The sequence below is a fragment of the Halichoerus grypus genome, chromosome 9 (genome assembly GCF_964656455.1).
Source record: "Halichoerus grypus chromosome 9, mHalGry1.hap1.1, whole genome shotgun sequence".
In the NCBI taxonomy this organism is placed as follows: Eukaryota; Metazoa; Chordata; class Mammalia; order Carnivora; family Phocidae; genus Halichoerus; species Halichoerus grypus.
In genome coordinates, this window is record NC_135720.1 from 74765077 (window position 1) to 74895017 (window position 129941).

The window sequence follows — 129941 nt, forward strand, 5'->3', positions numbered from 1 at the left end:
CTCCTTCTTTACTAATGTAAGTATTTAAAGCCATAAATTTCTGTATATAAGCACTGCTTTAGCTTCATCATAAAGATGTTGATATGTTATATTTTTATTTTCATTCAGCATGAAATACCTAACTTCCTTTGTGATTCCAATCCTTTAAAATTTATCAAGACTTATTTTAAGATCTACTATATGGTCTATTTTGTTGAATGGACCATGTACACTTGAAAAGAAGGTGTATTCTCCAGTCATTGGATGTAGGGACCTATAAACATCAGTGAGGTATTTGTCAGTGTTCTCTAGAGAAACAGAGCCAATAGAACAGAAATATATATATATATATATATATATATATATATATATATATATATATATATATATAATTGTATATACATACTTATTTATTATAAGAAATTGGCCCGCATGATTACTGAGGATGATAACTCCCAACATCTGCAATTGGCAAGATGGAGACCCAGGAGAGTGAATGGTGATCAATGGTGATCAATACAAACCTTGTTTTATGTATGTTTCTGTTTGAAGACACTTTCTTTAATGTATATTGTTGATTCATCAACATTGAACTGGTGGCCAATAACACAATTCATACTTGAACAAAGCTTATTTAACACATGCATTGTTTCCATAAAGGATATTACAGCCTTGGGCATAGGAACACTAGACTATATTTGAGGGCCATTTCAAAGAGTGAAATCATCAAGATAAGCACACAAATGCAAAAAACATGGCACTAAATAGACCAAGAAAAGATAGATACCTGTTTGCATGACAGCTGAAACAAGGAGACAGAGCACTGTCTTGTATGAACTCAGCTGGGAACATGCTGGAAGTGTGTGCTGTAGGCGACTCAAGTTTTTCATTGTTCTGTTTATGTCCCTGAATGACTGAAAGCATTGTGAGTACTGACTTTGGAGTTACAAATAAATTTTAGCAAGGGGGCAAATCATAAATATGGAATCTGTGAATATAGGCATGTGTTATTTTATTGTACTTTCTTTTACTGCACTTTGCAGACATTGTGTCTTTTACAAACTGAAGGTTTGTGGCAACCATGCAGGTCTATCGGCATCATTTTTTTCCCCAAAAGAATTTGTTCACTTTGTGTCTCAGTGTCACATTTTGGTAATTCTTGCAATATTTCAGACTTTATTATTATTATTATGCTTGTTATGGTGATATGTAGTGATCTTTAATGTTATTCTAATAGTTGTTTTTGGACACCATGAACTATACCCATATAAAATGGTGAAGTTAATTGGTAAATGATATGTGTTCTGACTGCTCCATCTGGTTATTCCCTGTAACCCTCTACTTCTTGGGCCTCCTTATTCCTAGAGACACAAATTATTGAAATTAAGCCTGTTAAGAACTCTGAAATGGCCTCTAAGTGTTTAAGTGAAAAGAAGAGTTGAATGCCTTCTCATTTTAAAACAAAGGCTAAAAATGATTAAGCTTAGTGAGAAAGGCAGAGATAGGCCAAACACTAGGTCTTTTGAACCAAAGAGTTAGCTAAGTTGTAAATTCAAAGGAAAAGTTCTTGAAGGAAATGAAAAGTGCTACTCCAGTGAACACACAAATGGTAAGAAGGTGAAACAGCCTAATTACTGGTATAGAGAAAGTCTTAGTGGTCTGGAGAGAAGATCAAACCAGCCACAACATTCCCTTCAGCCAAAACGTAATCCAGAGGAAGGCCCTAACTCTCTTCAATTCCATGAAGGCTGAGAGAGGTGAGGAAGTTACAGAAGAAAAGTTTGACGCTAGCAGAGGTTGGTTGGCTCATGAAGTTTAAGGGAAGAAGCTGTCTCTGGAACATCAACGTGAAGGTGAAGCAACAGGTGCTGATGCAGAAGCTGCAGTAAGTTATCCCAAAGATCTAGCTAAGATCATTAATGTAGGCGGCTACACTAAACAAGATTTTCAATGTAGACAAACAGCTTTCTATTGGGAGAAATCAGTGAGTGGCTTCATAGCTTCAGGGGGCAGGCTGACTGTCTTGTTAGGACTTAATGCAGTTGGTAACTTGAAGCTGAAGCCAGTGTTCATTCACTTAACCAAACTAAAAATCCTAGGGTTCTTAAGAATAATGCTAAATCTCCTCTGCCTGTGCTCTAAAACTGGAACGACGCCTGGATGACAGCACATCTGTTTACTGCATGGTTTACTGAATATATGTTTTAAGCCCACTGTTGAGACCTAGTGCTCAGAAAAATTGATTCTTTCAAAATGTTACTGCTCATTGATAATGCACCTGGTCACCCAAGAGCTTTGATGGACATGTACAATGAGATTCATGTCGTTTTCATGCCTGCTAACACAACATTTATTTTGTGGGCCATGGATCAAGGAGTCATTTTGACTTTCAAGTCTTATTGTGATATTTACTTATTATTTCATATGGCTATAGTTGCAATTGGTAGTGATTCCTCTTATGGATCTGGGCAAAATAAATTGAAAATCTTCTGGAAGGGATTCACCGTTCCAGATGCCATGAACATTCATGATTCATGGAAAGAGGTCAAAATAGCAACATTAACAGGAGTTTAGAAGAAGTCGATTCCAACCTTCATGGATGATTTTGAGGGGTTCAAGACTTCATTGGGGAAAGTGAACACAGATGTGGTGGAAATAGCAAGGCAACTAGAATTAGAAGTGGAGCCTGAAGATGGGACTGAATTGCTACCATCTCATGATCAAACTTGATGGGCTGAGGAGTTGCTTTTTATGGATGAGCAAAGAGAGTGGTGTCTTGAGATGGAATCTACTCCTGGTGAAGATGCTGTGAAGTCTGTTCAAATGACAACAGAGGATTTAGAATAGTTTATAAACTTAGTTGATAAAGCAGTGGCAGGGTTTGAGAGGATTGACTTCAATTTTTGAAGAGGTTCTACTGTGGGTAAAATGCTATCAAATAGCATTGCATGCTACAGAGAAGTCATTCATGAAAGGACGAGTCAGTTGATTTGGCAAACTTCACTGTTGACTTGTTTTAAGAAATTGCCATAGTCATTCTCACTTTCAGCAAGTACCACCCTGATCAGTCAGCAGCCATCAACACTGAAGCAAGACCATTAACCAGCAAAAAGATTGTGACTTGCTGAAAGATCAGATGATGGTTAGCATATTTTAGCAATAATGCATTTTTAATTTTTTTTTATTTTTTAAAGGAAGTTCTGTGCCCAACATGGGGCTTGAACTTATGACCATGAGATCAAGAGTTGCATGCTTTACCACCTGAGCCAGCCAGGCACCCCAATAAAGTATTTTTTAAATTAAGGTATGTACATAGTTTGTTTTTTTCCGACATAATTTCATTCTTAATAGACTGCTGTATAGTGTAAAAGCAACTTCTATATGGTCTTGGAAACCAAAAAATTTATTTGACTCACTTTATTGTGATATTTACTTTACTGCAGTAGTCTAGAATTGCAACATCTCTGAGGTATGCATGTAATGGAGGTTGACTTTATTTCATCAAGTACTTTCCATTTCTCATATTCTTCCTTCTGCCTTGAAATTTTGAGTTTCCATCTGCAGCATTCCCCTCAGGCTGAAGAACTTTCTTTAGAAGTTCTGGTGGGGGCAGTTCTGATGGCTACTATTACTCTTAATTTTTGTTTCTCTGAGAATATCTTCATTTGCCTTCAATATTGTGGAAGATTTTCTGGGTTGACAGTTTCTTTCTTTTGTTCTTTAAAGGTATTGAGCTATGGTCATCTTCACAGTTCCTGTGTGAACTTCATAGTGTTTTAAATCATTCTTCCTTTACGTAGTATTCCATTTTTCTCTAAATGCTTTCAAATTTCTCTTTATCTTTGGTTTTCAACAATTTGATTATGATGTTTCTAGGCATAGTTATTTTTGTATTTATTCTGCCTGGGGTTTGCGGAGCTTCTTGGATTTGTAAATTTATGTCTCTTAGGATATTGGCTTTCCTCAAATATTTGGTAATTCTTGCTTTTGTGCTCATCTGTGTACTTGAGATTCTTTTTTTGTTTTGTTCATTTTTGGGCAGTGGCTTGTTGCACACTATCTCTGGTGGGGAGGATTAACACATGTGGCCACCGCCTGCCTTTTCTTTAGATATGAGGAAGGGGTGCGGCAGCTGCTGAACAGGAAGAGCTAGGAGCTGGTGTTCTGGGTTTAAGAGCTTCCTGATTGTTCCAGGTTTCACCAGCCACATGGATGCTGGCCTATCAAACTGAAGGTCCTGTATATTCTTCCTATGGATAGATACCCCTGTTGCCATCATGGGTTGGGGGATGAGGAACTGCATTGGCTCACCTGCTCCTGCTGTGAGACTCTAATTACTTTGTGATTTAGTCTGGATTCCTTCCTGCTCCTGATGGTCACCTCTAGATGTGGAACACTTTTGGTGCTGCTATTACCTTTTATAGCAGTTCTGTCTTGTTGTTTGGGGCTGTTAGTCCTTTCTTCTCTCCAATCCAGCTTCCTATCCATTTTTCAGGGAATTTTCATAAATTCCATCGACAGCTAACCTTCTTGTTTTCCAATGCATTTATGAATTTAATTTTTAAAAATATGTGTTTTCTGCCAGGTCTAGGGGTTTGTGGCATGAAGAGAAGGTTGTATTATGTGCCCACTCTGCCATTTTAAATCAAACTTGCTTTTCTTCTCCTTTTTTAAAAAGGAAGCTGTGGTGTCAACAGCTTGATTTAATTTTATAGTTAGGTAAAGAATGAACACAAGCAATTCCAAGAAAGGAACACTACAAATTCTTAGTCATTGTAAAGGGGAGAGAGAGTTTAGGGAGTTCACATTGTCCTGGTTATGAAATGATGCTAAGCTTGCCAAATTCATAGGTTTGCTTTCTCACAGGTTTCCTTGTTTCATGTAGGTTTTGAATTTGTCTTGAATTGCCTTAAAGTTATAGATTCATTGGTGGATTCTTTCAAGCGTATACAGTTCTAAAGTTATATTCAAACACTGCCATCTTGTGGGTCATTCCTTTTGTCTCCCCATCCCACCCTCAAATGCTCCCTCACACAAGTACAACCAGAAGGGTGGAGGTATGTCAACTTTTGTTAAGTGCTAAGAGGTCTCCTGAGAGCTTGACAGATATCTCATTTAAACTTCATAAAAACTTTATGCATCAACTATTATTAGTTACATGATAGAGATGAGGAAACTGAGGCTTACATAGGTTATGTAACTTGCCTAAGGTCTCATATATGAAGAGGAGTAAAATTTTATATTCAGGCGGTATGCCTCTGGAGTCCCTGCTTTTACTGCATCCACACGTAAAATAATAAATTTAAGAATAATACAGTGTGACACAATAATATTAATAAGTTATCAAAGTTAAAGATGAGGGGATAACTGTTAGGAAGGGGCATCAGGGAAGTCTTCACAGATTTTTAAGGAGTAGCCTCCTCTACGTGAGGATTTGAAGGATAATCACTGCACAGGAAGAATGTAGCTGGACCATATCCCCTGGATCTAATAGTAGAGAAACACCTTATTTGTCTGTTATTTTGCCTGCCCTGTACCCTGCATTCTTTGGGGGAGCTACTCATTACTCTGCTTCAAACATGACTCTCATAGAGGCTGTCAAGCTTTATAACCTTGACTCTGTGCCTAATCTGAGTCAATATGAACCCATCAGGGGCTCTGGAATTTTTGTGCTTAAGGCAGAGGGCACAGCACTGTGTTCCCTAATGGAAAAGCTGAGGTGTGTGTCAGAAAGCTGCAGCGAGCCAAGTGTTTTCACATGGAAAATGGTCTGGAGCAGAAAACAGGGCCAAACCATAAGGTTCCAGTCATCTCTAGGCCAGCCGCACTGACCTTCCTACAGTAATAACTATTCTTGCAGAACCTCATTGGGTTTGGGTTTTGATCCAACCATACAAGTTCTAACATTCTTATATTACCAGCTAAAGTAGGGGCAGCACTGCCTATATACAACTTGAATGACAGCACAATATATCTTGATTATGAAGAATAGCACTGTTAATTTATTTTGGAAAAATGTCATTTGGGAGTATTATAAATGCTGTGTTGCTTAAAAACATTTCTGCAGTGCTCTATTCTGGCTTCATCTCAAACTCCATTCCTGATGCCTGGACCATTCTCCTACTTCTCCCCATTTACATCACTGCAGTCTTCTAAAGCCATCTCTGGATGTATTTCTTACTTTAAGTCTAGTTCAGAAATTCTAGTCAATTTTTCTTTTGTGGTAAATTTTGATTTTTTAAATCAACATTTAATTATCGCAAAGAAAAATAAATTATAAAACTCAGAGATCGAAATTAAGAATCACCCCTAATTCCACCACACCAAGATAATCATTAGTATATTACTCTCTCTTCTTTCTTCTATGGTAAACACATACATGTTTAAAAGCCTCCCAAAATGGCTAATTATGATCTCTTCCTCCCCTAATATCATCTGCAATACATTTTTCATTTAATTGTATTTCATCTGCATTAATTCCTAATCATTTCAATAATTCTTGCAAATAACCAATATATTTGAAGGCATTCAGTTTTTTAGGGAAATTAGGAGCAATTCCACATCTTTTGGACTGGAATGTTCTTTCTTCCCTGCTTCATCTAGTTATCGCCTACTCATTCCTAGGATCATAGTTTGTGTCACTTCTTTGGGAAGTCGGATTAAATTGATAATATTCTTTGTAGTACTTGTATAGGTAGCAATCTATTCTTACGTTTGGGATTATCTGGGCTTGGCATTCTTGTTAAAATGAATGAATGACCGCTTGGAATAATTCTGCTACTATGGAAATACTTTTTTTTTTTTCTTTTAAGATTTTATTTGTAAGTAATCTCTACACCCAGCATGGGGCTTGAACTCACAAGCCCTGGATCAAGAGTCACACACTTTTCTGACTCAGCCAACCAGGTGCCCCTGGAAATACCTTTTGATTTATAAAAGTAAGATTTTTTATTCATGAAGTGCTAGGCACTCCATGTGCTGTATACTTGTATATAATTTTTCACAAATGTAAATGCATTTTTGCTTCTAAAATACATTATTGCTTCTATTTTACAAACGAGGAAAGTACATCTTCAGGAAAGCTAATTAACTTGCCAAATAAAAGAGATCAATAAAAGATTTGAACTCAGGCCTATGCATTTATATACATTATTATCCTTACTTGCCATTACTGGTTTCTTTGTTCAGTAATATAAAAGTCATCATATATAGCTTATTTTCCAAATCACTTAATTTTTACATTACAAATTGGTTTTTGTTACATCAAAGTAGGCAACAGGGCACCTTGAAAAGGGGCAAAGAAACAGACCACTGTATTGGGAAGGGCAGCAGGGGAGCTATTCTCCCTTTCCCTTTCCCTAACCAGCTGTATGGCTTTGCGCTTTTATAAGGAAGGCTATAAAGACAGTAAAGCTGAACTGGCGGCCCTTAAGAAGACAGGTATGGTGATTAACATAACATAATAATAATAAAAAAAATAAAAACTCTTTCTAATTGGGAAAAAAAAAAAGAAGACATGTAGTCCAACGCTTTCGTTTTATAGATGAGAGAGGCTAAGTGGCTTGTATAATTGACAACGTGGCCGAGTGTACAGCCAAATCCTAACCGCTAGCGTTGTTCTGAGTCAAACTACCCCTCCTTGAACAAACATTTACTGAATGCCTACTGTGTGAGGCATTTGGTTGCAGTGATACCCATTTGGTATACTAGTATTGATTTCCTCCTCCTCTTAACACTAATAAGTCCTCTCCCCCCGTCCCCGCCCTTTTTTCTTCACTCCAGCACTTTTAAAACCGGCCTTGCATGCGGAGTTAAACGGGGAAAATCGTAGTGCAAGCCCGGCGTCAGACGCTGGCTGACGTGACCCTGGTGGGCAGCAGGTCCCCGTAGCAATCTAGGAAGGCAGTGACGCCTTAGGACCAAGGGAGTGACTCTCAGACAACCCGGGTGTACGAGCGGGAAGGGAAGGGCGATGCTGCCAACGGGAGAACTTTTCTGTGCAAGTTGCCTACGCATTTGGCTTCTGCTGTATGGTGACCCAAGGCATTCGGCCAGGTCTCCAGCGCTCTCTCTCTCCACCCGGGTTTATCCGGAATTCCAAGTCTGCAGCTGACGTTTCTACCTAGGCCACGGCTGACCCTGAAAAGGACATCTCCACCACCGCTGTTGGCTGAGAGACTCCAGCGGCTGCGTTTCCTCGCCCCCGGCTTGCGCCCGGGGTCAGAAGGCCGTCAGGGTCAAGTTCCCTCAAGGCTCCCGGGAAAGGCCACAGCTTAGGTGTTGCCACGCGAGGCCTCCTGGGCAGACACCAGCCAATCCTCATGAGGCATACACGAGCCCCAGCCAATCAACGCCTGTCTTATTCCTGGGTACCGCCCGCACGGGCCTTTTCTCCCTGCCCCCCTTCCCCGTGCCTGTAGTCGCGGCTGAATCTGCAGCCGCCTCCACAGCTGACCCGGGCCTGGGGACCGGCCTCTCCCTGGCACCGTTCGGTTTCTCCAGTTGTCTTCACTGAGGATGAGTCCCTGCGCAGCTGTGTGCTCGTCTCGCGGAGTACACCGGCGCACTTTCATCTAGCGACTGGTGAGGGAGTGCTTTGCGCGGCCTCAACGTGCGGAGTGGGCTGAGGCGACGGTATCTCTTCAGCCGGGGGAGGGGGGGCGATGAGACAGTATTCAGTTTCCGGAGGGTGCGGGTGACCGGGACGCCAGTGGCGCGGATGGACCGCGGGGAGGGAACCCAGTGGCTCCGAGGCTGGCGCGCTTCGAGCGAGACGGCGCGTAGCGGGCCGACTGGCCGGGGTCCCAGCGTCCGCCGTCCTGCTGCTTCGCTCAGCTTATGAATGGTCTGTTCGGCGACGCGCTACGTTGCTGTCCTGCCCGACACGCCCTCCAGCGTTGTTGCCTTGCTAGTTTCAGTAGTTGTAGGTGTCACTTCCCTTCGAGATTTGAATTTGAAGCCGTTCGTTATCCCTTCGTTGGGGTCACATAGTTTTACTCCACTATGGGGATACTAACTCTGAAATTCTGTGTGAATTGACCATTGTATGAAAAGGGACCGGTTCTTTTTGGGGCTGGGGGGAACAGGATAGAGGCTTTTTATTGTATCACGTTGTCTGGTTTTAAAAAGTTTTAGTTCAACAGCGAAATAGCTAAGCCCGCACATCCTTGACTACTGTTCTCCAACATAGTTAATAAAACTTCCAGGATATCAGGAAGCAGAAATTGATGTAGCACTCCCCTCGCCCCCCTTCCCCCCATGCTTCGAAGTAGGGCGTTTGAAATTGGAAATGTATTAGAATTACTGAAAGAATGTGACTTTTATGAGTGGTAGTGTTTCTCCACCCATAATGTACCAATTCACATCCTTGCATAGCTACTTCTTGATCTTCTCTTTTTTTCTTTTTTGAATTCCTTGATTTTTATTGGTTTTAGAAACATAGATTAGATGAGGGCAGAAAGGTCTGCTTTCCAGAAAGAATTTGTTACAGATATTTGCAGAAACTTTAGTCAAAGCAGAGTTTACCTCAAGAAATTTTTAAAAATGGCTGTTCCATTATTTAAATTAAAAAAAAAAAACTTGTATTGAGGGTTCTTAGGATGCTAAATTTTGTGAAGGAACTTACTACATTCTTTTACTTTCATTATGCTTTAGGACAATATAAAGTTTAGTAGACCATAAATGAACTTACCTATCACATAAAGGAGCTCAGTACTACTTGGTTTATTATTATAAATGATATCAAAGTCAGTTTACCATTATTAATAGGTCAGTAATTTTTTGCTACATGTAGAAATGTGCTTGCCCCCTAAAATTTGCGGAATTTTTCTATTGTGAAACTGGGTACTGCACCGATAAAGTATTGAAGTTTCTATCTTTTGTACCAGGAGAATATTTGAGATAACGTTTGACTAAAATATACAATATTGATAAAGCAAAATTACTAATTTCCTAAAGAAGTAAGTGCATGTGTTTTAAAATTGTTATGTGAACTATTTTCAGGGTTTACAGAAGGAATTAAAAATTTTTTAAACTCATTTATGAGTTATAATTTGTAGCTTTGTGACAGTTAATATAGATACAAGTTTAAAAGGAAGGTATTTTGGTATTATTGCTTATACAAATAAATCTACTTATGGAATATATTTTGTGAGAAATATGAAGAAATATGACATCCCTGTTCCCCCCCCCCCACCCCCCCCCACCCCCGAGAACTTAAAATCTTTGTGTAGGCAAGGTACATATAATGGGGCAAGTTATTATCATCAACTTTGCAGGTGATGAAATAGGATTAGGAAGATACTTGGCCAAGGTTTTAGGTAGTAGGAACCCAATTCTTATGACTACAAATAAGGGTAATTTTTTTGTACTACACTATTCTACTTCTCATTTTGAGAGAGCAATTTGGGTAGAATAGAATAGATAGAATCTAGAGTACACTTTTCTGTATTTGTAATTTTGGATAGGCTGCTTAAACTTTCAAGTAAATTTCCTCATTGTAAAATGAAGGTACTCATATATAAAGGGGCAATATGAGGCTGAAATTTATGTTGGTTGTCTATATCAAAACTTAAAAAAATTTTTTTAAAGATTTTATTTATTTATTACAGAGAGAGAGGGAGCATGAGAGGGGGGAGGGTCAGAGGGAGAAGCAGACTCCCTGCTCTGTGGGACTCCATCCCAGGACCCTGGGATCATGACCTGAGCCAAAGGCAGATGCTTAACCGACTGAGCCACCCAGGTGCCCTTTTTTTTTCTTTTAAAGAATTTTCATATCAAAATTTAAAAGATGATAGATACTCTATAACTAACTCATGGACACATTGGCAGTCTTGTAAGGGTTTGGGTGAAAAGCATTCCAAGCAGAAAGGACTCTAATAAAGTTATGCCATTTTCTGACCTGTGTACTAATACACTCCTTTCTCTCTCTCTTTTTTTTTTTAAACATTTGTTGGGTGCTTACATATGAATGAACTGTCTCATTTATTTTCAGAACAACTCAGGATATAAATAGTTGTTTCCACTTTTTCTAAGTGAGAGAATTGAAGCTTAGGAAATTGTGATGTGCCTAGGATCATTTAGTTAGTGGTGTACCTGGGTTCCTACCTCCGGTGTTCTGAATTTAGAGTCTGAATTTTACATGCCACATGGTCTCCAGGCTTAATTGATATCCTCTTCCTAAAGTCACAGGCTAACCTTAACACATGAAATGTAGATGTTAGGCTTGGATTTGTCAGAGAATGGCACAATCAGATTTGTGTTTTAGGAAGATACCTAAACTCCTACCAAGGATAAGTGGAACAATTATGAGTCGTTGTTGAGGGCTCAACCTCTACTGGCTAACGCCTTTGTGGTGGGCCAGTGCCCAAGGTTGAACAATTGCCTGTACTGCTACCAGTCAGTTGCCCATCAGCATTTCATATTCATCACATACAAAACAACTTTTCACCTTTAATTTTTATTTGTTGCTTTTTTAAAAGTTTGTTTTGTTTTTCTAATTTCCCAAGTATTTACCCCCTACTCTACCTGTAATCAGGCTAGAAATTTGAGAGTTATCACCACATCTTGTCAATTAAAGAGCTTAAATATCTAAATGTGTCTCTGAATTGCTCACTTTCTTTATCCCTAAAGAAAGGCACAGAAAGTTGTGCATAATCTGGCCCATCCTTGTGTATATATTAGGCCTCGCTGTTTTCTTTCTTCTGAATTACTTGGAATTTTCAAAATAGACTAAAATGATTCTAATGCTTTTATTTATATTTATTGTTCGCTCTGCCTTGAATGCCCACCCACCCTGAATTTATCAGGCAAACATGTCCTCATCGTAATGTGGGAAATCTTCCGTATCTCTCTCTTGTCAACTCCCTATTCCTATGAGTCACTTGTTTTATCTTTACCATAGGTTTATAATCACGTTTTTATTACTTGCTTAAATAAAATCAGTCTCCTCTATCAAACTGTGACCCTTTGACAGTAGAGACCATAATAGATAATAAATTTTGTTCATTGAATACAGATGTTAAATGAGCTATAGTTTCACTTCAGTATTATCCATGAATCTGTATTTTTATCATGTTATCTAAAATATTTATACCATATTTATTTTGTATTCCCAGTACCTTGTGACCTACTGTGGATGCACTGGAGAAGCGGTGTAGTATAGTAGAAATATGTACTTTGCTATTAAACAGATCTGTGCTTGAATTCTAACTCCTCTTTTATTGGTGCTATGATTACTTAACCTCTCTGTGATGTAAAATTTCCAGTATGTATTAGGTGCTTAATAAATATTTCCTTTGCTTTCTTTGCTTTCGGTGAGCATTTGTTGAATGCATAAATAACATTTACACTGGTAACTGGAAATACGGGCCTGGAATTTAGGAAAGATGTGAGGGTAGAAGACGTATTTGGGGATTATGAGCATGTAGGTTACAGTTAAAAGCTAGAAAGAGATTGAAATTATCCAGGGAGAATATGAAGTGGAGAGGAAGAGAAGACTGAAGATGGAACATTGAGAGAACCCCAAAATTTGAAGGTAAGGGGAGGAGATAATGGCTTTGGAAGAAGGGGTGAGAGAGAGCCCATGCTTAAATGCTTCAGTAGTTCCCTATGCTTTCAGTATCCCTTCATAGATACCGTAGGAGAATGCAGTGTTAATGACTAAAAGCAGGGAAGTTAAGTAAGAACTGGAAGTATCTAAAAGTATTTGTGGGTTTGGAGGTCATTTTGGTAACCTTAGTATATATGGTTTAATTGGAGAAATATGCATGGAAACCAGGTAGCAGAGACAATGAAACTCAAACATGAATTTTGAGATTAAATTTGTTACCCTTTTGTTACTGAAGAAATAATAGTAATAAAAGCTACTGTTTGTTGAATGCCTATTTTGTGCTAGGTACCAGGCTAAGCAATTTCATTTATCATTACAGTAACCCTGTGAAGTTGGTGACATTGTATCGTTTTCAGATGAAGAAAAGAGAGATTATGTAATTTTTAAAGTTACGTAACTAGTAAAAGCCGGCATTGCTATATTTGAATCCAAATATGTAAGACTCTAAGAAACACCAGCTCTTAGTCACTTCCATATTTATGTTCATAGTATTCTGTATGTTTCTCATATATTATAGTATGCTACCATTTTTACATTCATATTACCCCTTTTTTCCATTTTAATTGTTTACGTGTAGTGTAACAATTAGGGAATTTTCTTTGGTTATACCTTAATTCTTTCATGTAGTGTTTGAGTTATTTGCCAGTAAGTAGTTCTTTTCAGGTATTATGAATACACTGAAAATACAAAGGTGGAAAAATTTTAGAGCCTCAAAAGAATGAAATTAACTACAATTGACTATTTTGCCATGTATCTTGTTTTCCAGTTTTCACATTTTAAATTACTTGAGGCTTTGATACCTTTTTCTTTATGTCAGCTAACTAAGAAACACTTTGTTTTTTATACCAATCAACAGTTTAAGGTGGGGATGAATGTTATAAGGGTTATATCAAATTATAAAACATACAGACTAGTAGATACAACTGGAGCTAGAAAGGATTGGGAATCCTCTAATTCTGTGCTGTCACCTCTAGATGGGGAAGTCAGAATAGTGAAGAACTAGTTAGATTTAGGACTTCTGACTCAGTGTGGTTTGAAATGGGAGTTGAAAGTGCAGATTTGCAATGTTTCATATCTATCTATGGTGCACAGAAGTTTCCCCTACACATATAGTAAACTCATATATGTCCCTCTAAGTAGCCGCCTCATAACTGTTTTTCTTTGTCATTCAAAGTATATATTTAAAAATAGAAATGAAAAAAGTATTTTAGGGAATTTAAGTTTTATTTTTTAAAATTTATTCAATTTATTTAAAACAAACAAACCAGTTCATCCATTTCTTCCCTCCCACTCCCAGTCTGATATAAGAGAGTCATATGCTGTTGGCTTTCCTCTGACTTATTTCACTTGGCATAATGCCCTTGAGGTTCATCCATGTTGTTGCAAATGGCAAGAGTTCATCCTTTTTAATGGCTGAATAATATTCCTCTGTGTGTGTGTGTGTGTGTGTGTGTGTGTGTGTGTGTGTGTGTGTATAATATATGTATATATAACTTTTTTATCCGTGTATCCATTGATGGACACTTAGGTTGTTTCCATAACTTGGCTATTATAAATAATGCTGCTGTGAACATGGGGGTGCATATATCTTTTCGAGTTAGTGTTTTGTTTTATTTGGATAAATACCTGGAAGTGGACTTGCTGGATCATATGGTAGTTCTATTTTTAATTTTTTGGGGAACCTCCATACTACTTTCCATAGTGGTTATATCAATTTACATTCCCACCAGTAATGTACAGGGGTTCCTTTTTCTCCACATCCTTGCCAACAGTAATCATTTCTTATTTTTTTGATAATAGCCATTCTAAAGGAGAAAGGTGATATATCATTGTGGTTTTGATTTGCATTTCCCTGATGATTAGTGATGTTGAACATTTTTTATGTACCTGTTGGGCATCTGTATGTCTTCTTTGGAAAATCTATGTAGATCTTTGGCCCATTTTTTTAATTAGATGGTTTATTTTTTTGCTCTTGAATTGTATGAATTCTTTGGATGTTTTATATAGGTTAACCCTTTATTAGATGTATGATTTGCAAAAATTTTCCTCCCATTCTGTAGGTTGCTTTTTCATTTTGTTGATGGTTTCCTTTGCTGTCCAGAAGCTTTTTAATTTGATGTGGTACTACTTGTTTATTTTTGCTTTTGTTGCTTTTGCTGTTGTTGTCAGATTAAAAAAATCATCTCCAAGACCTATATCAGGGAGCTTACTGCCTGTGTTTTCTTCTAGGAGTTTTATGGTTTCAGGTCTTACATTTAAGTCTTTAAACCATTTGAGTTAATTTTGGGGTATGGTTTAAGATAAGGGTCCAGTTTCATGCTTTTGCATGTGGCTGTCCAATTTTCCCAACACCATTTATTGAAGAGATTGTCCCCTTGCCATTGTACATTCTTGGTTCCTTTGTTATAAATCATATATGCATGGGTTTATTTCTGGGCTCTCTATTCTGTTCCATTGATCTAGGTGTTTCTTTGTATGCCAGTATTATACTGTTTTATTTACTACAGTTTTGTAATGTAGTTTGAAATCGGGGGTGTGATGCTTCCACCTTTGTTCTACTTTCTCAAGATTGCTTTGGCTATTTGGGGTCTTTTGTGGTTTTAGGATTGTTCTATGAAGTATTTATGATCAATACCTTGGAGAAGAGAATTTACATAGAATTTCTATTATAAAAGCTTTAAAATCTAACCATTATGAAATGGATTGACTAGTTATTTAAAATCCAGAGGACTAAAATAAAATAGAATAAAATCCAGAGTACAAAAATATTGAAAGAAAAATAATTAGGAGATGATAAATAAAAAGATGATGGAGAAGTAGTCCATCTAGACCACTCTAGATATAAAATTTCTAATATATAGGTGGTTAGTTCTCTAACAGGAAGTAAAAAACCTGAAGAATAGTAGTTTATCAAATAGTTGAGAAATTGTATTTCATTTCTCCAGATCTGAACAGGGCAAAGCAGACAGGGTAGCATATTGGAAAAAAGGAAGTTAGAGGCTCTTATATGGTGGCTGAGTTTTCTGTATTTTCTGACAGACTCTCTAATCAATATATTAGCATTTATTTATATTTTTTAGATACTTATTTTTGAATAGGTATTCATGCTCATGGTGAAGCATTCAAAAGTGGTTTGTAGTAAAATATAAGTAAGTTTGCCTTCCATTTCTGTCTCCAATTATTGGTGCTCTTCTCCAGAGGAACCACTCTTAACCATTTTCTTGTGTATTCTTTTAGACATCTTTCATGCATATTCAAGCACAAACGTGTAAATACATATACAATTTTTCCATAAATGGTATTATATATACATCTCATTTTAAAGGACATTGTACAATGTATCTTGCAGATTATTTCGTATCAGAAAATATATAGCTGCTTCATTCTTTTTGATACATGAATAATATTCTGTTGCATGGACATAATTACTTCTAACTATTTAGTTTTTTTCCACGCTTTACTATTTAAAACAATGACTCATTGGATATTCTTGTACTTACGCCATTTCACACTGGATATGGTTTTCCAAGATAAATCCCTAGAAGTAAAATTGCTTGGGTCAGAAAAAAAGGTGTATTTTACATTTTCATAACTATACTAAATTGCTCTCCAAAGAGATTGTATGAGTTTATATGCTTACCAGCAATGGAGTAGAGTACGTATTTTCTTACAATCTTGTCAATACGTAGTAACGTCAACCTTTTTGATCTCTGCTATTTTGATAGATAAAAAAATGGTATCTCATTATAGTTTTTTTAAAGTTTTTATTTTAATTCCAGTTAGTTAACATACAGTTTTATATAAGTTTCACGTGTACAGTGTAGTGATTCAACAATTCCATGAATCACCCTTTGCTCATCACAGACAAGTGCACTCCTTAATCCCCATCACTTATTTAACCCATCCCCTCTGCCACCTCCCCTCTGTTTGTTCTCTATAATTAGGAGTCTGTTTCTTGATTTGTCTCTCTCTTTTTTCCCTTTGCTCATTTGTTTTTTTCTTAAATTCCACACATAAGTGAAATCATACGGTATTCGTCTTTCTGTGACTGGCTTCAGCATTATATTCTCTAGCTCCATTCATGTTGTTGCATGGTATCTCATTATAATTTTAATTTACATTTCTTTTGAGTGAGGTGTGTCTCTTTTTAAAAATCTGTTTAAGTTTCCTTTTTTTTTTTTTTTTTGAGAAATACCAAATTCTTTGAGTTTTATTCTGTTGGTCTCTTATTTGTAGAGACTGTATGTTAAGGAAGCTTTTTCTCCTTGTCTTAAATTTTTTTTAATGTAGATTTTAAACTGATTAAATTTATTAATATTTTACAACTCTTGAATTTCAGATCATACTTAGAGAGGCCTTTTGTACTTTGAAATTGTAAAAAAGAGTCTCCCATGCTCTCTTCTAGTGCTTTTATGGTATTATTTTTATGTTTGTCATTGACCCATCTGGAATTTATATTGGTGTAAGGTATAAAGTAAGTAAAGTTATTATTTTTTTTTTTTTTCAGGTTGTTGATACCTAGTTGTTTTGATACCTGATATTTAATTATCATCTCCTCCTATGGTCCTATGGTGAAGGACTTTCCAGGCACAGAGAACATTATCACAGTGCCTGGCTCTTAGTAAAAACTGAATGATGAGAGGGTTGGTTTTTGTGGTGGTGGTGATGAAATAATTTTAGGGGGTAAAGGTTTGAGATGGGATTGCTATAAAGATGGTAGATTTAAGTGTGCTTATATCTTGTGGGGACATAGCTAGTAGAGTGTAAAAATACAAGAGAGAAGGAATGAAGCTTTTGGAAAGAAAGAGGTGGACTCCAGAGTACAGATACAGAGGTTAACCTTAAGCAGAATGGAAAAAAGGAGACGAAGATGATTAGTATAGTTCTAGAATACTGTGGATGTGAAGGTGAAAAGTTGACATACTTTATTTTTTTGAAATAGGAATTAGGGGAACTTTATTTATTTTTAGGGGCACTTAAATATAGAGGTAGTTGTAAAGTACTTGAGGAGAACAAGAGGTAGATTTTGTATTTTTTACTTTCTCTTTCTTTCCCTTTTTTTTATAGGTCACCCTTGCAATTATGGATATTTAAAAGGATCAGACAGTGTGGAGGGGGAGTTCCCCTCCTCACTCCCCCTTGGTGCTTGACTCCAGGAATAATTTATAAACTGTGGAAAGTTTTTTGTTTTTTTTTTTTTAATAGAGAACTTGCATTTGATATAAACTTTATAGAACTATTTATAATTTTTTGATTTAAGTGCCAAAATAAATTGTACAAAGATATATAGTTTTATACTCTTGCCATTGAGGATTTAAATTATAATCCTGAACAGGTCATTTATTCTCTATAAATCTTTCTGAATAGCACCTTTTGTCCTGGCTTTTTCATTTTTAAAAATTAATCTTAACTGACTACTCCGAAGAACTAAACTAAGCAGTATAAAAACAATTAGGATGAATTCTTCCATCCCTGACTGCACATCAAAGTGTCGATCCCTGAAGCATGCTTTGGATGTCCTTTCTGTGGTAACAAAGGGGAATGAAAACCAGATTAAGGCCTTTCTCTCCAGTTATTGTTACAATGCTGCAACTATCAAAGATGCTTTTGGCAGAAATGCCCTCCACCTTGTTTCCTCCTGTGGAAAGAAAGGAGTGTTAGATTGGCTTATTGAGAAAGGAGTGGATCTACTGGTGAAAGACAAGGAATCAGGATGGACAGCTTTGCACAGAAGCATTTTTTATGGACATATTGATTGTGTTTGGTCTCTATTGAAGGTAAGTGTCATTTGTTTATTTAAAACTATTTGGTCTGGCATATGCTTTTCTTAGTCTTTTTCAGACACCCCATTTATTTTCCAAAGATTTGAGTTTGTTCTTATCAGTTGTTTGATATCTTTTACTATTGTAACTGACTCGTCTTTAGAATTCAAATCCATATATATTTTAATTTAGACTTGTTATGATGTAGAATTTTAAACATATACCAAAGTTTACAATACATAATGGACTGTTGGCTAATTATGTGTTATATATATCCCCACTGCCTTTGTGTATCTCACACTATTTTGAAGTAAATCCCACACATTTTATCATTTAATCCGTATAACCTATCTTTTAGTATTCTTAAGAAAAATGGTTTACTTTTCTTTAACTTTTTTTTTTTTTTTTTAAAAGATTTTATTTATTTATTTGACAGAGAGAGAGAGAGCGAGAGCAGGAACACAAGCAGGGGAGTGGGAGAGGGAGAAGCAGGCTTCCTGCCGAGCAGGGAGCCCGATGTGGGACTCGATCCCAGGACCCTGGGATCATGACCTGAGCCGAAGGCAGACGCTTAACGACTGAGCCACCCAGGCGCCCAACTTTTCTTTAACTTTTATTAGCTACTTTAAAAGGGCACTAGTTATTGAAATACAACATTTAAGGACTGTTTTTTGGATAGTATGCTTATTTCTTGTTTGGCTAGGATAAAGTGTTTATAGTTGTAAAAATAGTAATTAGAATCAGTTTAATTTATTTGAAATTTCCCATCAAGTAGATTCAATCTAGGTTTGTTGTACTGTATAGTCAAATAATGAAGTGTTTTGAGATATACCCCAATGTCATTTCACTAATGAATGCACATTAAAAACTCAGAATCAGAAGTCATGAGTTTTAAATTGAATTTTTTTTTTTTTTTTTTTGTACAGGCATTTTATTATGTTTGTAGAGAACACAGAAAAGAACAAAACACTTCCTGTCCTCAAGGAACTTATGGTCACATTAGGGAGCTTATCTTCAGTGTCTTCATCTATTTTTGAGTTTAAAAAAGTTTACTAATAGTACTGTTAATTCCTCTTACATCTAAAACATTTGATTTAGATGGTTTAATTCTTTACTGTAATCTATTTTATACAGGAAGCTAGGTTGGTAAGAGTTAAAGCATCTTATCAGCTCTACTCTTACCCTTTCCCACATCTAAAACCTCAGCTTTTTTCCAGTTTCTGCTAGAAATTTGGGTGACTCCAGTCCTATAAAGCTGGAGAGCATCCTTGGATTTTCTGTTGTCATAGGAGTTGACATTCAGGTGTCAGGATTTGGGGCTTCAGTTTGAAATAGGATCTGGTCTGAATTTTGGACCATCCCTCCCTTTGGGGTTTCATTTCTCTTTAGAAATCCTCATTCTTTCCTCCTTGGATAAGAGAAGCCAGGAAATTTGTGCCTTCAGCCACCTTGCGCTTGGCTTGACTGTCTTTTATTATCATCAGAGCCCTATTGATCAATGATAGATATCTAACAGTGGATGCATTGCACTGATAAAATTTTCCCATAGAAACCTTTTCCTATCCATTTAGTATTCATGTCTCAACATGGTATATCCTTTTTTCTTTTGACCTTTCAACATCATTTTATTGGAAGAGCTGCAGTGATTGGAGTGTGCATGTCAGTTCCACTTCTGGACAACTGTAGCATATAAGGTATTATGACAACTATAGCCCTTAAGGTATTATGGTTGGCAGAGAGAGACCATACACAAATACACATTTTATTTATTTTTTTTTAAGATTTTATTTATTTATTTGACAGAGAGAGACACAGCGAGAGAGGGAACACAAGCAGGGGGACTGGGAGAGGGGGAAGCAGGCTTCCCGCAGAGCGGGGAGCCCGATGCGGGGCTCGGTCCCAGGACCCTGGGATCATGACCCGAGCTGAAGGCAGATGCTTAACGACTGAGCCACCCAGGCACCCCACAAATACACATTTTAAATAAATTGCATTTGATAACAACTTTATAGCTATAAGACTTTTTAATTGCCAAAACAAATTGTACAATAAATATACACCCGCACTGTCAGTTCCTGATTGCCAAAGATAAAAAAAACGAAAAACAAAAAAACAAAAACACAAAACCTCAGCAGAAACTACTTGTCTACCAAAAGCTGGAGGAGAGACAGCCTATCTTATGCTTATCTTCTTTGGCTCCTTGGTTCCATGACAAGATGAGTGGCTGGCAAAGACTGTTTATGCTTGTAGGGTCCTGCTGTTTCTGTTATTGCTATGCCATTGTTTTTTCATACTGGTGGTTTACTTACTATTCTGGAAAAACTTGCTTTAATTTTCTTCATTTGTAAATAGAACTAACTTAATCATAAGATTGTATGGATTAAATGCTATACTATTTGCAAAGTATTTGGAACAATTTTTTTTTTTTTTTTTTGAGTGCCTGATGTGTGCCAAGCACTAATCTAGGTCCTAGGGATATGTAATGGACACGACAGACAGAATCCTTTTTTTTGTTTGAGTTTTTATTTTAGTAGAAGGAGATAGACTGAAACCAAATAATTAAATAAACAAATAGGACAATAAATGTTGGTGTATTAGACTTCTTATTTCATAGAAACAGAAGCTAACTAAGGTTCCCTAAGCAAAAGCTATTTTATTAGAGGGATATCAGATACCTCACAGAATAGAACGAGTCATGAATAAGAGTAATACAATTAATTGTCAAATCATAAATAAGATAAATCTCTTCAAACTAAAATAGAAGACTTATAAACTAAGTAGAACTGATCTGAAGTATCACCCACCTCCCTGCCCCAGGATAATTAGATAGCCGGACCAGTTTATTAAAACTATTCCTAGTTTATGATGTTAAAACCATGTCATTTGAATATAAGAGAATGCTTATTTTTTTGTTTTCTCTAGTTATGAGGGCATCTAGCCAGTGTATCCCAACAGTATTATCAAAGCTTTGAAGAATAGGCTTGGAAGAAGGAGAGTAGAATACATCCTGTCTTACCCCACTGGAAATTATAGTCTCAAGATAGTCTTTTTTTAAAAATTTTTTTTATGATGTTAATCACCATACATTACATCATTAGTTTTTGATGTAGTGTTCATGATTCATTGTTTGTGTATAACACCCAGTGCTCCATTCAGTACGTGCCCTCTTTAATACCCATCACCAGGCTAACCCATCCCCCCACCGCCCTCCCCTCTAGAACCCTCAGTTTGACGAACCACAAGAGACTATGGACTCTGAGAATCAAGACAGTCTTTTGATTCTGACTTTTTTGGCAGTATACGGGCAGCAATAGTGAGAGAGCCATATTAAACTCATTCAATTTAGCTCATAACCAGTTTGGAAAAATTAGTGTATCAGATACTTCTCTTGAACCACTTCATATAATTTTGGCCTCATCCCTTATTCTAGCCAGTTGTGTACAGGCTTCTAGCAGCTTTGTATGGGTATAAATCTGCAGCTTGTTTCTAGCATCTACTGCTTGCCTCTTATTTTATGTCCCAAAGCTTGGCATTCATGCATGACCAGCCAAAAGTACAGGAGAGTTAAATCCCTTTTAGAGCAACTCTTTGCTAATGAAGAATGGGAACTGGAGGTAAACCTTTACCCCTTTTATTCCTCAACTGGAGAATTATTCTGTGATATATTGTATAAGGTTCCCAGAATTTCCTGGCAGGATCGTGCACAAGCCTTAACAGTGGCCTACTTGATAACACATCCTTGTATTGGTTTTTCCTTTTATTTACTCTTCTGGTCCTCACTTTCTAGGATCTCTTCCCAAGGAAATTACCTGCATGCCAGTCTTTATCTTACGCTTTGCTTTGGAGGAAGATAGTCAAAGCAAACAAAAACAGTTCTCTGTATTTGCAGACAGACCTATCCAGTAGTGTTATTAGTGGTTTGTAGTGGAATAGCTGTGTCTAAAGTGCATCTGCTCCTTGTTGTGGAGCATTCTCATGAAATGCTCAGGTTTATAAGCCTGGTAATACTTAGATGCTATTTAACAAGGTAATGACTTTACTATTTTGGGGATATGTAAAGAGTTGATCTTTAAATAAATAGGATAGACTACACACTGGTCCTGCAACCTTAGAGTTTAAGATGAGTATATTAGAAAATGTCAGAGTCTACCATATCTAGGGAGCTCTAATGGCCAAACAAATGTAGTCTTACGCAGTTGGGGCTACTTAGGATGATGCAAATGTATGTGGTCTTAATAGGGTCCAGTTGGTAAAGTTTAGGAAAATTTATAATTTATAAAAAATAAAAAAATTATAAAAAATTTATAAAACTGGCAAAATAAACTCTCTAGGGATCTTGGTTTCTGGGATCCCATTTGTCACCTTCATAGCTTGGAGCACTTTGTCCTGGAATCTGCCTTCATTTCTCTTAAAAGGTTAAACTCCTGGCTTCTCACATGGATTTATTATATCTAATTTTTTTAAAGTATTAGGTAACATATGATTTTAAATTTATCAAAATCTTAGATCACTTTTTTTTTTTTTTTTTTTTTACTGGTTAGCTCGTTTGAGTATTTTTTGCTCATTGACAATTCTTGTGAAATCAAGTATTATAACCATCTGGAACATAATGAACTTAGAATTGGTTTTAGTTTGTTAGGAATCCATTGTTACAAGGTAAGAGGAGATTCTTCTTTCCTAAGTAACCTAAAACAGAGGATTCCAACATGTCACAGAGTTTAATAACTTCATGGTTCTCTGCCTGTAACTACCCAAGTGAACTGTGTACAGACAGGCAGTGATGACTTGCACAGATTAAAATAGAGGTAAGTCTGATTATTGAATGTCATATTAAACTATCAGCAAATACAAGAAGTTATTCTTTTTTTAATTTAATTTTATTATGTTATGTTAATCACCATATATTACATCATTAGTTTTTGATGTAGTGTTCCATGATTCATTGTTTGCATATAACACCCAGTGCTCCATGCAGAACGTGCCCTCTTTAATACCCATCACCAGGCTAACCTATCCCCCCACCCCCCTCCCCTCTAGAACCCTCAGTTTGTTTCTTAGAGTCCATAGTCTCTCATGGTTCGTCTCCCCATCCGATTTCCCTCCTTCATTTTTCCCTTCCTACTATCTTCATTTTTTTTTTTTTTTAAAGCTTATAATGTATTATTTGTTTCAGAGGTACAGGTCTGTGATTCATCAGTCTTACACAATTCACAGTGCTCACCATAGCACATACCCTCCTCACTGTCTGTCACCCAGCCAACCCATCCCTCCCACCCCCCACCACTCCAGCAACCCTCAGTTTGTTTCCTGAGATTAAGAATTCCTCATATTAGTGAGATCATATGATACATTTCTTTCTCTGATTGACTTATTTCACTTAGCATAATACCCTCTAGTTCCATCCACTCGTTGCAAATGGCAAGATTTCGCTTTTTTTTTGATGGCTGCATAATATTCCATCATACATATTATACCACATCTTCTTTATCCATTCATCTGTCGATGGACATCTTGGCTCTTTCCATAGTTTGGCTATTGTGGACACTGCTGCTATAAACATTGGGGTGCATGTACCCCTTTGGATCACTACATTTGTATCTTTGGGGTAAATACCCAGTAGTGCAATTGCTGGGTCGTAGGGTAGCTCTATTTTCAACTTTTTGAGGAACCGCCATATTGTTTTCCAGAGTGGCTGCACCAGCTTGCATTCCCACCAACAGTGTAGGAGGGTTCCCCTTTCTCCGCATCCTCGCCAATATCTGTCATTTCTTGACTTGTTAATTTTAGCCATTCTGACTGGTGTGAGGTACCAAAAGTTATTCTTGAAAAGGAGAACATTTTATATTTAAAAACTGTAGTTAAGTAATAACAATATGAATTGAACATTGCTCTCTGTCCCTCCTGCCCCCCTTCCATTATATTTTGAAAGATAGAAAAGTATGGTGATAGGGATAGGGTGTCTAACTGCCTTCAATAAGTGGGACAGAAAATATTCTGTTTCATGTTTGATTTTGAACTGTGAAGATAGAAAGATTACTTTAAATTCATCCCTAAAACACATACACACACATTCTCAGGTTTTTTAAGGATACTATTATTTATATATGATTTATAAGAAGCCATAACTAAACAGTGCTATAAAAAATTTAAATACAAAGATGAAAACTTAATATCACACAAATAGAAATAAAGAACTATAATTGTCTTTAATGTAAATACTGGATATAACAAAGTTCAAGGCAAGAAGAGATGGGGCCTACGTGATCACATTATATTTATAAACACTAAATTCTAATATAAGTACTGTTGTGCCATTACCTTGAAGTCCTTATAGCCCTTAACTGAACTAGACATGGAGCATGGCTTTTTAAATACATAAAGTGTAGTGCATGCACAGGCACAGACAGACCCAGAGCTAGTTCCTTCTAGGCAGCCAGACTTGCCTTACTGTAGAAAATATTCACATCTAGTTCATTTTGATTTTAAATGTTACTTATTTTATTTCCTCAGGTTTTCTGGTTCTTATTTTAAGAATTAGATATTTGATTTTTCTTAATTCTCTTGTGTGTGTGGAAAAAAATGTGGTGGGCATAGGAGGTAACTTAAAGACTTTTCGTATTTTTTTTTTTTTTAGCATGGTGTTAGTCTGTATATTCAAGACAAAGAAGGCTTGTCAGCTTTGGATCTTGTAATGAAGGATAGACCAACTCATGTAGTATTCAAAACTACTGGTAAGAAAATTCCATAAATATATTCCATTAAAGTACAGCTTAGAAAATTTTAATGAAACTTTGTTCTTATTAAAATACCTGAGAAAATTGATTTGTGTGTGTCTATATCTGCAAAGAACTTTTACCTTGGTCTGTGTTACCTGATAATTTTGGGTTTTTATTCAGAACACTGGTTTATTTTGCATTTTCAATTTCAATCTATACTATGTAAGAGTAAAAACACACCCTAAGTGGGAAGACAGAACTGTAACTACTGTCAAGTAATTAATGTGCGTCCAGAAAGTAACATCAGTACTTGAGGTAGAGGGGGAAAGGAAGTGATTCCTCTACCCTCACATCCTTCTGATTTTACTTATTTCTCTAATTTGTTTGCCTTTGAACTTGGAAAATGGAAATTGGTGGAAAAGGAGAAGAGTTTTAAATGGGGCCACTCTATAATTTGCATTTAAGTAGTGAGCAAGCTAAGTAAGGACACATTTTTCATTTTTATTTCTCCTTTGGATACTATATTACAAGTTATAGTTATAATTCCATTCAGGGAATTTATATGCCTTCCAAAATAAAAATGAAGACTTAGATCATAAACTTAGCTGTGATTAAGTTTTATCCCACTTTAAAATAGTTATTACCCTGATCACGAGTGTGATTTTTGCATCTATCAGGAGCAAACTGTTGAAGTTAATGTTTCTGTAGGAACAGTAACTAATATCACATTTGTTTCATCTAGAACCCTTATATGTATGTATATAATATATAAATAATATTACTGTATATATTATGTATTTCTTAGTAACATTCTCTATTTAAATAACTATAATTATTGTTTTCATGGAAACTAAGTGGATACGGCAGGTGGTATTTTACTCATTTGGCAGTTAAACTAGCTGCTAACGAAACAAGAAACAAGTGTTAGATTCCTAACATTGAGATAGCCCTGTGCTGATTTGGATTTTCTGATTTCTGTTCCTAGAATTAGATAATATGTTAATAGTTTCATAATGTAAAAGATAATGTTGATATCATCTTTCTAAATATGCTGGTTAAATTAGTTCCTGTAAAGAGTCTGTGTTTGAGGTAAACTGATTAGTAGAGTATATATATAATTGAATTCAACTGATATTTGTTTTAAAATATAAAAGTATAAAAATTAATTTACATTTTAGATCCTACAGATGTCTACACTTGGGGAGATAATACGAATTTCACCCTGGGTCATGGAAGTCAGAATAGCAAACATCATCCAGAGTTGGTGGATCTGTTCTCCCGGAGTGGGGTTTATATCAAGCAGGTATTTTGAAGTACAGTCTGAGTACTTTCAGAGATTAAAAAGAACTTTTGTGTTTGATAGTTTATCTTTTCATGTGGATTATGTTAACTTTGTTGAAGGGATAGTAACACTTAGAAATCAACAGAACTTCACGAATTCTATTTTAGATTTTGTGTTAGCTTTAATCATATTTACATTGTGTTAAATACCATAAAACTATGAGATGTTTGTGCAAGCAGTGTTAGAAATTAGAAGGCCCTATAGAGATACTACTTTTAAAGGTAGAGCTTGTATACATTTTCTAGCATTTGTTTTCATTTCACAAAAATTAGAGTTCTTCATATTGTTTCTCAAGTGAATTTGTTGTTGAAACTCAGTGTTACTAGTTTTAGGTGAGCGAACCTGAGTTCTTAAATATAAGTAATTATAAAATTCTAGTTGATACAATTGGAAAGTTTTGGTCTTTGGTCTTAGTTCATTATGTTGGATGATGTCTTCCACTTCCATAGATTTTGCTACTGTTGACACACTCATCTTTTTCCATCATGCAGTGTGTGTGTGTGTGTGTGTGTGTGTATTCATCTGAGCTTAACTAGGTCCTTAAAGTCCTTAAAATGCTCTTCCACCCATTAGCAGCCACTAACGATTGATCACAGTTGGGGCACTTAGAAAAGATTCCCGTTTTCCTTCTCTGAGTTAATCCATGATCTAGTCACCTTTCATGAGCTGAGCTTTTTCAGGAGCAAGGATTTTTAAACAAAAGTGAAGGAATAAATGGTAGCATTAGTAAACCAGAGACCGATTATACCTTCTGGTCCTCAGATATATGTGCTGTAGAGGAAATGAGCATTTTCATCCTTGGTTAGGATGAAATAGTACACTTGTGGAGAAAGCTACACTTAAGGCAAGGAAGTGAGAATATTTTGTGAAGAGATTAAGGGTATAAGGAATTTTATTTACCACAGAATGAGGGTTGAAGCAAGCACTGTGGATAGGTTAGGAAGGAAAACAGTGTAAATAACAGTTGGAAAAGAGAAGGCAAGTTTTATGGGAATATTTACTGAGCACCAGTTATATAGAGAGCCCCATTAGTCACTGAAATGGGCTGATTCTATACTGCTATGCAGCAGAAATTATTAATCTCAGCATAATATATTCCAGAGAATTAAGATGAAAAGGCATAATCACTTATCTCCTTAAAAAATTGAGGTTTTAAGGTTGTAACACTTAAACTCTGCTATTGGTTGTTGAATATAAGTCAAATTATAGAATGGCATTCTAATATTGAATATAAAATTGAACAAAATGTATTATTTCTGGCTTCAAAAAATGATTTTTCCTTTACAGATTCTAAGTTTGTATTACAAATACGAATACAATTTTGGGTTTTATTTTTAGGTATTTGTGGTATAGTTAAATGAGATAATGACTTTTTATATTACTTATGATAAGTATATGTAGTCACAGAACTTACCAAGTAGTTAAAGGATATGTGTAAGTAGAGCTTGTAATTCAGCTTCTAATTTTGTTTTCCATAAGAACTTGTCTTTCTGGAAAATAATTCTGAGATTTCTTTATTTTGTAATCATTTTTTATATTCAAAGTTAGAAATATTTATAGATGACATAAGAAATGTAAATGTACATTTTTTTAAAAGTAAGAAAAAAGGATTTTTAAATAGTATTAAGATAAAATTAATATACTGAATATTAGATGCTTTGAAAAATAGCAGTGTAGTGTAGAGGTTAAGTATGTACGTACATGCAAACAGGCATACTTCGATTTATTGCACTTCCCTTTATTGGACTTCATAGACACTGTATTTTTTACAAATTGAAGGTTTATGTCAGTCCTGCACTGAGTAGGTGTTTCATTGCCATTTTTCCAATAGGATTTCCTTACTTTGTAACTCTGTAATTCTCTCAATATTTCAAACTTTTTCATTAGTATTATATAGTTGACCCTTGAAGAAAATGGGGTTTGGGGCACTTGACCCCTCCATGCAGTCAAAAATCCTTGCATAACTTCTGACTCTCCAAAAAATTAACTACTGTTGACTGGAAGTCTTACTGAGAACATAGTCAATTAGCACATACTTATGTGCATTATACACTGTATTCTTAGAATAAGGTAAACCAGAGAAAAGAAAATGTTATTAAGAAAGTTATAGAGAAAAGAGAATACATTTAAAGTACTATACTGTATTTACTGGAAAAAATCTGCATATAAGTGGATGCGCACTGAAGTTCAAACATGTGTTTTTCAGGAGTTAACTGTATTTCTTCTGGTGATCTGTGATCAGTGATCTTTGATATTACTATTGTAATTGTTTTTGGGTACCACAAACTACATCCATATAAGATGGTGAACTTAACTGATAAATGTGTGTGTTCTCACTGCTCCACTGGCCATTGTTCCCCTATCTCTCTACCTCTTCTTGGGCCTCCTTAATTCCCTGAGACACAAATTATTGAAATTAGGCCTGTTAAGAACTCTGAAATGGCCTCTAAGTGTTTAAGTGAAAGGAAGAGTTGAATGCCTCCTCATTTTAAATTAAAAGCTAAAAATGATTAAGCCTAGTGAGAAAGGCAGAGATAGGCCAAACACTAGGTCTTTTGAACCAAAGAGTTAGCTAAGTTGTGAATCAAAGGAAAAGTTCTTGAAGGAAATGAAAGTGCTACTCCAGTGAACACACAAATGGTAAGAAGGTGAAACAGCCTTATTACTGGTATAGAGAAAGTCTTAGTGGTCTGGAGAGAAGATCAAACCAGCCACAACATTCCCTTCAGCCAAAACGTAATCCAGAGGAAGGCCCTAACTCTCTTCAATTCCATGAAGGCTGAGGGAGGTGAGGAAGTTACAGAAGAAAAGTTTGACGCTAGCAGAGGTTGGTTGGCTCATGAAGTTTAAGGGAAGAAGCTGTCTCTGGAACATCAACGTGAAGGTGAAGCAACAGATCTGATGTAGAAGCTGCAGCAAGTTATCCCAAAGATCTAGCTAAGATCATTAATGTAGGCGGCTACACTAAACAAGATTTTCAATGTAGACAAACAGCTTTCTATTGGGAGAAGTCAGTGAGTGGCTTCAAAGCTTCAAAGGACAGGCTGACTGTCTTGTTAGGACTTAATGCAGTTGGTAACTTGAAGCTGAAGCCGGTGTTCATTCACTTAACCAAACTAAAAATCCTAGGGTTCTTAAGAATAATGCTAAATCTCCTCTGCCTGTGCTCTAAAACTGGAACAACGCCTGGATGACAGCACGTCTGTTTACTGCATGGTTTACTGAATATATGTTTTAAGCCCACTGTTGAGACCTAGTGCTCAGAAAAATTGATTCTTTCAAAATGTTACTGCTCATTGATAATGCACCTGGTCACCCAAGAGCTTTGATGGACAGGTACAATGAAATTCATGTCGTTTTCATGCCTGCTAACACAACATTTATTTTGTGGGCCATGGATCAAGGAGTCATTTTGACTTTCAAGTCTTATTATTTAAGAAATACATTTCATATGGCTATAGTTGCAATTGGTAGTGATTCCTCTTATGGATCTGGGCAAAATAAATTGAAAATCTTCTGGAAGGGATTCACCATTCCAGATGCCATGAACATTCATGATTCATGGAAAGAGGTCAAAATAGCAACATTAACAGGAGTTTAGAAGAAGTCGATTCCAGAGGAGCAAGATGGCAGAGGAGTAGGAGACCTAAATTTCATCTGGTCCCAGGAATTCAGCTAGATAGGGATCAAACCATGCTAAACACCTATGAACTCAACAGGAGATCGAAGAAAAGAATAGCGGCAACTCTCTGAACAGAAAAGCGACCACTTTCTGGAAGCAGGGACCCAACAAGCGGCAGATCAGGGGAGACTCCCCTTCCTACCCCGGGAGGAGCGGCGCGGGAGCACACCACAGGAATCTGCTGGGTTTGGAGACCATACGGGGTCGTGAGCCAGAGATAGAAATGCTCGGTCACAGACCTGGTGAGCATGGAGTGCGGCCGGAGACTGGGGAGACGGGAGTGATTGACTGCTTTTCTCTGGGGGGCGCACTGAGGAGTGGGGCCCCGAGTTCTCGGCTCCTCCAGGGTGGAGATTGGGAGGCCACCATTTTCACTCTCGTCCTCCAAAGCTGTACGGAAAGCTTGCAGGGAACGAAAGCTCCCGAGAGCAAACCTGAGCAGATTACTTAGCCCGACCCGGCAAGGGCGGGGCAATTCTGCCTCCGGCAAAGACATTTGAGAACCAGTGCAACAGGCCTCTCCCCCAGAAGATCAGTAGGAATAGCCAGCCAAGACCAAGTTTACCGATCAATGAGAATTGCAGAACTCCAGCACTAGGGGAATACTGCACATAGAATTCATGGCTTTTTCCCATGATCCTTTAGTCCTTCAAAGATAATTTTTTAAATTTTCTTTTTCTTTTTTTTTTTGAATTTTTCTTTTTCCCTTTTTTAGCCAACATCTTATCCCTTTTTTAAAAAATCTTTTTTATTTTCCATTTCTAGAGTCATATTCTATCCCTTCATAGTAGTTAATCTTATTTTTGGTATATATATATAAGTTATTCTCTCTTTAAAATTTTGGGATACAGTTTCTTCCAACAGACCAAAATATGCCCTAAATCTCGAGTGTATGGCTTTGTTCTAGTCTCCTGCCTGATCACATTCTCTTCCTTTTTTTTTCTTAAATCCACTTCTTATCTATTCCTTTTATAAAGTCTTTTATAATTTTCATCTTTACAGTCATATTCCATCCCTTCATCATATTTACCCTTATTTTTGTACATATATAAGTTTTTCTTTCTTTAAAATTTTGGGAGGCACTTTCTTCTAACAGACCAAAATACGCCCAAAATCTAGTGTGTGGCACTGATCTATGCACCAGCCTGATCATATTTGATCATATTCTTTTTGTTTGTTTGTTTGTTTTTTTAACTTTTTCTTCTTCTTTCTTTTTTTCTTTTTTCTTTCTTTCCCCCCGGTTTCAGGTCTCTTCTGATTTGTTTAGTGTATATTTTTCGGGGGCCGTTGCTATCCTGTTAATATTTTGTTCTCTCATTCATCTATTCTCCTCTGGACAAAATGACAAGATGGGAAAAATCACCTCAAAAAAGAGAATGAGGCAGTACCGACTGCCAGGGACCTAATCAATACGGACATTAGTAAGATGTCGGAACTAGAGTTCAGAATGACAATTTTAAAGATACTAGCTGGGCTTGAAAAAAGCATGGAAGATATTAGAGAAACCCTTGCTGGAGAAATAAAAGAACTAAAATCTAACCAAGCTGAAATCAGAAAGGCTACTAAGGAGGTGCAATAAAAAATGGAGGCTCCAACTGCTAGGATAAATGAGGCAGAATAGAGAATTAGTGATATAGAAGACCCAAATGATGGAAAATAAAGAAGCTGAGAAAAAGAGAGAGAAACAACTCCTGGACTGTGAAGGCAGAATTCAAGAGATGAGTGATACCATCAGACGAAACAACATTAGAATAATTGGGATCCCAGAAGAAGAAGAAAGAGAAGGGCAGAAGGTATATTGGAGCAAATTATAGCAGAGAACTTCCCTAATTTGGGGAAGGAAACAGGCATCAAAATCCAGGAGGCACAGACCACCCCCCTCAAAATCAGTAAAAGTAGGTCACCAACCCGACATCTAGTAGTAAAACTTAGGAGTCTCAGAGACAAAGAGAAAATCCTGAAAGCAGCTCGGGAGAAGAGATCTGTAACCTACAATGGTAGAAACATTAGATTGGCAACAGACCTATCCACAGAGACCTGGCAGGCCAGAAAGGACTGGCATGATATATTCAGAGCACTAAATGAGAAAAATATGCAACCAAGAATACTATATCCAGCTAGGCTGTCATTGAAAATAGAAGGAGAGATAAAAAACTACCAGGACAAACAAAAACTAAAGGAATTTGCAAACACGAAACCAGCCCTACAAGAAATACTGAAAGGGGTCCTCTAAGCAAAGAGAGAGCCTAAAAGTAACATGGACCAGAAAGGAACACAGACAGTATACAGTAATAGTCACCTTACAGGCAATACAATGGCACTAAATTCCTATCTTTCAATAGTTACCCTGAATGTAAATGGGCTAAATGCCCCATTCAAAAGACACAGACTATCAGATTGGATTAAAAAACAAGACCCATCGATATGCTATCTGCAAGAGACTCATTTTAGACCCAAAGACACCCCCAGATTGAAAGTGAGGGGGTGGAAAACCATTGACCATGCTAATGGACACCAAAAGAAAGCTGGGGTGGCAATCCTTATATCAGACAAATTAGATTTTAAACCAAAGACTATAATAAGAGATGAGGAAGGACACTATATCCTACTTAAAGGGTCTATCCAACAAGAAGATCTAACAATTGTAAATATCTATGCCCCTAACATGGAGCAGCCAGTTATATAAGGCAATTAATAACAAAAGCAAAGAAACACATTGACAAGAATACAATACTAGTGGGGGACTTTAACACCCCCCCCTCACTGAAATGGACAGATCATCTAAGCAAAAGATCAAGAAGGAAATAAAGACTTTAAATGACACACTGGACCAAATGGACTTCACAGATATATTCAGAACATTCCATCCCAAAGCAACAGAATACACATTCTTCTCTAGTGCCCGTGGAACATTCTCTAGAATAGATTACATCCTAGGTCACAAATCAGGTCTTAACTGGTACCAAAAGATTGGGATCATTCCCTGCATGTTTTCAGACCAGTGCTTTAAAACTAGAACTCAATCACAAGAGGAAAGTCGGAAAGAACTCAAATACATGGAGGCTAAAGAGCATCCTACTAAAGAATGAATGAGTCAACCAGGATTAAAGAAGAGTTAAAAAAAATCCATGGAAACCAATGAAAATGAAAACACAACGTTCAAAATCTTTGGGATGCAGCAAAGGCAGTCCTAAGAGGAAAGTATATAGCAATACAAGCCTTTCTTTTTTTTTTTTTTTTTTTTTAAGATTTTATTTATTTATTTGAGAGAGAATGAGAGAGAGCACATGAGAGGGGGGAGGGTCAGAGGGAGAAGCAGACTCCCTGCCGAGCAGGGAGCCCGATGCGGGACTTGATCCAGGGACTCCAGGATCATGACCTGAGCCGAAGGCAGTCGCTTAACCAACTGAGCCACCCAGGCGCCCAATACAAGCCTTTCTTAAGATCAAGAAAGGTCTCAAATACACAACCTAACCCTATACCTAAAGGGGCTGGAGAAAGAACAGCAAATAAAGCCTAAACCCAGCAGGAGAAGAGAAATAATAAAGATCAGAGCAGAAATCAATGAAATAGAAACCAAAAGAACAGTAGAACAGATCAACGAAACTAGGAGCTGGTTCTTTGAAAGAATCAACAAGATTGATAAACCCCTGGCCAGACTTATCAAAAAGAAAAGAGAAAGGACCCAAATAAATACAATCATGAATGAAAGAGGAGAGATCACAACCAACACCAAAGAAATACAAACAATTAGAACGTATTATGAGCAACTCTATGCGAGCAAATTAGATAACCTGGAAGAAATGGATGCATTCCTAGAGATGTATAAACTACCAAAATCGAACCAGGAAGAAATAGAAAACCTGAACAGACCTATAACCACTAAGGAAATTGAAGCAGTCATCAAAAGTCTCCCAACAAACAAAAGCCCAGGGCGAGATGGCTTCCCAGGGGAATTCTACCAAACATTTAAAGAAGAATTAATACCTATTCTTCTGGAACTGTTCCAAAAAATAGAAATGGAAGGAAAACTTCCAAACTTGTTTTATGAGGCCACCATTACCTTGATCCCCAAACCAGATGAAGACCCCATCAAAAAGGAGAATTACAGACCAATATCCTTGATGAACATGGATGCAAAAATTCTCACCAAAATACTCGCCAATAGGATCCAACAGTACATTAAAAGGATTATTCACCACGACCGAGTGGGATTTATCCCTGGGCTGCAAGTTTGGTTCAACATCTACAAATTAATCAATGTGATACAATACATTAATAAAAGAAAGAACAAGAACCATATGATCCTCTCAATAGATGCAGAAAAAGCATTTGACAAAGTATAGCATCCTTTCTTAATCGAAACTCTTCAGAGTATAGGGATAGAGGGTACATACCTCAATATCATAAAAGCCATCTATGAAAAACCCACAGCAAATATCATTCTCAATGGGGAAAAACTGAGAGCTTTTCCCCTAAGGTCAGGAACACGGCAGGGATGTCCACTATCATCACTGCTATTCAACATAGTATTAGAAGTGCTAGCCACAGCAATCAGACAACAAAAAGAAAGAAAAGGCATCTGAATTGGCAAAGAAGTCAAACTCTCACTCTTTGCAGATGATATGATACTTTATGTGGCAAACCCCAAAGACTCCACCCTATAACTGCTAGAACTCATACAGGAATTCAGTAAAGTGGCAGGATATAAAATCAATGCACAGAAGTCAGTGGCATTCCTATACACCAACAACAAGACAGAAGAAAGAGAAATTAAGGAGTCGATCCCATTTACAATTGCACCCAAAACCATAAGATACCTAAGAAGAAATCTAACCAAAGAGGCAAAGAATCTGTACTCAGAAAATTATAAAATACTCATGAAAGAAATTGAGGAAGATACAAAGAAATGGAAAAACTTATAAAGAAATGGAAAAACTTTCTATGCTCATGGATTGGAAGAACAAATATTGTGAAGATGTCAACGCTATCTAGAGTAATCTACACATTTAATGCAATCCTGATTGAAATACCATCCACTTTTTTCAAAATAATGGAACAAATAATCCTAAAATTTGTATGGAACCAGAAAAGACCCCGAATAGCCAGAGGAATGTTGAAAAAAAAAAAAAAAAGCAAAGCTGGTGGCATCACAATTCCGGACTTCCAGCTCTATTACAAAGCTGTCATCATCAAGACAGTATGGTACTGGCACAAAAACAGACACATAGATCAGTGGAACAGAATAGAGAGCCCAGAAATGGACCCTCAACTCTATGGTCTACTCATCTTCGACAAAGCAGGAAAGAATGTCCAATGGAAAAAAGACAGTCTCTTCAACAAATGGTGTTGGGAAAATTGGACAGCCACATGCAGAAGAATGAAACTGGACCATTTCCTTACACCACACACAAAAATAGACTCAAAATGGTTGAAAGACCTCAATGTGAGACAGGAGTCCATCAAAATCCTAAAGGAGAACACAGGCAGCAACCTGTTCAACCTCAGCCACAGCAACTTCTTCCTAGAAAGATCACCAAAAGCAAGGGAAGCAAGGGCAAAAATGAACTATTGGGACTTCATCAAGATAAAAAGCTTTTGCACAGCAAAAGAAACAGTCAACAAAACCAAAAGACAACTGACAGAATAGGAGAAGATATTTGCAAATGACATATCAGATAAAGGGCTAGTATCCAAAATCTACAAAGAACTTATCAAACTCAACACCCAGAGAACAAAGAATCCAATCAAGAAATGGGCAGAAGACATGAACAGACATTTCTGCAAAGAAGACATCCAAATGGCCAACAGACACATGAAAAAGTGCTCAACATTGCTCCCCATCAGGGAAATCCAAATCAAAACCTCAATGAGATACCACCTCACACCAGTCAGAATGGCTAAAATTAACAATTCGGAAATGACAGATGTTGGCAGGGTTGCGGAGAAAGGGGAACCCTCCTACACTGTTGGTGGGAATGTAAGCTGGTGCAGCCACTCTGGAAAACAGTATGGAGGTTCCTCAAAAAGTTGAAAATAGAGCTATCATACGACCCAGCAATTGCACTACTGAGTATTTACCCCAAAGGTACAAATGTAGGGATCCGAAGGGGTTCGTGCACCCTGATGTTTATAGCAGCAATGTCCACAATAGCCAAACTATGGAAAGAGCCAAGATGTCCGTCAACAGATGAATGGATAAAGAAGATGTGGTGTATATATACAATGGAATATTATACAGCCATCAAAAGGAATGAAATCTTGCCATTTGCAACAACGTGGGTGGAACTGAAGGGTATTATGCTGAGCAAAATAAGTCAATCAGAAAAATATATGTAGCATATGACCTCACTGATATGAGGAATTCTTAATCTCAGGAAACAAACTGAGGGTTGCTGGAGTGGTGGGGGTGGTAGGGATGGGGTGGCTGGGTGATAGACATTGGGGATGTTATGTGCTATGATGAGCACTGAATTGTGTAAGACTGTTGAATCACAGACCTGTAGCTCTGAAACAAGTAATACATTATATGTTAAAAAATATATATATATATAGCAGGAAGGGAAAAATGAAGGGGGGGAAATCAGAGGGGGAGATGAACCATGAGAGACTATGGACTCTGAGAAACAAACTTAGGGTTGTAGAGGGGAGGGGTGTGGGGGGATGGGTTAGCCTAGTGATGGGTATTAAGGAGGGCACGTACTGAATGGAGCACTGGGTGTTATATGCAAACAATGAAACATGGAACACTACATCAAAAACTAATGATGTAATGTATGGTGATTAACATAACATAATAAAATTTAAACAATTAAAAAAGTCGATTCCAACCTTCGTGGATGATTTTGAGGGGTTCAAGACTTCATTGGGGAAAGTGAGTGCATATGTGGTGGAAATAGCAGGGCAACTAGAATTAGAAGTGGAACCTGAAGATGGGACTGAATTGCTACCATCTCATTATCAAACTTGATGGGCTGAGGAGTTACTTTTCATGGATGAGCAAAGAGAGTGGTGTCTTGAGATGGAATCTACTCCTGTTGAAGATGCTGTGAAGACCGTTCAAATGACAACAGAGGATTTAGAATATTTTATAAACTTAGTTGATAAAGCAGTGGCAGGGTTTGAGAGGATTGATTTCAGTTTTTGAAGAGGTTCTACTGTGGGTAAAATGCTATCAAATAGCATTGCATGCTACAGAGAAATCATTCATGAAAGGACGAGTCAGTTGATTTGGCAAATTTCACTGTTGACTTGTTTTAAGAAATTGCCATAGCCATCCTCACTTTCAGCAAGCATCACCCTGATGAGTCAGCAGCCATCAACACTGAGGCAAGACCATTAACCAGCAAAAAGATTGTGACTTGCTGAAAGATATGATGGTTGGCACTTTCTAGCAATAAAATATTTTAAAAATTAAGATATGTATATCATTTCTTTTAAAAGACACAGTGCTGTTGCATACTTAACAGACTACAATATAATTTAAACATAACTTTTATATGCTCTTGGAAACCAAAAATTTATTTGAATCACTTTACTGGGAAATTCCCCCTATTTTAGTGATCTAGAACCAAACCCACATTATCTCTGAGCTATGCCTGTATTTAAAACTGCTGTTGATTTTCTGTTATTTCTTTTTGATGAAGTTCAGTCATTTAAGTACCCTTATCTTTTGGTAAGAGTCTGTGAACATGTAATTCTGTGTGTCAAGAGGGCATGGAGGGTGTTGGAAAGATGGCAGGTAGAAAAGGAAATGGGAAGAGAGTAAAACTTGAAAATAGAGAATTATTTAAAGTCATGTAATGATATTAGAGGTATATTAGACAAAATCAGAGATATTAAAAGGACATATTATCTAGCCATCAATCCCTGTATAGGGGATGTTCTTTTTTTAAAAATACACTTAAGCCATTTCCATTATTTTCTTAAATAACATATATCAGTATTTGGTAATATTTGTGCTTCGTGTTGCACTGCCCAGTTCTTGTTGTTTGGGATTCTATAAAGTTGGAAAACAGCTGGCTACTGCTTTTTGTAGTTGAACATTTGAGATTTTCATTTCCTTTGTTTAGTCTCTTTTGTGGGTAACATATTCCTAATTTCTTTTTGTTCTTATTCCCATTTGTCAATGTTTGTAGACATGGTTTTAAAATAAAGCATATATATTTTTAATTTTTATTATAGAACATGTTCAAATAAGAACATATAATAAATCCCCACTTACCCATCATCCAGCTTAAATAGTTAGCAGTAATTTATTTTTTTTATAAAATAAAGGATATTTTATTCAGAGAAATTTAATAATATTCTTTTCTTTTCTCTTAGGTGGTGCTTTGTAAATTTCATTCAGTGTTTCTCTCTCAGAAAGGGCAGGTTTATACCTGTGGTCATGGTCCTGGAGGACGTTTAGGCCATGGAGATGAACAGACATGCTTGGTAATTGAAATGTCATTACACATTTTAGGTAACTTCAGTAAAATTTCCATAACACGGAAACTTCAGTTAATTAAAAAAACATTATTTTTAATCTACTGTAAGCAGAGAGTAATATAGCAATTGATAGTAGAGTTAAATCAATTAGTTGGGTCACTTGGGTGGCTTAGTCAGTTAAGCCTCTGACTCTTGGCTTCAGCTCAGGTCCTGCTCTCCAGGTCAGGGAATAGAGCCATGTTATGGGCTCACTGCTCAGCAGGGGCAGTAGGCGAGGGGAAGCAGACTCCCTGTACACTCTCTTTTTCTCTCTCTCTGAAATAAATAAATAAATCTTTTAAAAAAAATCAGTTTCTTGGTATATCATGTTCAAATTAAAGGTTTTAGATATGCCGAATTCTAAAGCATCAAAGGAAAATTATATTTTGTATTTGGCAAATACTGGGACAGGAGAGCATATAAATAAGCCTTAAAATATTTCCATAGTTGGAATTTTAAAAGTCAGACTATTTTTTTTTTTTTTTTTAAGATTTATTTATTTGATGGAGAGAGAGAACGCATGTGAGCACAAGCAAGGGGAGTGGCAGAGGGAGAGGGAGAAGCAGACTCCCCATGCAGGGAGCTCAACATGGCTCGATCCCAGGACCCCAAGATTATGACCTGAGCTGAAGGCAGCCACTTAACTGACTGAGTCACCCAGGTGCCCTGTAAGTCAGACTAATTGCAAAACCCTGGTGTTTATTTTTTTTTTTAACTTCTCATCAAAGTATTTGTGGTCTAAAAGTTGAGCCAGGGGACACCTGAGTGACTCAGTCAGTTAAGCCTCTGAATCTTGGTTTCAGCTCAGGTCATGATCTCACGGATTGTGAGATTTAGCCCTGTGTAGGGCTCTGCACTCAGTGGGGAGTCTGCTTGAAGATTCTTTCCCTCTGCCCCTCCCCCTTCTTGCGTGTGTGTGCTCTCTCTAAATAAATAAATCTTAAAAAAAAATTTAAAAAGTTGAGCCCGTATTTTCATTGTATAATCACAGAATTGAGTCTTACGGTACTGAAACTTAGTGCTAATTGGGAGAAACCTAATAATTATTGCATTCAGTAAAGTTGCCTCAGTAGGTTTTTTTTAAGGTAAATTTTTTTTGACGGGATTACTGGTATATTTATCTATTAAAGGGTGCTTTAAAAAGAAGGGACAGCTATGACAACACCCATTTCTCATGGGTTTATTATGTTCTAGGCATCAGTGATGCTTTTCAAGCAGTATCATTACCTTGCCTTAAGCCTCACAGCAACCCTTTGAGATTATAGACATTATTATTTTCATTTTATGCAGTGTCAGACTGTTGTTTTTTATACTTACCAACTCACTTACTCCTCACACCTGTATTTTCCTGTATTTTTATTTATTTTTTTCAATACATCAGTGAATACTTTGGCTGAAGAGCTCCCTTTATTTATACCAACCAAATTTGCACTTGGTGTATGATAAGGGCTCAAAAATCATTTGTTGGATTGAATTATTTTACTGAAATGTCATACTGGGGTTTTGTATTTTACTCATAAACCAATGTCCATATCCTGTTAAACTCACCTATCCCTTGCTAAATTGTAGAGTTACCCATGATAGATCAGCCATTTATTAGTCATGTCATTTGGATATAGTATCACCAGATTCTATTTGTATTTTTATATAAATGGTTAATATATTATAGGATGTGAGGGTGATCTGGCTGTGACATCTGTCACTCCATCGATCGCCAGGGTTGATTCAGCTGATCTGGCTGGCTAGGCAGGTGTCCCCTTCCTCCCTCACCTCTCCATGTGCGTCCCTCCCGAAGCTGCGCGCTCGGTCGAAGAGGATGACCTTCCCTGATAGAGGAGGACCATTCTTGGGTCAGGGGTATACGAATAGCTGCGCTCCCCTGCGAGAACCTCCAAACAAGCTCTCAAGTCCATTTGTAGGAGAACGTAGGGTAGTCAAGTTTCCAAGACTCCAGACACATCCAAATGAGGCACTGCATGTGGTAGTCTGCCTTTCTTTAAGAAGAAGAAAAAAATATATATATTAAAGTTAATTTTATTTTGTAGATCCCTAGGCTTGTGGAAGGACTGAGTGGTCATAATTGTTCCCAAGTGGCAGCTGCTAAGGATCATACTGTTGTACTGACTGAAGATGGATGTGTTTATACTTTTGGTCTGAATATTTTTCATCAATTAGGAATTATTCCTCCGCCTTCCAGTTGTAATGTACCCAGACAGGTAAGCTTCCTTTTTAAAACAAGGTGACTATTTGCTGTAAAACCTGTATGGACAAAAAGATGGAAGGTATTGATATGCAATTTATTTTACTTATATTTGATGGTATATACTTTATTTTTCACAGGAGACATTAAGCATTGTACAAATTAGCATTTGTTTGGAGTAAGAGAGAAGGCACTTAGGAAATTAGGCCCCAAAGTGCTTTAGTTTCAGCTTTTTAAGTATTTATAAGCAGAGGGGGATCCACATTTTTGCGGTTTGAAACAAATAATTTTGAGGCCCTCCTTAAGAAAAAATATGAAGTTATAAATGCAAAATGGCCATGGAAGTGAGTTACCCAGGACACTAAGCTTACTGGCCTCATGGAAAATCTTCCTCTGCATGGAAAATATACATGGCAAGTTTATGTGAGGGGACATGGGTCCAAAAGCCACTCTTTGTTCTAATTTCCCTCTCCCGTTTGCACAGCCACTACCAGAAGGTACTCTTTACTCAAGAGTACTTCACAGACCTAGTTCAAAGAACTAGGACTGGTGCTCTAAATTAATATGTTGCTAGAATCATCACTCAATAACAAATGAGTTTTCAGCTCATAAAATTTTGCATTTCAGAGGTGAAGTTTCTTTACTGGTTTAACATTCTGGATTTAAGATTATTATTAGATATACATTTTTTATTAATAAACTTTTAAATCTAATGCTTTTCCATTCTGGATGACCAATGAATCAATAGGAATTACTGAGAAGTTGTTAGAGGTAATCTCCAATCTGTGGTACTTTTTGGTTGGAAGATCCATTTTCTACAGACGTGGACTTCGTGGATATTTAATCATAGATTTCTTTACAAATGATAGATTTTATTACTGTATTTATTCTTATTGTGTGGCTATCTTGGAGCTTTAGGTTGATATGGACATACTCAGTATTCTCAGTTACTTTTGCATCCCCAGGAGCCATTTGGCAATATGCAGAGACATTTTTAGTTGTCACAACTGGGGGTGGGAGTGGAAATGGTGCTACTGACATCTAGTAGGTAGAGTCCAGGGATGCTGCTAAAACTACAGTTTACAGGGTAGTCCCCTACAACAAAGATTCATCTGGCTGAAAATGTCAGTAGTGCCACTGTTGGGAGACCCTGAATATGTCCAGTATTTTTTCTTTTCTTCCTTTTTTTTCCATTTTCTTTTATTTATTTATTTTTTATTTTATTTTTTTTTAAAGATTTTATTTATTTGACACAGAGCACAAGCAGGGGGAGCTGCAGGCAGAGGGAGAGAAAGATGCAGACTCCCTGCTGAGCAGGGAGCCTGATGCGGGGCTCGAACCCAGGACCCTGGGATCATGACCTGAGCCGAAGGCAGACGCTTAACCATCTGAGCCACCCAGGCGCCCCTTTTTTCTTTTATTTTTTAATCCCCATCACTTGTTTCATTCATTCCCCAACCTACCTCCCCTGTGGTGACCATTAGTTTGTCCTCTACAGTTAAGGGTCTCTTTCTTGATTTGTTTTTGTCGCTCTCTTTTTTTCCTTTGCTCTTTTTTTTTTTTCTTAAATTCCACATATGAGTGAGATCATATGGTATTTGTCTTTCTCTGACTGACTTTTTTTTTTTCCCTCAGCATTGTACTCTCTAGCTCCATCCATGTTGTTGCAAATGACAAGATTTCATTCTTTTTTATGGCTGAATAATATTCCATTGTGTGTGTGTGTGTGTGTGTGTGTGTGTGTGTGTGTGTGTGTGTACACACATACATCTTTATCCATTCATTTATTGATTGGCACTTGGCTGTTTCCATAGTTTGGTTATTGTAAATAATGCTACAATAAACATAGGGGTGCATGTATACCTTTAAATTAGTGTTTTTGTGTTCTCTGGGTAAATACCCAGTAGTATGATTCCTAGATCATAGGCTAGTTCTATTTTTAATTTTTTGAGGAACCTCCACACTGTTTTCCACAGTAGCTGCAATAGTTTGCATTCCTGCCAACGGTGCAAGAGGGTTCCCCTTTCTCCACATCTTTGCCCACACTTGTTGTGTTTTTTATTTTAGCCATTCTGACAGGTGTGAGGTGGTATCTTATTGTAGTTTTGATTTGTATTTCCCTGATGATGAGCATCTTTTTATGTGTCTCTTGGCCATCTGTATGTCTTCTTTGGAGATATGTCTGTTCGTGTCTTCTGCCCATTTTTTAATTGGATTATTTGTTTTTTGGGTATTAAGTTGTATGAGGTCTTTATATATTTTGGATACTACACCTTTATTGGATATGTCATTTGCAAATATCTTCTCCCATTCCATAGGTTGCCCTTTAGTTTTGTTAATTGTTTCCTTCGCTGTGTAGAAACTTTTTATTTTGATGTGGTTTATTTCTGCTTTTGTTTCCCTTGCCTCAGGAAACATATCTAGAAAAAAGTTGCTACAGCCAGTGTCAGATACTTTACTGCCTGTGTTCTCTTCAAGGATCTTTGTGGTTTCAGGTCTCACATTTAGGTCTTTAATCCATTTTGAATTTATTTTGTGTATGGTGAGAGAAAGTGGTCCAGTTTCTTTCTTTTGTATGTTGCTGTCCAGTTTTCCCAGTACCATTCATTGAAGAGACTGTCTTTTTCCCATTGTAAACATTCATTCCTCCTTTGTTGAAGATTAATTAACCATATAATTGTGGGTTTATTTCTGGATTTTCTGTTCTGTTCCATTGATCTATGTATCTGTTTTTGTGCTAATACCATACTGTTCTCATTATTACTGTTTTATAATATAACTTGATATCTGGAATTATGATAACTCCAGTTTTGGTTTTCTTTTTTGAGATTGCTTTGGCTATTCCTGGGGTGCAAGGGTGGTTCAATATTACTACAAGAATCAGTGTGATATGTTATATCAATACGACTCATCTGGCTGAAAATGTCAATAGTGCCACTGTTGAGAGACCCTGAATATGTCAAATTTAAAAGTACTGTATTTTCTGATAGAATGAGAATGCCGGGTTTTACATATTGCTTGTTGACAGGTTGGATGATTTGGTTTTTCTATCAGGTCAATTTTTTATATGTTAAATCTGCTGATTTAAAGTGGCTACATCAAAGTATCTTGTGTTCTGAGAAGAGTTGGATTCTCAGTGTTAGTGCTGAGATCTATTAGTGAATTCTGCCCTTACTGGTAGTTAGTATGCGATATATTTGCTACTCTGGTCTACTGGATCTTTTAAAAATTATATAAGTTCTTAATAATATAATAAACTGCTGTCTTGCTTGTCTTTTTGAATAGATGCAGGCAAAATATCTGAAAGGAAGGACAATCATTGGAGTAGCAGCAGGCAGGTTTCATACGGTGCTGTGGACTAGAGAAGCTGTTTACACTATGGGGCTAAATGGTGGACAACTGGGTAAGAAATCTTGATGACAATATCTGAAAAATAAATTGAATTTTTAAGATGGATATTTTGTGATTTATTTGTGTAATTTTTTTAGGTTATTTGCCAGATCCCAATGGAGAAAAGTATGTAACTGCTCCTCGTCAAGTCTCTGCCCTTCATCATAAGGATATCACTTTGTCTTTGGTTGCTGCAAGTGATGGGGCCACAGTCTGTGTTACCACAAGGGGAGATATTTACTTACTTGCGGATTATCAGTGCAAGAAGATGGCTTCTAAGTATGTGTATTTTTGTAAAGAAATACAACCTTAATAATAATTCAGTTCTTCCAGCAAAACTGAGTATCAGCTTTATGCTATGCTCTGGAGTGTCAGATGGAGAAAACTGGACGGAGAAAATTTAAAACTGAAAGGGAAAGTCAAGAGTAGAGTAAACGTGTGCATTCTCAAGTGGGGCTTTAGGTGTCGAAAGTGTGTATATGTATGGGTAGTGGCATTTGGGAGGGAAGGACTTGCTATAAAAAGAAATGGCCATTATATAAGGGAAACTTACAGAAAGGAGGGACTGAGGTTATCAAAGGCCAAATCGTCTTACTTCACCTTTCACATATATCACCCTAGATTATTGTTTGATTAGTAATTTCTTTAAAATTGAGCATGTGTATTTTAGAAAACATATTAATGAAGAATTTTCTTTTTGACCTAGACAACTAAATTTGAAAAAAGTTCTTGTTTCTGGGGGGCGTATGGAATACAAGGTTGATCCTGAAAATTTGAAAGAAAATGGAGGTCAGAAAATTTGCATTCTTGCAATGGATGGAGCTGGAAGGGTGAGTGTATATTTATGCAGAAGTGTATTAAAGTAATTTTGTTGTGAGTTGATAGCTATAAGGGACCTGATAATGTGAACATGTATTACTATGATAATGATTCCTCTTGACTTTGTTTCTCTACTTATTTTTGACATCCAGTACTAATTAGTATGGAGCTGGTATTTCAAAGAAAGTTTGATGACATTTAACTAATGTTGCACAGTACAGCTTTGTTAAACTGTAGCTTAAAATTTCATTTACCCTGCTTAAAATGGAAATAAGGGATTTTGATATATTATTTGATATGTATACTGAGTACTGATGAAGATATTGAATTGCATAGATAGGAGATATTTTATATAACTGCTTCTTAAAAAAATTAAAAGCTAAACAGGCGATATTAAAAATTTGTTGCATAATTAGAAAATTTTTCCCAGATTTAGTTTTAAACAAATGTAGACATAATGTGTATTTTTAGAGACTATAGCTGCATTCCTAGATCACTGTAGGAAGAATCTCTAATCTCTTTCCATTTAAGTAGAGTTCAATTTTGTTCCCTATGCAAATATATCAGTACATTTCTCTAATGAAATTGTTAAATTAAAAATATACATTAGTAACACAAAGAGTTTTACACTGTAGCTAGAAAAACACAGTTTGCCTTCTGCTTTTTGCTTGTCAAATAGAAACATACAACGAGAATGTTTTCTGAGGTTTATGAAGTGCTATAAAATTTGACATTTTGGAAATTGAAGAATTAATCATAAAGCTCCACCTACTGGTACTTAATAGGTATAAATCTGTAGTCAATCATTTTAATATGGGGAACCATATTAGAATTAGAACTCTAATTTTGTACTAATGGAAGGAAGCAGTGGCATGGGATTACATAAAATAGTATAAAAAACATTTGACTCTAGGATGTGTTTCATTTATATTAATATGGATCTAGTGTATACCTCTGGATCGTTACTTTCTGGAAAATTAGAATCTTACTATGAAAACCAGTCTCTGAAGGAATCAATCAGTATAGTGTTTTTTTTTTTTTTATGTAACTTTTGAGTGATCTTGGCAGATACCATTTTGTGTTTTAGTTTTCTTAAATATGAGGGGAATTGAACTTTTAAAAATCATCAGTGTTAATTTTTCAAATGAAATCTTTCTTGGAATGCAAATATATGAAGCAGACAAGAGTTACTGTTCTGGATAAAACTGGATTGGGAAACTCAACACCATACCTCTCTTTATTCCCTCCATCCCTGAGCAGCAGGTTCTAAGTCATTTCTCAGGAATTCTAAGGTTTGCAGAAGCACTTGGAAGCCATTGAACTCTATTATGATTTTTCTGTCTGTAAGATTTTGTTTTAGTTACATAACTGGGTTATTCATACATCTCCTTTTTTTTCTTGAGAGTTAAAGTTTGGATTTTCAATAGGGTGATTTTCATTCTTCTTGCAAACAGATGGTATTACAAGTCTGATATCTAAGTTTTAGCTTTCATATTTTTGTTTTCCGTTAGCATTGTAGCAGATAGATTTGAGAAAAACAAGTAATATTGAATATTACTTCTTAAGAGGAATATCTTTGAAATATTTTTAATGCTTCATATTTGCTTGATGTACTTTTAATGAAAGATACAGTTCTTTAAAAATAAATTGATTTTTATAGTATCTTTTTCTGTGAAAGAATGAACATGGAAACATTAATCAGAGCTTTTGTTTTAGAGATATTATCTCGCAATTTCCATTTTTGGTTGTTCAGATGATGTATGGGAATATATATTCTAATGTAATTTGGGCTTATTTTAGGTATTTTGCTGGAGATCAGTCAGCAGTTCTGTGAAGCAGTGTCGATGGGCCTATCCACGCCAGGTCTTCATTTCTGACATTGCTTTAAATAGAAAAGACATTTTATTTGTCACACAAGATGGAGAAGGATTTAGAGGGAAATGGTTTGAAGAAAAAAAAAAGAATTCTGAAAAGAAAGGTGAGTTCATATATGTGAATAGTGCATAAAGTACTTTTCAGTTAACCTTTAACTTCACAAGTGTTTCTCATTAGGTTTGACAAGTGTTACCAGGTTTTTACCCTTAAGTCTCCTATTTTGATTTTGGTTTGTGTGTGTGCAGGTAAACAGTGATTTCAATTCACTTAAGTCTGGTTTTCAAACATTTATCTGTCTCAGTATATCCTGAGGTCATGGTGCATTCCTATCAGTAATAGTAGATGACTACTTGGCTCTAGGGCCAGGGAAGTATAAAGTTTAAAGAAAAACTTCCCAGATGCTTTTAAACCATCTTCCAAGCTCTATTTTTTCTCTTCTTCCCTAAATTGAGAATTGAGTGGCTTATATTATATATATATATATATTTTTCCCCCCACTTGTATATTTAAAATTAAAGTTTTAAAAGGTACATTTCATGGCTTAAAGGGAAATTACGGGAAGAATGAAGTTTTTATATTAATGAGAATTTTAAAAAATAAAAGTAGTTGAATTAAGCGGTTGCTGAATAGAGATGTTTTATTTCATTACTTGATGAATATAAAGGATAGCTTTATTAAGGTGCCACCATTGAAAATAGAAGTTATTCATTATATAGTTCATTCTTAATTTTATCTGATTATAAATTTATAAATTTTTGAATTACTTGAATTGTTTTTTAACTTAGGTTACCAACTTTTTTCTTTCATCCATAATTATTATCTGTTGATTTTTCTTCTGGGAAAACTAGAATTCATTTACCTATTCATAGTTCATTGGTCCCACCCTAGCACTACTCACATGGACTACCGCAAAAAATAGGTTTTCCTTATTTGTACTCTTACTTCTTCTTATCTGTTTTTAACGGATTATCAGAATGATCTTTTAAGATCAGATTCTAATATTCCTGTGTTTAAAACTCTTTAATGGTTTCCTCACTTCCTGAACATTGTCCTGAAAGCTCCTGCTCTGACCCTTGTCTGTGTCTCTGAACTCCCTTTCATTTACCACTCTCCAGTCACATTGACATTCAGGTTTTCAATTTTGTTTAGTAGTCCCAGGGCTTTTCCTAATTTTTCACATCTCAGCTTTATTTATACTTCATCAGAGATATTTTCACAGATCCCTCAATCTAAATTGAAGTACCCTGTTTCACTTTTCATATTCCCTTTGTATTTTCATGATGCAAGTCATTTTTGTTTGTTTTTATGGATTTATCTTTGTGATTAATTTTTCTAATGCTTGCCTCCTATCAGACTCTTAAGATGGCAAGGACCTTGACTGTTTCACTGTATCCTTAGCATTCAGTATATTTCCTGACACATAGTAGTCCCTCATTAAGTCATCTGTTAAATGAATAAATCAGTTATTGTATGCTAAGACATATATAAGGAACATTTATAATTATTCAGAAAATTATAAACATATTCTTCAAAATCATAAAGCCACAGTGAAGTGATTAATGATTTGTTGTATTTTTTTTTCTTCTAGATTATGCAAGTTGTGTAAACATTTAAAGTAGATTTACTAGGTGTCAGATATAGGGCTACGCTTTATTGATAACAACACATATGTAAGATAGGCCCGTTTTCAGACATTCGTAAGTTTGTAGGGACAATAGACATATACATAACTATTTACAGTTTACAAATACTAATATGCATGTGTTAGGTTTTTTGAGAGTGTAGAAATTGCAATAACTGAGTGTTTGGGGGAAGATTAGTGAAGCCCCATAAGACTGAAATACAGTGAATTTTAGAGAGTAAACAAAATGCAGGTTTGACTTGTAAATGTTGGAAGTCTTGGAATAGTATCTTAGTCATATTTAGTGGTCTAAAACTGAATTCATGATCTCGTGTTCCCACATTTGCTTTTTAATGTTTTCTATCTAAGTAAATGGTTACCTTTGACACCTCACATCCCCCTACCCCTACAGCCGATCAGTCACCAAGTTTTGTCACTTCTATCTTTGATATTTCTGAAATCTTTCCACTTTTCTCCACTTTTATTGCTACAACTTCAGTGTATATTATTTATTCTTTTTTTGGACTCTTATTAAAGTTTCCTAAATGATCTCTTTGTCTTTATTTTTAATTACTTTCAACATTCTTCCTGTTGCAGCCAGAATCATTTCTTTGCATGCAAATTTCATACTTTTGTTTCATAGCCTTAATCCAACTTGTAATGATATAATCATTTGTTTAAATGTCTGTCTTCTCTGCTAGATTGTGTACTCCGAGATGGTAGGGACATGCCTGTCTTGTTCACTACTGTATCATTAGGGACAGACTGATGATCACTGTATCACAGTAGGACAGTGTGGTCACTCAGATATTTGGAAACAAATGAACATGCAAATTATGAAAATGCCCAAGTTTACATATTTTTAATGCAAGCTGAGGAATTTTAGAAGCCAGTATAACACTAGATTTGCTTTTTAGAAAGAACTTTGGTTGCAGTGTGGAAGATGGTTTGTTGAAAGGGATAAAATCATGGATAATTGAGAATTGACTAACCAAAATTTCCTGTATAATACCTGTACATAGGGTGCAAAATATGTTGAAGAGAGAGAGGATATAGTTCTTCAAAAGGACTTATATATGAAAGATATTTCCATGTTTTAATTGTTTTTCTATTTTCTTTACTACTAAACCATTTTAAGAGTTTCAGTAAAGCCTCCATTAATGGAAGTTTGTTTATTTTTCTTTTTAGCAGAGATTTTATCAAATCTTCATAATTCCTCATCAGATGTGTCTTGTGTCTCTGATATAAATAGTGTATATGAAAGAATTCGACTTGAGAAACTTACTTTTGCCCATAGAGCTGTTAGTGTCAGCACAGATCCAAGTGGATGCAACTTTGCAATCCTGCAGTCAGATCCTAAAACAAGGTACACTTGTATATATTAAATTTCATTTTTGGAAGGAATAATCACTGGGCTTTCTTTTGTTTTCAGTAGCTTCTGGAGCAAATTTAATTGAAATGCTTTTGCCAAGACTTGTAGAGGCTTTAGACATAAAATAATGTTACCTGGATAACTCAAAGGTGGAATTTGTTATAGTAGGAATAATAAGTGTTTCTCTTAGTTTGTAACCTGATATTTATTGAAAACATTGAAGATATATATGCACAAAATTTATATCTTAGTACTTTATGATGTACTCTAGGTTCTCAGATTCTGAGAAATATAAATATTAAATAGTTTGCAAAAACTTCTAACACTTGAAATTAACAAAAGAAGAGGTGGTATAGAGTGATCTGTAGGGTAGTGTGAATCTCAGTGCTAATCTTCTCTAAGTCACATTAGTAGAGAGATGACAGGTTAAGATAAATATCAAGGGTCCTATTAGAAAGAAGTCCCAGAAGTAGGCTGACCATCCATACTGGTTTGCCTAGGTCTGTCCCATATTTAGCACCCAAACTCTCATCTCCTGGGCAGGCTCTCAATCCAGGGCAAACTAGGAGGATTGTTTTCCATACCTGGAAGGGTGAAATGTGGATTGGGAAGGTGTGATAACCATCTAAGAGTACTGAAAGAACCAGCGTTATGGACTGATTGTATGTCTGTATTTGTATTTATCTTTATCTTTACTTCCTGAGTTTCTAACCTATTCTGGTATTTGACCTGAAGTATTTGCTCAGTTCTTTGTATATTTGGTTTTCTTCACTTAAAGTAAAAGGATAAAGGATACAAAAAGGTTGAGAACTGTACTCTTTTTTTGGATGTTTTTAGTTTTATAGTCATTTGTGTTTAGTTATAGTCATTTAAAAAATTTCTATGAAATGGTCATTTGAATTTATATTCTAGTGTTTCCTTGTAGAAATAAAAAACACTGCTTTCAAAGGAAAACTTACATCTTGTCATTTTAGTTTAGGAGAAAAATATAAAAAGGAATAAAAACATTTTGAAGTATGATACCGTATCTAAGACTTTGCAATATTCTTATATTTTACGAAACGCCAGGTTTAAAATCTAATAAGTTTAATAACTAAAAAAGAAATTGTACTTTAAAAGGAGAATTGACTAGGGATGCTTTTTTTTTCATGAAAGTAAAAATGATTTTTGTTTCATTTCTAGCCTTTATGAAATTCCAGCTGTATCGTCATCATCCTTTTTTGAAGAGTTTGGCAAACTCTTAAGGGAAACAGATGAAACGGACAATATACATGATGTGACATTTCAAGTTGGCAATAGAATTTTCCCTGCACATAAATATATTTTGGCAGTGCATTCTGACTTTTTTCAGAAATTGTTTCTTTCAGATGGGACCTCTTTAGACTTTACAGATGTTTACCGGAAAGATGAAGATTCTGCAGGATGCCATCTCTTTGTGGTAGAGAAGGTTCATCCTGACTTGTTTGAGTACCTTTTACAATTTATATACACAGATACTTGTGATTTTTTAATTCATGGCTTCACACCAAGAATAAACTTTAACAAAAAGCCAGAAGAATATCAGGGTACTATGAATTGTCATTCAAATAAAATGAATTGCCATGAAGATAATCAGAAGTCAGCATTTGAAGTTTACAGAAGTAATCAAGCTCAAACAGTTAATGAAAAGCAGAAAAGCAAACCAAAATCTTCCAATAAAGGGAAAAGTATTGGGGAAGATGATCCTGTAAGAATGTTGCAAAATGTTGCAAAGAAATTTGGTTTCAGTAATTTGAGTAGTAGGTATGGCTCCTCCTTAATATCTATTCTTGAACCTCATTATGTCCTTTTAAAAATTTTTCTCTTTTTCTTTGCTAATCCTCTTCTCCCCTCCCTCAACTCCTTCCTTTTTGGATATGTTTTTTCTCCAATTTCTGCTAAAACTATCTCTGTAGGACTCCCTGGATTAAAACTGTGGAGGCTGTTAGTGGGTTTGAACTCTCCATGGTGTTTGTGTAACAGGGATCTGGAGTGGTAGGCAGTGTGGTATACTGGAAAGAGTACTGTCTTTGAAGTTAGACCTGTATATGCCTCTTAGCTCTACTATGACTAGCTGGGGCAGATTTCTTAAGTTTCTTTGTGCTTCAGTTTCTCAGTATATAAAAGGGAGGGATAATATGATCTCAAATTGTTGGTGTAGTTCTGTCATATAGCATGTGTAAAGTGCCTAAGACAGATTTGTCATATAAACCAGATTCTTTGGAATTCTCTCTTTTTTTAAGGTATGTATGTTGCTTGTGGCGGTATAACCTAATATGTGGGGTAGGAGCAGAGGAGGAGCATGTATCAGGTTTCCTATTAAAAACACTGAGGGGCTTTGTGCTATGGCTTTGATATGTTTTTTGTCAGTAATTATATTTAATGTGCAGTTGACCCTTGAAAAACATGGATTTGAACTGTGCAGATTCACTTGTATTAAGATTGTTTTGTGATAAATTCAGTACAGTACTGTAAAAGTATTTTCTCTTCTTTATGATTTTAATAACATTTTCTTTAGCTTCTTTTATTGTAAAAACACAATATATAATGCATATAACATACAAAGTGTAAGCATACAGATCTACTATTTATGTTATTGGTAAGGCTTCCAGTCAACAGTGGGGTATTAGTTAAGTTTTGGGGGAGTCAAAATTATATGCAGATTTCAACTCTGGGGGGGTGGCCGGGGCGTAGTGGTGACTCTAACTCCTGCACTGTTCAAGGATCAACTGTACTTTGAAGTAAAATTGAAGGAGAATATATGGTACTCCTTTAACACAGAGTAGAGTTTGTTGAGATACTTTTCTAGGTGATATAAATTATATAATTATGTTCAGATGTAAGGTAATTTGTTGGATTTCTGTTGTTTGTTTTGGTCCATCAACTGCTAATTTTTATCTATTCTTCATAGGTTAGATGGAGTCAAATTTGAAAATGGAAAAATTAATGTTATTGAGAAGAAACCTGGTACTAAATCAAAGCTAAATCAGAAAAAATGGTAAGTTAGGAAATGAAGATAAACTTCTCATCTCTAGATTTTGAGACCTAAGTGTGAAAATAGAGCTCTTCTTACTGACATATGAAGCAAAATATATGAATTGATACCCTTTTATCTTTACTAGTCTTCATTTCTAGAAATGTTGGAGAGATGTTGAGGTAAATGGATGAAATATTAACTGCTCAATAAGACATTGAAACAGTTCGTTTTTAAATTATTTTCTAATGAAAAATTTTTAAGTTTTATTTTTCCTTGCCCAAATTTTCTATTTTTCAATATGTAGGAAATGATGTTAACCCAAAACCAAACTAGTTATGCCTCTTCATCATTATGATGATTTCCTTTAATATAAGCTTTTTCAGTAATATACTATTCTAAATATATTTATTATTAAAAATTTTTGTTTTTAGGTAGGGGAAAAGTTTTGGAGAAAGAGAAACTGGAGATATCTAGACTTGTGCTTTAGCAAAGAATAGGTTGTAAAAAGAAGTAAATTAAAGACCTTTGACTATGATGTCACTTACTATTATATTATTAACACCTGGTCTGTAATGCAAAAGGAAAATTAGAAGAAAGACTTCTTTTGAATATTTATCTGTATTCAGTTCCTTTTAAATATTATCTTTATTGTAAGGCCCTTACTATCCTCAAGTGGAAGGAGATGAAGTATTTTATTTGTATGTATACTCTCAAGTTGTTTGTTCTCTGCTATCTTTAAGAGAAAATCAACTTAAGCCAAATCCTGTAATAAGTTTTCTATTTGCTAAATATGTAAAGAAATCACTCTCACTTCAATTAAAAAAAAATTTTTTTTTTTCAGTTCATTTCTATGTGATGTGACCATGAAATCAGTGGACGGAAAGGAATTTCCTTGTCATAAGTGTGTTCTTTGTGCTAGACTTGGTAGGTATACTTTTTATTAGTTGCTGATTTATTTGTTTTAGTATTGTTTCACTGCTCCAATGACTTGTACTTTTTCTTCTTCCAGAATATTTTCATAGTATGCTGAGTAGCTCATGGATTGAGGTAAGATTTAAGTTGAAGCCACATGGCTGGTAATCACGCTTTTTTTATTTTTGGGAAATTACATACTAAAGAAATCAGAATGGGAACCTGATATTTTAACTCAGTTTTACTTTTGTTTTAAACTTTATTTATGCTCTAGCCTTCTGGAAAATAGCAACATTTAGAAAATTGTTACAGAAAAGCTTCTTAAGTCAGAATTTCCCCTTTATTATTGGGATATGTGTTTGGGATACCAATGTGATTGGTTTTTGTTTCAATTTTTCTTGATTCTCCATGTTACAAGGCATTTTAAAATTAAATGTCTGTCATTTTAGATTTGTGTTTAATAAATGTTATGTTCTTTTGCATTTGATGTGATTCCTATTCAGAGTTTTCTGTTCCAGTCAGAATGCAGTAGTTTTTTGTAGTTTAAAATTAATTATTTTACTTTATTTTATTTAGGCTTCCACTTGTACAGCTCTGGAAATGCCAATACATTCTGACATACTGAAAGTTATTTTGGACTACCTCTATACTGATGAAGCTGTGGTGATAAAAGGTATTAATAAGAGGACGTTTTAGATATTTAAGATATAATTGAGTAATGGCAAAATCAACATGAATCATAATATCTACTCTAATTGAAATAAGCCATCAACAGAGGCTTAATTTAGAATCAGCAATAGGGATGTTTACTAATATTAAAGGAGTGGAAAAAATATCTTCAATACCTATGTGAAAATGAACTCTGTAAGGGTTATATGTCATGGTTGAGATTAGATTTAACAGTTTCATACCCAGCTATTTCTATGATTGAGATGAGGAACTGACAATAGGGAATAGTTTTGACAAATACTTTACAAAAGTCTTTTTCTTGTTTGTTTTCCCCCTTGTGATAATATCTCTGAAGTAAAAGAAACAGACTAAGAATTGGATCAAAATTTATGGAGAGATTGCATTTATATACTTTTTCAAGTAATACACCAATGTTTTAGTTACAAAGTGTCTTCAGTCAGGCCTGGTGGGCTACTGTGTTTAATTGTATGTGTATACCACATTCTTTTTATCCATTCATCCGTCAGTGGACATTTAGGCTGTTCTATATCCTCACTGTTGTTAATTATGCTTCAGTGAACATGGGAGTACAGATATGTCTTCAAGATCCTGATTTCAATTTCTTTGGCTAAATATCCAGAAGTGGGATTGCTATATCATATGGTAGTTCTATTTTAATTTTTGGAGGAACCTCCATACTGTTTTCCATAGTGGCTATAGCATTTTACACTCCCACCAACAGTGCACACAAATGTTCCCTTTTCTGCACATCCTTGCTAACACTTACCTTTTGTTTTATTAATAATAGCCATTCTTACAGGTGTAAGGTGACATCTCATTGTGGTATTGATTTGCATTTTCCTGGTAATTAATGACATTGAGCACCTTTTCATGTACCTGTTGGCCATTTGTATGTCTTTTCTGGAGAAATATCTATTTAGCTCTTTTGCCCATTTTTTAGTTGAGTTATCTGTTTTCTTTGCTATTGAGTTGTAGGAATTCCTTATATATTTTGGATATTAATCCCTTATCTAATGTGGTTTGTAAATATTTTCTCCCATTCCAAAGTTTGCCTTTTCGTTTTGTTGTTTCCCTTTGCTTTGCAGAAACTTTGTAGTTTCATGTAATTCCACTTGCTTATTTTGCTTTTTGTTGCATGTGGTTTTGATGTCATTCAAAAAATCATTGGCAAGACTAGAATCTTTACCCTGTTTTCTTCTAGGAGTTGTACAGTTTCAGGTCTTTTGTTTACATCTTTAACCCATTTTGAGTTGATTTTAGTATATAGTGTAGATCCGGTTTCATTTTCTTGCATGCGGATGTTCAGTTTTCCTAACACTCTTTATTGAAGAGGCCATCCTTTCCCTATTTTGTATTCTTTATACCCTTGTTGAAGATTAATTGACTGTAAAATGAGGGTTCATGTCTGGGCTTTCTATTCAGTTCCATTGGTATATATGTCTGCTTTTAATGGCAATATGTTAATATTTGATTACTGTAGCTTTGTAACATAATTTGAAGTCAGGAAGTGTGATGTTTATAGCCTTGTTCTTCTTTCTCAAGATTACTGTGGCTATTTAGGGTTTTTTTGGTTCCATATAAATATTAGGATTACTCTTTCTATTTCTGTGTAAAATGCCATTGGAATTTAGATGGGATTTTATTGAATCTGTAGATTGTTTTGGGTAGAGTGGACATTTTAACAGTATTCCTTTAGTCCATGAACATGAGATATCTTTCCATTTATTTTTGTCTTCAATTTCTTTCATCAGTGTTTTATAGTTTTTAGAGTACAGATCTTTTATCTCCTTGGTTAAATTTATTCCTGAGTGTTTTATTCTTTTTGATATAATTGTGAAAGAGATTGTTTTCTTAATTACTTTTTTGGATAGTTCATTGCTTGTGCCTAGAAAAGCAACTGATTTTTGTGTTGATTTTGTATCCTGCAACTTTACTGAATTTGTATATTACTTCTAATAGATTTTTGATGGTGCATTTAGGGTTTTCTAGAATAAGATCTTGTCATCTGCAGAGACTTTTACTTCTTTCTTTTCTATTTGGATGTCTTTTCTTTCTTTCTTTTTTTTTTTTTTTTGCCTCATTACTCTTGCTAGGACTTCCAGTACTATGTTGAATAGGAGTGGCATGAGTGGGCATCCTTGTCTTGTTTCTGATCTTAGACAAATAGCTTTCAGGTTTTTACTGTTGAATATGGTGTTAGTTTTGGACTTGTCATAGATGGCCTTTATTATGTTGAGGTACATTCCTTCTCTACCTAATTTGTTGAAAGTTTTTATCATGAATGGATGTTGAATTTTGTCTTACGCATTTTCTGCATGTACCGAAATAATCATACGGTTTTTGTTCTTTATTGTTAAGATAGTATTACATTCGTTGATTTGCATGTATTGACCTTGCATCCAGGCATAAATCCCACTTGATCATGGTGTATGATCTTCTTAACATGCTATTGAATTTAGTTTATTAGTATTTTATTAAGGATTTTTGCAGGTATGTTCATCAGGGCTATTGTACTGTAATTTTCTTTTCTGGTAGTGTCCTTGACACCTTTTGATATCAGGATAATCATGGCCTCATAAAATAAGTTTGGACGTGTTCCCTCTTCTTCAGTTTTTTTTGGACAAGTTTGAGGAGGATTGATGTTAATTCTTCTTTAAATGTTTGGTAGAATTCATCCATGAAGCCATCTGGTCTAGGGCTTTTCTTTTTTGGGAGATTTTTGATTATGGATTCAGTCTCCTTACTCTTATTGGCCTATTTAGACTTTCTGTTTCCTCATGATTTAGTCTTGGTAGATCATGTTTTTAGGAATTCATCTCTTTCTTTTAGTTTATCCAATTTGTCAGCTTACAGTTATTGATAGTAGTCTCTTATAATTTGCATTTCTCTGATATCACTTGTAATGTCTCCTCTTTCATTTAGAATTTTATTTTGGGGGGATCTTTTTTCTTATTCTACTTAGGGGTTTGTTAATTTTATCTTTTCAAACAACCAACTCTTAGTTTTGTTGACCTTTTTTGCTTTTTCTAGTGTCTCTAGGTCATATGTTTCTGCTCAGTCTTTTTTTTTTTTTTTAAAGATTTTATTTATTTGAGAGAGAAAGAGAGCATGAGTGGGGGTAGGGGCAGAGAGAGAGGGACAAGCAGACTCCCTGCTGAGTGCAGAGCCCAATGCGGGCTTCAGTCCCAGGACCTTGGATCATGACCTGAGCCGAAGTCAGATGCTTAACCGACTGAGCCACCCAGCCTCCCCCCTCTGCTCAATCTTTATTATTTTCTTCCTTCTGCTGACTTGGGGCTTTGTTTCTTCTTTTTGTAGTTCCTTGTTGTGTAAAAACCCTCAGTTGTTCTTTCAAGGTCTTTCTTTTTTGTTAAGGCATTTATCAGTATTTACTTCTTTTTTTTTTTTTTTAATATTTTATTTATTTATTTGAGACAGAGAGAATGAGAGAGAGAGCACATGAGAGGGGGGAGGGTCAGAGGGAGAAGCAGACTCCCCGCCGAGCAGGGAGCCCAATGTGGGACTCGATCCAGGGACTCCAGGATCATGACCTGAGCCGAAGGCAGTCGCTTAACCAACTGAGCCACCCAGGCGCCCTCAGTATTTACTTCTTGTTAGAAGTTCTTTTGCTGTATCCCATAGGTTTTGGTATATTGTATTTCCATTTTCATTTGTCTCAAGGTATTTTTTGCTTTCTCTTTGATTTCTTCTTTGACTTACTGTATTAATTTCCACATATTTACACTTTCTCCTATTTTTGTCCTGTTATTCTAGTTTTATGCCACTGTAGTTGGAGAAGATACTTGGTATCATTCAGTCTTTTTAAGTTGTTAAGGCTTGTTTTGTGGCCTCATATATGATCTATCCTGAGGAATGTTTTATGTGCGCTGAGAAGAATATATATTTTGCTGTTGTGAATGGAATGTTCTGTATATATGTTAGGTTCATTTGGTTTGTAGTGTTGGTCAAGTCTGATGTTTCCTGGTTGATTTTCTGTCTCCATGGTCTGTCCATATTTGAACATGAATATCCATATTCAAGTTCTCTTATTACTGTACTGATGACTATTTCTGCCTTCAGTTTATATATTTTATGTATTTAGGTGCTTCAATGTTGTATGCTTGTTGTATGTATATGTACAACTGTTATGTCCTATTGATGTATTGACCCCTTTATTATAATGACCTCTTTGTCTCTTCTATTTCTTACTGAAGCCTATTTTGTCTGATAGAAGTGTAGCCACTCCACCTCTCCTTCAGTTACCATTTGCATGGAATATTTTTCTCCGTCCTTTCACTTTCAGCCTATGTGTTTTCTTAAAGGTAAAATGAGTCTCTTGTAGGCAGTATGTAATTGAATCTTGTTTCTTTATCCATTCAGCCACTTTGTCTTCTGATTAGAGAATTTGATCCATTTAATTATTGATAGGTAAGGACTTAATGCCATTTTGTCCGTTGTTTTCTGACTTTTATAGTGCCTTCTTTCTCTCTTATTGTCTTCCTTTGTGATTGAATGATGTTTTGGTAGTGATATGCTTTGATTCCTTTCTCTGTATCTTTTGTGTATTTACTGTAGGTTTTTCCTTTGTGGTTACCATGAGGCTTACATATAACATATGTAACAGTGTGCATATAACAGTTTATTTTAAACTAATCACAACTTAATTTCCATTGCATGCAAAACCTCTACATTTTACTTCTCCCCACTCTGCCATTATTTCTTAAAATGTTCTTTATGCCCTTTTTTTCTTTTCTCCTGCAACTCCCATATGTATCTTGATATGCTAGATGGTGATCCATAGGTCTCTTATGCCCTGTTAATTTGTATTCATTGTTTTTTCTTTCTGTTCTTCAGATTGGATAGTTTCAATTGACTTATAATTTCTGTGTCTTCATTGATGTTCTTGATTTCAAGAGACATTATCCTCATACTTTCTTTTAAATTTAAGACATGATTTCCTTTAATTCTTTGGACATATTTAAAATAGCTGATTTAAACTCTAATAGTTCAACATCTTGGCTTCCTCAGGGACAGTTTCTCTTAGTTGCTTTTTTCCTACATATGGGCCATACTTACATGTTTTTTTCATCTTTCATAATTTTTCATATATTTTAAATAATATAATGTGGTAACTCTTGAAATCAGATTCTCCTCCCTCCCCAGGGTTTATTGTTTGGGCTATTTGTTTATTGACTTTTCTGAACTAATTAATTCTGTAAAATCTCTATTCTTTGTCTTGTGTGACCACTAAAGTTTCTGCTGGGTTAGCTTAGTGGTCAGCTAATAATTAGAAATTTCCTTAAATGCCTAAAACCAATAGATTCCCAGCCTTTGCCATAGAGTTCTTTGTGTATGTTGGGGCATGCCTTCATTTCTCAAGCAGGCAATTTATGACTCTGCTTTAGCTCTTACTGTCTGCTTTAGTAGAGCCTCATGTCCAGCCAAAGGTAAAAATTTAGGACCTTAAGTTTTTCCTTGGCATGTATATAGTTGTCTATATGCGTGTGGCCTTCTAGATTCACAACAGTGTGTTGGAACTTTTCAAAACCCCCTATGGACATCCATATTAGTCAGCTGGAACTGCCATAACAAAATACTGTAGATTAGGTGGCTTAAAGAACAGAAATTCATTTTTTCATAGTTCTGGAGGTTAGAAGTCTCAGATTAGGGTTTGACAAGGTTGGTTTCTGATGAGGACTTTCTTCTTGGCTTATACATGGATGCCTTCTTGTTATGTCCTCACATGACCTTTCCTCTATGCGTGTGTGCATGTGTGTGTGTGTGTTTAGGGAGGGGGGAGGAGAGAGGGAAATAGATACCTTTTTGATACCTCTTTTCTTAGAAGGACCCTAATCGTATTGGACCAGGGCTCTACCCTTATATAACTTCATTTATCCTTAATTACTTCCTGAGAGGCCCTATCTCCAAATACAGCCACACTGGAAATTAGGGCTTCAACATGTGAATTTTCAGGGAACACAAACATCCAGTCATAACATCTCTTTTCCTACCTTTTTAAAATTTTTATTTATTTATTTTTAAGAGATTATTTGAGAGAGAGAGGGCACAAGCAGGGGCAGTGGCAGGCAGAGGGAGAGAGAAAAGCAGGCACCCCACTGAGCAGGGAGCCTGATATGGGGCTTGATCTCAGGACCCTGAGATCATGACCTGAGCTGAACGAGATGCTTAACCGACTGAGCCATCCAGGTGCCCCCTACCTTTTTTTTTAAAAAAACTGTTTTGATCTGCTTGTTTGCTCCATCTGTTATTATTGTCTTAGTCAGCTTCAATGTTAAACAGTTGCTATTGATTGTTTTTAATAAATGCCCTGAGGGAAGAGGCTATTCAGACCAGTAAAGCTTTGAGTCAGGTCAAAATAAAGACAAGCCCTGCTAGTGGGATTTCCAGGGAACTGCCAGGCAGGTCAAATAATGACAGTTCTTTGATAATGTTGCTTCATAACTCTTCTGCCTCCTTCAATGGCTGTAGTTGTTCGTTTCCACTGTGACGGCAGGGTTATTGGTTTTTAAGACTACTGTGGAGGAGGGAAGAGGAGGATTTATCTTTTTTTTTTTTTTTTTTGGGAAGAGGAGGATTTAAATAGAAAAAGCTACAGTGTCCCGTTGCTCACTGTTCCTGGTAAGATTCAGCCATTTTTCTTGAGTCAACATTCCTCAAATTATTGCAAGCCTTTGGCTAATTTCTCGAATTTTGAAAAAGTTGATTTTGACAATTTTCATAGTATCTTCATTGCTTTTGTGGAGAAGAGGAGTTCTGGAAGTAGTCCTTAGTTTGCCATTCGGTGACTTCACCTCTTCCTCCTTTGTTAAAAATGATTTTTCTGCATTTTTTCTTCTTAGTTTTTTTTTTTCCTTCCTCGTGTGGTTTTGTTTTGTTTTGTTTTTGTATTTATGTTGTTATTCTGGCACTGTCTCAGGGTGATTGCTCAAGGCCATTAGTAGTACTCAGGACTGAGGTTATTTTAAATTAAGGAACTCCTATAGTTTAAAAAGAAAGTGTACTCTTAGGCTTCTTTATTTAAAACAAAAATGATTATCTAAGATCATTATTCACCCACCCCATATATATGTATACATTTGTTCTTAACATATGTATTTAGTAGCCTTCTAGACTAAAAAGATCAATTCAGGTTGTCCATTTTATGTCCTAGTGTGAACCAGGACATTTTGATGTGTTTCTTTCCAGCTTTCTACTTAAAATAAAGGTAGAAAATCCTCACGTTATTACTATTTATCATAGTTGCCATTGCAACATTTAGAAAATAGTCATAATTATCTTTCTTTGTTTCTTAATTACTTAGAACTTTTTTCATAGGTATAATGTTTACAAAGTAATAGTTTTGCTTGTTTTCTTTTTTTTAGAATCTCAAAATGTGGATTTTGTGTGTAGTGTTCTTGTGGTGGCTGATCAGCTTCTTATAACTCGATTGAAAGGGATTTGTGAAGTAGCATTAACTGAGAAACGTGAGTATTTTTGAATTTGAATATTACTGTGTTTTCAGGTTGGTACAGGATTATTCATTAACTTTATTATTCCATTTGTGGTAAAATGCACCATTGTTTTTCTGAATCATGAAAAACGTTAAAACATTTAAGCTATTTTGTGTCATTGTAAGCACATTTCTTATGTCACATGTGTTAATATGTGAAAATATGTACATCTTATAATTGAAATATGTTAAGTTTTTGAAATGTAAAACCTTGAATAATGAAGATGATAGGAAATTTATTTTGAAATTTCAAAGATGAGTGTTTGAAAGAAATTTTTTTCTTTTTGCCCTGGTCTTGGCTATAAGTCTGTGTTTAGCTACCTGTTACTGCTGGAATTTTTATATAATTGTCTCATTTATGTGTTTGATCAAAACACATCTCTTTTCTCTTAAACTCTTCTTTCTCTGTTCATTATTTCATTTAATGAATACTTCATTATTTTTTTTTAAGATTTTATTTATTTGTCAGAGAGCGAGAGAGAGCACAAGCAGGGGGAACAGCAGGCTCCCCACTGAGCAGAGAGCCCAATGTGGGACTTGATCCCAGGACCCTAGGATCATGACCTGAGCCGAAGGCAGACACTTAACCGAGTGAGCCACCCAGGCATCCCTGAATACTTCATTATTTCAGTTAATTGCATTGCTTTCTTTTTGAACATTCAACTTTTGAAACCCAAAGCTATCTTTTATGTTGTTTTGTTCTTTACATCCACATTCTTCCAGTTGCCAGAACTGATGCATCTTAACTATATTTATTGACCACATTTCCCCCTCCTTTTTATTCTATCACTATGCTAGTTGAGGTCACTGATATCCGTCCCTTCTGTGTAGTGTCACAGTAATCTTAAGTCCTCTTTCTCTCTACTTCTCTTTTTTTTTTTTTTTTTTTAAGATTTTATTTATTTATTTGAGAGAGAGAATGAGAGACAGAGAGCATGAGAGGGAGGAGGGTCAGAGGGAGAAGCAGACTCCCTGCCGAGCAGGGAGCCCGATGCGGGACTCGATCCCGGGACTCCAGGATCATGACCTGAGCCGAAGGCAGTCGCTTAACCAACTGAGCCACCCAGGCGCCCTCTACTTCTCTTTTTTTAATCTTTCTGTTGGAAGTAATTATGTCTTCCTCTCTTGAGGTATTTTTAATTGCTTACTCTAGGGTAAAGATTAAGTTTTCTTAGCCTGATATAAGAGATTCTGATTTTATCTTTGTTCATCTTCATTGTCACATTTCCACTTTAGGAAGTATGAAGGGATTTCCTGTCAGAATTTTCTAATTTGTACTTGCTGATAGTTTGTCTTAGCTATAGTGTCTTATTTACTTACTTTTCTTTTTTTAATTTTTTTTTAAGATTTTATTTATTTGACAGAGAGAGACACAGCGAGAGAGGAAACACAAGCAGGGGGAGTGGGAGAGGGAGAAGCAGGCTTCCCACGGAGCAGAGAGCCCGATGCGGGGCTCGATCCCAGGACCCTGGGATCATGACCTGAGCCAAAGGCAGATGCTTAACCAACTGAGCCACTCAGGCGCCCCTACTTACTTTTCTTGAGCTTTATGGGATATCTTCTTGGTTATCAAAAAGAACAACAGTTCTAATCTTTTAAGCTAGAAAATGGAAATGTTTGTTGCATCCTTTATTTTAATATAACAGGAGTAAAGTATACATATTGGAGATATTTTCAGCTGCTCAACTGACTTTTCCTGGCACTGCCTGTATATTCTTTTTTGGCCCATGCTGCACAACTGTCCTATAAATGAATATCTTGATCATCCTAGAACCTAGCAAGAGAAGGGTTCAACAGAAGTCTGGTCTCTCAGTATTGGGCAGTCCTTGTTCCCAACTGAACAACTCTAAAATTTTTGTATGATCCATTTTTGTGAAATGGGAGACTTTGGTTTCATAATTAGTTGAAACTTCAGGTTTGGTTAGGAGTGGGACAAAGACCACTCTTGACTGCAGTTATACCTTTTGACAGAGTTACAAGGAAGAAAGAAAAACAAATGTGGAGTAAGCCAGGTATAGAAAACAGTTGTGTCCCTCTCTTGGTCAGAACTCACAGTAAATCAAGAATGGAGGGGTTTGGGAAGCCAAAGTTATAAGCTAGGTAGGTAGAATATTCTGAGATGGTCTCTAGCAAAATAGGACACGTCATATGTAGAGCTACTAGGATTGTAATAAAATCCAGAATCTTTTATACAGTATGCCAGATTCTGCACTGGCATGAATAATAATACAGTCATATTTAAATGTAATTATGTTCCAAATATATAGTGTGTGTATTTGTTTATATAAATATACTCACATAAATTCTGATGGATTACTCAATGTAAATATACTCAAATATATTTTATAGACTGATTTCATCAGTTTCTCTTAGTCTTTTTTTAAAATTACCCTTAACATTACCCTTGACTTTTTTAAATTTATTTTTTATTTTTAAGCATATTTTATTTTTTAATTTTTTTAAGTTATCTCTATTCCCAACATGGGGCTCAGTCCCACCCCAAGATCAAGAGTTGCAGGCTCTACTGACTGAGCCAGCCAGGTGCCCCTAGTTTCTCTTAGTCTTAAGATCTTTTTAGTTTTGTAGAAGAGAGAATAACTATTCTGTGCTATATAAATGAAAAGGAAAGTTGTTTATCGATGGAAGTTAAAACTATTCTAAAAATGTTAGGTGGAAGATTGTCAATTCTTACGTATTTGCTTTTAGATGACACTGTAACACATCATCTGTATTTTCTTTTGGTGTGCTTATTTCTCCTCATAACCAATCATTTAAAATTACTTTGGCACCCTGGGATGAAAATAGATTTGCCTTAGTATAAGTTATTTTGGCAAGAAACTACTTTCAGTTTTCCTTGTTCTTAACGTTCAAAGCCGACAACTTTAAAAATAAGTATATTGTATTTGCTGTAGTAACATGACTTTCATCTCATTTTGAGTATCTTTTCTTTGTAGTTACCCTTAAGAATGCTGCTATGGTACTGGAATTTGCAGCAATGTATAATGCTGAACAATTGAAACTGTCTTGTTTACAGTTTATAGGACTGAATATGGCCGCTTTACTTGAAGCAAGGTAGGTTGGGTGCATACATTATATGACTGTTTCAAAAGCAGTTACTTATGTATAATAGCAGATCTGTTAGTAATTTAAAAAGGCATAATGATAAATTACAGCTTTGTAGAAAATAAAAATGTAAGGGGATTCAGTCATTCCATCAGTATTTGAGTGCCTAATATATGTCAGCCACTGCTAAGATACAACAGTGAACAAAACAGACAAAATCCTTGACCTCAATGGAGAGCTTCCATTCTTGGAAATTTGTGGGAAAATGTTATTACAAGTATTTTCTTTATATGTATGCATATCTCTTTGCTTGTTTAGGCTGATTTACAACTATAATTGTTACCTAGGCTTTTGGAAACTATATATAATACTAATTAAGACAGCACATAATTATTTCACATGTAAGCACGTGAAAAATTTGTTACTAGTTGATTTCCTTTTCTCTTTGTATTTTTCTCTTTGAATATTTCTTATATGACATATTGCTTCTTTAGTCAAACTTAGGCTGCAGCTGATGGCCTGAAAAATTTAGTTGGTTTAGTTTGTTGCAAGCTGGTGTGAATATTCAAGTCTTTATGTTGAAATCAATGAGTAATGATTCTTAGAAAAATGACACTTTATATAAAACAATTGGCTAAACATATACACCCTATTTTACAAGCTAGTATTTCATACTGTTGATGTTTACTTGGATTGAAAAAATTTGATAAATGGTAATAACTTAGGAATCGTAGGTATTTTAGAATTAGAGGGAGTGTTTTCAACTGTCTTAGTGGAATCGTTTAATGAAATAAATTTACAGACTTATTTTTTAATATAAGGTCAAATTTTTATTACTATAAAGTCAGTGGTGAGAAAAATGAGTGTTTTGGTGAACACAAGTTTTATTTATTTTTTTTTTTTTTTTAAAGATTTTTATTTATTTATTTGAGAGAGAGCGAATGAGAGAGAGCACATGAGAGGGGGGAGGGTCAGAGGGAGAAGCAGACTCCCTGCAGAGCAGGGAGCCCGATGCGGGACTCGATCCAGGGACTCCAGGATCATGACCTGAGCCGAAGGCAGTCGCTTAACCAACTGAGCCACCCAGGCACCCCACAAGTTTTAGATTAGAGTTCTTCATGTCACTTGGCATTTTTGAAGCTTCAGTATCATTTATTTCTGTATTTTGTTTTAGTCATAATAATGATAACTAATACTATGTGCCAGGGAGCATTCTGAAAGTGTTATGCAGATCTCAGTTGATTTTCATGGAAACCTTCTGATGAAGTAGTTTCTTTTTATATCCTCATATTACAGATGAGAAAACCCAGGAACCCTTTTTTTGCAAAGAATCAAAATCTTGATCCATATAATTTATTATAAATGGTAACAGATTTTTGCTATCTCACCTTTCAAAGTCAGGATAATCTTTAATGAAACTAATTCTAAAATATGATTGGAATAAAAGTGTTCTGATTTTTAGAGGTGAATCACTAACAGATTCTTAATACATAGGGTTCAATTCAGAGGAAATTCTGAAATTCTTTTGGCAATACAATGCTTTGTTATTTTGTGAAAATGCTTTTCAAATGCAAATTAATATTATGGGATATTAGACAATGTGATTTTATTTTATTTCTTTTCAAAAAGATCTTATTTATTTATTTGAGAGAGAGAGAGTGCGCGCACACAAGTCGGGGGGAAGAGCAGAGGGAGAAGCAGACTCCCCGCTGATCAGGGAGCCTGACATGGGTCTCAATCCCAGGACCCTGAGATCATGACCTGAGCCAGAGGCAGAGGCTTAACCAACTGAGCCACCCAGGCACCCCTAGACAATGTGATTTAAAATGCCTCTGGTATTTTAGTATCAGAACCTGGCTAGGGTTTCAGAATAAATTTCTTTGCTGATATTACATTAATAATTGTAATCAAAGCAGTTTTTTTTTGTTTTTGTTTTTTTTTACTTTGCCTTGCCAAATTAAGCTCATTCAGTTTGTCAGATAAGAATCAACCAAAATGCAGAACAAGCACCAAATCTAAAATATGATATTGGAAAATGATGTGTCTTAGTACCATTGTTCAGTTGTTATGTTGTGACAAGTGTATCATGTGAATCATTAAAAATGGCACATGTGCTGTGGTGATGTCTACTTGTATAATTTTACATGAGTAGGTATGTGTAACTTGCATTAAAACAAAGATTTGTACAAATTTAACCCTTGCTTATCAAATATGTTTCCCAGGAGTGTAAATAAATATGTACAGAGATGTTAAAAAAGGAGAGCTGCACCAAAACTGATATAACATCACAGGTTAATTATCGTCAAAATGTTAAAAACTGGTATGGTACAGATTTGAATAGGCAAGTTGTTTTGCATTTGTAAAAATAGTTTAAAATATATTTTAGAATGTAAGCTTTGATTTAAGTTTTCACTGATGCCTTAAAAGTATCTCTTTGGAACTTGAGAGTTCCTTGAAATTTACTTTGAATACATCTGATCTAGTCCAAACCATTATTTTATGCGTCATGAACATATTAAAGTCCAGAGAGGTAAAGTGAGTTGCTCAAAGTCATGCAGGTAACTGGTAGCATTGATAGTTCTAGATAGAATTAAGGTATTGTGATAGGCCATTGTTCTATCAGTATAGTGCTCCTTCTGTAGCTAAAGATTGGAAAGTTGGAAAATGAATACATGGTCCCTGATTTACCATGGTTTGACTTAGGATTTTTCAACATTATAGTGGTGTGAAAGTGATACACATTTAGTACAAACTGTACATCAAATTTTGAATTTTGATCTTTTCCCCATGCTAGTGATAAATAGTACGATACTCTCTGGTGATCCTGGGCAGTGGCAGTGAGCCACAGTTCCCAGTGACATACAGGAACACAAGGGTGTAAACAACTGACACACTTGTTTTTTACTTTCAATACAGTAATTAATAAATTACATAAGATATTCAACACTTTATTATAAAATAGGCTTTGTATTAGATGATTTTTCCCAACTGTAGGCTAATGTATGTGTTCTGAGCATGTTTAAGGTAGTTTAGGCTAAGCTGTGATGTTCAGTAAGTGGGTATATTTAAATATATTTTTGACTTAAGAGATTTTTAACTTTTGATGGATTTATTGGGATGTCGAGGAAGAACTTTAATTGCTATTTTGCTACAATATAAATAAGTGATAGAAAAATCTTTTTTAAGAGTTGAGTTTTATTGAAGATGTTTGTCTATATATATTGCTGTTTATCTGAAATATACAACTATACATACTTCCAAAAAGAATTTGTAGCAGCCGGCATATTAATGATTTAAAAAATAACTGTTACTTATTCAGCAATGTAAAATGTCTCTACATATTTGAAAATCTTGATGAGTATTAAGTTACTTAAGTCTTAAGATAGAATTTTGTATCTTGATTTTTAGGTCTCTTGATGTTTTAAGTGATGGTGTTTTGAAGGATCTTTCTGTGTTTTATAGAAAAATGGTAAGGTTTATGTTTTTTTCAATAATATGATCAAACTAAAGTAGTACTGTTAGGTCAGACTTCTCAATGGAATAATTTTCTATTGAATTCTAATATATTAGGATCTTTTAAAAATGAGGATGTAAATTTTTTTACAGATCCCAGATTAGTATGATAATCAAAATTGAAAATATTTAATGATAAAATTATCTAATTCCCTTATAAATGAAAGTTATTGAAAGCTTTTTGAGTCTTTCATTACCAAAGGTCAGGACAGTACAAAAACATGGATTCACATGATCCCTAAGAAATGGATTAATTTGTATTTGATAATAAAGTAGAGCTTTTTTGAAAAGTTTTTTTTTGACAGTTTTTTAGAATAAATGAATGAATCTAATTAGTTTTTCCCATTGTTGTAAACTTAGGAAGTCATTAGGCATTCTAGACTTTTCCTTGTTAATGTCACCACATACCAATATAAACAAGTGGGATATACCTATTTTTTAAAAAAGTCTTTACACATTTTGTATTTAACAAGGGACACCTTTTTTTTTAATAGATTCCAGCAATGGATAGAAGAGTCATTACACCATATCAAGATGGACCAGATATTAGCTATTTGGAAGTAGAAGATGGAGATATCTTTTTGAAAGAAGAAATAAATTTGGAACAAAATTATTCGTAAGCATTGTTTCTCTTTTTTTTTAAATTTTATTTATTTATTTGACAGAGAGAGAGAGACAGCAAGAGAGGGAACACAAGCAGGGGGAGTGGGAGAGGGAGAAGCAGGCTTCCTGCTGAGCAGGGAGCCTGACGTGGGGCTCGATCCCAGAACCCTGGGATCATGAGCTGAGCTGAAGGCAGATGCTTAACCATCTGAGCCACCCAGGGGCCCCTCTTTTTTTTTCTTTTCTTTCTTTTCTTCCCTCCTCCCCTTCTGTCCCCCTCCCCAGTCTTTTACACTATTAACAGTTTTATGCTGAAAGAGAAAAATTGGAGAATCCTGACATAAGAAGTATGTACTTATGTTTATTCTTAGCCTTATTATAAGAAAGTAAGTGCATAATTATTTGCAGATGTAACAAAATTAACTGTAAATATAAAAGGAACACAACCTTTAAATTAACATGTGTGGTTGAATAAGTGCATTTATCTTAGCTACCTTCCCAAACCCTGCTGAAATTATAATAAAGAAATAAGAAAGGCATATTGCAGTAGAGAGAACAGGAAAGGAGAAAACAGCAGTTGGAGATGTACAGTTTTGGAAATTGGAAAGCGGTTACGGAGAGTAATGACTTAGAACAGAAAAAAACTAAAACAGAATTCCAGAAAGCCTTAAGAATTAGAGATAGCAAGTTTGAAGATCAGAGTGAGTGGTTAGATTTGGAAAAGAGCATTTTTTAATATTCTTTCAAAGAGCACTGACCTCTTTCTGAACCCCATTCACCCAGATGATTGCCCCTCCCATCCATCTTGACAGAAAGATTTGCCCTCTGGAGAGTTTGAACCTAAGAGGAGTGCATCGCCACTGTGGATTTTTTTCTGTAGAGAACCTGACTGGTTCAAGAGATAGGACCTATAGTGACTAACATTTGAGAATCCCTCAACAAAATATCCCAAGTTCTCCATTATCTCCCTTTGTGTGGCCAACCATTTAGCAAGCCCTGTTTAGAATTTCCAGTCTGTGTCTTAGGTTCACTTATCAACTGGTTACAGAATTACTTTCCTTCTACTTGATAAATGACTTGTTAAAATCTTTGGGCATTCAAGTAATTTATATATATATATATATATATATATATATATATATATATACACACACACATATACACATATATACTATGTATACTAACTGTGTAGCTCACTGAGAAACTGGTCTTGGGTTCCAGAGGTTTTTTTTAACCCCTTTTCTAGAGTTTGTTAGCATTTAGGTTACTTGAAGTTTCTGATATCTGATTATTTTACTTTTCAAAGTATTTTCCTATATATTATCTTATTTCTAACTTTCACAGAAATAGTAGAGTTAGAACAAGTTGAATTTCAGTGAAACGGAGTAATTTGCTCTGGGCCACATAGATAAATGCAACTAGAGCATGCGTATTTTTTGTGTTCTCTGACTAAAATGCTATATATATTCTTTTGCTCAAAATACATAGTTCTGTTGTTAATCTGTAACTTATTTCTAAAAAATGAATTTTATATTTGCTTTTTTCCCAGGGAAAGTATGTTCAAGAAGGCAAAAACAAAAGCAAAAAAGAAGTCACGTAAGCGTTCAGATAGTTCTGGAGGTTATAACCTTTCAGATGTTATTCAGAGTCCACCATCTACAGGTTAGTGAAAGTGTCTTAGGATATATTTCCTGATCTAATCTTTCATGTCTCTGTTCTCTAATTGATTTAACATGTATTAAATACTATTGTATGCCACTTGCCAGGCCTACTGTAATAGAAAATAGTCTTTGTCTTAGGAGGCTACAGAAAATGATAGTATATTGTAATAAATATTCTAATTGAAATTTGCTTTGGGAGCACAAAAGAAGAGCCCATATTAGTCTGAGAAGATCAGGGAAGACCTTTTAGAGGAAAATAATACATGAGTTGCATCTTGAAGAATGAGGGAGGAGTTGGCCAGTATGCTCCCAAGACTAGAGGCACTAGAAAGAACTGCACATTTTTTATGCCTATGGTTCAGCATGACTCAGCCATATAGGGTATGTGCAGATAGGTGGTAGTTGAAAACTGGTCAGATTTTGAAGGCATTTTATGACAAACTAAGGAATTTGAATTTTATTCTGAAGGCTATGGGTAGTTGATGGATATATAATTTTTTTGAGGGAGAGATGGGGGAGGGGCAGAGGGAGAGGGAGAGAGAGAATCCCAAGCCGACTCCACGGCCAGCGTGAAGACTGACAACGGGGTTTGATCTCACCCCGAGATCACGACCTGAGCTGAAATCAAGAGTCAGACACTCCACCAGCTGAGCCACCCATGCACCCTAGTTGATGGATATTTAAGGCGTATGATGTGAGTGGATAAAATTTATGTTTTTAGAAAGACCACTCTGTCTAGTGGCATAGAGGATTAGAGATATACACAATATGACAGAGATACTGTTATCACATGGATTCGTTTCATTTATATCAGTAATCCAATGCACATGCCATTCATGTGCATTAGGAGGTTATAATCCAGTAAAATACTACAACACATTTCATCTCTCTGCATTATGTGAGCTGTTTGAAAGTAAAGGTTAGGGGTGCCTGGGTGGCTCAGTCGTTAAGCATCTGCCTCGGTTCAGGTCACGATTCCAGGGTCCTGGGGTCAAGCCCCCATCAGGCTCTCTGCTCAGCAGGAAGCCTGCTTCTCCTTCTCCCACTCCCCCTGCTTGTATTCCCTTTCTTTTTTTTTTTTTTTTAAATTTAAGCTTTTTTTTTTTTTTTTTTTAAAGATTTTATTTATTTATTCATGAGAGAGAGAGAGAGGCAGAGGGAGAAGCAGGCTCCCAAGGAGCAGGGAGCCCGATGCAGGACTCGATCCCAGGACCCTGAGATCATGACCTGAGCCGAAGGCAGACGCCTAACCATCTGAGCCACCCAGGCGCCCGTATTCCCTTTCTCCTTGTCTTTCTCTCTGTCAAATAAATAAATAAAATCTTTAAAAAAAAAAGAAAAAGAAAGTAAAGGTTATGTAGTTTTTCTAAAATTTTTTGTTTAATTTGAAAATCTTTTACTGAAAAGATGAAGAAAAATGAAAATCTGTATTCCCTTCTTTCAGATTTACTGTTAACCTCTTACCACATTTACTTTTTCATACAGACTTCCTGTTGCATGCTCTCTTCCCTCATCCTCCAAACATTCTATATATTTTTTATAGATCCACTTGGAAGTTGTAGGCATGACATTTTAATGTGAATTAATATTAATATGAATCTCCTAAAAATAAGGATATTCTTCTACATAACCACAGTATCGTTATCACATCTACAATATCATCACATCTAAGACATTAATTCACTAATATTATCTAGTATTATAGTCTCTATCCATATTTCCCTGATTGTCCAAGAATGTTTTATAGGCTTTTGTGTTTTAACCTTAAAAAAGACCTAGTATCCTATGAAGATAGACATTACCTTTGTTTATTAATGTCTCCTTAGTCTCTTTTAACTAGAGCAGCACCTCTCACACCTTTTTGTTTTGTTTCCAAAAGTTCAGGCCAGTGGTATAGACTGTTCCACATTTATCTGATTAGATCCAGATTAAACTATCTAAATTTTAGTAGTTTCTTGCAGTGAAAATATGGAAATGTGACCATAAAATAATGAGACTACAGTATGGCTTTAAGAAATTATATGTGTGTCTATAGCAGTAAGACAAACAGGTGCAATTTCTATCAGCAGTATTTTCATACAAGTGCACACTGTTTGTGTCCCTGTTGGAGGGGGGAGTTGTCATTCAGGGTAAAGAATGTCTTTTTATGTTTAACACGATCTACAAATTAGGTACTTGATGTGTTTGGTAATGCTCAAAGGATAAATCATGTCAAGAATAGTTACTTTAGACAACACAAAGATATATAAAAGATAATATACCTAAATATAAAAAAGATAATATACCTAAATTGATTGATGAAGCACTAAAGATAGGTCTTTCACATTTACTACAACTCTTGATTCCTGTTTTAGGATCTTTCAAAATGTAAAATTCTGTGATTTTGTGTTCTCTGTGTTACATGAGTTACCTCTAGTCCTTAGAAGGACACATGGAAGGATGAATAAATGGATAGACAGATAGTCATGAAACTAGTGATTTCCCAGTAGTCGCCTAAAAGACTTAGGGAAGGGGCGCCTGGGTGGCTCAGTCGTTAAGCGTCTGCCTTCGGCTCAGGTCATGATCCCAGGGTCCTGGGATCGAGCCCCGCATTGGGCTCCCTGCTCGGCAGGAAGCCTGCTTCTCCCTCTCCCACTCCCCCTGCTTGTGTTTCCTCTCTCGCTATGTCTCTCTCTGTCAAATAAATAAATAAAATCTTTAAAAAAAATAAAATAAAATAAAATAAATAAATAAATAAAAGACTTAGGGAAAAAGCAAATATTTGGTTTTATTTATTTATTTGAGAGACATGAGTGGGGATGGGGGAGTGTGAAACAGAGGGAGAAGAACAAACAGACTCTATGCTGAGCACGGAGCCTGACGTGGGGCTGGATATGAGGACCCTGAGATCATGACCTGAGCTGAAACAGAGTCTTATGGCTTGACCAGCTGAGCCACCCAGGCACCCCTGTTTGGTTTGCTTTAAGTAGTGGTATTATTAGCACATGTGTTAGAATCTTAGCATTTCAAAGCTGGAAGAGACATTAATAATGAGCTAGTTTATGTCTCTTCCTTTAAACCTGTGGAAACAAGCTCAGAAAACTTCAGTGATTTGAGGTAGTGCCAGACAGAAATAGAATTTATTTTTTCAATTCCAGTTCTGTGTTCTTTGTGCTGTACCACTCTTTTTGTGGCCAAAGCAGATAATGATTTAAGGGTCAGATTTAAACTGGGGACCAAAAAGACCTGTTTTGGAAGGAAATTTATTTTTGTTGATCCTTAACATTAGACAAAAGACATTCTGTGAAAATGATTTATACTAAAAGTAATTGTTGGCCACTTTAAACGTTGTCTTTATTCATTAGATTTATTTCTAATTGACTTTTGGGAGCATTCTGGCATTAAATATACTCTCTTAGATAAAAATTTGCTGCTGGGTGCCTGGGTGGCAGAGTCCGTTAAGCATCTGATTCTTAGTTTCGGCTCAGGTTGTGATCTTGGGATCATGAGATCCAGCCCTGCGTCCTGCTCCATGCTCAGTGTGGAGTCTGCTTGGGATTCTCTCCCTGTGCTCCTCCCGCTCATGTTCTCACTCTCTCTAAAATGAATAAATAAATCTTCAAAAAAAAATTTGCTGCTCTTAAAAATATTTAAAAGATTGTGGGGGTGCTGAATGTTGTTCCCAAACTATTTTAGCAGTGACAGCAACAAAAGAGGCATATATCTTGTCAAAGTGATTTACTTTAAAGAAAACACACTTCTTTATATGAGAGATGGTATGTTTTATTTATTTTTAAGTCATTTGTAAAACTTTCAGTTACAGCTCATATATGTGGTTTTTTTTTGCTACCTCATTTAGATTCTACTAAAATTGAAATATGTGAAAATAAACACATGAACTTAAACAAAAGTTTATTGTTTTCTCTATATTTGAAATGATTCTGATGTACTAATGAATATGGATACCAGGTATGGCAGGGAGACAGGTATTTAGGTTGCCTAGGAGAAGAAATGGTATGTACATTTCTAACAACCCTTTTGCTTTAGGTGATAAGCTAATTAAAATAGCTTTCAATCCACAGATTTTTTTTTTGCAGAAGTATAAACCCTCAAACAGGCCACAGTTGGCTTTAGCATAGCCTCTGCTACTGGGCCAGTCTGTTGACTGGAGTAGAAAGGCTATAATGTTCCTCCCACACAGAATGGGGCCAGTCCCCCTGTGCATGGGTGCAGAGAACTTGGTACAGAGAGATGAGAAAGGGGAGGGTCTGAAGTGTTTTAATTTTTTCTTTTTTATGGAGAGGAAGTTCTGAATCACTTCTTAAAGCAGATCCAAAGAAGTGTCTTCCTTAGGTTCATTGCATAATTGCTGTGTAATCGAAATGGCTAAAACTGTTGTTTTAAAGTCTCCTCCATTTCGGGCGCCTGGGTGGCTCAGTTGGTTAAGCGACTGCCTTCGGCTCAGGTCATGATCCTGGAGTCCCTGGATCGAGTCCCGCATCGGGCTCCCTGCTCAGCAGGGAGTCTGCTTCTCCCTCTGACCCTCCCCCCTCTCATGCTCTCTCTCTATCTCATTCTCTCTCAAATGAATAAATAAAATCTTCAAAAAAAAAAAAAAAAAGTCTCCTCCATTTCAGTTTTTTACTTTGATTTTTTCATCAGTTAGCTTGAATTGTCAAGATTTGATGCATTCAGTATAATATAAATGTTTCTAAGTCTCTGGATAAATGGAAGTTTTTAGCTCTGTTTAGTTCACTGAATGTAATACACATGTTTAATGTATATGTGTTTAAATATTTTTAAAAATTTTACCTTTCAGGACTGTTAAAGTCTGGTAAGACCAATTCTGTGGAATCTCTTCCAGAACTGTTGACATCAGACTCTGAAGGAAGCTATGCAGGAGTGGGTAGTCCTAGAGATTTACAGTCCCCTGATTTCACAGCAGGATTTCAGTCAGATAAACTTGAGGTTTGTTTTTATTTATTAATGCACTGTTTTCTTCAAATTTTAGATCTATAGACAATTTATCTTTAGTTTTTTATTATTTTTTGCTCTAACTTTAAAATACTCTCCTGGCTGGTTTATAAAAAAAAATATAATAATATGTGTAGTATTAGTTTTCTCAAATTTGCATTATGTTTCTAGTTTTAAAGATTTTAATGGCAGTTTGAGCCTTTTATGACATATTTCTAATCCTCTTTCTGCAATTAAAATATAATGCTGATGTAAAATATAGCAACACTGTATGGACATATGGAGAAATATACTTATAGCTAAATTACTTGAAATTTATTTTGCGAAATGTCAGTTAACACCAGCTAAAAACTGTCAAAGGAAACTGATTTTGAAAGTAAGCCTAACTTCAAATTCCGCATAGTCTCTTTCCTCTATCATGTTACTAGGAGCAATACAATCTAGAATGGAGGTTTCCTATTCTAGCACAATTGACATTAAGCTACAGAATTTCTAGTCTGGTTAAACTCTGGGGAGGCCATTTTTTAGACATGTCTTAACATTTTATTCCATAATTGTTAATCTACAGGAAAGGAAAGTGTCTAACTTACTAGATACTGTCATTTTTCTCTAACTCCTAGTCCTCCACAGAACTATTGGAACTTTGAGAAATTCATGAGACAATGGAAAATTTACCCATTCTTCTTGGTCTTCTAGGCCTCAAGGATTTTTTTTTAATGTGGTTCTTAAAATTTATTTTTATTATTATTATTTTTTTTATGTAGGATAGAAGTTTGGGGGCAATTCATATTAACCCCAGGTGGGTGTAGAAGACAATTGAGGTTAAAAAGGAAGATTAAAGGCATGCTGTGAATGTCTGGCAATAAGAATCTATCCTGGCTATGGAAATAGCCATTTTAATAACTTCTTTGATCTATTGTAATGGCAATTGTTTTAGGGTTCCTTTTGAACTGTCAATATTATTTAATTTTATTCAGAGTGAATTATATGACATTAAAACAAAAAGTCTGGCATAAACAAAAGTCATGAGCATTAATTTTAAAGTTATTGATTCATATATTATTTGAACAACTTTATTAACATTTTTAATACTCATGTTAATAGGGATTTAATATGCAAACTTATTCCCCTAAAAATTATTCCCGAAGTTCATGATAATTGGGTTATAGTCACTGATAAGTTCTGAGAATTGGTTAAGGCACTAAACTAGAAGAATGCTGGATGATTATTTTTATAAGATTTTATGCTTTAATATAATTTAACCAATGTTAAGTACCAACTATATGTCAGCTACTATGCCAGGTGCCTATTACTCATTTTTTAATTTTTTCTTTTTTTTTTTAATCTCCAGGGGAAAATTAAACCATATGTTAATGGTACACCTCCTACATATTCTAGGGAAGATTTAAAACCATGGGAAAAATCACCAGTACTTAACATATCTGCTCCACAGACCATTCCCAGTAACAGAATTGATACTACAAGCTCTTCCACTTGGGTTGCTGGCTCTTTCAGGTAGGATTTTCATTTTGTTCTGTACCTATTCGAGAAATATTATTCATTTTCAGTCCAATGGAAATTTTTAATGAAGCACATTTAAAAAGTATTAATGTAAATTTCTAATACATAGAAAATTACCTAAATGCATACAGATTAGTAGCCAGCTAAAATAAGCACTTTTTTTCCCCAGACAATTTAGTTCCCTTTGTACTGTCATTTGTGAAAATTGGTAAATACTATGTAACACACACATACCTATATCTAGGTATGTATTGACTTAATAGCTATTTTTTTGATAGTATATATTAATTAAAACTCCCATTCAGGAAGACTATTTTGTCAGTTGTAGGCTTACTTTTTGTTTTTAGCACATTAAAGGGTATTTAAGATCTCACAAAATGTATTGTTATTCAGTTATTTTTCAGAGGACATTCATTTAATGTTACACTGTGCTTTGATTTGCCTGTATTAAATCCTTATTTTTCTTTTGTTTAGAAAAGTCCCATTTTTAAGTGGAAGGAGTAGATATAATCAGAATGCAGTACTTTTAGAGTGTTTATTGAGCTTGTGTTTCATCTTTATATACCTACTATGGTTTATCATAGGCTAAAACTGTTGACTTACCAATTATATTTATGTAATTATTTTGAAATGTGCTGTATTTTGCAAAGTTGGGAGACCAGATTATGATGTGCCACTTTATGTTGCTTCATATTCTAAAAGTAGTTTAGAAATCCGTCTCAAATTTTTTGCCTTTTTAAGTCAACATGTTTGTGGGAACACTGAGAAGCATCTTCTAATCACTAGATTATTTTATTAAATGTGTTTTAAGAACAATTCGCTTGGTGTAAAGTCAGCAAAATAGATTGGCTATTTCTAAAGATTGTAGAATTTTTTTTCTCATTATTGTGTAACTCCCCCAGGTAGGTTTCTAATATTATCGAGCACTCCCACGCTTTACTGTTAAATTTTTGTTGTTAACATTAGACAGTAGTAAGAATTTTGTTAAAAATAGAATATAATTTGCAAGTTCTATTGATCTTAAAGGATAAAAATTTAAGCAGAACTTTGATTACTTCTGCCTGAGTTAGAAAAGAATCATTTTATTGCTTAGCTTTTTTTTTTGAGAGCTTCAGTTATGACTTTGGATGCATTTTAGTTGTTTTATGTATATATAAAAGTAGCCTTCATTCAGAATATCTTTTTTGAATTTGGCCATAGCTGACAAACCTTAAATTAGCCTCTCATTATCAATCTTATATATAGTTTACAGTTTCAGTGAAGTTTGGGGGTTGGACTTTATGGATCAATAACTGTGTTGTAAAGTACCTTTTATATGTATTTTAGTCCTGTCAGCCCTCCGGTCATGGATCTCAGAACCATCATGCAAATTGAAGAAAGTAGACAAAAATGTGGAGCTACACCAAAGACAAATTTGGGGTTGGTTAAAAAATCATAAAAAAGGAAAGATGGTGTTGTTTTATAGTTCTGTTCTAAAGAATTGGAAAGGCCTTTTTTCTACATGTGATATTAAACTCAAATTATAAGCTCTTTCCTAGGTACTCTAGCCTTCCTAACATTTCTTAAATATATGCTAAAGATTGAGTTGGGTTGGTAGTCCAGCTCTTGTGGAATATGGTGTTGTCAGAAATTGGCCTCTAAAATGATCATTGTGGACTATTTCCGATGCAAGTGTCATGTAAATATATTAGGCTCATTTGTAGCTATTATTTGATCATTGATAGTGTAAACTGTTATTGTCACTGTTGAATCTTGTGGCCATTTTGATCCAAAGTAGTAAAATCATATCACATAAATAGAAAGCAATATAATTACCTGTAACCTTCATTAGAAATTAATGCTAATTCATTTAATTTCTAGCAAAATGATTTCTCATGGAGTTAAACTTTCTCAGAAGCAACGAAAAATGATTGCAATGACTACCAAAGAAAACAATTCAGGAACGAATAGCATGGAAACAGCTTTAACTGCTCCTTCAAAAACTCCAAAACCAGCGAATGCATGGTATGCTTTAAATTTTATTAAAATAAACAGAGATCTGTGCATTAGCTTTTAAGGTAGTTCTTGGCTTCTGGGTCCCCCTCCCATCTTTTCAAATATTTCATTCCTCTCTTCGCTTTTAAGTTAAAAACTAGACCTTGTGAAGTAATTTTTTTTTTATTTTGACATTTACATCATGGTTTCCAAAATTTTTTGTACATAGATACAATTTCTTCTTGGTATTCTTTCCTTTTTTTTTTCTTTTAAAGATTTTATTTGGGAAAGAGTGAGAGAGCACAAGCTGGGGGAGGGGCAGAGGGAGAAGCAGACTTCACTGAACAGGGAGCCTGATGTGGGGCTTGATCATACCTGAGCCGAAGGCAGATGCTTAACCAACTGAGCCACCAAGGCGCCCCACTTCTTGGATTCTAATTAGTGTGTATTGCTAAAGTAATTTAAGCAGTCTTATTTTTTTCAAGAAACAATATATATCATAGAAAAATTGGATAAACTTTTTTTTTTTTACCACCTTACTTTGTCCTTTTGGATACATCATTAATATGTTGTTATAATCATGGCTTTCATCGTCACTTTTAAGCAGGGGTATTTACTTGCTGTAAGTTTTCTCCATTAGATTTTACCTAAAATGGCAGCATTAATAGGAACAATCTCTAAAAAGGTCAGCTAGCAATTTGAGGTATATAAAATAGGTTGTACCTCCTGCTTCCCTTCTAGCCTCCCTTTTCTTTGTAGTTTATATCATAATAACTAAAAAGCAATTCTAGAGGAAAAGTATATGGATAGTGTGAAGGGCAAGAAAGAGATTCATTGAACTCCATTTTCTCAGAAGGACTGAAGAGGGTCTTGGAGGCTACCCTTTGTTGGAGAGAATCCTTTCATTGCTTCTTTTATTTATTATTATTATTTTTCTTTTTTTTTTTTTTTTGAGAGAGAGAGAGAAAGAGAACAGGGTGGGGAGGGGCAGAAGGAGAGGGAGAAAGAGAATCTTAAGCTCCAGACCCAAATCAGAGCCAGACACGGGACTCAATCTCATAACTCTGAGATCATGACCTGAGCTGAAATCAAAAGTTGGATGCTTACCCCAGTGAGCCACCCAGGTGCCCCCCCCACCCCCCGCTTCATTGCTTCTAATGCCACATTTCCTACTTGTAAGAGAATAGTTTTCCCAATTAAAATGTAAATTATTTTGAAGCTAGTGGCAACTCATTTTGAGTGCTACCAAGGGGACTAAATTAATGTCTGTCAGAGCTACTTGTAGATCTAAAGCATGATCACAGAAAACAAAGTAGAGGTGGGAAAACCCAGATAAAAAAGATAAAATTTGAATTAGTTTAGTAGAATGTTTTAATTCATCAGTATTTGTTGCATACCTTGTATATATGAGATAGTGTTTGGTAGACTGATTTGGTCATTGCCTCTGTAGGGTTTGTGAGATAGCTGTTTCAACATTGAATTGTGTTTTCCCTAAAGAAAAGTATGGAGGAGACACAAAAAAGTTCTTGGATCAGCTCTCAAGATACTAAATATACTGCAATTTCAGAGAATTAACTAAGCCTATGAGGAAGCTTTGGGCTTAGTAGTATAGTTTTAGCCATGCCATTAATCAGTTTCATTATTTAAAAACAAAAAGTAGAGGAGGATCCCAGGGAAGAAGATGGATTAGGAGGACTCTAAGCTCACTTTGTCCCACAATGCAACACACACATCATTGTAAATAACCCAGAAAATTATCCAGAGAGTGGCAGAACAAACTCTACAACTAAATCTAGAGAAGAGGCCACATCAAAGAGTGTAAGAAAGCCAGAGACAGTGGGGAGCTTAAATGGACTTCGCTGGAGGGAGGGACTTGAGGGTGCAGAGAGGGGAGACAGACTGTCACACCAAGGAGCCTGCATGGGGAAAACGAATCCCCATAACATTTGGCTTTGAAAACTAGAGGGATGGAATTTTGTAAGTTCTTACAACCACCAAGACTTAAAACATGGAGTTTTAAAAATCAGCGGGCTTGGTTCTGGGAGAGCCTTTAGGGCTATAGGAAAAAGAGTCTGTGCACTTAAAGAGACAGCACAACAAACAGCCCACTGATCTACAGCATAGAAGCAGCAGTTTGAAAAACCCCTGGGGCATATGGAAGGGAGAATAATTTACTAATCTCAGAGAATGTTCCAGAGGGACAGAGATCATTGGGAGACTCCTCCAGGAACAGAGGAGCTGGCAGGTGCTATTTCCCCAGCCCACTTCTGTGCCTCGGGGATCTGCCCCCTCCAGCCAGGCTTGCCTTAGTCCGGCACTGCAGGTTTCCACCCCCCAAAAGACCAGCAAAGCCTTGCCAATACCACATCTCCTGACAGTGCACTTTGCAGGGCCTCTCTTGCAGAAGACCAGCAGGCACCTTGTTAAAACTGTGCATCCCACCCCTTCATGCATTGCAGACAGGCCCAGCTGGCCTGCCTTGTGTTGGAGGCACATCCCCCTAGCAGGGGACCGGCATGCAAAACTCGTAGGCACTGTGTGCCCTGTCTACTCACACTTGCAGATTGGCCCTGGCCAACTTTGGTCAGTGGCAGCCCATCCCCTGTAGCAGAGGACTGGTATGCATTTGTTAAAACTGCACCCAGCCCACGTATTTTGTTGATCAGCCCAGATGGCCATGGTCCTTGCAGAGGCTCATCCCTTCTCCCAGAGGACCTACTGCATGCCCCACCCCTGATCATGTTGTAGATCCACCCCCACCAATACACTTTTGGCCGGAGCCCATTCAGACCAGGGCCACAAGCTTGGCGTTGTGCAAGCAGCCCTGACAGTGGCCAACACCACTCCAAAGTGACTTCTACCCTGGGGAGAGGAAAAGATAACCACACAAACCAATTAAACTATAGCCCCAACAGTGGGCTAGGGGCAGACAGCTGGTCTGATAGGCCCCGCCCACCAACAAAAGCGTCTCAGGGGACAACACAGGGAAAGTGTTGTTTGGTGCTACTGCATCTCGGGCAAAAGCCTGGTTTGACTCAATTCAAGCCCAACATGGCCCCAGACTGGTACAGTAGCACCATAGGGATCAAACATTGCCCACAGTAGGCAAAGTGAGCCACTGCAGACAACTGGACTGAAGCAAAAAGTAGTTGGGCCACAATAGCAGGGCACATGCAACACACATAGGAGACACCCCTGAAGCGCCACATTCTGGTAAACAGGTGACACTGCACTGCCGGGCACTACATGGCATCTTCTTCATAAGGTTACTTCTTTCAAGAGTAGATGTAGCCAACTTTTCCTGAGGCATAGAAACACAGAAAGCTAGATAAAGTGAGAAAGAGGAATATGTTCCAAATGAAAGAACCAAGACAAAACCATAGCAAGAGACCTAAGCAAGAGAGATAAATAATATGCCTGATAGAGAATTTAAAGTAATCGTCATAAAGATAATCATTGTACTTGAAAGAGTGGAGGACATCAGTGAGACCCTTAACAAAGAGATTAAAAAGAAGAACCAGTCAGAGATAAAGAACACAATAAATGAAATTAAAAATACACTAGATGGAATAAAGAGCAGATTAAAGGAAGCAGAACGAATCAGTGACCTGGAGGACAAAGTTACATAAAGTAATAAAGCTGAGCAGGTGAGAGAAAGAAAATTATGCAAAATGAGAACAAACTTAGGTAACTCCGTGACTCCATCAAGCATAATAACATTCACATTATAGGGATCCCTGAAGAATAGAGGGAAAACAGGCAGAAAATTTATGTGAAGAAATAACATCTGAAAACTTCCCAAATCTGGGGAAGGAAATAAATTCAGATCCAGTAGGTACAGAGAGCCCCCAACAAAATCAACTCAAGGAAGTCCATACCAAGACACATAGTAATAAAAATGGCAAAAAGCAGTGATAAAGAACTTTAAAAGCAGCAAGAAAAAAGAAGACAGTTACATACAAGGGAAACCCCATAAGGCTATCAGTGGATTTTTTAGCAGAAACTTTACAGGCCAGAAGGGATTGGCATGATACATTCAAAGTGCTGAAAGGAAAAGAACTGCAGCCAGGAATACTCTATCCAATAAGGCTTTCATTCAGAATAGGAGAGAGAAGAAGTTTCCCAAACACAAGTTAAAGAAGTTCATGACTACTAAACCAGCCCTACAAGAAATGTTAAAGGGGACTCTTTGAGTGGAAAGACCCTAAGTAAGAAAAGTAAGAAGCACAAAAGCAGTAAAAATAAGTGTATCTGTAAAAAAAACAAAACAGTGAAGGGACTCACAAAATAAAAATATGTAAAGTAGGACACCATATACCTAAATTGTGATGGGAAGAGGAGTAAATGGGTTCAACTTAAGTGACCATCAAGTTCATATAGACTGGTATATGCAGAAGATATATACAAACCTAATGGTAACCACAAATTAAAAACCAGTAATAGACATTATATGTTAAAAAAAAAAAAGCAGAAACGGAAAAATGAAGGGGGGGAAATCGGAGGGGGAGACGAACCATGAGAGACTATGGACTCAGAAACAAACTGAGAGTTTTAGAGGGGAGGGGGATGGGGGGATGGATTAGCCTGGTGATGGGTATTAAAGAGGGCACATACTGACTGGAGCTCTAGGTGTTATATGCAAACAATGAATCGTGGAACACTACATCAAAAACTAATGATGTATGGTGATTAACAAAATAATTAAAAAACAGTAATAGATATGCAAAAAAACAAAGAGAAAGGAATCCAAATATATCACGGAAGAAAGCCAACTTATGGTGAAAGAAGAGAGCAATGGAAGAAAGAAACAGAGAAAACTATAAAAACAACCACAAAAGAAGTAACAAAAAGGCAATAAATACATACCTATCGAAAATCACTTTGAATGTAAATGTACTAAATGCTCCAATCAAAAGACATAGTGTGAAAGAATGGATTAAAAAAACAAGATCCATCCATATGCCTTTAAGAGACTCCATTTCAGACCTAAAAACACCCGCAGACTGAAAGTGAGGGGATGGGCCACCCAGGCGCCTGAATTAGTATTTTTAAAATGTCCATATTACTAAGAATAATGTACAGATTCAGTGCTATCCCTATCAAAATAACAAGGGCATTTTTCACAGGACTAGAGCAAATACTCCTAAAAGTTTATATGAAACCACAAAATACTCTGAAGAGCCAAAGCAATCTTGAGAAAGAACAAAGATAGAGGTATCACACTCCCTGATTTCAAACTATTACAAAGCTATAATAATCAAAACAGTATGGTACTGGCACAAAAACAGACACATAGATGAATGTAACAGAATAGATTCCATAAATCTATGTTTATATGGTCAATCTTTGACAAAGGAGGCAAGAGCATATAATGGGGAAAGAACATGTTTCTTCAATAAATGGTATTGGGAAAACTGGGTCATTATACCACATACAAAAAAAGCCCTCAAAATGGGTTAAAAATTTAAATTTAAGACCAGAAATCATAAAACTACTGGAAGAAAACATAGGTGGTAAGCTCTTGGATATTGGCCTGAGCAACATTTTTTTTTTTTTTTAAAGATTTATTTGAGAGAGAGTGTGTGCATGCACACAAGTCAGGGGAGGGGCAAAGGGAGAGGGAGAGAATCTCAAGCAGACTCTGCTGCGCTGAGCACAGAGCCCAACACAGGGCTTAATCTTACGACTTGAGATCATGACCTGAGCTGAAACCAAGAGTCACACTCAACCAACTGAGCCACCCAGGGACCCCTGAGCAACATATTTTTTTGAAATGTCTCCTCTGACAAGGGCATCAAAAGCAAAAATAAACAAATGAGACTACATTAAACCAATAAGCCTTTGCAGAGTGAAGAAAACCAACAGAACAAAAAGGCAACCTACCAACTGGGAACAGATATTTGCAAATGATGTGATTGATAAGGATTTAATATCCAAATTATATAAAGAACTCATACAACTCAATATCAAATAAAAAACCCCAACCCAATTTAAAAAATGGTCTGGGGACCCGAATATACATTTTTCCAAAGAAGACATAGACATAGCCAACAGACACATGAAAAGATGTTCAACATCACTAATCATCTGAGAAATGCGAATTAAAACCACAATGATCTATCACCACACACCTGTCAGAGTGGCTGTTGTCAAAAAGACAATAATAATGTGTTGGTGAGGATATAGAGAAAAGGGAACTCTCATGCACTTGGTGGAATGCAAAATGATGCAGCCATTATGAAAAACGGTATGGAGGTTTATCACAAAATTAGAAATAGAGCTACCATATGATCCTGCAATTCTACTTCTGGTATTTATATGGAGAAAATGAAACACTAATTTGAAAAGATAAATATAGAATATGTTCATTGCAGCTTTATTTATAATAGCCACGATATAGATGCAACTAAGTACCATTGATGGATGAAAGGATAAAGATGTGGTATATATACATACAGTGGAATAGGAGCCATTAAAAAGAATGAAATATTAAAAAAAAAAAAGTAAAAGAATGAAATCTTGCCATTTGCAGTAAGATCGATGAACCTAGACGGTATTATGCTAGGTGAAATAAGGAAGAGAAGGACAAATACTGTATGATTTTCCTTATATGTAGAATCTAAAAAACAAATGAACAAAACAGAAACAGACTCATACATACAAAGAACAGTCTGGTGGTTACCAGAGGGGACAAGGGGAAGGGGATTAAAAAATCAAAAGAACACACTTCTGGTCATAAAATACATAAGACACATAGATATAACGTGTAGCATAGAGAATATAGTTAATAATGTGTAACAACTTTGGTGACAGATGGTAGTTAGATTTATGGTGGGTGATCAATTCACAATGTATATAAATGTTGAGTCACTATGTTGCATACCTGAAACTAATATAATGTATGTCAGCTATACTTTAGTAAAATTAAAAAATACAAACTAATCAATAGTGGTTTTATGTATCTTAGGACATCAAGTAAATTTAATTATAATTTTATTCTGAATTATCAAAGTGAGTTGTAAAATTATTTATGTCCTTCTCATGACTTCTTGATAGTATTTTTGGTATCTGAAGGATCTTTAAAAGTGCATTTCTGCTAAATTCTCCTGATATATGTACTTCTATTTGTACTCATGAAACAGTGGGCTGAGGTAACTTAGTAAAATATATGTAGTGCCAGTATGTATATAAAAATAATTATATATATATAAAATAAGGATATAAAATATTTACTATACTTTGGTTATGGAAATTTTATAAGTTAATGGCACAAATCAAGGTATTTGTTAGAAATCTTAAAAACATGTTTATATAAAATGGTTGATGTTTGGAATTCATGAATTTTGACCCATATTTAGTGTAAATGGAAATAATCATTTGATTCTTGAATACTTTTTACACATAGGGTATAAATACATGCAGTATATGCTTGAAGAAATTAAAAAATGGAATAGATTTGTTTTCCTGAAAATATCCCATGTAAATGTTGGTCTAAAGAAAGTTGGTAGAATTTAAACTTTACTATTCTATGAATAAATTAGAAAATTAAGATTAAATTAGCATTTTAATCTGATTTACAAATTGTATGTATAGAGTATATTCAATACTGTAGTGATTTAAGTTTTTAAAGCTATTTCCCAAAGGTGCATCTTCGTCATTCTGAAGAATCATCTAACACAATTTTATTTCCGTAGATGTTTTTATGCTATGTTTATCTTAATATTAAGGTTAAGATACAGCTCATTAGCAAATCACAAATTAGCTCTATAAGTCTCCTTCCGATTGTGGGAAGGATTTTCACTAGTTTGCAGATTCACTCACCTAGTTTATATGACTCATAATACATAGTTGTACTCCTGCTGTCTACAGTTAAGTGTGGCAGTGTGTATTAAAGAGAATTGGTTCTTGCATTAGAATGAAGTTCTGATCAGCTGAACTTAAATCTAATGTGAAACACCGAGTGTATATGGGATTTGGCCACTATTCATTATCACGTGTTTTAATTGGAGAAATAATACATTTCTCACCAGTCATCTTGAGTGGAAGAATGCACAATCTTTGTGGCCTGGCTTGATGTATGAATATAAATTCTTCCAAATTCCATGTAGAGGTAACCTATAAATTATATACTAATTCAATTATTTAACTTTTTAGAGCTGGAAATTTTATTTATTAAAGCTAAAATTCCAGGGCTGCTTTAGCTGAGAAACAAAATCTCAAGTAATTTTTTATGTGGTTACAAATGTCTACAAATGCTTCTTCATAAAGCTACTGTGGTTTCTAAGATGCTAAGATGCCAGAGCCTGAGTTTAGAAAGCAAAATCATGGGAAATCAGACACTGTTTCAAATTATGGCATGATCAGTGGAAAGAATAGAACTCATTTAAAGAAATCTGGTAAGTCATTTTATAGGTAACCACTGTGCATGATTAATGAACATGTGAGTTTAAGGTATTTTATAAGCACTGTTACTTACATTTATTCCTAAGAAGATTATCAGTAGCTTTTAAAAAAAGTTTTGAGTTTTACCACATCTAGAAGTATCATTTACCACATCTAGGAGTCCCTAAATTACTACTAGGATCAATCTGACAGCTTGTGCTTTACAGATCATTGTGAAATTTCTGTATTTAGAAACATGAATACTTACAGAGACATTGAATGGATTCTCAGGCAAGAACATTTGCCAGCAGTGTTCCCAAATTGCTAATGTTATACTGTACACCATAGTTACCTTGTTTGCTAATAGAAACCTTTAGGCATGTGTGCTTTTGGGAAGAGGAAGGAGTTGTTAAGGAAATGGGGAATGATTCTTTTGTATATGTGTTTAACTTCTTATGTATGTATGTGTTTTGGGAAAAATTTTGTGGTCAAGTCATAGGTAAGTTCCTTTTGAAGAAATATTTTTAGCATGAATACCTAGGTAGGTCATATTTCTGATAGAAATCTATAAGGAAAATTGCTCTGATATGATTTAAGGTTTTACTTAGAGCAAATGACTTATATGTGGACAGCAGTATATACTGTGATTAACCCAGGGTTCTGGAGTGAGCCTTGTTTGAGTTTAAATCATGGATCTGTTACTTGGTAGATCAGTTATTTAATCTTTCTCTTACTTTCCTTATCCATAAATAGAGCTAAAAACAGTACCTATTTCACAGGGGTATTATGAAGCTGAAACGGAGTTAAAGCATGAAACATTTAGCATAGCGCCTTCAACATTGTCTAATCAAATATATAATCATAGGCATTTATATTTTAATAAATTGTAACTTGATTTGTAATACGGCCACATGATTAACTGATTTCCTTAACATGTATTAAATTTTTGGTGAACTTTTCTTTTTTCTTAGAAAAATCTTATGTGAGATGTTTTGTATTGATTGATCTAATCTTTACTGAGCGAATAGAAATTTGGTAAAAATTTTTTGTTTTGTTATGAATTTTTTGTTTTGTTTTGCTTAGCTCATATGATAACAAGACATACTGTGAATCATCAGTGTCTTCTTCCTATTTGTGTTATCTTTAGCACTTCATAAGAAGTGTCTTCATTTCTTACTGAAGGCAGTGGTAGACTAGATAAAGGATGAGTTCTATGATCATTAAGAACTGGATTTGGATCCCAGTTCTGCCTTCTCTCTGGTGGTCCCTGAACTTTGGTTTTACTCTTCTTTTAAACAAAGGAGATGATAAAAATACTTATCTTTTAGGATTGTTACTGTAAGAATTAAATGACGTGATGCCTGTTAAAGTGTTTTGCAGATATGGTTTGGTAATTAGATCAGCATTAGGTACAAATGAGCTATTCAGACAAAATCCAGGATTTTAGAAAGCCTTGCTCTTTTATGGGATATCTCAAATAATTTACGAATGTAATTTAGGTATGGACTTCATGATTTCTTGCCAGTATGAATTTAACTTTTTGGGGAATTATCCTGTTAGCATTTGTGTTCACTTAGTAACATGACCACTTTGTTCTCTGAGTAAAGAAAAATAGAAAAAAAAAAGGCATGGAAATTATTTACATATTATTATTGCTTATAATTTTGACTCTCTAATGTTAAGGATTCTGAAAATGATGCTAAGGATATGGTGCAGATCTAGTGTATTAAATAACTAATAACTAAAGGTTATCTTTTAAAATTACTTTTTCTGGGGACGCCTGGGTGGCTCAGTTGGTTGAGCATCTGCTTTCGGCTAGGGTCATGATCCCAGGGTCCTGGGATCGAGTCCCGCATCGGGCTCCCTGCTCAGCGAGGAGCCTGCTTCTCCCTCTCCCTCTCCCTCTGCTGCTCCTCCTGCTTGTGCTCTCTCTCTCTCTCTCTCTCTGATAAATAAATAGAAAAATTAATTTTATTTTTTTAAAATATTTTAAGACTTTAGAAGGAAAGAGATACTAAGCCTTTTATAACTGATTATATATCTTCATGTCAGAACTTTTGTTCTCATTGTCTTTTTTTCTCTTAAATCACAATAAGTTTTGTTAAATGCTATGAAAATCATGGATAGTAAGACTTAACATAGCATTTCTCTGTATTGGGTACTATTTTAAGTATTCTTTCATAAATTAACATTTGATCCTCATAACAACCATTATGATGATGGGGATGGTATTAGTATCCTGTTATTGATGAGGAAACTGAAACACAAAGGTTAACTTCTCACAGTCAGCTAAAATTTGAACCCAGTCAGTCTAGCAACAGAGCTTTTGTGCCTAACCCTGTTATCCTACAAATTGTTTTTGCATTGATTGTAAAATAAAACATTGTTGAATTAAGAGATTGATATCATAAAATCTGAATATGAAATCTTTGAAAGCTAAATTAGTCTGTATAGATGATTTTTAATTGTTTGCCTGTTTTTTCGTATTAGTCTAAAATACATTCCACTTTTAACTAAACCTATGTTGGGTGTGATTAATTTTGTGTATTTAGATCAACCTAATTTTTATTTCCTCTATTTTATCAATGTAAAATTAGGTTTACATTTTAAGTAACTTTTTATTAAAACAATATACACTTAGAAGTACAGTTATCAGGGGCGCCTGAGTGGCTCAGTCGTTAAGCGTCTGCCTTCGGCTCAGGTCATGGTCCCAGGGTCCTGGGATCGAGCCCCACATCGGGCTCCCTGCTCCGCGGGAAGCCTGCTTCTCCCTCTCCCACTCCCTCTGCTTGTGTTCCCTCTCTCGCTGTGTCTCTCTCTGTCAAATAAATCAATAAAATCTTTAAAAAAAAAAAATTAAAAAAAAAAAAGTACAGTTATCATAACTGTATAGGTTGAATTTTCACAAACTGAACACATCCTGTGCAACCAGCCCTCAAATCAAGAAGTAACATTACCAGCATCTTGAGTCCCCTCCTGCCACCCTTCTATGTCCCCTCCCCCTGCACCAACCCACTATCTTTTTTATCATCCACTATCCTGACTTCTCTTTCCATAGATTTTCTTTTAATGTATATAAATAGAATTGTGTCTGGCTTCCTTTGTTCAACATATTTATGAGACTCAGTCATATTTTGATGAGTACTAATTTCTACTGTGTAAATATACTGCAACTAATCTATTCATTCAGTTTTTGTTAGCATTTGAATATCTTCGTTGTTTTACTATTAAGATTAGTGTTGCTATAGATGTTCTAGTTCATGTCTTTGGTGAAGTACATTTGCATTTCTATTGGGTATATAACTAGGAATAACTGGGTCATAGGATATGCATATATTCATTTTTGGTGGCTATCACAAAACATTCTCATCAGTGGTATATGAGTTGTGCTTTCTCCACCTCTTTACCAAAACTTGGCATTTTTCAACTTTATTTTAGTCATTTGGGAAGGAGTTCAGATTTCCTTTTCTATACTGTTGTTTTTTTTTTTTAAGTAACTTTATCAAAGTATAATTTACATATGGTAAATGCACTAATTTTATGTATAGGAGTTTTGACAAATGTATACATCTGTGTATTCACCACCCCAATGAAAATAAAAAGAAATATTTCTGTCATCCCAGTACCTTTTCTCAGTCTCCACCTATGCCACCATTGATGAAATTTCTGTCACTATAACTTAGTTCTTGCCTGCTCTCAAATTTTGTATAAATGGCATATAAGTACAGTAATGTTCTATTTTATGTCTGGCTTTCTGTCATTCAATTTAAAGTTTTGGAGCTTCATCCATATTGTTGCATTTATCCCATAATTTCTTCCTTTTTTGTTGAGAAATACTGGGTTTCCAGTATATTTTTATGAAAAAAGTTATTAAAGTCATAATAGACATGTTTTTATTTCTCTTGGGTAAATAGTTAGGAGTGGAATTGCTGGATCATATGTTAAGTGAATGTTAGACTTTATAAGAAAAGCACCAAACAGTGTTCCAGAATGGTCATGTTTTATATATCTGCCAGCAGTGTGTGAGAGTTCCTGTTGTTACATATCCTTTCCAATACTTGGCACATTTAATCATTTTCATTTTAGCTACTAGTAGGTGTGGTTTATTTTACATTTCTTAAGGGCCTATTGGCCATTTTTATATCTTTGGGATGCATGTTCAGATCTTTGCCTTTTATTGGTCATATTTTGGATCATAGGCCTTTTCCATAAGATTTTTCTACTTTATCCTGTTAATGTATGTTTTATATTGATTTTTTTTTTTATTGTTAGGCCAACCTTGCGTTCCTGGAAAAAACCTCACTTGGTCATTGTTTATTATCTTTTTAATAAATTGCTGAGCATTACCATTATCCCAAAGTTTTCTTTAGAAAGTTCTCTTTTATCCTGGCCCCCTGCTCCATACCAATGTCAACCACTGTTTTGATTTTTCTTTTTTGACCACAGATTAGTTTTGCCTCTTCTAGAACTTTGTATAATGAGAATGAAACATAATGTAGTTTCTTCTCTCCGGCTTCTTTCATTCAGCATGTCTTTCAAATTTATCTGGATTGTGTTTACCAATGATTTATTCCTTTTTATTACTCAGTAGTATTCCAAGGTGTGAATATACAATTTGTGTTTATTCCTATTGAATAGTTTTTGGCAATTATGAATAAAGCTGCTGTTAACATTCTTGTTTGAGCCTTTTTAGAGACATATATTTTAATTTCTCTTGGATAAATACTAGGGACAATCGTTGGATTATACAGATATATGTTTACTTATTAAGAAACTGCCAGACCTATTAACATAGTATTAGTACCATTTTATCCTCCCACCAACAATGTATGAGAGCATTGGTTATTTTATATTCTTGCCAACATGTGATATTGTCAATTAATTTTACCCATTCTGGTGGGTGTATAGCAGCCTCTCATTGTGGTTTTGTGTTTCCCTGATGAATAATGAGCACTATTTTATGTGCTTATTGATCATTAGCATATCTTTCTTTGTGAAGTGTCTATTGAAATCGTTTTTTGCTTGCTCTTTGAAATTGCCTTTTATTACTTGTGTTTTTTAGTTTTGAGTTCTAGGAGTTCTTTTTTAAAAAAAAGATTTTATTTATTTATTTGAGAGAGAGAGAGAGAATAAGCAGTGGGGAGAGGGATAAGCAGGCTCCCCACTGAGCTGGGAGCCCCACGCGGGGCTCAATCCCAGGACCCTGGGACCATGACCTGAGCCTTAGGCAGATGCTTAGCTGACTGAGCCACCCAGGCACCCCTCTAGGAGTTCTTTTTACAGTCTGGATACAAGTCATTTGTCAAATACATGTTTTGCAGATATTTTCTGTTTTCTTAACAGTGTCTTCTGATCAGAAGTTTTAATTTTGGTTAAGTCTAATTCACCATTTCTTTATTTGATATTTATTCCTATATAAATCCTAGAAACTTTTGCCTACCACCAAGTTATGAAGATAGTGTTTTGTTTTCTTCTAGGATATTTAGCTTTTACATTAGGTCTGTGATCCACCTTGAATTAATTTTGGGATATGGTGTGAGATAAAGGTAAAGGTATTTTTCTTCTATAAACCATTTGTTTATTATAGATGAAATACTTTTACACTGAATTGTTTTGGGAATTTAATTATTTAAATTAAAATGACTATAGATGTGAAGATCTATATTTGAGCTCTCTATTCTTTTCCACTGATCTGTTCGTTAATCCTTATGTCAGTACCACTCTGTCTTGATTACTCTGACTTGTTTTATCTTCTTCCGACTTTGTATTTCTTTAAGAATACTTTGGCTAGCAGCAACTTCTTCCTAGACACATCATCAAAAACAAGGGAAGCAAGGGCAAAAATGAACTATTGGGATTTCATCAAGATAAAAAGCTTCTGCACAGCAAAGGAAACAGTCAACAAAACCAAAGACAACCGACAGAATGGGAGAAGATATTTGCAAATGACATATCAGATAAAGGGCTAGTAACCAAAATCTATAAAGAACTTCTCAAACTCAATACCGAGAGAACAAATAATCCAATCAAGAAATGGGCAGAAGACATGAACAGACATTTCTGCAAAGAAGACATCCAAATGGCCAATAGACACGTGAAAAAGTGCTCAACATCACTCGGCATCAGGAAAATACAAATGAAAGCCACAATGAGATACCACCTCACACCAGTCAGCATGGCTAAAATTAACAAGTCAGGAAACGACAGATGTTGGCGAGGATGCAGAGAAAGGGGAACCCTCCTACACTGTTGGTGGGAATGCAAGCTGGTGCAGCCGCTCTGGAAAACAGTATGGAGGTTCCTCAAAAAGTTGAAAATAGAGCTACCCTACAACCCAGCAATTGCACTACTGGGTATTTACCCCAAAGATACAAATGTAGTGATCTGAAGGGGCATGTGCACCCCAATTTTATAGCAGCAATGTCCACAATAGCCAAACTATGGAAAGAGCCTAGATGTCTATTAACAGATGAATGGATAAAGAAGATGTGGTGTATATATACACAGTGGAATATTACACAGGCATCAAAAAATGAAATCTTGCCATTTGCAACGATGTGGATGGAACTAGAGGGTATTATGCAAAGCGAAATAAGTCAATCATGAGAAAGACAAGTATCATATGCTCTCACTGATAGGAGGAATTTGAGAAATAAGGCAGAGGATCGTAGGGGAAGGGAGGGAAAAATGAAACAAGATGAAACCAGAGAGGGAGACAAACCATAAGAGACTATTAATCTCAGGAAACAAACTGAGGGTTTCCGGAGTGGAGGGGGGTGGGAGGGATGGGGTGCCTGGGTGATGGACATTGGGAGGGTATGTGCTACGATGAGCACTGTGAATTGTGTAAGACTGATGAATCACAGACCTGTACCCCTGAAACAAATAATACATTTTATGTTAATAAAAAGAAAAAAAGAATACTTTGGCTTAGGTTTTTTTGTATTCCCATATAAATTTTAGAATCAGTTTGTCAATTTCTACAATTAAAACTAGTGGTATTAATTCAATTTTTCAAATAGAGATAGGTCTATATATATTATTTTATATTTTTGTTTTCTTTGATAAATATTTTTTTAAAGATTTATTTATTTCAGAGAGAGAGTGTGCTGGGGGGGGGAGGGGCAGAGGGAGAGGGGAAGCAGACTCCCCACTGAGCACAGGGCTTGATACCATAACCCCAAAGATCATGCCCTGAACCAAAATCGTACGCTTAACCAACTGAGCCGCCCAGGTGCCCCTAATAAATTGTTTTTTTCAAGATATTTGTCCATTTTATCTAAGTTGTCAAATTTATTTACATAAAGTTACTTATAATTTTTATTATCTTTTTAATTCCAATGGTATATTAGTTATCTCTTGCTTTGTAACAGATTATCCCTAAACAATGGCTTAAAACAATCAGTGTTTATTGTCTTATAGTTCCTTTAGGTCAGGCTTCACTGAGTTATTGCTTATGGGTGCTCCTGGCTCAAGTCTTCCACACTGCTGTAATCAAGGTTCAGCCAGGACTGTAATCGTTTCTGATCCTGACTTGGAGAGGATCCTTGTCCAAGTTCACCCATATAGAATACTGGATCAATAGCTTTTTTTCCTACCTTTCATCAAATTAAAGATGTTGTTCCACTGTCTTTTGGCTTTCCTTGTTTCTAATAAGCTAGGTGTTTTCATACTGTGTTGTATTTCTTTCAAGATGCTTTCAAGATTTTCTTTTGATCTTTGGTTTTTAGCAGCTTGCTCATTATATACCTAAGTATGGTTTTCTTTAGATCAATCTTCTTTGGAGTTTGCTGAAATCTTTATATCTTCCACCAGATTTGGGGAATGCTTGGCTATTGTTTCTTTAAATATTTTTGTCTGCCATATTTCTAACCTCTCCTTCTGGTCCTCCCAGTTACACTTATGGTAGACCTTTTGATATTATCTGATAAGTCCCCGTGGCAGATTTTTTTTTCAATCTTTTCTTCCCTCTGTTCAGTTTTAAAAGTTCTGTTGATTTATCTTCAGTTTTACTGATTCTCTTCTGGCTGTTAAATCCATCCAGTGAATTTTGTTTTTTAAATATTGTATTAAAGGTTCTTGAATTTCTATTTTGTTCTTTTTCATAGTTTCTTTTCCCTGAGCTTATTTTTCAGTTTATTCTGAGCATTTTTTATTGTTGCCTGAGACATCGTTTTAACACTTGTTTTTAATATCATTGCTAATTTCAACATCTGGGTTATCTTCAGTGTTGGTCTCCATTATTTTTTATCACATCATTTTGATTAGTTCGCAACTAACAGCAAGAATCCAACATCACATTAAAAACTATATATCATCACTGTAAAATTTTTGTATACATTCTCTCCCTTTTCTCCTTGTGATTTCTAGCAATGACCTTTTAAAAAATGTATGTTTTAACATGATCTCTGTTGTCTTTTGCAGGGCATCTTCTCTGCATTCAGTTTCATCCAAGTCATTCCGGGATTTCTTAGAAGAAAAAAAATCTATTACTGGAGATCATGTCAAAAAAGTTTGTTTTAAAGGAACAGAAAATTCCCCGGCTCCAAAAGTTGAAAGGTAATAAGTTAAACATTTTTTTACCTTAAAAAGTTCTGTATTGGTTTTACATTCTGAAAAAATCTTTAAAAATTTATCAGGCAGAGTTTTACACATTCTTTTACATTCAAAATTAACATGCCTATCTTTTTGTAGCTTTATTGTGGTATAATTGTCTTACAGTAAACTGTATAAATCTGAAGTGTACAATTTGATGTTTTGGCATATATATGCACCTGTGAACCCATTACCATCTACATTCAAGACAATGACTATAACAATCATTCTCAGAAGTTTCCTCATGCCCCTTGGTAATCTCTTCCTCCCTTCCCCATTTTACTCTCTATGCAGATACTAATCCTCATGTCAGTAGAGACTATGTTGTATATTCTAGTTTTACACCTATAGGATCATTTAGTCTGTACTTTTAAAAATTCTGTTTTACTCAGTATATAGTTTTCGATTCATCCAAGTTGCTATGTGTATCATTAGTTCATTCCACTTTATTGCTGAGTAGTATTTCATTGTTATAAAGCAACCCATATATCTGAATCTGTTGATGGACCTTTAGGTGTTTCCAGTTTTTTCTCTAGCTGTTTTTGATACTAGTTTTTAAAGTTCAATGTATTTTAAAAGATGTTTCATATTTTAAATGCCTACATGGAACATGAAAATCTAAACAATTTAAAAGCAATTTTCTAATAAAAAATAGCTTTTCTGCCATGTTATGTAAATTCTCTTAATCATTGTATAAAAAGGATCATTCTTGGAGCATTAGATAGTCCAGTGTTGGAAGAAAGAACTGTTTCAAGTTGGTTGGCTAAATGGATTTTTTTTTCTTATTTCTGCTAATATGACGTCTCCCAAAGATATTAAACCCTAAGGTATTTTAGACAAAACAAAAATGTAATTAAAAATGTCAGCTGTGACCAGATTAATATTGTTTTACATAATGATAAAGCTTTTTTAACACTATTTGTTAAACCTTTTCCCCCTAAAGCGTTTTTAATGTGAAATCTTATGTCTAATTCCAGTATTATCAAACAGGTTAGTATAAATTTCTGTGATTGTACCAAGAAGAGGGTTCTGGGAACCATACTATAGTTTAACCTCATCATATCTGCCCTGTAAGCAGCTCCAGAGGAACTGTCAGTCTTCTAACAAGAACATTGGAAATTATTGGTTTAGATGAATTCTTTAAACATTTTCGTTGTTGATGCTGTGACTGGCTGCCTTATTATAACATACATTTGGGACCAAAGATCTTGAGCCATTTACTTACAATATGGAAAATTGGAGATCAGAAAGAATCTGAAGAAATCATTTGGTCTATCTGCCTATCTTTGTGAAAACTTTTATAAGGGGAACACTATAAAAGTCTTAAATATAACTCTAACATCAAATAGATAAACTTGTTATATGCTTGCTTATGAAAAAGTGAGAATATGGGCGCCTGGGTGGCTCAGTTGGTTAAGCGACTGCCTTCGGCTCAGGTCATGATCCTGGAGTCCCAGGATCGAGTCCCGCATCGGGCTCCCTGCTCAGCAGGGAGTCTGCTTCTCCCTCTCCCGCTCCCCCCTCTTGTGCTCTCTCTCTCTCTCTCTCTCTCTCTCAAATAAATAAATAAAATCTTTAAAAAAAAAAAAAAAAAAAGATAAAGTGAGAATATTAAGGCTGGTTTGTTAGGATCATAATTACAGAACTGGATGTGATGTAAGATATTTGTAGTCTTAAAATTGACAAATATTTAGAGTTACAGTGATAAAATTAACATAGCCCCTGCCCGTAGAGAACACACAGTCCAAAAGAGAAGAGAAACCTTACACAAGTAATTAAGTGTATAAAAATCAGCCTCAACATTTATTTCAGCATTTAATTGTCTAATATTAAGAAAATTCTGACTGAAATAGTTATGATTTAAGATTCTCTTAGAGCATACTTCATTTAAACAGAGATGGCAGAAGAAATTTTCTTCTTGAATTGATATAGAAATGAATTAACCTGGCAACAGAAGTTAACATGCCAGTGATCATCAATGTATTAAAAGTATTTGAATGCGTTTTTATTAGTTTCAAAATGTATTTCAGAAAAAAAGTACTAACAAAGTTTGGTGAACATTTTATGATACAATGAAAATGACTGAACCTAAACAATGTAAAACTATTCAGTGTTTTGTAAGTTGTATTCTTAAAGATGTTGAGGGAAGGGCATTTTATTCCATTCCTAAGTGACAGGTAGGCTTTTAAGTGTTGTTAAATTCTCACAGTAAAAATGTTTATTTTCAACTGCATTTGAGTGCCACTGTACACATACACATGCATTTATGTTTATATATTTCTTTTATGAATGTGTCTATTATGTACATAATTCTAAACAAATGTTTTAAAAAGTCTGTACATCTCATTACGTTTTTTGATTCCAAATTTTTTTTAGAAATTAAAAAAAAATTGATTGTTATACTCTAATGATCCTGCATCTATCACAATATTTTAAAAAATTGAATATAGTCTTTTTATTGATATAAGAGAAACATAAGAATACCACTGGTTTTTGTAAGTTGTGTGATAAGTGATGTAGACCAGGCTTTTAAATAGAAAAACATGTAACTTATTTTCTTACTGTGAAACAAATCTGCATCTATTTTTATTCATTTTTTTCCTTTCTTGTTTTGCACTGGAAGAGTTATTTTTCCTATCTATGGTTAATATTTATACCTGTGCTGGTATCTTCATTCCTTTCCACTTTAAATGCCTTAAGCTATTAATTATCCCTCTCTTTTCTTGTGGATATTCAGCCTTGTCCTTTTAGGTGGATACCTCCCATCTGGTTTTGTATATGTGTTAGATCTCATGTGCTCTGGGTGAGGTAATGAATCCCTCAGTCATCTCCCACACTTTCTTCTAACAGTTGTCCTATCATTACCAATCCCCTACTCCCTTCACAGCCAGATTTCTCAAAAGAGCTGTCAGCTCCCAGTCACTTCTTAATTCAGTCTGGCTTCCAGTCCCATTACTAAACTGAAATAGTTCAAGCTAAGTTCAGCAGTGATCTCCATATTGCCAAAACCATGAACTTTTTATATGACTCATTCTACTTGAAGTTCAATTACAGGTCATCTTCTCATTTCACTTTATATTCTTTCTACACCATTTCATGAGCTTCTATTTTCAGTTATCAGCTATACACTAAAGCCTCAAAAATTATATTGCCTGCCCACAACTATCATCTGAGCTTCAGACATACTCAGGTGTCTTCTTCATAACTCCTTCCTACTTGGATGTTCAGAAGTACTTTAACTTTGTCTAAAACCAAACAATGTTTTCCTCAAACCCCTTTCATAAAATCAAACAAAAATACAAAACAGCCCATTCTTCCTGATTTTTTCTTCCTGATTTACCCAAAGAAAACAAAAATATGAATTCAAAAAATATATGCACCCCTATATTTATTGCATTATTATTTTTTACAATAGCCAAGATATGGAAGCAACATAAGTGTCTGTCAATAGATTAATGGATAAAGAAGATAGAGTGTGTGTGTGTGTGAGAGAGATGGAATATTACTTAGTCATAAAGAATTAGATCTTGCCATTTGTGAGAACATGGATGGACCTAGAGGGTACTATGCTAAGTGAAATAAGTCAGAGAAAGACAAATACCATATAATTTCACTTTTAAGTGGAGTCTAACAAAACAGAAGAAACAAGCAAAACATTTATGTCTATAAATACAGAGAATGGGTAGGTGGTTGCCAGAGGGGAAGGGGTTGGAAGGATGGGCAAAATAGATGAAGGGGATTAAGAGCTACAAACTTCCAGTTATAAAATAAATAAGTCATGGGGATGAAAAGTACAGCATAGGGAATATAGTCAACAATATGTAATAACGTTGTATGGTGATAGATGGTGATTACACTTCTGGTTACCATAGCATAATGTATAGAATTGTTAATCACTCTTGTACACCTAAAACAAATATGACATTGTATGTCAATTCTACTTCAATTAAAAAAATGCATATATGAAATCCAGTTCTTCATGAGAAGAATGGAATATTCTATGGGTAGTTGGAAACAAAAAAGTATATCATAATACTTAAAGAATAAAGTTCTCTTTAAAAAGCCCATTCTTTCTGAGTTTCCTTCCTTGTTAAATGGCATTTGCAAGTCTTTAATATTCCATCTTCCTGACCAGTATTCAGTCTATCATCAGGACATGCCAGTTTTAGCTCTTAAATATTCCTCAAATCATATATTAAATTTTATCTCCACTGTTTTTACCCTCATTCAGATTACTGTGATCTTTCACCTGGGCCACCTGAGTAGCCTCCTAACTGGTCTTGGCATAACCTATCTTCCTCTCCTCCAATATACCGAGCCAGTTATATTCTTTTTTGAAATGGCAGATCTTACTGTTCTTAGGGTAAAAAATAGAATTCTTATCTGGGCTTTAAGGCCTGCATAGTCTGTTTTCTTCCAACCTCTTATCTTTCTCTTTTAACATCTCTGGATTCTCATTATCTTCTTCTCTCAGTTTCTCAAATGCCATTTACTTCTTGCCACTTACCTCCCCTTTGACTAGTTGACTGATTCTTCTTTCAGTCTCTATTCAGTCATACTCTTTGGAGAAGTCAGACTTCCCTTAGTGGGTCAGTTTTCTGTGATACGTTCCCATAGCAATTCTCACTCCTCACACTTTTCACAGATTAGTGTGATTCTTTGTTTAATGTTTTCAACTACAAGTATTTTAATATCTGTGTATCTAACATATGTTCAGTGAAAGCATAGGAGAAGAGAGTCATCTCAATGAGAGATTGATCTCTGATCCTCACTGAATTACCAATGCTTAGAATATTTTCAGTGAGAACAAGATGAATAAATGAGGTAAAATTGTAGCTGTTTCAGGTAACATCTGAGTAAGTTATAGTGTATGCCTTAGGTGTGTAAATTGTAAGGCATGAATATTAAGTTCATTTCTGTAATATTTTTACATTTTAAATACTAACACTATAGATTGAAATTTTATTTTCTTTGGATAAGTCTGTCTTACCATATTGAAGATCTGTGGTTTCATAGTTGATCACTAGAGTGTGCTATAACATTAAGGCTCTTAATTGTGAAAAGTGGCTTCTGCTATTATACTGGTTTGAAAATTGTAAAGGAGTGTATAATAGTATACCGTATTACACAGGAGTATTATAATGGTATACACTATAATACAAGAGTATTATAAAGGAGTGTATAATAGTGTCATGCCATCCATAGCTTGGCTGTTTGGTAAGTGGAAGTAAATGTTTTAAATAGCTGTATATTATCACTGATCACTGTGTAATATATGATGACTGAGAATGGAAACAGCTTGACTTTCATTTTTAATTTTATTACAGAAAATGTGAAATCAAAAGTGAGCTTTTTTAAAAAGGAAATAATAAAACAAAGTAAAATAGTAATTCACCAAATTACATATGCACAACATTCTGCTAGCCTCTATTAGGTGTATACATAAAAGTGTTAAATACAGGCCTAGTCCCTTAAATGTGTTTGAAATATCTAGTTGGTAAGTCTAAATGAGCACACATGAAAGTTAAATGAAAAATCAAGAGTGAAATTGCAATACAGTGTAACAGTATTAAGTCACAAGCAGTATATGATTTAAATGCCAGGTGAGTGGTTCAGAGAGGGGAAAAAGTGACTGGATTGGAATTGTCAGGAAAAACCCAATTGAAGAAGGGCCTGAGTAATAGTTCATAAACACTTTTCTTATTCAGTGCCAAATATTTGGTCATTATATGTATGGTCATATAAATAGTATTAGAAAAATATTGATCTATTGCCACAAGCTTTTGAACATAGGATGAGATTTTTAAGAGAGGAGAAGTGTAATAGAGGCAGTGTAAATAGAAGTAATAGAATTATAGCTAGAAGACAAATGCTGTGGTCCTTTAGAGAATTTGTGTGGCAAGTGTAATGGAGTTCATCTTAGGAAATTCCTCAAATCTTATATTCTTGTTTTAATTGTAGAAAATGTGGTTTTTTTTTCTCTCAAGGCTAAGGAAATCTAGGAATGGCAATGTTATTTGGGGATGTTAAAATGCAGAAAAGAGGGATTTGTGGAATTTATGTGTTCATTGTTACTTACGTGTTCTTTTTCATTTTCATGTGTTTTCTTTCATTTTCCTTCCACTTAAACACCCCTTTATGTAATTCTGGACAGAAACTGATCTTGTGTTTCTTATTGTTAAGGAAAACTACTTGTGAGACAAAAATTATATCAGCTCTAAACTTACATAAAAATCTTTGTAATTAAGCTAATACTGAATTCCTTAAAGTTGAAAGTCGATTGTACGAGTAAGAAGTAATTTAGTTATTCTCAAAGCCTAAATTTGGTAAGATTAATGTTGTTCAGTTTGAACAAAAATCACTGAGAGGATTTTATTTTTGCCAGCCTTTTAATGTTGCTTTTATTTTCAGAAGGCCAATTTTTATACAGATTGTCTATTGAGATGTCTGTTTCTGTGTTGCAAATACCTGTATTTATTATCTGAAAGCTTAGTATGTTTTTGGTATTTGTTTAATCATAGCTCTATTTAATAGTTTTACTTCATTCTAAGATGAAATTTTCATGGACTTTCAGTTGTTTGGATAAATTTATAACTAATGAGATTATCCACTGAAAAATCATGAATGGAAAGACTTCTGAGATTACAATCTTATAAAACAGATTTGAGTTTCAGTCTAACACAGTAGCCCTTTGTGAACCTTTCTGAACCAGATTCATCACATCTGAAATAAGAACAATAATGTCTATCATAAGGCTTATATCTGACAGCGTATATGGAAGTACTTTATAAATTATAAAATGTTATACAGGTAAGTTGTTATACTTAAGCTCTGATTGCTCAACTGTGATTTAACAAGGCCTATATAAGATACTTTAGTTCTGATACTCAATTTGTTTTAGCCAGTACCATACCATTTTCACAGACAGCTTGTAGCTGCTGCTTCTCACTTATTAACAATTGATTCTATAATATTTTTCCATTTCTTTGAAAGTGTCAAAATTTTTAACCAATACCAGATACCAGGGAGGGATTTTTGAGCACCACTCAAGTCATTCATTTAACTTTTATGTGTGCTCATTTAGACTTACCAACTAGATATATCAAACACATTTAAGGGACTAGGCCTGTATTTAACACTTTTATGTATACACCTAATAGAGGCTAGCATATTATACTTTAGTGCCCTAGAAGGCCTCTAATCTCTAGCCTCGGACTGACTTTAAGACCTTTTTTTTTTTTTTTTCATCTTTTCTTTTCTTTTCTTTTCTCTTTTCTTTCCTCTTTCTTGCCCTTCCCCTTCCTTTCCCCTTCTTCCCCTTCCTTCTTCCTTCCTTCCTTCCTAGGACTTTTCAAGGAACTTAACCATGGGAATTTGCATTTAGTCTCTAAGGTAGCTCTCTCTTCCATCAGAATGTAGAATTTTTTTCCATTTATTTTGTAGTTATTCTAGTCTAGATTCTCTTCATCTTGTAACATTTATTCCAGTAACTTTCTAGTTCATCTCCTTAGCTTCATTTTTCTCTTGGCTAGAAGTCTTCTACTTCATCCTGGAGACTTCTCTTATTTTGGATGTCATAGGTCAAGCATCCAGTAGATTTCAAGTCCTAGAACTTAAAACTAAGAACATATAACTATACTATTTTCACTTCATTCAGTACCTAACATCTAGAAGAAAAAAGTTACCAGTAATTCAGAGGAATGAGGAACTTAAAAAAAACAAAAACCTGCTTTTATCTCATACTTAAAATCTTTTGGCTTTCTGATTCTGTTATTTATTCTTTAATTCTGTTTTTACAAACAACTGTGTTCCAGGTGTCCTGTTGGACACATGAATGAGGTACAGTGCTGTACCTTGAGAGACTAGTCTAGCAGTTAAGACAGATGTGCAAACAATAACAACACGGTGTGGGAAGCTCTATAATAGTATTTGAAGTGCTGTAGGAGGAGAGAGAAGGTGATATTTGAACCAGTCCTTAAAGAATAAGAAAACATTTGTAGTGGAATGAATTCTAAACTAAGGGAAATAATAGAAATCAAGGCAGGTTTGTGATAATGGAAAACATACTGTCCTCTGAGTGAAAAAGATCTGCTTTGAGTTCTGTTTCTGCTACTTCCCATCCTGTGAGTCAGGCAGTTATATATATATATAATATTCTTTGAGTCTAAATTCCCTAATCACTAATGTAAATAATACATGCTTTATAGAGTATTGCAAAGATTAAATGAGGTAATATACATGAAAACACTCTCAATAAATTTATTTGTCCATACATCAAGTCTAAACGTTTTAGCTTTCAGTGCACTCTGTACTCTGGCCCTACTGGCTCATTTTAATTTTATTTCTCTTTTAATCTCTTCCAAACTCTTAATCCTATCATTCTATTTATTGAAAAGAACAGCCTGTCTTTACTTAAGCCACCAAAGTCTTTTACCATTTCATGTATATGTACAACCAAAAACCCTACTTCAATGCCACTCTCCTCAGCTTTAATGCCATTTCTTCAGTGAAGCCAACAGCATATGCCCTCATGTCAGTTTCTCCTGTGAATCCATACTACTTTATGCAAATTGGTACAAGTATCAATTGTTTTATCTCCCATTGTTTTATCATTCTTTATAAATAGATTTTTAAATCTCTCTCCTCAGAGTTTTTAGACGGGAAGGGACTGAATTTTGTTTTTGTTTTTATGTTCAGTTAGCCAGTGTATAGTATATCATTAGTTTTTGATGTAGTGTTCAGTGATTCAATACTTGCGTATAACACCCAGTGCTTATCACAACCACGTGCCCTCCTCGATACCCATCACCCTGCTACCCCATCCCCCCACTGCCCCTCCCCTCTGAAACCCTCAGTTTGTTTACTGGAGTCCATAGTCTCTCATGGTTCATCTCCCTCTCTGATTTCTCCCCTTTCAGTTTTCCCTCCTGAAGGGACTGAGTTTTAATCAGCCTGATTTTCAGCACCATAGTGCTACACATACCTAGTAACTCCACAAATGATCCATAAATGAATCAGGAAGTCAATATTTTAGACCCAGTTTGTTCATTCTTTGACTTCCTGTTAAACCTGACTAAGCCTAAGGTTGCTCATTCCTGAAAGAGGGCATTTGATTAATCCAGATAATTTCTAGGTACTTTTCTAGCTGTAAAATTCCACAGTTAGGCCAGTCTCTGTAGTACCTTTGTTAATTTTTTCCCTTACAGGAATACTTCCTAACCCCTCATCCTACACCTCTTTTATTGTCTTCTCCGTGAGGCCCTCTCAAATGACCAAATCTTTTTTGATTTTTATAGTCCTTGTTAGTGTCTTAAATTATTTTCTGCTATACTTCAAATTATATATTGTTTCCTCATTTTGTGAGTTCTTAGAACATAGAAATTATATCTTATATTACCATCCTATAATTTCTGGCTTAGCAAAATATTTACTATATTAGTTGCTCATAAATTTGGCTGCTAATTATCCAGTTTGTATGTATTTTGAAACTTAGTGCTAATTTTTCACTTTTATTCATAAACTTATTAATGTAAAACTTTATATACAAAGCTTTCTGTATTTCCTAATGTATGTTTGATAATAGTAAATGGTTATATGAATATTATTAGAAGAAACAGACCATTTCTTGCGAGATCTTCCTCTATGGTATTTTATACACAGGATTTTTAAAAAAAGATTTTTATTTATTTATTTGAGAGAGAGAGCCCGTGTACACACACAAACAGGGGCATAGGGAGAGGGAGAAGCAGACTCCCCACTGAGCAGGGAGCCCGGATGCGGGGCTCAATCCCAGGACCCTTAGATCCCAGGACCCTTAGATCCCAGACTCTTAGATCTGAAGGCAGACGCTTAACTGACTGAGCGACCCAGGCATAGATTTTTTTTTACTTACAATTTTAAAGGTAAATCTGACTGCACACATTAACTTGTATCCTGAGTCAGGACTTGTAATTCTTCCTCTGTATTTCTGTTAATAAACAGTTTTACTAATATTAGTAGAAGTTTTAATCTCCAGTTTTGGCATTTGTTTTGCAGATGCTCGACTCATGGTACCCCAGGACCAGAAGGCAACCATATTTCAGATTTACCACTTGTAGACAGTCACAAGTAAGGCTAATTGATTAGCTTTGGAGCCTCCAAAGCTAGGCTCTTGTTTAGCAGTGAAAGATAATATTAAAAATTGGGAGTAGAATATTGAATAGAATGAGTTTTCTGACTACTGTCTGCTCCACAGTTTGAGTTACTTTTCTGTTTGGTTATATCATTTCTGCTCCATCCATCCTTTTGGTGTTTTCTAAAGTTTTCTCTACAACACTGATCCAAATAAAATATTAGCTCTCCTTTCCTCTGTTTTTCATCTCACCATTCTATAAAGAGAATGCAAAAGCTTCCAAGTCCCTTTATATTGTAGGTCACTGGGGGAAAAAAAATGTAACACTGTTGAAGAATATTTCAGAGGAGAATTTATATGCAAAAATTTGGGAAGATGAATGAGAACTCATGTTACTATTCTTTCAGTCCCTGGCTGTCTTCTTCATTGACTGCTCCTTCCATGGTAGCCCCAGTCACTTTTGCATCTATTGTAGAAGAAGAACTACAGCAGGAAGCAGCTCTTATCAGAAGTCGAGAAAAACCCTTGGCTTTGATTCAGGTAAGTAATGTGCCTTTATGGACTTAATTTAGAGAAGAACTATACTACATTTCATCTTGAGAAAATTATGTTTATTTTCATCACAGAGGTGCATATATTTATCACATTAAAATGTTATATAAAACTAAACTGAGGCACTCAGTAGTATTAATTGAAGGAATTCAGGATAATTAATTTAGACTAAATTGTCACCAGGGTAATTTTTTTTTTTTTAAGCACTGGTGATACTTTGGACTGTTTTAGTTTTTAAAAGTGATCAATGGGGCACCTGGGTGGCTCAATCCGTTAAGCATGTGACTCTTGATTTTGGCTCAGGTCATGATCTCAGCGTCATGAGATTGAGCCCCCTTTCTGGCTCCACACTGGGCAGTGGAGCTTGTTTAAGATTCTCTCTCTCCCTCTCCCCCTCCCACCATACTTGTGCGTGCTCTCTAAAAAAAAAAAAAAATAATAAATAAATATTAAAAAGAATAAAAGTGATCAATAATGAACTCGGCATTATCTAGTGCTTCTGTATCAGTAAGTGTTCTTAGGTTGTAAGCCACAGATACCAACTTTGGCTAACTTACGGAAAAGAGAAATTACTAGAGGGATATTAAAATTCCACAGATTTAGTTGAAGGACCAGGGACCCAGGCTTAGAAACAGATAAGACCCATAGTTGCCCTGAAGAGTTAGAAGACTTGTAGAGCAGAAAGTATCTCACTGAAGTTATTGGAATGAATGGATTCCAACAACTATTTTCAGGGTTTTTTTCTTTCTGCACAAGATTAAAATTTAAGAGAGGGCGGGTATCTGATTATTCTTCAGGCTTTAAGCCTTCTACTTGCCATGGGGATAGCAGGATACCTAATTTAATTCTGCTGCATTGTATTCATAGAAAGTGGGACTTCTGCAAAAGGAAACTGGAAAGCTAATATAATCCTGCTAAAAGATTAAAGCAAGTTTTTTTTTCACCCTTTTTCAGATTGAAGAGCGTGCGATACAAGATTTATTGGTTTTCTATGAGGCATTTGGCAACCCTGATGAGTTTGTCATTGTTGAAAGGACACCACAGGGACCACTAGCAGTACCTATGTGGAATAAGCATGGATGCTAATTTGCTGTGGAGTTGAAATGCATTTTTCATAAATCATGATTGTTAAAAAGCAGAGTTATGGAAAAGAGTTCTTAGAAATTTGGTAACATCGTTCTAGATAGAATAAGAAAGGATCTAATTTCTTTAGTGCAGTTTAGGTATATAATGTTTGTATGATTAAAAACAAATGCCACAGAATTGTGATTTCAGTAACTTTTTATGTAAAACTGTGTGAGAGGAAAAACTTACTAGGTTAAAAATTTAAGTAGAATTATTTCTCCTGAACAGTCTGAAAAGGAAAACATGAGTGATTGAAGTATAAAATTTAAGTGTGAGGCATTAAAAATAACTTTCCATTTGAGAATTTGGGATAAATAATTTAGAAGATACTGCCAAATATCTGTTGTCACTTTTTTTTTTTTAATATGATATTGATGAGCTTAAAGTAGGAGCATCAGCCATTACTTCTGATCCATTAATGGCCAAAATTTTATGTTTGCAATAGTAGTTGTTTTCATTCTTGCGTCTTTTTTGATCAGGCCATCAATGTTCCAGATCTGTTTAAAGCATGGACTGCTCAAATGCCGTATTATTTCAATTTGTACGCATATTTTGCTTTAAACTACAGAGTACAGTGAAAAGAGAATGTGAATACTATTCTGAAGCTTTTGTCCAAGATAATGGTTCCTTTATTAAATTTGGAGTCATTGTGTGTTGTTTTTTTGGTGGGGAGGGAAGACCTTATAAAAGCCTGATTATGAGAGAATCAATTTCTCAAAATATTAAAATTTTCCAAAATAAATGCTTAATTATACATACAAGAATTGAATAGTTTTGAAGACCCTTTACAATATTATGTAATCAGAAGTTCTCTGAGCCTGAGTTATATGAATAGGCATAAACATTGTTCTCTTTACAGTATGCTATTTGGTTTTGAGTGGTTAAATTTTTTAAAAACAAATGTTAAATCTGTGCTCCAGTAAACTAGACAAATTGGGAAGGTTAATGTTCTAGTTTCTGAAACATAATCCTAGGGGAACATATAGGCAATTCACTGCTGTAATTCAGGTGATTGAAATATGGCTGAAACTAACTTAATACTTGAGGCTTAGCTCTACCTAAATTTGTAAGCAAATGTGCAATAAAAATTAATCTTGATCCATTTTACTGTTAATGTGTATTTGATATCTTATATTGACATCTACCATAGGAGGAATTACTAATTATTCCTCCTGATCTACTATATTATAGCCGGTATTGTTTGCGTTGATGCTGTGTGTTCATTCCTTCACCACTTAAAAAAGGCAGTTTTCCTAAGATGTGTCTGTGATAAGTTTTATATTGTGTTTAAATTGAGAAGAAATGGATTTTATAATGTTTTATTGAAGTTGCAGTAAAGAGGGCTTCTGAAGTAATTGCTTTATTTCATATGAAGCTTTGATTCTTAATGCATATTGGAATCTTTAACATTTAAAGATGCTATAAAGTGATGGTTTTCACAGTGCACTCCATGTTGCCTGGGAAGCACCCTAAAGAGCCTTTGTTGGATGGGATGTGAAGGAGGGACAAGGGCTGACTGAGTCTGTGGGGCTTTAGGCCTTTACAAACCTCCATTAGAGCGTTGCCCTTTATGGTCCATTTTATATAGTTAGGTGTTATATAAAATTTCATTGGGAAAAAAAATTCTTTTGCTAGTAAAAGGAAAGATAAGCATGCTATACACTATAAATTTTCATAAACAATTCCATGAAGATAGTAACCTAATACTTTACCACCAAAAAGCCCAGGAAAGTGATGGGTTTTTTTTTTCCCCTAACGATATTATTCTGCCTGTAATAATTAGTTCATCTTTAATCCCTTAACTTCAAGACTTAATAGAATTGAAGAAAATCTAGAAATTGTCAATTTAAAGGATCAGGGGAGTGAAGAGGTTTTTAAGATTGACCAAAACAATCATAGAACAAACATCATATCATGTTTGCTCATGATAAGGGTGTTAATAGCTGTTTCATAAAATTTTAGATCTGAAGAAGCCCAATAGATTAACCTTGCATATTGTCTTCATTAAAAAAAAAAAAAAAAAAAGAAAGTGAACTCCAGAGAAAGTGTCTAATGAGAATGAAGTGTCTTTTTTGATTCCCCTAGAGCCGTGCCTCTTAGAAATTGCTAATTGTCTATAGCAATTTAACCAAGACTGAGGACATATAAAAAAAAGCACTTAGAAAACATAAATGTAACCAGAAGCTTCCAGAATTGTCCATTTAAGAGAGCTTTTCAGAAGAAACTTAAACAACCTTCCACCAAAGAATTGGGGACAAGTGATCCAAGACTTATGGTACTGCTTATGTGTATCTTTTTTGCTTGAAGTGATGCTCAATTATGTAACATATACCAAAACAACCTGGTCTTCCCTACACACATAACCATCAAACTGTATCTTAGTCTTTACGTATTTTTTTTTAATGTCTCTCTACTTGGCTGCTTGGCTGGCATTTCATTTGTGTCAAAACTGAATTCTTGATACCCCCAAACTTCCTGATCTTTTTTATTTCCTTATCTCTTATTTTGTCATTCTTCTAAGTCATTCGGGCTGAACTTTTGGATTCTACTTTATCTCTTTCCGCGTTTGCCCCCACATTTATTGGTTGTCCAACGCCTATCGTTTAACCTTTTCCATTTCATTCTCATTACTACTACTGTGTTTTATGTCCTTTTTTCTCAGACCTTTTGGTCTCAGGACCAAAGGTTTATACTGATAAAAAATTATTGAGAACTCCAAAGAGCTTTTGTTTATATGTGTTACATCTATTTTTATTTAATATATTCAAAATTAGAACTGTAAAAATTCAGTTCCTTTAAAAATCATAAACCATCATATGTTAAATAACATTTTTAATAAAAATGGAACTATTTTATAAAACAAAATTAAGATCGGGATCATTTTATATTTTTATATATAAAAACATATAACTCGGTATTGCAGGTTTAGGTCTTTGCTGTCTGGGTTAATAGAGGACTCCTAGATTCTCCTAGCTGCTTCTGCATTCAATCTGTTGCAGTGTCACTTGTCATATAGTATCTGGGAACTTGAGAGACTGAGATAGAAAATGGCAAATGACAAGTTACGAAAATGGTTTTGATCTCACTAAAACTCCTGAAAGGTTGAGAACATGGTAAAGAACCACTTCTTTAATCCCTTAGCTGCTATCCCTTTTTCCATCTGCCTGGTCCAATCCATTAAACTTGTTAATTCCCAAACTAATAGCCCAAAAGCATACATAGGTCTTGTATGTGCTTTGAAAACTTAAAACTTAAGTAACTCCCTCTACACTTTGAGTAAGTTCATATTTCCTCAGTTTGGCCTTCAAGTGATTTTTTTCCCCCATCTCTACATGTGGTGGTAGAGCCAAACTTAGCCTGATATTTCTCCCAAATAGATTTTGCTTTGTTCATGCAGATTCTCTGCATAAATATTTCTTTCTCTTCACCTACTGAAATTCCCTTTATCCATGGTTAAGGCAACCCAAATTCTATTTACTTCATCAACTTTTTCCTGTTTTTTTTTTTTTCTCCTCATAGCTTCTCAAAAGAAAAAAACAGTAGTATACACGGATCGACTGTGTTCCCATTTCCTTTTAACACTTTATGCCTTACAGGGTACTTGTCATATTCTGCCATTACTTCTGTTTTCCTATTAGTCTTTATCTTTCACTAAATTACTTATACTTTGAAGGCACAGACTAAGCATTCCTTACTTTCTTTTATGTGTTTTATTTAAAATCTTGAACCATAACACAGATAAGTGCAAAAGACAAAAATATTCAGCTCAGTGATTTACCAGTAAGTCAAGAAATGGACCATTAACAGCACCTCAAAAGAGATACTGGATTTTATTTGCTTATAATTGAGGATTTTTGCTTCTATAATTCATGAGAGATATTGGTCTGTGGTTTTCTTTTGTTCTCTTTTTTTTTGGCTTTAGAATCAGTGTAATAATGGCCTCATTGAATGGGTTGAGTATTCCTCCTCTTTTCTGGAACTGTTTAATTGGTATTTCTTATTTAAATGTTTGCTAGCATTAACAACTGAAGCCATCTGGATGTGGGCTTTTCTTTGTGTGAAAATATTCAGTGTCTTTCTATTTCTGTACAGGTTGCAGGCTTATTGAGATGTTTTTTAATATCTTCTTGAGTCAGTTTCAGTATGTTTCTAGAACTTTATCTAAATTGTCTAGTTTGTTGGCATAAGGTTCTTCACAGTACTTCTAATCCTTTTAATCTCTGTAAGATTGGTGGTGAGGTCTCCACTTTCATTCTGGATTTTGGTTGTTTTCTCTCTTTTTTTTCCCTGATCATATTAATTTTGTTGATCTATTCAAAGAATCAACTTTGGGGTTCATTGATTTTTTTCCCCTATTTTTTTCCAATTGGTTTTAACCCTGATCTTCATTATTTCCTTTTTTCTGCTTGCTTTAGCTTTTACTGTTCTTTTTCTAGATGTTTAAACCTAGATTATTGATTTAAGAGTTTTTCCAAATATAGGCATTTAAAGCTATAAATTTACCATTTAGCACTGCTTTACCTGCATTCCATAAATTTTTATATGTTGTGTTTTCATTTTCATTCAGTTCAAAATTTTTTTAATTTCCTTTTGATTACTTTTTTGAACCATGGATTACTTAAAGGTATATTGTTTAATTTCAAAATATTTGGGAATTTCTCTAAGTATCCTTTTGTTGTTTCTGTTTTAATTTTGTTAAATTTGGAGAACCTATTTTGTATTGTTTCAATCCTTTTAAATTTATCGAGACGTATTTTATCATCTTACATATGTAGAATCTTAGAGATTATTCCATGTGTTCATAAGAAGAATATGACTGAATTGACATCATCTTATGAAATGGCAGCTTATAGAATTTCGTTTTCTGTGTTGAGAGCAGAAATTGTTACCTAAATAAAGGACAAGAATAGAGGCTGAAGATCAAAAGGTATGGATTGGGCTGGATATCATCTATTTGCACCTCAGATCCATTCTGTATTCTTCTCTCCACTATCCTGTCTTGTGAGGCTGAACTCTAGAACTTTATCAACTAGCTCATTTTCCTTCTGGCTTCTGGTTGCTTTAGCCAGTTTGGAGCAACTAGAATAATATTGGCATATTGACAGGAGGAAAGAGACTGAACTTTTTTTTTCCCCGTCTCCTACCTCCATGGTGTTGTTATGGGTTACACTCCTCACCAGAAGGTCATAGCTCCCATGGAACATTCTCTCCAGATTCTGTTAAGTGTTGCTTCCTCTCACTCATTCAGATCTAGGAATGAAAAAGGATCATCTCATTGTTTCTAACTCAGGTTACTGCAGTATCCATTGTAGTTTCCCCTATGTCCTGCCCATACTTTTATAGTTAATTAATAATTTACCCAAGTTGAGAGTGCTACCTGTTGCCTGCTGGGACTCTTAATTGATTCAGAGATGATCCAACTAATGAACAAAAGTAAGAGAATGTAGAGGTTTTGGTTCAAGGATATTATATCTAGAAATTTGGCAGTGAACAGGTAAATACATGAGAGACAAAAATGGTAGATGGCACACCTGTTTTTTGTGTTTTCTAAAAATGGAAGTCTACTCATCAAGAAGGCAGAAAGGAAGAAGTCAGTACATACAGAGATTGGAGAGCTGGGAATAGAGGGAATAATTGCAGATAATAATGAAAATGGAATCAAGAGTAAAGTAAAATTTGTTGGAGAGAAGTGCTATTTATTTCTCTTAAACTGAAGGGGAGTAATTGAGTATAATCATAGATCAGTGGTTCTCAGTTTGGTCTCCAGATTAAGAACATCAAACTTATTGGGAACATGTGAGAAATGCAAATTATTGAGCTCTACTCCAGTTCTACTGAATCTGAAACTTGGAGTGGAACCCTGCAATCTATGTTTTAACAGGCTCTCCAGGGGATTCTGATGCATGCTAAAGTTTTAAAAAAACCACAGTACAGAGGACATTTTGAGGTGAAAAAAAAAGGGAAGATATGCTTGGCTTGATAATCTTTTCATAGCACAGAGAAGGCCAGTAACTGGAAGAGAGTGGAAAACATACTTGCTATATAAATTTAAAAGCTTAAATTTTGTTTATCACCAAATGGAACGGCTTTTTATTAATTGATAGCAAAGGGGACTATTTATAAATTGCTTACAATTCCCTTTAAATCTCAAATATTTAGTACGGTTTTAAGAAGATTTTGAATTTCCTTGGGTGCCCTAAAATCCACTAGTCCTAATTATAACTTGATATAAAGAAAATAATAGTTTTTCCAAAGATCATCCAGAGAGGAAATCAATAAGGAAATAATGTACTTAAATGACATGTTAAACCAGATGGACTTAACAGTTACATACTGAACATTCCATCCAGAAACAACAGAATACACATTCTTTGCAAGTGCACATGGAACATTCTCCAGGATAGATCATAAGTTAGGCCACTAAACAAGTCTTAATAAATTTAAGATGATTGAAATCATATCAAGCATCATTTCTGACCACAATGGTATAAACTAGAATCAATCACAGGAAGAAAACTGGAAAATTCAGAAATAATCTGGTGATTAAACGACATGCTACTGAACAACCAATGGGTCAAAGGACAAATCAAAAGAAAAAAATACCTTGGGAAAAATGATAATAGAAATACAACATAATAAAACTGAGAGGATGCAGCAAAGGTGTTTCTAAGAGGGCAATTCATAGCAACGCGTACATCAAGAAACAAACAAACAAAAATCTCAACCTAACTTTATACCTCAACAAACTAGAGAAGGAAGAACAAATGAAGTCCAAAATTAGTAGTAGGCAGGAAATAACAAAGATCAGAATGGAAATAAATGAAATAGAAACTAAAAAGACACTTACGTGTATCAATGAAACTAAGAGCTGATTTTTGAAAAGGTAAATAAAATTGACAAACCTTTAGCAAGACCCTCCAAGGGGAAAAAAAAGAGGACAAAATTAGAATGAAAGAGATGTTACAACTAAGAGTACAGAAATAAAAAGGATCCATAAGTTACTATGAACAATTATATACCAACAAATTTGAAAACCTATAAGAAATGGATAAATTCCTAGAAACACACAACCTACCAAGACTGAATCATAAAGAGAAAACCCGAACAGACTAATTCCTATTCAGGAGATTAAACTGGCAATCAAAAACCTCCGAGCAAACGAGTGCAGGACCAGGCAGCTTTACTGATGAATTCTACCAAATATTTAAAGGAGAATTAACACCAATCCTTAACCAAGTCTTCCAAAAAATAGAAGAGGGAACACTTCCAAACTCATTTTACAAGACCAGCATCACCCTAATACCAAAGCCAGAAAAGGACACCACAAAAAACTAAAATTACAGGCCTATATCCCCAATGAACACTGATGCAAAATCTTCAACAAAATATTAGCAAATCACATTCAAAATACATTAAAAGAATCATACATTATGATCAAGTGGCATTTATTTCAGTGATGGTTCAATATCTGTAAATGTGATACGCCACATTAACAAAATGAAGGACCATCTCTAATAGATGCAGAAAAAGCATTTGACAACATGCACCAATTTATGATAAAAACTCTACAAAGTGGATATAGAGGAGATGTACTTCAATGTAATAAAGGCCATATACAACAAGCTCACAGCTAACATTGTACTCAGCAGGGAAAAGCTGAAAGATAAGGAACAAGACAAGGATGCTCAATCTTGCCACTTTTATTTAACATAATATTGGAAGTCCTAGCCAGAGCATTTTGGCAGGAAAAGAAAGAAAAGGCATCCAGATTGGTAAGAAAGAAGTAAAACTGTCACTACTTGCAGATAACATCACACTATACATAGAAAACCCTGAAGACTTCACCCAAAAACTGTTAGAACTACTAAATGAGTTCAGTAAAGTTTCAGGATACAAAATAAACACACAAAAATCTGTTTTGTTTTTATACACTAATAATGAACTATCACGAGAAATTAAAATGATCGCATATACAGTTGCAGCAAAAAGAATAAAATACCTAGGAATAAATTCAACCAAGGAGGTGAAAGATCTGTACACTGAGAACTATAAAATATTGATGAAAGAAGCTGAAGAAGACATAAATAAATAGATGTTCTGTACTCATGGACTGGCAGAATTAAAGTTGTTAAAATGGCCATACTACCCAAAGGAATCCCTATCAAAATTCCAATGGCATTTTTCACAGAACAGTCCTCAAATGTGTATGACTCTGAATAGCAAAAGCAGTTTTGAGGGGAAAACAAAAAAGCTGCAGGCATCATATTACTTGATTTCAAATGCTATTACAAAGCTTATAATAATCAAAACAGCATGGTATTGCCATAAAAAAAGACACATAGATCAATGGGACAGAATAGAGAGCCCAGAAATAAACCCATATATATATGGTCAGTTAATTTATAACCTTACAGTAATCAAGAATATACAATGGGGAAAGGAGAGTCTCTTCAACAAATGGTGTTGGAAAAACTATCATACACCAGGTATAAAATTTAATTCAAAATGGATTAAAGACTTGAATAAAGACCTGAAACCATAAAACTATTAAAAGAAAAAAATAGATGGTAAATTCTTTGACATCAGTCTTGGCAAGGATTTTTCGAATTTGACAACAAAAGCAAAGGCAACAAAACAAATGGGACTACATCAAACTAAAAACTTATGCACAGCAAAAGAAGTCACCAATAAAATGAAAAGGTAACCTACCAAATGGGAGAAAATATTTGCAAATGAGGGGCTAATATTCAAAATATATAAAGAACTCCTAAAACTCAACAAACATATGAAAAGATGTCCAACATCACTAATCATCAGGGAAATGCAAATCAAAATCACAATGAAACATCACATCATACCTGTCAGAATGGCTAAAATAAAAAATACAAGAAATAAGGTTGGCGAGGATGTGGAGAAAAAGGAAATCTTGCACACTGTTGGTGGGAATGCAAGCTGGTACAGCTACTGTGGAAAATAGTAAGGATATTCTTCAAAAAATGAAAAATAGAATTACCATATTACCATATCCAGTAATTCCACTATGGGGTATTTACCCAAAAACAAAAACACTCATTCAAAAAGACATATGCACCCCTATGTTTATTGCAACATTATTTACAATAGCCAAGATATGGAAGCAATCCAAATGTCCATCAATAGATGGATAAAGAAGAGGTAGTATACACACACGCACACACACATATACACACAATGGAATATTACACAGCCATAAAAAAGAATGAGATCTTGCCATTTGCAACAACATGGATGGATCTAGAGGGCATAATGCTAAGTGAAAAAAATTACAGAGAAAAATACTATATGATTTCACTCATGTGGAATTTAAGAAACAAAACAAAGAAAAAAAGATGAACAAAAAATCCCTCTTAAATATAGAGAACTGGTGGCTGCCGGGGGGGAGGTGGGTTGGAGGATAGGTGAAACAGGTGAAGCGGATTAAGCGTACACTTACGTGATGAGCACCAAGTAATGTATAGAATTGAATTATATTGTACACCCAAAATCAATATAACACTGTAGGTTAATTATACTAGAATTAAAAAAATAAAAATTTAAAAAACCTATACAATAGCAAAAAACAAATTTAAAAATGGGCAGAAGAGCTGAAAAGACATTTTTCCAAAGATATACAGATGGCCAACAGACATATGAGAGGTGCTTAACATCACTGGTCATCAGGGAAAGGCAATCAAAGCTACAAGGAGATATCACTCACACCCGTTAAAATGGCTGTTAACAACAAAAAAGAGAGCTGCCTGGGTGGCTCAGTTGGTTAAATGTTTGCCTTTGGCTCAGGTCATGGTCCCTGGGTCCTGGGATTGAGTCCTGCATTGGGCTCCCTGCTCAGGGGGAGCTCCTGCTTCTCCCTCTGCCTGTCGCTCCCCCTGCTTGTGCTCTCTTACACAAATAAATATTTAAAAGCAACCACAACAAAGAAATAACAAGTATTGGCAAGGATGTGGAGTAAAGGGAACCCCTGTGCACTTGGTGGGAACATAAACTGGTATAGCCACTATGGAAAACAGTATGGAGGTTCCTCAAAAAATTAGAACTACCATATGATCCAGCAGTTACACATCTGGGTACTTTTCTAAAAAAAAAAAAACAAAAAACCACACTGACTAGAAGATATGCACCCCGTTTGTTGCAGCATTATTTTATAGTAGCCAAGCTATGGGAACAACCTAAGTATCCACTGATGGATGAATGGCTAAAAATTGTGATACACACATATACATACACCCACATGGAAAGAAGTGAGATCTTGCCTTTACTACAACATGGGTGGATCTGGAGGACATTATGCTAGTGAAATAAGGAAAGGCAAATACCATATGATCTCACGTATATATGAAATCTTAAAAGATATATGTGAAATCTTAAAATATATATTTTATATAATTTGTATAATATATATTAATTATATATTATATTATATGTATTATACTATTATGCTAATTGTATTACACATATACTATTATATATTATATATACTATTATACTATACTGTATTATATATACTATTATATACTATACTATTACTACTATTATTACACTATACTATTATACTATTATTATTTTTTTAAGATTTTATTTATTTATTTGACAGAGAGAGACACAGTGAGAGAGGGAACACAAGCAGGGGGATTGGGAGAGGGAGAAGCAGGCTTCCCACTGAGGAATGTGGGGCTCGATCTCAGGACCCTGGGATCATGACCTGAGCTGAAGGCAGACGCTTAATGACTGAGCCACCCAGGCGCCCCAGGACTTCCAGTTTTAAGATGACAGAGAAAAGACATCTTCAGCCTCCTATTGAAAATCACCTTTAAATAACAAGAAAAACAAAAAGCAAACACAAACTGCATCTTTGACCAAATCAGGAGTTATCCTGAAGACTGAATCTCAGTATAAGCTGACAAAATGTGTACAGATGCCATCAGACTTCAAGCAGAAGAATGGCCTCCAATTTTATTAATTGATTATGACTACAGAAAAGCTCTGGTTCTTTGCAGATTTTCCCCTTTAGCTGGTTCTGGTTTGACCTCTTTTGGGTCCAATACATCTATTCTGAGTTGCTCAGAATTTTCTCAGTTCTCAGAGTAGATTTGATTATCCACTTTGATGAGTATCAGGAATTGTGGATTAACTAAGGACTTCAGCTTTTAGTAGACTTCAGCATGGTGCTTTGCTCTTACAGCCCAAGCCAATTCAATATCAGCAGGCTGACCTCACACCAGCATCTCATCAGCTCATCAGTTCTACTAGTCACCTCCACGTCACAGCCCACAAAGCATGGCCTCACTTTCCCCGTGGTGATTTTGTGTGGTTGTGCTCCTTCGAAGCCTAGTTGGCCCAAAAGGGCCAGGACACTGTGTATAAGTGAGTTCTGGAGATCTACCACACTGCACACCACCTATAACTAACACTGCTGATTTTATACTTAAAATCTGCCAAGAGAGATCCTGTCTTGTTATCACACGCGTGCACACACACACACATTACTACTAGTAGAGGGGGAAGGAGGAAACTTTGGGAGGCGATGGATATGTCTATGACCTTGATGGTGGTGAAGGTGGTGATGGCTTCATGGGTATACACTTATTACCAAACTCATCAAGTTGTATACATTAAATATGGACAGCTTTTTACCTGTCAGTCATACCTCAGTTAAGTGGTTTAAGAAGTAGATCGAAATAAAGAAGAAACAGGTGAAAGAGCTGACAGGGATTGCATTTGAGCTGGGTCAGGGAGCAACTATTTTGGCACAAGTCTTTTTTAGCAGGGCTTGACTTCTTAGCTCTGCAAGTATATAATAATTTAAAAATTGTGAAATTAACTATAAACTGAAAAATCTATTAGATAGATGGCTTTATATAAGAAAAGAAAACCAGACATAATTCTTGCTCAGTATATTGATTTATCTTGTGTTTAATCTTAAAATTTGAGACTGTAAAGCAAGTACTCTGAACTTAGTTAACATGAAAGCTCTGATTATTCAGCCAAGTTTCCTTCATAAAATAAGCCCCAATCTCAGAAAATGTACACTGTAAAGCATCTATCTTCATTTGCTATAGCTATCAAATATTTTAAGGCAAAATCTATGGTGGAAGCATTTAGATTATTTACATATATTAAATCTTGTTTCAGAGTATTTTTTTTAGACTTGTTAAAGCAAAAGACTTTTGAATCCTATTGTGATGTATAAATGATACAAAGAGACAAGTAAATTGTGTATTCTGATAAATTACCAAAATATACCATAGAGATAGAGCAGTAGATAAGCATATTTGAATAAACCCTTTTCTAATAAACATTAATTACTGGGTCTTCCTATATGGACTATGAGTCAGTAAAGAAAGTAACTCTAAAGCTGAAAGTTAGCAAAGTCAGTTAAAGTTTATCAATACTTGGGGTTGGTTTTTTATTAAAGCTAAGCATTTATAAAATTGATTTTAATTTTGTGTTCCATTTCAGCCTTAGATTCTTCTTTGGAATCATCATTTTGAGGTTTATGTTTTAAAAACTTGTGAATCTTAAAAGTGTTCCTAAATTAGAAATTAGAGTTTTACAGGTAACCATAAGTTCAAAATTCCCAATTTTCATGTTTAGTGTAATAAAAGTCTCCAAATGAGGCTCTGTCTTTCAGATTCATAGAAACAGATGGCATATTAGTTAAGAATTTTTAGTTGTGAATTGCATCAAAATCATAAGCTTAAGAATTGGAAGTGTGAGAGTTTTTTGTATTCTGTATGAACACACCTACAGTTGCTACATGGATAATGTTTAAAGATGGATAAATGTTTAAATAGAATTACAGAAAGTACCTTCCTCAATTTATTTTTCTGTTTTCATTTTATTGTGAGCCAAATAAGCAAGCTTAAAAGACAGAAGGTAAGAGTTGTTAAGCACCTGCCTTCGGCCCAGGTCATGATCCCAGGGTCCATGGATCGGGCCCTGCATCGGGCTCCCTGCTCTGCGGGAAGCCTGCTTCTCCCTCTCCCACTCCCCCTGCTTGTGTTCCTTCTCTTACTGTCTCTCTCTCAATAAATAAAATCTTTAAAAAAAAAAAAAAAAAGACAGAAGGTAAAATAAAAATTAAAAAAAATCAAGTCATAAACATCAAATCAAGCTAAATTTTGCTCCACTATAGTGTATAGCTTACTTTAATGAGAGAGTCTTAAAATTCTGTGGAACAACATGTTCTGGAATATTACAAAAGTATATTTTGTATATTTTAGGACAAAGAGGAAGTAGTAATGTCTTATTTAATAAGATAGAAAATAAAAGCATCATAATTAAGTTCAGTTCATAATAACTTATACCTGACACTATTAAATGTCTTAGTTTAGACTTTTGAAGTATTCTCTTGGTAGAAATTACAGATGATTCTATTAAAAATAAAGTATTGTGTTATTGTAACTCAATTCTTCACTTCTTGCATAATAGAGGATATAAAACATTGTCATTTTAAATTAATTTTTAGAGAAAATGAATTTATAACTATTTTATCTCCAAAGTTCTATTTGTTACCTATGTCACTGGTTTCAATTAAGTCATTTAAGGTTTCTAAAGTTTCTTAAAAAATTGTAAAGTTTCTGAAACAAATTACTAATTGCACTTATCAATAAAAAGTGAAATGGAAATAACAGTAGGCTGAAATGAAAAGATGAATTTTCTATTACCTCTCAAGAATAACATAGCAGTGACCAGTCTAATAAGTAATAAAATAGTGTATTTGACTCATTTTGCTGTCTATAGACATGGAAAACTTTTATGAAAAAGAGGCATTTAGTATGATTTTATGTTAGATGCATGTCTATAACCATGTATCTAAAACCATCACCATTAATGTCGTACTCATTACCAAGCATTTGTTTAAAAGCTACTGTACAGAAGGTAGAAGAATTCAAGGACAGGGAATAGCAAGTATAATCCCTTCCATCTAGGGACTGACATTTGGGCTGATAATGTAATATCGTATGTTTCTAAGAGCCTGTAAGGAGAGATAGGTTAAAAAGTACCAGAATTAAAGGTAGTGACTGAGATTAAAGAAAATAAATTTATTCTTTGGTTGTCTGTATTTTAAACAATTATTTTGCATTGGTTAGATAGAGCCCCCAACATGACCTTATCTTGAAGTTTTCAGACTAGTACACCATTCAAGGCGAAAAGTCACAGGCTCATCAGGAAGGAGATTTATGTTCTCCTTTAATACCATTTGCCTTCAGAGTTGTTGGTGCAAACTTGCTACTCCTCTGGGGTTTTCTTCATAAATCCAAAGCATATATATTTCATTAAGTTTGCCACAGGATTATTATTTTCATTGGTAAGATGCTATAATGCCATATCAATAAACAATCGGTGGAGTTTTTGTGAAGCTATATTAGAATTAGTTTACAGAAATATCAAGCATTTTAAAATAGGGCAGAATGTATGTTCAGTGTGGGCTCCCTAAAATGTTTCTATGGAATATTAATTCTGAGTGGTTTGAATAATGCTATATATTTCTTAAAAGACCTATGGTAAAGTTAATTTGGGAAATGCTGGGTTGAAGACTATAGGATGCCTCGGAACCTTTAATCTGTGATTATGCAATGCAGACTCTCAAGGAGGGACTTTTTCAACATGCTTTATTTTTAAATTTACACTAAATTCATTTAACCAATGACTTTTTTTTTTTTTTTTTTTTTAGCAATATCCCTAAGGGTTTGGAGTTCCGTGGAAAATATTCTGGATTATACTGGCATCCAAGTTAGATATGAGCTGTTTTGTTTTTCTTTTTAAGTAGGCTCCATGCCCAGTGTGGAGTCCAATGTGGGGCTTAAATTCAAGACCGGAGCTAAGATCAAGAGTCGGGACGCTTAACCGACTGAGCCTGACCCAGGCACCCCAAAGTTTGTTATAAAGCTCTGGAATTAGACAAACTATCAAGTCACTTTACCTCTCTGAGCCCTGAGTTCTCACCTATTCATTAAGAATAAAAATTTCTACTTAATGAGAGTATTAGAGATTGGTAGTTCATGTAAAGAACATAGCTAATTATAAGCACAAATAAAAAATGCTTACTTATCAAAACAACATTAATTGAAGCAGAGTCCACAAATGCAGCTACTGTAATTCCTCAGCAGAATATACAAAGCCTAGAAAAACTGAGCAGTATGTCACCAAAGATAACTATGAAACAATAGGAAAAAATTGAACTATTTTATATTAAATATACATTTTACTTCGGTGATTCATAATTCAATCTCATATTGGTTTACTATTAAACTATTTTCACATAATCTTATTTAATTTTCATAAAAATGACTGATACTATGTCTATTTTTACATTTAATTTTACAGATGAGAAAACTAAATAACTTTCCAAGCTCTAACAGCTAATCTGTGGAACCTGTTTTGAAACTAATCTGATTCCGAAGCCCATCCTCCATTTTAAAAATTAACATCCTCATGTAGTTAAAAACTTGAATATTAAAAGATGAAAAGTCACATCTCCTATCCCTGCCTACATCCCCCAGTTCCCACTTTAAGATGCCCCACACTTTCATAAGATTTGGTGTTTTTCCAGTTCCTTCATGCAGATTCAAGCACATACAAATATATATTCTTAGTTTATCCAAGAATACATAGAGTTCTCAGATAGGACGTCAAAAGCATGATTAATCAAATAAATCAACATATTTTAAAACTTTTGTGCTGTGAAAGACCCTGTTAGGAGGATGAAAGACAAGCTACAGACTATATCTAGAATAAGAAACGACATCTGAAAAATGAATTATAAAATATGCAAAAGATATAAACAGATTTTTCACCATAGAGAAGATACGGATGGCAAATAAGCACATGAAACCACATTCAATATCAGCCATTAGAAAAATGCCAATTAAAGCCACAGTGAGGAATCATCATACACCTACTACAATAGCTAAAATGAAAACTAGTGATAATGCCAATTGCTAGTGAGGGGGATGTGGAGAAACTGGGTCTCATTAGCTGGTGGACATGTAAAAGAGTACAGCCACTCTGGAAAGATAGTTTGGCAATTTCTTGTAAAACTAAACCTGCACTTAGCATATGACCCAGCAGTTGCACTCTTGGGCATTTATCCTAGAGAAGTGAAAATTTATGTTCACACAAAACCTGTATACATATATTCATAGTAACTTTAATTATAACAGCAAAATACTGGAATCAACTTAAATCTTCAACCCAAATCTCCTACATTGCGGGTGAAGAGTTCTCAGTCTTTGTGCCAGCATTTTACTCAGTTACCTGCAGAACTGTGTAACTTGTCTCCAAGATGGCAGCAACAATCCCTACTTACCCTGCATTCACCTGAACAAACTTGTACAATGCAATACTATCATAAAAAGAAATGAACTGTCGATACAAGCAACAGCCTGGATAGACTTCAAGGGTCTTAGGGTTAGTGAAAAAAATCAATCTTGAAAGATTACAGACTGTAAGATTTCACTTATGGAACATTCTCAAAATGAGAAAAATATATAGATGGAGAACAAATTAGTGGTTGGCAAGGGACAGAGACTAGAGGTGAGGAGGGTGTAGTTGGGAGAGGGTGGGCAAGGATACAATGAGACAGCGTGAAGGAGTTCTCTTGTGGTGATGAAATAGTTCTGTATCTTGATTGTGGTGGTTGTCACACAAATCTATACATGGCATAAAATTGCATAGAACTATATAAGCACACAAATGAATAAATTGACGATGATGTAAAGATCTTTTGTTAGCAATAATATACTAATGTCAATCTCCTGGTTTTGATAGTGTACAATATATTGTCCAATAATCATGATATCATACCATAGCTATACTTTTGATACCAGCATTTTGTGAAGTTGGTTGAAGGCTACCTGGGACTCTTTGTACCATTTTTGCAACTTCCCATAAGTCTATCGTTATTTCAAAATGCAAGTTAAAAAAAAAAAATGTGCCTGTGGGATGGGAGGGATTGTTGCCACCATTGTGGAGACAAGTTACACAGTCCTCCAGGTGAGTGAGTAAATAGTGAGAAACTGAGAACCTGGGCTCTAGGAGCCAGCAAACAAAAGTCATGATTTTGGATGATCTGTCCCTATTTGGTTGAAAGGACAGGAGGCAGGAGCCGTGGGTTGGTGAGAACCATCAGGGCTCAATCTCCATTCCTTCAGGTTCAGGATGTAGCGCCTGACTTTGAGGGTAAAGAGTCTACTGGACAGGGCAACTAACAGGCAAAAATTAAAGAGAAACCTAGGCAGAGACCCAATTCTGAAAATGAGGCCAAATTGGAGAAAGCACTGGGCAACCTGGGGATTAGGCAGACTTGCAGAGTTTTGGCAACAGGGGGCATCTGAGTCTGTGGGTCCTGTGCTGGCGGTGTGACTCTCACCAAATCCTACAGTGCTGGGTTCAGAGGCAGGTAAAGTGCACAGACCGTTGAAAGACTTCTGGAACTGGGACAGCCCCAAGCTCCCATGCAACCTCATAGCGAGGAGCTAGAGAATGTGGACAGTGGAAATCAAGCAAAGGTCAGAGCATAAAGAGAAAATAGGCACTTTCCTTTTCTAAGGACTCCTAAGTTTTACCTCCTTTCCTTTACCATTGCATTTCTTGCACATGTTTTTAATTAGGAAATGACTGCAAAGTAATATACTTCTTTTTATAGAACTAAAATACTGATTAACAAGGATTGTTAAGGTTATAGTTAGACGGAACCAAACCACCTATGGTGACGGAAGTCATTCTATTTCTTTGCGGGGGGTGGTGGTGGTAGTTCTGAATGGCAATGTGCTTTCTGGACACTGTCCTTGCTTTTTTCTTTGAACAGAAGGAAGACCTTTTAAAATAATCTCAGTGTAATCCCCCCCCACCCCAAAAGCCATCAATACATTTAATTATTTGGGCTTAAAATTTTCCCTGACCAAATAGCTCTCTTGTTCACTTTGCAAGATAGACAAAAAAGGCAAGTTACTTTCTCTTTTTTTCTATCCCTGCACCCAGTATAACGGGAGTAGATTAATAGGTTGAGTTCTTGTTCCCATTGTGAATGGTCATGTGAGTAAATGGTGACTGTCTTAATCGGAGTCTCTCTGCCTTTCCACCCCTTCCTTGAGAAGAAGAACTAACTCCATCTCTTTATGCCCATAGAGAGCTGTAAATCCCCTAGCTGAATGTTAGAAATGTTGAGTACTGGGCACACACTTCAAGTGCTTTCTTAGGACCTAATTTGATTTCTAAAGATATTCAGAATGCCTGGGATTTACACAGAGTACATTTTAAAAAATCAATTTGATAGTCAATTATTCTACATTGGTTACTGAATAGAGTGCTTCAAAATCTTGGATTAGTGCAGGATACTACTGAAATGCATGCTCTCCATTAAACAGAACATATGGAAAAAAACCCTGAAGCAATTGTGAATAATAGTTTTGGTGATAAAATCACTTGCTTAATTGCCCTTATGACTTAAATTTGGCATTTACTTCATGCAGATTTTTCTATCAGAATATAATTCCATGTGGTACCAAACATCACCATTGCTATATTTTAACGAAGACAGTAGTGGCTCTAATGGCCAGGATTTCAGTTACCAGAAGTTTCATACACTAACGAGAAGAGGATTCTGAATTTCGTTTCACATATTGAATAAATGTGCTGCATGAAAGCATGAAGTGATACTTCAGCAGGAAGCCAAGTGCAAAGATGTTTGACCCCAATGTCTGACGGTACTACAGCCCGCTTGCTGGCATACCATGCCCTTCCCTGCTTACGAGTGTAATCTCCTAGTAAGAATCTGGTTAACACCTGTTCCTTATCTCAATGGGTTGCCATCAAAGTTAATTTTTTAAAAAACACAAAGCTCTTTGAGCTTCTCTAACACAAATGGGAATTATCTTTCATTTTCTGTTCTAAAATAGACTATTCTTAGGAAAGCAGAACATGGAATTCTGGGCCCAGGCGCTAGGGAATGGCTCACAGTCCCCCTTACACATTGTCAGTGGCCATGAGGTTACCCTGATTACTCCGTAGTAAGCACAGCCCAGCCTTGACCACGAACACTGGAAACCCTGAAGGGACAGCCAGTACTATAAACTGCTGTAAGAACCAAAACTATTTCCTATGTCAATAGAGAGATCTGCAAATATTTTTTAGTAGAAAAGGAATATGCCTAAGTTGTACCTAGTTTTATATTTGACTCTGAGCCTTAGTTTCATGACTCTTGCCTATGAAGCATCTTGTGATACTTTCAAAAAAAGATTTAAGTGACTGAGTATGTATTGCCAAGCTCTGCTTATCACTGCATGTTTTAACCAAAGAGGAAATATGGATTCTGTGTACATTCTGAAAGTCAATAGGGGATTGATCAAACTTTGTTCTGAGCACCGAGTAAAGATTTAAGTAAGAAGCAGGAGTGAACTGGGCGCCTGGGTGGCTCAGTCGTTAAGCGTCTGCCTTCGGCTCAGGTCATGATCCCAGGGTCCTGGGATCGAGTCCCACATCGGGCTCCCTGCTCCGCGGGAGGCCTGCTTCTCCCTCTCCTACTCCCCCTGCTTGTGTTCCCTCTCTCGCTCTCTCTCTGTCAAATAAATAAATAAAATCTTAAAAAAAAAAAAAAAGCAGGAGTGAACTGGCCTTCATTAACATACCTTCATTGAGGTAACTTTTCCTTTGGGCTGACTCCACCCAGAAGGCATTTATAATTAGCAGTCCAATTTGTAGGACAGAGCCAGTTTAGGATGTTTTGGCTTGATAATATAGCAATATCATCTTGCCACCATAGAGGTGGTTACATTCTAAGATGACTGCAATTGATCTTGTGAGTTCACAGATCTTTCATCTTTCATCACAATGTAATATGGTGATACAAAACAGTAACTTGCATTCAACAGTATGTACTGACATCAGGGATGTCAATAATGGACTGACTTATACTCCTGATGGCAAGCCCCACATCAAGAAATGTGTTAGGGGACCGGGTGTTTCAGCAATACTTGATATGGATGAAAAACATGGTAGAACCCCAGGAAGGCTAAAGCTCTTAGCTGTGGTAGTGAGTACTGCAGGTGGTTTTCCTTGAGTTAATTAAGGCTAGAAGCACTGATGATATGGCTTAAGGACATTCTCACACTTGAAGTAATGTATGACATCAGACTTAAGTTAAGGACTTCCTATGAAGAACCACTTTTTCCCCAGTGCCTTTATGCACATTCCTTGAAATGTCAAGTGGAGGCTTTCAGCCACATTAACTATTTGAGCAATGCAATGCCACAATGCATGGTGGCCGCAAGATTTTTGGTCAAATGCCTTGATAGAAAACCCTGGAAACAAGAGACAGCGACCCAGGTAGTTTGGACTCTCTAAGGAAGCACTCAGAGGATTTACTGCCTTGGGCATTCTACAGTCAAAGACTTTTCCCAGTTCTTAGTGAACCATCGTTGGTTTAGGGCTGCTGGTATCCTGCCTGTCTGCTCAGCTTGAGAGAGGGCCATAGAAACCTGCTCTTTCTGAGCCACCCTGAGGGGAGGGAGAAGGTTACTGAGACAAAACAAGGCTTGCCAGCCCTTTTTTTACACTTACAGACATTTATGAGCACTGCTACGCATTGGGCAGGATCCTAGGCGTCTTTACTGGCCCCCTTGCAAGAGCATCCAGTTCCTCGGCTAACTCATTCCAGATGAGGGGAAGAAGTATGGTAAGCAGTAGCATCATCATCATGCAAAACCAAGACATATGGGAAAAGTTAAAGATGTGGTGTTCTTGTGACCGTGTGTTACGATCATCAGTGATGTGAGCAAGTCTCCTCTTCACGAACAGCAAAGAATATTTGTGTTTGGGCTTCAAACTGGAACTCTTCCTGAGTTCTGCTTAAAGTGGGTTTTTAATTTCTTGAAGTAGTTTTGGAATCTACAGTTGAGATCAGGATAGTCACATTCATATGTTGATTTCGCCTTTAAATTGCATCAAGAAATATTGAACGGTTCAAAAATTTGCTTCAATATTCAAGCATGGGATAGGATGGACTCAATCAGACGATGTAAGCTTTCCCATTGGATATTGAATCACGCGTGTGTGCTGCATGTTTTCTGTTGGATTTCTAGGTGTGTAGGGCCCATCAGCTTATTTACGCTACAGCATAGAGAGCAGCAGGGTAAACTTGTGGTTGCCTTGGATCCAGTAAAGCTGCGATTCTGTGGGAACATTTATAATACCACGTTTTTGGTCTCTCTTCTAAAGGGCGACTGAGGGAACCGATGATCCTTCTGGGGCCTTTGCATGAGTCATTCAGTGCCGCTGTTTGTGAGTTATTGGCAGGCACCAGCCACCCCCTCCTTCTTCTTCCGCCATCCTGGGAAGCTCAGCTTTATCACTTCCATGCATTCCTTCTTCTGTTCTGAAATTCTTGAGAGAGAGAAGTAGGGCTGTGCGTGAGGGCGGCTGTGTCCGCGCACGTGGGCCTGCGCACAGGGAGAGGAAGGTGGAAGAACGGCTGATTTAGAAGTTTCAAATTCCCTTCCATTTTATAGGGGTGGGGGTTGCATGTTATTTCCAAGGCAGACATCCTATGAGAAACAGATTTCATCAGAGAGTCTGAAATGACAGGAATGGTTTAAATTTAGCATTGGGGAGGGAAGGCTGCCTCTAGGTAATGTACATTTAAAATGATTCCAAATGTTTTATCTGATGCCAGCAGTGCAGCCTTCTGGATAAATCATTTCACATCATATACTTCACAGCCCTTAGTGCAGATGTATCGCTCAGCCATGAAGATCCTTAACCGAAGCGAGCAGCCACCACAGCGCTGCCACCTCACAAGGAGCTCCCCCCCACCCATCACATTTTCAGCACCAGCACCTCGTCCCACCAGCTTCAGTGACCGGGCTCAGTGGGAGGCAGACCAGTAAATTCTGCTCACTGAGACTGCG

At 35.5% G+C, this 129941-nt stretch overlaps 1 protein-coding gene across 3 annotated transcripts; it reads left to right on the forward strand.

Moving 5' to 3' along the window:
- Positions 1–8386: 8386 nt before the first annotated feature.
- IBTK (inhibitor of Bruton tyrosine kinase) lies at positions 8387–109099 on the forward strand. 3 transcript variants are annotated; one of them, XM_078055045.1, is made up of 29 exons: positions 8387–8562; positions 17657–18366; positions 24986–25082; positions 26246–26370; positions 38417–38527; positions 40606–40776; positions 44046–44163; positions 44249–44429; positions 44857–44980; positions 46770–46947; positions 49654–49831; positions 51020–51619; positions 52767–52853; positions 53674–53756; positions 53842–53879; positions 54321–54417; positions 61817–61918; positions 64899–65016; positions 68416–68476; positions 69015–69136; positions 70673–70785; positions 75583–75731; positions 77089–77252; positions 78585–78677; positions 79119–79262; positions 96039–96173; positions 106245–106316; positions 106728–106860; positions 107827–109099. In XM_078055045.1, the coding sequence occupies exons 2-29, from the start codon at positions 18046–18048 to the stop codon at positions 107956–107958; spliced, it is 4047 nt and encodes a 1348-aa protein (XP_077911171.1). In that variant the 5' UTR covers positions 8387–8562; positions 17657–18045; the 3' UTR covers positions 107959–109099. The 3 variants fall into 3 exon arrangements, with proteins under 3 accessions (XP_077911171.1, XP_077911172.1, XP_077911173.1); XM_078055046.1 differs by having other exon boundaries at positions 49657–49831; XM_078055047.1 differs by lacking the exons at positions 96039–96173; positions 106245–106316; positions 106728–106860; positions 107827–109099 and adding an exon at positions 93392–94359.
- Positions 109100–129941: the final 20842 nt, after the last annotated feature.

What these genes read in the sequence shown, in the direction of transcription:
- IBTK (XM_078055045.1), top strand. Translation starts at nt 18,046, where the DNA reads ATGAATTCTTCCATCCCTGACTGCACATCAAAGTGTCGATCCCTGAAG. An exon ending in CTGTGTTTTATAGAAAAATG is followed by an intron (nt 68,477 to 69,014) that starts GTAAGGTTTATG and finishes TTTTTTTAATAG; the next exon opens with ATTCCAGCAATGGATAGAAG. An exon ending in CCGGCTCCAAAAGTTGAAAG is followed by an intron (nt 96,174 to 106,244) that starts GTAATAAGTTAA and finishes TTTGTTTTGCAG; the next exon opens with ATGCTCGACTCATGGTACCC.